Here is a 144179-nt window from a genome sequence, read left to right on the forward strand (position 1 = left end):
TGAGTGTGGAAACGGATGTACGCAACCTTTTTGTGCATATGCACCATTTATACATGAGACCTCAGTTCTCAGAAGTCTTCACTTATCACTTCCTCTTCCGTGTCTCCAGATTCCACCTCCTCATGATGTCACTTCCAGTTCCAAGACTACACCCATCTATTACATAATTTCCTATCTGTGGTAATTTCTGTCATGTATGTATAGCAGCCATTTTGTAACAAGCCTCAGTTCTGTTTGGAGCTCATGTCAGTAAAGAACTATCACTTTCAGCCACTGATTTCAAGCATATAGGGCAGATCCACAAACCTTTTTCTTTTGTCTTTGTGATTATTTTAAACTGGTTAACTGTTACACATTTATAACTTATTTTTACCTCAAATATCCTTAAGGTCATCTTTGAACACATTTTTTAAAGGTTTTTGTTGTGATCAGCAGTATATCTACATGGATTATTGTAAAAAAAAATGGCAATAGTCTAAAATTCTAAAATTAACCTTTTTTAAAATCAATTAGGATTAATGTTTAATTAGTATTTAAACATTAGCTTGTAAAAAATAAAACTGTTTCAAATATAAACATATTTTATAACATAGAGATAAGTTTTTTGTTCAGCACATTATCATATTTTGTATATACTCACTGTAGAGTTAAGCATTTTCACAAATTCAATTCAGATTTTTAAAATATAAGAAAATTAAACTAGATCCATGAAAAGTATTAGTTTTTCAAATGAACATGACAATGTGATTCAAGGTTATTGCAAATTAATAAAATTATATTTGATTTAGGGGTGCAGATATTAAGATGTTGGCATCCAAAATCAGAATTATAAATAGAAACATCTTCACAAACAAAGAATTAATTTATACATCAAATTAATAAAATAATAGAAACTTTTTAAAAGCCTATAAAATTATTGGGCTTGCATAAAATACTCTTGACGCTGCTAAATCTGTGCACTTTTAGGGCAGGTAAGACCAGAACCACAAAAATTCTAGTAAATGAAGGCATACGGTTTATGGAAAGCTGTAGAAAATTGTGACTTCATATTTTCTAAGAGGCATAGTAAAATAAAATGTGAGCAAACTTTTACATGCAGAGATTTGATAAAATTCTTCAGACTCTTTGTGGGTAAGTTAAATGTTTACTTAACTGGTGAGGGCAGCAGGCAGCATGCACTAGTGAATAAACGCTTGTAATGGTCCAAAACACCTATGAGAGTGCAATGAGAGGAAGCATTCTTCCTTGTGATTTATAGTTCATAGGAGCACTGAAGACTTGCCAAAAACTTGTCATCTTATGTCTGCCAGTTCTCACTGTTTTACTCTAATATTAGACATAAGCCAAGGAATTTAGCCCCTTTGCACAGGATGTTTTTGCTGCAGCCTGTGAATTTACAGTAGTCTAGGATTTGTTTAGTAGTCTCAAGATTTATTGAGATCTACTGAGCAAGAATCCCTAGCTGATGATTAAAATTATTCCAATGGAAATACTGGACCTCTGCTAATGTATTTTACTTAACCTTTCTCAAAATAATAGAAAAAGGTAATCTTTTTATAAAATATACAGATATAAATAAATCAGTTTTCTAAACCCATCTATTTCATTTAAGGGGCATAAGTGACCAGAACCTAGCCCAGCAACATTGAGTCCAGAGTAAAACCTAAGGCAGTGTTGGAAATAATCAGTGACAAAAGATAAATATGCTTCCATAAAACACATTAGGAAGGGCAAAACTACCCACCAGATTGTACATAATATTAGTAATAATTTAATATGATAGTCAGTATGGCACCAAAACATATCTTTGAGAATCCATTTAAATGTAATGTTATGCCTTTTACCACTTCTTCTGCTCATGCCTTGGCCTGACTGCTTGCTTAAACACTTTCATTAGTAAAATTGAAAACGGGTCATCCCTATAACTAACATCAAGTACAACTACAGTGAAATACGCCGTAAGTTCGAATGCTGCTTGTCATTTCATAAAAGGCAGCAGAAACATTTTTTAAAAAAGTGTTGTTTTCTGAGTGAGTCCTCACTTTTGAATTGTGTAAAATTACGTTTGAATATCAACCTGGATACATTAGCTGGGACAGAGCTGAAGAAGATGCAGATGCCTCTGAGGTATCAACTGTGAAAAGGAGAGATGACCACAAGTCAAGCCATACAATGAAAGACACATCGGAGCAGTGGCTGACAATGAAGATGATGATGAATTTGTCATAATGGAATGTTCTCAAGATGCTCACTAAGTTACTTTTGTAATAAAGTTTCTCCTTTGTAAAAATGTCCATATTACTATATAGCAGTGTTTCTTCAATGGGTTCTGGATATGTTTGTGATGGGTAGCCACATGATTGTGTAGTTAATTGAGTAGAGTTTATCCAAGCGCAAATTCTGTGTTGAGTGATACTGCACTCTCATTACTACAGAATAGCTGTAGTGTGTGAAACAGCACCGTTGATGCATCATGGACAGCTCAGTTTCTAAGGCGTGAAAATATCAAAACATATTAACAGCTTGAGATAAGACTGAGATAAGTGAGAAGCAAGGACACGTATAGAAAAGCTGGGAGGCAAGGTACAGTGGCGCTTAACATGTCAAAACAGAAATAACGAATCTAGCAAGAGAATGTGATGACTTTCAGGATGTTAGGAAGGCAGAGTGAATAACAAGTTGGTATATGTAATGCCATAATACTGTTTGGAGGTTTTGTATGCTGAAAGCAATTTCAGTGGCCATGGACAACAGGTAGGTGCTTCATTGCGTGTTCGCTGTTATGGCGTACACTGAACCTAATTTTATAGTATAGGAGAAGAGGAGATAATTAATGTGCTCCACTGAGCAAGAATTCATTTTTGTGACACTATTTTAAGTGGGTCAATAAATTTATATCTACTGAAAGCATGAGACAAGCTGTAGATATTCAGCACAATGTCAGTCGGTAACATTAAAAACTTCAAACCGGACTGTTTGCTGAATTATTTCGTAAGATTCATTCTATCACTCGTTTAAATAATGAATTCATTTAGTAATTTAGCTGTTATGTCCAGAGCAGGGTAAAATAATTAGCCAGCCATGGATTACTCAGAACATTAACTCACTTTATTTTACGACAGGCACGCACAATCACCAATCAAGAAGACTTTCTTTTATTCTAGGCTCCTTTGCTATCTCTTCAACAGGTAACACATTTTATAAGAACGCCCCCTAGTGTTCTGGCAGAAACTACAACTGAACACAACATTTTCCTTTTTTTTTTTAAAAGAAAAGCTTTACTTCTGCCTGCTAATGAGATTAACACAACAAAAATTCCAAGAACTTCCATGTAATCAAGCAATGAAATAATCAAAGTTAAAAGAACCTGATATGCATATTCCACAACCAAAATAAGCAAATGCAAGTATATTATTATACAGCTTCAGCAATATTATTTTAAGTAACATAGTCCTTCAACCAGTTTGATGGGTGAGTACTGCGTTTCAGTCTGGGTGACTGAGGAAGCTCTGGTGGTTTAACTTCCTTCTGGACAGGTGTAGATGCACAGTCTGGAAAAGCAACCAGATAAGATGCATTCCATGTTTTTCCATCACTCAAAATGTATGTATGAGCACCCGGTTTCTTATTGATAGTGACAGGGTTGCTAAACTTCTGGTGTCCTTTTGGAACATGCAGAGGATTTTTGACCCTCACCTTATCCCCTGTTTTGAAACTAGGCAAGCGAGCACCCTGTTTGGCATCAGTGTAGACTTTCATTCTGTTCTGGTGTTGCTTAACTGTGGTACGGACATCACTGGCAGACTGTAAACCTGAAGAAGTAGGTGGTAGTATGGTCAGTAATAGTAATTTTGTGTGCATCTGTCGACCATGAAGGAGTTCAAATGGAGAAACACCAGTAGTTGCGTGCGGAGTAGCACGGTAGACATGCAAAACGTCTTTAATGGCAGCTTTCCAGGGATGGTGTTCTTGAATAGCTAGTTGAATCGTATGTTTCAGTACACGATTGAATCACTCTACAGCTCCATTGGCAGCAGGGTAATACAGTGAGGAGTGGTGATATTTAATCTGTCTTTCTTCCAGAAAATAAGCAAAAGCAGCAGAGGTATGAGATAAACTGAACCCCGTTATCTGTCACCAGACTTGCAGGATTACCATGGTGACTGAAAATAGAAGACAGGAATGTGAGTACATTAGCAGTAGTTATGAAAGGGTGAAGGCTACTTCCAGCCACTTGCTGTAGTAGTCAATCAGGGTCAAGGCATACTGTATCTACAGTCTGATGTAGCAGTGTCAAAGGGTCCTACAATGTCCAAAGCCACTTTTTCCCATGGGCCATCTGGAAAAGGTGTAGGCTGTAAGGCAGCGGGATGTGGATGAGCTGTTTTGTCATTCATCTGGCATGTCTAACAAGAACTAATGGCAGTACAAACATCAGTGTTCACCTTTGGCCATCAGTAAAGTTCTGTGAGTCGTTGTTTGGTGCGTACTACACCTTGGTGACTCTCATGTGCTATTGCAATTAATGATGAATGAAGGCTAGCTGGCACAATCAGATGTGAACCATGAAACACAAAGTTGTCACAGACCAAAAGTTCCAGATGGAGCTTGTAGTATGGCAGCAGATCAACATCCAAAGCCTTTGGAGAAGGAGGCCAGCTCCGCACAATCTGTGTATGTAGCTTAGTGAGGTCTGGACATTCAGCACAAGCAGACTCAAAATCAGTAGGAGACAATGTCTTACGTGCCACAGACAGGAGAGCAACAAACTCTGGTTCAGCATCGTCCGCAGCTGCAACAGGTTAGGGTAGATGAGACAGACAGTCAGCAGGAGCATTTTGAGAACCTGGCCGATATATTACATCATAGTTAAATGACAGAAGACTTGCAGACCATCTCGCAATGCGCATCCCAGCATGACCTAACCCTTGGTGATCAACAGCGTTGTCAATGCCTGATGGTCCGTGCGCAGGGTGAAACGATGTCCCCATTGGTATGTTCGCCACTTTTCTACCGCCCACACAAGCGCTTCTTTCTCCACTATTGAATATTTATGCTCTGTAGTGGAAAGAGTCCACGAAGCAAATGCCACAGTTCTTTCTACGTTGTCAGAACCGAGTTGAGAAAGAATGGCTCCCAGACCGTAGTCAGACACATCAGTGGAAACTACAGTATGCAGTGTAGGGTCAAATAGTGCCAAAGCAGGGCTCTCCACTAGCAACGTTTTTACCTGCTCAAAGCTCTTCTGTACATCAGCCATCCACTGGAATGCACCTGCAGGTTGTCTCAAGCATGCACACATTGGTTCAATGACAGTAGCATGGTTTGGTAGAAATTTAGAGTACTAAGACAGCAGCCCAAGGAAAGAACGCAAAGTAGCAGTATCTGTGGATGCAGGAGCATTCATGATGGCTTATCAGGAAGCAGGCCATCAGCAGACACTATATGCCCAAGAAAGGGTAGGCTGGACTGACGAAACTTGCACTTGTCATTGTTTAGCTGCAGGCCAGCAGATTCCACCTGGTATAACACAGAATGTAAGGTCTTGTCATGGGTAGTCAAGTCAGGTCCATGTACTTTTACATCATCCAAGTAATTCTCCACACCAGGTAAGCCAGCGAGAATAGCAGTCATCATTTTCTGGAAGGCGGAGGGTGCAGATGCCAACCCTTAAGGAACCCGACAAAACATGCAGCGACCCTGATGTGTAATGAAAGCAGTCAGGTCTTGACTGTCCTCATACTGTGGCACTCGGTAGTAGGCACTGGCTAAGTCAATAGTAGAAAATACCGTAGCCCCTCTGAGTGCAGAAAGTAGTTCATCCATATTTGGCAAGGAAAAAGAGTATACAATAACTACTTAATTGAGCTCACGCAGATCATTACACATGCGAATGTTACAAGATTTGCGCTGAATGACTACCATAGGTGAGACCCAAGCAGAAGCATCAATTTGTTCTATGACACCATGCTGCGAGTAGGCGATCAAGTTCTTCAGGCTCAGCATCTCTAACCGACATAGGTAAGCAGCGCAGCTTCTGTCGCACAGGAGGTACTGTCTCATTGATCTTGATGCGGTGGATGAAGTTTTTAACACAGCCAATGGACAGGGGCACAGCAGCGCACTGTAAGACTGGCACAGGCAAAGTGGAAGCTGCAGCATCAGAAGGCATAGCTTTATTGTTCACAATATGCACATGTAAAAGTGACATTAAGTCTCTACCCATTAGTGGGGTTCCATTTTCCACAATGAAAAATGTAGCCACAGCTGTACGGCCATGTAAACACACAGTTACAGATAGGCACCTAAATACGGGGATATGAGATTTTGAATACGTCACAAGTCTCACTGTAGGTTTTGTCAGTGGAATGTTGCTGAAGTGACGGGTCTAAATACAGTGTGGTAATATTGAGACTGATGAGTCAGTGTCAACAGTCAGGTCCAGTGAGCAGGAACGTGAGCCTGGAGCTGAGATTTCCACAGCACAAATAATATTAGCAGGTGTATGTATTGTATTTTCTGTATATAGTATAGTAACTTCTGGCAATTCAACCTCACATACTTCCCGTGTACAGGGTTGGGCAGAGAGACACACTTTAGCAAAATGGCCAGTCTTTTTGCAATGCCTACAAGTTGCTTTTGCGGCGGGGCAGCTCACTGAGTTAGCCAGGTGTGACTGTGATCCACATCGAAAGCAGACATAGTAGTAGCAGGTGTCTGTTGCTGTCTGGGTTTATTCCTCTGCTTATGTAGCACTGTCTGTACTGGCATGACGCTGGAGTTCCTAGAAATAATTTTAGCTTGATCTGTAGCCGCTTCTATCTGATTAGCAAGAGTTACTGCTTTATCCAATGTAAGGTCTGGCTCCAACAGCAATCTTTCACAGATGCATGGGCTATATGCATGCTCAATCAATTGGTCACGAATCATTTTGTCCACGCATTCGGCAAATTCACATGTTGCAAGAAACTCACGTAGTGCTTCCACGTATTGTAAAACGGTCTCTTGTGATCCCTGGGTCCTCTTATGAAATGCATGGCGCTCAACGACCACCTTAGCTTTAGGTATAAAGTATACTTTCAAAGCTTCTACGGAGGTATCGAACATTGTACCTGTGTTAGGCAGGATGTAGAAAATTCGCTGACCTTCGGTCCCGAGACAAGTAGTACGGCTCTCTTCCTAGTGTCAGGCCAGGCATCCTCAGTAGAGTCAATTACAAGCAGATAGTTATTGAACATCTGAAGCCACATTGTGAAAGGCACTGCAGGCTCGCCCAGACTCGGAAGAAAAAAACTTGGGAAAGGCACATTAGCAACAGCCATTTTCACTGCAAGCATGCACAATATAAAGAGGAAAATCTCGTTGCCAATTTTGTTATGTCCAGAGCAGGGTAAAATAATTAGCCAGCCATGGATTACTCAGAACATTAACTCACTTTATTTTATGACAGGCACGCACGATCACCAATCAAGAATACTTTCTTTTATTCTAGGCACCTTTACCCTTCAACAGGTAACACATTTTATAAGAACTCCCCCTAGCATTCTGGTAGAAACTACAACTGAACACAACATTAGCTAATTTTTTTCTCAACTTATTGAACAGTTAAAAGAAAACCAGGATATGTTAAAGTAGTTTTAAACTCATTTGAAAAGCATTTTTTAATGTTATGTAAGAAATTATAAATAAACTTAATCAATTACTTTTTTGACTTCTTTATTCTTATTTGACCCCAAAAGATAGGCGACTAAGTTAAGTTACTATTTATATTAGTCATTCAAAAATGTGTTTTTGTCAGCTTTACTAAAATTTACACTAAGTGATACACTGGCAGTGACACACTGTACCTCAGGAATTTATTTCCCGTTTAGAGTAGTAATTATTCTTTTATTCTTTCAGATTTTCTTTTAGTATTATTTATATGAGAGAGATACCATGAAAGGAAGCAAAAACGTCTTTTGTTTTTTATTATATGGCCATTGTTATTTGTCTATTTATGGCTCCTCTGTCATTATGGTAATAATCCACTTCCTGGGTTGCAGCATGGTACCAGTTTTTTTACTTGGGTCCTCAAATTAAAACGTTTAAGAACCCGTGCTGCATACAATTATATCAAATCTTCCATATGGAAAACCATATGGAAACATGCACTAATTTCATCAAAATTTGCATGAACCACGTTTTCTTTTGATCAACACCATATGTTTCTTATTCCTTATATTCTGACAACTTTTGTTTCTTTTAATAAAAAACATAGGAAATTGAATCTGTACACTACGTAATTAGATTTTTTTTCTTGTTTAGGCGAAATAAGTTACTGGTCATTATTCTGACTGATAAAGAGTTTTACTCTACTTCACCAATATTTACATTTTCCTTTGAGAATGTAATTTTCCCCCTTTCCGTTACCTTTGTATTCTTTACATTTTGTTTTGTGGTTTTGATTTCCACCAGGATCCTTCTCTTTTGTGTTCTTTGTTTTCTAGGAGTGGGGTCCTAATTTAATTACATTTAATTTGTTCTCATGCACTTGGGTAGTGGGTACCAAAGAACTATTGAAAGCCATGTGCTACCATGGCTGATTTGCTGTGCCACTCTGTGTACTGCTGCTAGCCCTACTAGTTCAGTTCCCTTTTGCTGTTCTTTCATTTCCTTGTCTTGCTGTCTTTTGAGCTTTTTTCATTTAGGATTGTTCTTAGTATTGATGTTTGCTTTAGGTCTTTGGATTTGCAGACCAGTTTTGAGAGATCATTCACTTTCTGTTTATTAACTATCTTGGGTTATTAATTTGGTTCTAAAATTTTGAAATTATGTGTTTTCTTTAAGTCTAGTTTTTGCATTTGTGATTTTGAATGCTTTATTTATTTAATAAATGTAATTGTGTTGAGAAAAGTGATCAGGGTACCACACCGGGAAAGTGTAAATGGTAGTTTTAGCTCCGAACATGGACCTGCACTATTTAAGATACGTTTGCATGTTGAGAACTTGAAAGTGAAAATGTAAAGTGGAAAATAAAAATTCAGTGAGCTGCAGGTGGTGCCAGTGCCTATTTGCATTTGACTTTTCATTTTTGCAGGTTTATTGCTATTGAGGTAGAAAATAAATATCTAAACAGGGACTTTGCAAATGCTTTGTCCAGTTTGAGTTTTTGTTTTAAATTTTGTCACATATGTACTACAAATCCAATAGAAAAGAAAATTTGATGGAAATATTGCATTTTCATTTTAGCAGCTATTATGCACGTCATGGAGAAAAAGCAAATCTAAAGTGGGGACTGCATTTCCATTTTAATTATGACACACCAAGACGTGCATGGAAAATGAAAAGACAAAAGACGAAAATGAAACGACAAAAGGATGATTGAATTTTAAATTTCACAAATGACTCTCATGTGTGTGGAAAATTAAATTGTAAATGGGGTTTGTATCATTTTATTTTTCATTTTTGCAGCATCCATGCACATAAACTTTGAAACATAAATGGCACAACAGAGATTGCATTTTAATTTTATAATTTTAGTTTGCATTTCCTTTTTTGCAGAAAATACTTCACATATGAAATAATATTTAGATGGGATATTTGAATTAACTATATTCGTCTGATAAAGTGAATGGTCTCCTGGCATATTAAAAAACTCTTTTGTTTTTATGATTTTTATTGGTATGGTGAGACATCTTCTAAGATAACTCAATGCAAAATGAACGTCACACATTTAGTAATAGTATTTTTCCTTAGAAACAGGAAAATTTATATTGAGAATAATACAGATTTCCGTTCTGAGAATGGTGCATGGTTATTTCATTAAATGGCCTTCAACACTAAGAAACAAAGGAAACCCTTGTGCAGTGTGACACAAAAAGAAAGACAGTGCTAACATATAATAATTAAGATTTACAGCTCCATCCTTCAACTCTTTAACATGTGAACTTGACAATGTTTGGACTTCTTCATGCTTTATGTGCTCTTTGCGCATGTCTTCAAAGACTACATGCACATATGTTTCTTTAATGGGAAAGAAAAGTTGTGGGGTAACAAATCATTACTTTTTTTTGTTTGAAAGGCATGTCAAAACAGTTTAAAACAGAGGATTTCCTGACTCTAAAAATGCAAATTTTTTCTTTTTATTAGAATATTCAATTGTATTATAATCTAAAATCTTGTATAGTCTACATGTATAATGTTAAGCTTTTACAGAATCCCAGGACATCCTGTTGCTGTTCATTTCAAGCGCCATTTTACCATTTAACAAGTTTAACCAGTAAATGCTGATGTCCACTTCCAAGAGATGTATTTGCTAATTAGAGTTCTTGGGTCACTAGAGCCTGAGACCCCCTGGATTAGAGCTATTCAGTACTACTTAGTACTTAACCACTAGAAATCCCTATGTGGTAAACCGCTGATATGCCTAATACCAGTCAGCTCCTTTTCAAGCTGACCAGTTATATGATCTCTTCTTTTTTATTCCCAGGTTTATTCATATTTCATAGTAAATGTGGAATATCTGTTTGAGCTGTTCTGCAACTATAATATCCCTCTGATGGCCCAATATACCCTCAGGTGAATTAGAAAATAATGACTTCATTGTGTGGTAGTGCTGCTTTCCAATTTGCAAACCTTTGTGACCAACCCCAGCCTCCCCCAGTTTGGTGCCTCACGTGGGCCATAAGGCACAGAGGAAGCCTGAAGGTTCAGCTTATGGGGTCTAACTAACAGTCTCTTCATTTTTTTTTTTTTTGGTCTAAATTCTGCCCGCAAATCATTTTAAGACTAGTCCATGAAAATGAAGGAAGCTGTGATATAACAGCTCGATTCTGCTATCCTTTTTGCATTATTGATCAGTAAGATAAAAAGCTGAAAATGTTTCAGGTTTTCTTTTTGTCTATTTTATTTATCATGCCATTGTTGTCTGCACATGTGGGCTTATGAGTTTAATATACACAGTCTGGAAAAAAAGAAGAATGGTTCCTTAGGAAATAAACAGCTGGATACCATACTGCTGCTGGGCAAGTTTTTGCAATCTGGTTCAAGGAAACTCTTCAAGATCTTAGCCGAGCTCTTCCTGAACTAATTAACTCCTTTAAAGTCCTGCTGATTTGGAGCTCTGACATATCTCATATACTTTCTTAGAAAACGAGCAATAAACTTTGTTTTAGATCACTCTGTCATATAGAAGATGTGCCAGCTGTCGTGTTCTTTTAGAAAGCTGTCTCTTAAAGGGGCGAAAGAGAAGGAAGTATGACATACCACCACATTAACAGGCACTTTCCCTTATGGAAATTCCTGACATGAGTAGTGTTAAACCTTTTCAAATACACACTCTTCCTTGTATAACAAACATCAAACACTTCAAGACATTTTTATATGGCTTGTAAGTTTTATGCACATTCTAGTACCGGATTTCTTGACAAACAGTAAACTTTATTAATATCAAGAAGGGAATGTATATATTAGCTTCTGAAGAGTTAATACAGCTGTCAAATTAAACCTCTGTAAAACATAAAGATTGTAAAATGTATTTCCTGAACAAAAACTGCATACATTTAAGTAGTGATGTACACATTCAGCTAACCAACCTCCAGTGCTAGAAGTCAAGTATATCATCTTGGATTACAATCTGATTCGTTGTTATATGCATTTTTTGAATGTAATATGCATTGTTGGACTTTTTGACCAGAGATGATTCGTGCCTTGTACCAGAGCTTCTAGAGCAGGTACTTGCTTCTCATAACTCTGAAATAACATTAGGTGTTAGATATTGAATGGATGTTTTATCCCAAATCAAGTAATAAAAATAATAATTTTATTTATATAGTGCATTTCCAATGCTCAAGGCATTACCACAAACAATGAAAATATTAACAATATAAGGGACTACCTCTGTATGGCACCTTCCAAATGAGTTTCTAAATATACAAAAAAAGTAAACTTTATATAAGACGATGATAAAAGGAATAAACTGCAATAAATGAAGAAGCGAAAAAACAAACTGTTGCCCTCCCTTGCATAAATGTGCAGAGACCTTGTTCTTAATGAACAAGATACAATGACTCTTCTGCCACAAAACCACTATCCAACTTATATCCTTCTCCTCAGGTGTGGCTTGTAGTACATTACTGCCGGTGTGCTTTCTTTAGCCCTGACTGAAGTCATTATTTCACTCTTCTAGATCGGTAAAAATGTCCAAAACCGTCTAAATAAATATCATAGTTTATCTCATTCAAATTTAATGGCAAACAAATGCCAGCATACATTTAATGGAGAAACGCTATTTTGTCTTGTTTTGCTTAAGTTGTCAAATTGTACTTGACAGTGGAGTACCCAGTGAATTCAAAGGTTGCAGGCTATAGGGGGACACAAAAGGACAAAAACACAACTTTATAAGACCATAACAATAAAGAAAATGATGAGCTTTGACACAAGCAGTGCATGTTTCCCTTCCTGGTAATAAATGGAATTCTGCCAAAGGGAAGTAGGCCAGAAATTCAGTGAAAGTGTCCCAGAGGTACATACTTGAGGGGAGCAAAAATAGACAGGAGCACTGGGGGGAAAAGGGCAATTTAGTAGAAGTGCCAGAGCTCACTAGGGTACAACAATGAGGTCCTGCGTACTCCATGTCAACTCTTACTTTATGTAGGAAAGGTCTCAGGTGTATGGAAGTAACTATTGTTATGATTCCAGGTTTTGCTTGTAAGAAATTGTTATTGACAATATTTGAGTTAATTCATTTAATTTTAAAGTTTTATGTTTATTTTATATGTCTGTGATGCTGGTCACATTATCAGATGTTTTTATGGCATATTAATCATCATGTAACCTGTATTTAAGAGGGTGCCACACTGCACCTTTATGTAGGTTAGAGGTGATTCCAACCATATTAAGTGAAGGGACTCTATTCGTAGTAGCAATTCTGGTTTTGGGTATTCGCTTCTGTCTCGCATTCTGACCTGTGCTTGTCTTTTGACTTAATTTCTGGCCAGACCCTTAATTTCTCTTATCTTATGGTCATTCTATCTCTTTTCCTTGTAAATGGTAATAAATCTTTCATTACTATTATTATTATTTCAGTGTCGCATGTATTTTTCTTGAGGAGAGGGGTGCAGAGGACTCCTTTTAGGCTTGTTTTAGATCATTGTTCCGACTCGTAGCTAATTATACATGCAAATCAGCCATGTGGCCCTGCCAGTGCACAAGGATCTCTGTTAAATATTCGGTAGCAGTACGCATAATATTCTCATTGTGGTCTGCTAACGTACCCCTTAAATTAAAAATACTGCAAATATTTAACACATGCAGGTGAAAGACTGAAGTATTGATCAGGTTGTGACACCAACAACAAAAAATCTATTTCTTGTATAGCCCAAAATCACACAAGGAATGACTCAATGGCCGTTATCAGGCTTTGTTTTTCAGCAGGGCCCCAGCCTTGACTCTCTAAAAAAACAAGAAAAATCAAGAATGCCTTTAGCAGCTCAGCAAGGATCTTACTATATACATGCATTAAAGTTCTATGTATTTCTGCACTGGGAAAAAAAATGCTTGTCTATGTTGGCCACATGGAATTTACAGGAAAATATTTGATGAACAAAGTCACCGGCAAACACAGCATATTCAATGCAGAAAATGCTTTTGAGAATTAGGCCAGTCAACACTATTCCTGAACATTTCTGCAATTTCAGCAAACTCTTCAGGGTTCTCTTATCAGTACTCTTCACCATATACTGTAATATGTCTTGAAAATGTAGGGAATATTATCAGCCAGTCATGGCCTTGAGTTTGGAACATTAGGATATTTTTATTCAGAAAAGTTTATATTTACAAGCAGATTTGTCATTCAGACTTATAATAAGGGCAGTTAGTTTATTCTGTTTCATCCTTTATACACAGTATTTTCTTGCCCATTTACTAGCAGTATTCATCACTTCATATTTTATTACCTAAATTCAAATCTACAGTTAGTTATTTACAAAGAAAACACAGGGACACCCCTATTACCTGGGAATTTTCAATCGCCTTTCATCAGAGAACGGTAGGGACATCAATGAAAGAACATGTTCACTCTAACTCTCCCCAATTAAAATACCAATAAGTCGCTGTACTGATTATCAAACCAATCGGCCCAGTCATGCAGAAAAAATCAAGCAACAAACTCTGCTTTTAGCGCTGGAGGTAACTTTTATTATTTTGCAGTATAATTACACCACTCACAATTACACTGAATGCCTGTTCCATTTGCTATTTGCTGCTTAATACATTTATATGGTCACAAGAAGCAGGTGTATATTTTAATAACATCCAGCATCAATACTGATATAGGAGGTGTTGTTCAGGTAATACGAGTACCAATGTGCATTAATCTTGAAAGAAAGGAAGTGGCATTTCTGGCAGGAATCACATATTTGTGTATTATTGGTCAGTTAAAAGACTGGCACAGAATCAGCAGTTTCTAACATCAGTGCCCTTTGTCGGTTTCTGCATACCAGCCAACTTGCCTTCCAGGCTAAAATAACTTTTTCACAGTGAAACAGTGGTGGGCCGTCAGGGCCTGCAAGGCCTTCTCTGCTGGCCTAAAAAAATATCTGAATCACAAACTGATGTTAATTATATTTTGTCCATGAATACTTATTAAATAATTCCAAATAGTCAGTAAGCTTCCTTTCATAGCTTTTCCGATGTTTGTGCTGCTTCCAGACATGTATTTTCGTATTAAAGCATTTAACCAATCACATTTCAGCCATTATTTGTTGCCAGGCAGGGTCAAAGTCAAAGAAGTCTGTCCAGAGGCCTCCACAATCCGTTCTGCAGACCCTCTAACAGAAGATAAATGTCGATTAAACTGTTGCTTCAACCAATCAGATTTTGAGTTGGTGTCACTAGGGCCCTCTAGCAGGCGTACGGCCACGTCACCGTATTCAGACCCATTGATTGGATAGGATGGTGTAATGGCTATTTTGTCACCCCACAATGGCTGAAGGAGGAAAAGAAATAGATTTGGTGGCAGATATACTTTCAAGGCCATTTTCAAGATGGACTTTTCAAGAAAACCCGGACATTGTTAAGAAAGGTTGGGCAACTCCGAAGCTAGCTAGCCTGTCACAACCAGGCGGAGGATTTGACCGCCACATTTAGGTTACCAACTACGAGCTGTACCCCTGGTTCACAGGGTTCGAGGAACACTGCAAATTGTATTGCTGGGAGTGCTTGTTATTTGCCACTGAACGACATGGTGTTTGGAGCCACACTGGGATTGTAAATTTGACTTGCCTAACCAAGGCAGCGACGAGACATCAAAGCACTGCTGGACACTTACAAGCAACGGTGCTTTCCAAAACTTTTGGGGAAACCAGAGTGGATCTACAGCTGAACGAGCAAGTGCGCAGGGAAACAGAGCTTCACAACGAAAAGGTGAAGAAAAACAAAGAAATCTTAAAAAAACTGATAGACTGTGTCATTTATTTGGGCAAACGGGAACTTTCATTTCGGGGACACGATGAACATGGATTTACATTACCACCTGTCCACCAATAAAGTGTTTAGTGGGACGTCGGGTAAAATACAAAACGACCTGATCACTGCTATTGCTGAAGTGATGGGAAAAGAGATAAGAAGTGACGTTAAAAAAGCACCGTTCGTCTCTATTATGGTGGATGAGACGACAGACGCCAGTAATGCAGTACAGCTAGCACTGGTCCTGCGTTACGTAACGGGCACAGGTGCAAGCTAAAGTTAAACAGAGAGCACCTTTGGCTTTATTCATACACTGCTATGCACATCGGCTCAATTTAGTACTGACTCAAGGGGCCTCAAAGCTTAAAGAATGCAAGATATTTTTCGGCCACCTCAATGGCCTTGCTGCATTTTTTCTAGATCGCCTCAGCGCACACAACTACTGGATGAAATCTGCCAGCGGCGTCTCCCTCGTGTGACACCAACACGGTGGCAGTACACATCCAGAGTGGTCAATACGGTCTTTGAGAAGAGAGATGCTCTAAAGGAACTTTTTCATCACATTCTGGAGCATCATGACGAATATGATGGATTTAAAGCACGTCTGGATGATTTTGAGTTTTGTTTTTTGCTTCAACAATTCAATGGCATTTTTGAGTACTCAGGCGTGCTCTTTTCAATACTACAGGACAAAAAACTGGATGTCCAGTTTTGTCTGGCTAGGGTAAAGGAGTTCTGTGACACCGTTGAGTGAGATAGAAGCCTATATGAGGAACTCTATGAGGCCACTGAATGCACCGCAGGTGCTCCGAGTGCACGAAGAGATCAAGCTCAAGATCCTCGCGCGCACAACCGCCAACTCCATGGAAGGAGATTTCAAGACCACGAAAAACTGATGTTTGTCATGTTCCTCGACCCCCAGAAGTTTTGGGAATACAAGAAAAATTTCCCGCATGCAGCCTTCTCCAGTTTAACACAGAGCCTTGGAGCACTTTTTGATCTGTCTCGGCTAAAAACAGAATTGACTGTAATGTATGCCATGGATGATTCTGCAAGAATCTCCTTGACTTCCTTCATCAGTAAAATCTAAATGAGAGAATGGGGCAGACGTACACATTGGTATGTTTGGCGGTGACCATTCCCATATCCACTGTTTCTGTCAAACGGACATTTTCAGCCCTAAAGCGAATTAAAACTTATGGCAGAAATATGAGAGGGCAGGTTCGACTTTCAGCATTAGCTTCGATGGGACTTCGTGATGGAACTGAAGTGCACGGATAATCTGTACGACAGAGTAACTGAACTGTTTTTGAGGAAAGAGAGGAGGATGGATTTTGTTTACAAATAATACGAATTTTTGGTGAGTAAAATGTTGCGATTTTCCTAAATAATATTGCAAGTTTATGAGTTACTATTGATGTTTTTTATGTGTGTCGCGGCTGTAGCTGCAGTAGAAATGAACTTGTTCACCCCTGGTTTGTCTATTCAATAAAGACATTTATTGTGGCTACAGGAGTTATCTATCTGCGATGCAACGGCTCTTTATACTGTATTTCTGCATATTAAGATGGTTTTATAACCATAAATTGGTTTTTGAGGGGCGGGTTGATTCAGATGGAGCACTACTGAAGGCCTAGGTGTGAAATGCACGGTCCGCCACTGGTTTCACTTGTATATGCATCACGCTCATTAAATCTGTTCTCTCTTAGACTAGTAGGGTAATACATTCACTTCTGCATGGATTTCTATCAGAAATCACACATGGGATAACTGACTTACTGATAAACTGCAATCTTTCACCTCAAAAAGTGGCCACCTACTATAGAAGGTCATCTGACTCAAGAAGCATGGCACTCTGGAAGAAAAGAAACTGTCTCTCATCTTGGAGATTACAGGTGAATTTACTGTTAGAGTACAATATCCAGCCACTGTCTCTTATCTGTTATACTAAAACACAGTAATTACTGCATATGACAATCATTTTCTTTAAAAATATCCGCTGGAGGAAACTTCTCATGTTCTGCTTGTGATAGACAAATACAGATCATAGATTATAATCAGGGGTTTATCCAATGTACTAGTGGTTCAGTATTATAACCATTAATTTACTAACAAAAATGCAATGCATCAGAATGTTAGAGGTCTATTTCTAGCGTAACGTTTCACATCCAATTCATTGCAGAACTGGAAGATTGTGGGCTGTACACAAAAATTAAAACTCTAAGCCAAGTAAAGGTTATAAATCCTTGACAGAATAGACTTTTGTCTGTTTTATTTGTGAGCTTTTGCTGTGTAGTTTCAGTATAGTTGCACTGGTTATGTTTGAAATAATCACTGTATATAAAATCATTCACCTAAATCTTTGTATTTATTTTGTATGTACTGTATCACTTGCCTATTGTAGGAGACAGCTAAAGGTTTATTTTGCTCATTTCTAAAATGTTGAAACTGGTTGATAGGAAAAGGTTGTGACCTTTAAAAGTTAAACATGAAGTGACAACCACTTTCTTTACAAAGATACAGACTTAAGGTATGGCTTCCCAGCCTCATCACAGAATTCCCTGTAGTGGTGTGGTGGTCTGACAGTGTCCCTCATACGTCTGAAGCCAGTGTAATGCCAGTGTTTTCACTTATCAGTATTATACTGCTCTACTGTAATATACTGATCTACTTTAGATCAGCTTACAAGTACATTAGCAATAGTGTTAAACAAATTGTAAATTTATTATTATTAATAGTAACATTAAAATCTCAAACAAAAAAGTAAAAGGTCTTATGTAGTACTTTAAACCTATTAACCATAATTTTCATTTTGTTTAATATGTTTCATTCTCATTAGATCTAATATGGCAGCATTACAGAATGTTCAGGGTGACACGGGGCTGCAGTGGTACTGGCAAGGAGACTGGGATTCATGTCCTGGGTGGGTCCTCTGCAGAGTTTGCATATTCTCTCCGTGTCCTCATGGATTTCCTCTGGATAGCATTTGGGTCCGTGGTTATGTGCTATTTTCTTTTTAAATAAAAATGGTGCATTCATGTTTGGGGGATGTATGTACAAGCAGTAGCATGGTGGAGTGTTTCTGGGGTGTTGATGGGCAATTGGTTGGCCACGCATTCATGTGTGGATGGGCGATGTAACCAGTTACATCATAAACATTCTGGACCTGCAACCCTTTTAGCTTAAATTAGCCTGAGCAGGAGACATGAGTGGATCGACAATACAAGCTAGCGCAGAGAAAGCAGGCAGAGTGGCCCCATGGAGGAGCAAATGGATGGTGTGCAGAGGGGTGGATCATCCCTCACTGAGAAGTTTATAGAAGCAGGGGCTATCGTGATAGAGCCTCCCAGGGATCTCGTGTGAAGAAGACAGACATTCAGCTCAGACCGTCCCAGCAGACATCGAAAGAGGCACTTAGAGTAGAGCCAGAGAGAAGATCTCTTGCCAGATGCAAGACCCACTGGGTGAGCTGAAGAGATACAAGAAGAAAGACACACTGGGCTAGAAAGGCAAAGAATTGAAACCCAATGCGTACAAGGTTGTATTTGTGGATCTTAACCATGTTGATAATTTATTGAGTGCTTTTAATCTCCACAAGTATGCTGTTTTTATCATGGATTATTAATTTAATGATGACCTGGTACAGCACTTTGTTTTGGACACTGCTGTTTGGTTGTTGGAATAACAGCACTTTTGTACCTTACCACATACTTTTTAAGTGTCATTGGACATGTTAACAATGTTATCAATGGCTCCAGGTTCAAGGACATTGTGGCAGCTGGAACGAGCCCGCAATGTCACACACTGTGCTCCAGTTTCCTCACACGGTCCAAAGACATGCAGGTCAGATGTCTTGGCATTGATAAACTGGTCCTTGTGTGTGTGTGTTTGTGTGTGTGTGTTGTTTAAGATGTCTGGTTACAGCTTCCCCGTGACCCTGCCCTGGACAAGTGGGTAAAAAAAGTGAATGGATGGATATACATGTAGCACTGTTCAGAATTTCTTTTGGAAATTCAACATTTATTCAATTGCACAGACATGAAAAAATACATTTTCAAAATGCACTTAAACACATTTATATACTTGTAAGTTCATACATGTAATTTTGCTGTTGAAATCTATGCATTTGCACTTGTACATATGCATACAGTCTACACTTGTGAGGTGTAGCACCCTAAATTGACTGAAGTAAGCAACAAACGTTAGCTACTCAGAGTGAATTATCAGGCATTTTGAAAAGAGACATATTTTCTGACTTTCTTACAAAATCAAAAAATTACATCTTACCTGAAGAAGGGGCCTGAGTTGCCTCGAAAGCTTGCATATTGTAATCTTTTTAGTTAGCCAGTAAAAGGTGTCATTTTGCTTGACTTCTCACTACTTCCAAAATCAAAAAATGCCACAAAAACAAAATATTGTTTACTATTGACAATAGAATAATGTTAAAATTGAAACTGCATTTTTAGCAGAACACTACTTAGTTTGAAATTTCAAGTGCTATTGAAAACACACAGCTTCTGGAATTTTGATCACAAATAAAATAAAATACTTTACTAAAATGTGACCAAAAAGCAAATATTTCTATGTTGGAAATCTGGATTCATTTCACTTTTTTTACATAACACATAAGAAATCATATTTGAAATGTTCAGGATGTTTTTTGATAGTTCATATAGCTCAGCTAAAAATGTAATTCTTAAAGCATATGAGAATTTGTGGTAGAATAAAACAATATACAATACTAACGTGTGTAAGCCCATGCTGTAAAAAGCTTGGGCTCCTAGAAGCCATGTATTCTGGCACTTCAATCAATCAATCGCATTGGTTGTGCATTACCAGCTAAGCAAGGTTCTCCTTCATCGGTGGTTTTGTTTTGCCAACATGCACGCCTCCGTTGTCTATCAGCAGCTAAGTAAGTTTCTCTCTCCTTGGAGGTTTCATTTTGCTGATATGCTCGCCTCACTTGTGTATTAGTGGCTAAGTGAGTTTCTCTTTTCTCGGCCATTTGACTTTGGCAACAGAGACACTTTCTTTGGGCTCCATGCTGTAGCCTCGCACTTCAGGGCCGCCACGCACTTCTGGCCTGGACAGACTGACAGACACACTTCCAGACATTTATATATAAGATGGTAGAATTCAACTGTTTTATTTTAAAATCTTTTACATGAGGATGTGGGATGTACATACAAGCATATATAGATAGGTACAGGTATGAACTGGCTGTTAGGATAGGCTGGATTTTTCCCAGTGGGCCGTAAGTTGCCAATGGCCTCTACACTGCATAGTATGAAAAATGAATTAAAAAGAGCAACTTGGACAAAAAAGTGTATATTGATAAAAATATCAATATATCATCATAGGCAGCATTAATAATGCACAAGTCACAGTACAGGAAGGTTGCGGAGGACTACATCTTATGGTTGCAGGAACAACAACCTGCAACACAGACAAAGGAACTGATGGTTCACTTCCAACATGCCAATAAGCCTCTAAGACCAGAAATTATTAAGGGTGTAAAAGTGGTGCAGAGCTACAAGTACTTGGGGATCCACATAAACAGCAAACTGGACTGATCTGACAACACAGTGGCGCTGTACAAGAAAGGTCAGTGCAGACTGTACTTGCTAAGGCTATCCCAGTCTTTTGATATGTGCAGCTAACTGCTGGAAATGTTCTACCAGTCCATAGTAGCCAGTGTGGTTCTCTATACTGCAGTCTCCTGGGGAACCATCCTGATCTCAGAAGAAGCACAATGCCTGAACAAACTTAACAGGAAAGCCTTTTCCATCACAGGGTGAACCCTGAAAACACTGAAAGCTGTTGCAGAAAACAGGATGGTGGCAAAATTGGATGTCATCATGAAAAATACCCTCCATTCCCTCCAGGGGGTGCTATCTTGAAGTACTTTTAGCCACAGGCTCATTTCACCACCGTGTGCTAAGAAGAACCTCTGGAGGTCTTTTCTGTCCACTGCTATCAGGCAGGTCAATGCTTCCACCCAATGTATTCATTAAGTTTATTTTTGTTAATTTATTGATTGATTGATTGATTGGCTGTAGTATACGTTTCATTAGATTGCATCCTTATTTTTTATGTTTCTTCTGCTTGTTCTGTATGCATCTGTATTCCCCCTTGGGATTAATAACTTTTATCTAATCTAAAGTAATGTAATCTAATCTAGTCTAAAATACAAATTTACTGTATTTCCTTTTAAAGATAAAAATAATGCAAACAGACACTATATCTTCATGTTCCTTTCAACTTGAAACTTCGGATGACTAAAAAAGAGTGGTGCAAAAAAAAAAAAAGACACAATGGATCATGATATTATAAATTCTGTTCTAGTTACATGCATGAACATGACCAAAACGCTGCAATCTATTCACCCAAATTCTTCATCTGCCTATATGTCAGCTTGTGCTTGAGGCATAGCAAGAGCCAGAATGTGTGATGGCTATAGCCCTACCCAGCCATAGCAGAGGCAAGTGTTAAGTGCAGAGTGTAGGGGTAGTAACTAAAAACAGGAGAACAAACCTCTCATCTATACTAATAAAAGGCAAAGCCCTCACTGACTGACTGACTGACTCACTCATCACTAATTCTCCAACTTTCCGTGTAGGTAGAAGGCTGAAATTTGGCAGGCTCATTCCTTACAGCTTACTTACAAAAGTTGGGCAGGTTTCATTTCGAAATTCTACACGTAATGGTCATAACTGGAACCTATTTTTATCTATATACTGTAATAGACTGCAGCTCGATGGCCGTGGGGGGCGGAGTTGCGTGTCACATCATCACGCCTCCCACGTAATCACGTGAACTGACTGTGAACGCAGTACGTAGAAAACAAGGAAGAGCTCCAAAGAGAGCTGAAGAAAAAACGCATACAAGCATATTCATACGTGCAGCTACTACGGAAACAAAGCACGGTGTAAACCGTAAGTTTAAATTAAGTTTATAGACACGCTCCTGCTGCCATTTGTCATGCCTACGACGAATACCATATTCGCGAGATACAAGTTTAATGAGAAGACATGAGGTATAAACGAGACTTTGGATCACTTTGTAACGGAGTTAAAATTGCTGTAGCGAGAAACTTTTAAGTGCCGGGTCTTAGCTAACATTAAATAAAGCCGTGGACATCGCAACATCACACAAGAGATCAGCTCACGTGAACTGACTGAACGCAGTATGAGTGATCACTTCCATGAATCAAACCTGTTCAAAAAACGCATTACACAATTGACAAGGTAGGAAAAGAATATGCTCCGAGCTGAGCTCCACAGCTAACGCGGTTTTGCAGAAGCAATTTTCTCACGCTGCCACCAAATACTCACAGAAAAATCCACAAGTTGATACACACACTGTCTCTAGAGTTTCTTCACACTCTGAATGTATTCCTCGCATCCCTATTATACCCTCTGATCTCCCATTTCAATTCAAATGCCTCCACTTTCCAGTAAGGCTCTGCTTTGCGATGATAATTAATAAGTCTCAGGGACAGACCCTACAAAAGGTTGCCATTGATTTGAGGCAAGATTGCTTTTCTCCTGGACAACTATACGTTGCATTCTCAAGAGTAAGCTCGCACAGCTTGGTCATATTACAACCGGAGTGCTGAACTGACAACGTGGTATATAAAGAGATCCTTAACAAATAGTTATTGGTATATTTTCCCTAAGTTTAAAAAGGTTTTCTTTTCTTCTTAATAAAAATTTAAAAACAGTACTTCGTCGAAGCGCGGGGATTTTGCTATAAACAGTATACATATATGTAGATATGTATATATATTGTGGTCCCGGAGCCCGGCCGGGATGCCCAAGAGGACCAGAGGAGGGCTTGTGCCTCCTCCAGACCGAGAGGGGGCGTCCATCCTGGTTATACTGGAGGCCTCGGGTAGAGGGCTTGGAAGCCCAACCCTGTAGGGACCCGTGGCCACCGCCAGGCGGCGCCCCAGTGCCTGATTATCCCAGGAGCCCGGCACTCCTGACACACCAGGAAGTGCCGGGGGGAAGACGACAGGGGACACCCGGACGGCTTTCGGGTGCGCAGCCGGCACTTCCGCCACACGGGGGTGTGTCCGCGGGAGATTGCCGGGAAGCAGCTGGAGCCCATCCGGGTTCCTATAAAAGGGGCCGCCTCCCTCCAGTCAGCAGTGGATGTCGGGTGGAAGTGGACAGAGCTGGGGAGAGGACTGGAGGCGGCCAGGAAAGAAAGGCACAGGAACTGTGAGCCCTGGACTTTGGGGAATCGGTGCAGAAGGCACTGGGGTCTTGTAGTGCACGTAAATCTTGTAAATAATTATTGTAAATAAACAGTGTGTGGTGGAGCCAACGATGTCCGTCTGTCCGGGTCCAAGTTCACAATATATATGTATGTATGTGTATATATATATATGTATATATATGCATAATTATGTGTATGTATGTATGTGTATATGTATATATGTATATGTGTGTGCGTGTATGTATGTGTGTATATGTATGTGTATATATATATGCTGATATGTGTATATATATATGTATATATATGTAGATGTGTATATGTATATATATATGTGTGTGTATATATATATATATATAACAGTGACAAAACAATTACATTGACAATCATGTTACATTATTTTTAAAATGTTTCCTTTTCTTTTTCATAACTTCTTTAACACACTACTTCTCTGCTGCGAAGCGCTGGTATTTTGCTAGTTATATTTCACAACATTATCCAGAAAATTATCCAAATAAGTTAGCCCTCTTTGCATCACTATCTACAGCAAACATCTTCAACTAAGACAAGTAGGAAACAGTTCTCTTGCTTTGATGAAACACATGTCCTCTGCTCTGTATGTTTTTAGCATTTTCTATGGGCCACAATATTTTTGACAATAGGATTAAGAAAGGACAGTATAGGATAAATAAATAACATGACAGAAGCAATGCAGTTTATAGGAATTGCATTACAGTGCTGCAGCTCTTTGTTGGTATTATTAACATTCATGTGAAGGAAGGACTTTAATACAGTCATACCTAACACAGGTGTGATCTTTTTAGAGAAGTGTGAACTGCAAAAAAAAACCAAAAAAAAAAACCATAGAAGGTCAACTTTCAGATTAAATTTAGATACTTTTTGTGTGCTACTAAATCCAATACAGACTCATGATACTTGAATGTGACCTGCTTTTAAATGCTTAAATTAGAGTTGTCTGGAAATGTATAGGAGCATGGAGTCATTACTGACATGTGTACAAAGTACAGTGAAATTCTTACTGCGTGTGCTAATCAGCATATAACATGTCACCAATCCTTCCATGAAAAAGGTTAGAAAGAATGAGTTTAGTACATTAAGATTAGACATTAAACATATTAAATCCAACTACTCATCAGTCCATTTTCAGAACCCTTATATTTGGCTGATCAGTCATTCCAGTGACTGGGCAACTGGGGAGTCCACAACCACCCACTCCAATGGTGGACAGACTTAATAAGCATTGGCAGTAACTATCGCCAGCCAATTGTTACACATGTCATTGGCAAACAGGGACAAAAGTAAATCGGTGTCCTCCCTTGACATTCTTAAATTGCAAAATCACCCTGTTTTATCTAAAGCCTCCATATCTTTCTCACACCAGCATCTCTTGAGTCCATGTTTCTACATGCAGTGATAGTTGCGTTCAAAGAAGCAGCTACATTTTTTTGTTTTCTGTTTCTGTTCCTTGCCATGATAAGCTAACAAATTTAAACATGTCCAGCACAAAAAATAACCTGAAGTAGCACAGCAGCCAGCATGTTGTTGGTGTTAATGATGAACTATTATGTTAGACCTGTATGACAAACTTAATTTTAGTCATTTTGTACATACAAGGAACATTAAGATAACGGAGTACATACTTATTAATGTCAGATATGGATTGCTTGCAAACCTTTTGTAATAAAAAAGCATAAGTTAAAAGCCAGAATTGTCACTTTTAGCTGCATTTAACTATGAGGATAATGCAGCCAACTATGAAACCTTTGTGGAGCTTACTTGTTGCTTATTAAATATGACAGGAGTCTAAAGAAGCATTTCAGTTATTAAATCCACCTGACGTAAAGCGGATGGTCTACTAGCATGTAAAAAAAACTGGTCCACTCCAACAACTTTTCAGAGTAAAGACTGATTTTTTTCTTTTGTCATACCTTTTTGTGGTCCTACAATCTATTTAATTTCTTTGGTTTTGGAGTTAAACTGTGCCATCATGCTTACTGTATTGAGAGATGGATATAGAGATAATATAGAGATGTATATTGTACAAATACGGGCACTGTATCAACTGTTTATTAGAGACACATATTGTCATCATACCTGCAGTGGCTTTATAGTTTGTTTTTACTTTTTTTAGGTTTGTTGTAATGCTTATGATTGAAATTACATTTACATTTATTTATTTGGATGACTCTTTTATCCAACTTACAATATTTGAGATACAATTGGTTACCTTTCTTTTGGTTCTCCAAATTGAAGGTGATAATAGGAGTGTGTAAATTTACCATACACAGCATGCATGAGCTCTTATTATGATATTTTGTTGTTTGAGTTTATTATCCGCATGAACTGTTTATGTGCATCGTGACAAGAAATCTGATCAGATTTATATATGCGTAATACATAAGTTCCTGGTAAAATGTAGTGCTTCAATCCAACTGTGGGTAGGGAGATGCCAAAACAGTAATGAGAAGGTAAGATGTTTTACATCTTGAAGATTTGCGACAAAACTGTTTGAGTTGTTTAATTAACAGGCAGCAAAGTTTGTGTGTGAATCTACTGATCACAAGTATGAAGTAAAACTGACTGCTGATGCATGCAGCCAACATATCTCAGCTGCTCAACTGTCACAGCTCTTTATGAATCTGTCTCCTCTACTTTTAGTGTGCAGTGTGTTTGATGTTGACCTGTGGGGATTTCAGTTATTCAACAACACTGTAAAAGGAAAAAAAATCAGTGTCTGGATGTCAGAATGAAAGCTTTATGGATGTGTCTGCATTTTTCTGGAAGGTATGGCTCTGCCAAACTGCACTTTCCCTCTCTTCAGTGGTGAAACCTGCAAATAAAAGCCATAATGATCCATATTTTATGTCTCACAATAGTGTTTAGATTTTGAAGGTGCTAGTCTGGTATATGCTGCTTAGAGGGTTACATCAGGAAGGGCATCCAGTGTAAAATTTTGCCAAATCAATATGCGGACAACAATGCAAATTTCCATACCGGATCGGTTGAGCCCCGGGTTAACAATGACCACCACCAGTACTGTTAGCCAACAGGGTGCTGGCGGAAATTGGGCTACTGTTGGCCGAAGGAGCAGCCGAAAGAAGTAGTCTGGTGTATGCTGCTTGAAAAACTAACTGAATGGTTCTTTAGTAGCCATTATACCTTTTATTTAGATTTCATGGATTATCTGTGGCTTTGCCTCTTCTTTTATCTATAATGTATTCCAGAACTTACCAGTTTATCTTCAGTATATTGAGTTTGTTTGCTAAGACACAATCAAGTTCATTTAGAGTCTTGGTTTTGCTTGCCTAGTTATTTAACTTGTCCTTGGTTTTAAATACCTTGTTCAGACAACATGCCTGCAATATTTCTTTCACCTATAGCTCACTACATTCTATAACCCATCTATGGCACATACAGTTTGTCCTGCCTGACTGGGTTTTGTTTTGTTCTCCATCCTCACAGTGCATCTTCCTAATCTGAGTGTTATGAACATAGGGGCACAACAGAATCAACAAGAGAAGAGAAGGATGAAGTAAAATGAGAGGGGTGAAGGAACAGAAAAGGAACAGGTCAAATCTTACTCTAGGAACAGAAAAAAAGAAAGTCAAAATACCAAGACACAGACACAGAATCAAGCAATCGAATCAAAAATGTAAAGCAGATAATGAAGTAAAAAGAAAGGTCCAAGGCTTAAACAAAAATCAGCAAAGGGCAGTGGAGAACCTTAACCTCATGGACCAAAAAGACAGAGAATTCATTCATGGGATATTTAATTTAATTTATCCAATTAAATCAAAAAAGTTCATAATATATAAAAATAGCTAAAGAATTTGAAAAATTTAAAAATAAATTGAAAGAATATAAAAAAACTAAAAACTTTCCTAAAGTTCAAACTTCAGAAGTATTGTAAAGAACTCATAGACAAATGATAATTTAAAAAAAAATTAAAAATAACAAAAGTAAATATTATCAACAAAACCTAAAAACAAAAGCAAAGAGGAAATGGCTCTCTGGATATTACTAAACCAAATACATTTACCAACCTTCTTTATAAAAATCTCAAAATAAAAAAAACAAAAAAACTACAGGATCCAAAATAAAAATGACCAAAAGACCAAATGACTTACAGAAAAGTGATGGAAGCATAAAATGGGGACCTAAACAAAAGTTTTGTGATGTGGAGTTCTAAACATGGCAAAAGTGGCTGAGGCCTCCAAAAGAGCCATGAAGAAGGTCAGGAACTTCACTGGTCTGCTTGTTAGAGTCTCGCCTCAAGGCTGGAAGTCTCCAGACTTCTACCTGCTGGCTTCAGCCTACAATAGGCATACAAATGAACAACTTGCTTATAAAATGAAAGAAAATATAAAGAAAAGTCCAAAACTTACAAAAATGTATCACAAGTTTAAAAGCCATCAAAGTCTGGCTTGTAGAGACCAGTCTTACAAAGAATATTTACACACTGAAATTGAGGAAGGATTCTGCAACGGTTTATTGATTGCCTAATGTTTGGAGAGTGCTGTACTTTGTAAACCTTTTTGGATTTTCCTTCTAATATTGGATTTTGATTACTGGATTGCAATTAGGGTTTGTTGCTGTGGGGTTGCCTTGTTAACAAAACAATTTTTCACTTCTTTTTGCAATTGATTTATTTTTCTTTTGTTTATATCAATAAATTCTTCTTTTATAAGGGTACTTTGTGGACCTGTTTGTCAAGATAAAGGTTTTTAAAGAATTTTCTTTCCCTTGAGATGTATTTTGATATATTTTGGGAGATTTGAACTTTAAAAGTTTGCTCCCAATTTTTGGGATGAGGACAGGCTCAAAGCCTGCCTGTGAAGTTGGGAGATCATACTGTCTAAGGTGAGGATTATTCTAGGCAGAATAGGGAAGGTGCTGGCTTAGTTTTGTAAATCTTTTAGAAGCCTTGCGACATATTGTTATTTTGTGCGCTGCTCGATCATAATAATAAACTCTTTCACATTTCGGTGATCCTCCATGAAGGTTGTTTCACTGGCTCAATAAATATCCAGACGTAAATCCCAGCAAGAGGGATGAAAGGACGGACCCGCCTCCTGAGGCTGCACACGCAAAATACACAGAATGGAAGCACATTTAAAGTTATAAAATTAAATAATTATCATAGACAAACATAATAAAAATGACAATAATTATTTGAAAAGGAACAACAAACAGGACATCAGGATTTAAATACAAGCCAGGGGAAAATAAACCTGGCTGTAACACAACAAAAACAAGGGAAAGACAAAGAGCCGGGTTAATCAGGTGGAATACATGGGGTTCTTTTTGTCACTATTTGCAATTTAGTGAAGAAAGGGACAGGCAGAATTACCAACAAAGCAAACAAGAGAGCAGGGTGAATTTAAAAATTCACAAAAAATAAAAAATTACAAAACAAAGATACCGTGAAGTCATGGCTAGAGGGATGAAATGAGAGGACAACTGCCTTTAAATGTTAAAACTTAAATAATTTAAGAAATATGTATTTTACTGCCTCAGAGAGATTGAGATGTAAAGTACAACAAAAACAAAATATTATGAAACCTCAGTAAACATTTCTTATCCTCCAAAAATTAGAAATAAAAATAGCAGGCTTTACATTTCAAATGAGGGAACCAATGCCAGCTTAAGTCAATCAAAAAAATAAAATGCCATAAAGTGGTTAAAAATCATATCGCCAATAGGTATCATTCATGAATTAAAAATAAAACTGATAAACTGAATTGTACTTAAATTAGAAAAGGAGCAACAAAATGAAATACTGTGGTGTGTATTGTCTTATTTCAGGTTCATCATTTCTGCATAGTAAAGTTCACTCTAGTGTGTCTTTAAACTGAAGTAAAGAAAACAAATCACCAAGAAAACAGCAAGGATTTAGTGTATGTTGAACATGATAAACCAGACCATTCAAAAGTTTGTAGAAGACTAGCATTAATTCTATTACAATGCATACTATTATAAACTAAAAAGAGGACATTTTACTAAAAAAAGAAAACAGAAACATAATATGTTGGCTATTAAGAGTCTGATGTAGGCTAAAACCTTTGAAATAACCTTCACTTCCTTCCTTATACCAACAAAAAATTAGAAACATAATATGATGGCTGTTAAGAGTCTGATGTAGGTTAAAAACCTATGAAATACCCTTCACTTCCTTTCTTATACAGATACAGTAAATGCTTGCACTCTATTCTTACACACTCTTCCATAGCACTCTATACCATTAATATTTCTTTAAGTAAATTAATCACCTCATTAGTTGTAAATTAACATCACACCAATTTTATAAAGATTTCGATCATATTACATACAAGAGAAATTGTTTTACCAATCTACCTTGATGTTCGGCACAGTGTTGTTTCTCTACTTTCTGCCTTATCACAATTCTCATTGAAGTTCATCCTTTTAATAGACAAATAGAAAAAGTAAGTATAGCATACATGTACCCATTTTCAGCGAAGTATATCTCAGCCTTGATTTCAGCTAAATTCAAATCCATCTACATATCCATTTTTCAAACCTCCTTACTCCAATTATAATTAAATGCAACAAACAACCTTGGATGAAATATTAACAAATCATGGGGGCAAATTCTGCACAAAAAGTGTTTGCAGTAGGATTTAAACACAGGAACTGGAAACTGTCAGGCAGCAGTATTAATCATTGTCCTACCATCCAATTACATTAATTTGGCCACAACCAGGATAACACAAAGGAGAACTACAACCCACAGAAAGCCTTCAAAGAAACGAAAGAGCAAGGCAGCAACAGGAGAAGTCCTGTGTGTGTCAGTGTGGGAGCAAAGGGGCTGTTAGAGAAGATCACCCTGATTGTATGCTTCATCTAACACATGAACAATTAACAGGAGCAGCTGCAAAAGCAAGCATGCAGAAGAGGTGGGTAGAAACATCTGGGGGAACGGATGGCTGTCCCTCTAATGGAAAAAATAGTGAGGAAACACCAATATTGACAAAACTTCCTTGCTGGTTCATTGTGCACAGTTCCAAAAGGAAATATACTGAATGTTGCTGTTCCTTGGAACAGATTGTGGAGCGAAGCCTCCTAGCAAGTCCGGCCCTTGAACTAAAAATAAAGGCTAAGTGGTGCAGTGGCCCCCGAAGCTGGTACAGGGCTTTCTAGAATGTTGTTCCCTGGACCAAATATAGGACTGTCTATAAATTAAGCTGTGATGAGATTTAATCCACCTCATAAAGAGTGACTACTGTTGTGGTAGTCTGGAGGACAAGAGGGATAACAACCCCACTGGATAGAGTGTGCTATGTTATGAGCAGCTCCAGATCTATCAAGTCAAAATCCTGTACTTTTAATACTGGCAAATAAAAGTGATTCTGATTTCTGTTCTTCTACACATTAAGTATTTATTGCTTGTAATAAAGAGCCTATTTTATTTTACGTTTTGCCTCCTATGTACTATTCTGTCAAAATATCGAATTTTTTATTACGAAATATCAGTAACATAGTGGCTAATACTGCTGCCTCACAGACTTGGATCCAGAGTTTGAATCTTGGCCCAAAAACTGCCTTTGCAGAGTTTGCATGTTTTCTCTGTGTCTGCAGAAGTTTTCCTCTGGGTATTCCAGTTTTCCTCCCACATTCCAAAGACATGCAAGTTAGGTTAAATTATGATGAGGAAATACTGAACTCTGTTTGTGGGTTAGGAAATAGATGAAAGTTAAGAGTTAGATTAACAATTATCTTTTTTATGTAGAACCATGGGCTTGAAGAATTAAACATCAAAGGTAAAATTTCACATGCAATTAGCTAACACTGTTTGCATTGGCAAGAAACCTGCCTACATCAATGTGAAAAGGAAAACAAAGTACTTTTTCAGCCATACATATGAAACATGAGAATTCACAAATGAGAATATAGTATGACTACTTTGCAGGAAATTCATGTACAACTCACAATAGCTACAGTAATCATCCACTTTGCATTTCTCTGAGAGATACAATTCATGAGTTGATAACTAAGAAAAGTACACCTTACACCATGTAAATATCCATCCATCCATTACCCAACCTGCTACATCCTAACTACAGGGTCACGGGGGTCTGCTGGAGTCCCAGCCAACACAGGGTGCAAGGCAGGAAACAAACCCCGGGCAGGGCACCAGCCCACTGCAGCCATGTAAATATACCACTTTCAAATTTATTGTTTACTAGCCAGTACTCGGCACTACCTGGGTTAGGTTAGGTTACCAACAAAATATCACAATGAAGCCTTACCTGTGGTGCTCCCCTGTACAAGTGGAGAGTCTGCGCAAAATTCAGTGAAGTTAAAAAGTGTGGATTTGCGTTCCTGACAATTCACCTTTCTATGCTGGTCAGTATTAGAATACTAACAAGTCCCTGCTTGTGCTACAGCTAAATCACAGTTAAGCGCAGTTGAGTCAGTTGCCAGAATTTCTCAATGGACAGTAGCTACCATCAGCCAGTATTCAGGACAATTCCAAACTTTTAAGAGTCAAATATCATGGAACTTACAAGAAGAACAAAGAACAAATATTTGATTTCTATGCCCAGTTTTGAGTATCCAGATTATTAACTATTTTGATGCAGTTAAATTTTAAAGACAGTGTGATGATAAGGGTAAAAATTTAAACTATATACACATGTTTATACACTTGTTGCTCAATTATGATATTCTGGGCCTGAATTCCATGCCTGTTTTTTGTTCATTTGGAGTATGCACATTCTCCTTGTCTCTATTTAGGCTATCCTTATTTGTTCTCCAGTTTTTCTCTCACCTTCCCAAAGATGTGCGTGTTGTAGTGGAGAAAACTTTCTTTCATCTTCAAAGAAGGTAATTATGGAGTCAAGATGAGAATGAAGAGCATTTTTTTTATTTGCTCAGAGATATGCACAAATGTCTCAGTCCATGGAGTTCACAATCAATTAAATAATTCATCTCCTCTTTATACATTTTTCTAAGCACATCAGCTTATCTAATACATCAAATCCTCTGACTCTTAATGTTTAGAACTTTATCATTTCCTCCAGTCAACTAAAGCCACCAGTAATTTCTGACTTGTATCAATTTTCCCATTATTCCGAACACCGCTTCATTAAAAAGGCTGTTTTGCAGATTGTCCTATTGATCTCAGCACCACTTCACAAGAGTTGTGTATGGGCTTTCTTATAAGTTTACTCCCATTTCTGGAGGGGTGTTTGTTGCACATTTAACTAATTCTAAACTTGTATAATTATGTTGGTATCTTCTCTAAGACGAGGCAAACACTTCATATGCTTAAGCTTTCAGTTACATTTAGTTAATCCTTCAGTTACATTCAATCCCTTTCCTTATGTTTAATAATTTATTCTGTTATAGTTTCATATACTATATATATATATATATATATATATTGCGAACTTGGCCCGGACACAGACAGGCGGACATGTTGTCTTAAAACCACCACACGTTTATTAAACACAATATATACAATAATATGGTCACAAAGACCCAGTCCAGTGGTCACTCAGACCTAGTTATGTGCACAAACCCCAAACAGTCACAATCCTGGCCACAATGCCTTGTCTTCGGGCCGCTTCCACAGCTCCTCTTGCCTCGTCCTCCTTCCACCCGACTCTAGCCTCGAATGAATGGAGACGGCCCCTTTTATAGAGGACCCGGATGAGCCCCAGGTGTTCCCGGCATTCCTCCTCTAGCCACGCCCCAGCGTGGTGGAAGTGCCGGCTGTCCTCCCGGCTGCTCTCCGGGCGCCATCATAAATCTTCCCCCCAGCACTTCCGCCACACCAGGTAACAGGTCCCCAAGGCACTGGGGCGCCTCCTGGCGGTGACTATGGGCCCCTACAGGGAAAGGCTTCCATGCCCTTGGCCCGTGGCCCCCAAAGCAAACCGGACGGCAAACCCCACGTGATCCAGGCAGGGCTCTGACCCTCTTCCAGTCCCTCCTGGCGTCCCGGCCGGGTCATGGCCCCTGGCATCCCTGACAATATATATATATATATATATATATACTAATAAAAGGCAAAGCCCTTACTGACTGACTGACTCATCACTAATTCTCCAACTTCCTGTGTAGGCAGAAGGCTGAAATTTGGCAGGCTCTTCCCTTACAGCTTACTTACAAAAGTTAAGCAGGTTTAATTTCGAAATTCTACGCGTAACGGTCATAACGGTCGACAACGTCTGCCATGTTGAACTTTCTTATTTATGGCCCCATCTTCACAAAATTTGGTAGGCGGCTTCCCTGTGCTAACCAAAACCAATTTACGTACTTATTTCGGTGGTATGACGCCACTGTTGGCCGCCATATTGAACTTTCCAACGGTCTTTGTTACTTATGGGCCCATCTTCAAGAAATTTGGCATGAGGGTTCCTAACACTAACTGAATCCTACTTACGTACATACATACGTCCATAGCCTGCAGCTCGGTTGCCGTGTGAGGTGGGGTAGGGTCCCCAATCCCCACGCCTCCCACGTTGTTGGCTGCCTGCCTATAAAAGGCCGTCCATCGTCTCTTCATTCCCTTCCTTGCTTCTTCACGGGATTCACGTCTCCCTGCTGATAACTGCAGCTTTTTTATTTAGTCCACTACTTCTTCTCTGTTTTATTGTTCGTTTATTGCGATTATAGTTATTGTGTAGTTATTTTAGACTTACTTTACATTGTTCAGATACCCATTTCCTTTATCGTTCCAACCGTACCCCCATTAACATGTCTATCAAGGTGATCACCATTGATCAAAGAACTGTCACTTACCGAATGGTTTCCATGCCCAGAGATGGCACCTGCCTTTTCCATTCTCTGTGTTACATATTGCACGGCCATATCAGGCTCACTCTTGATATCCTAAGGAACATTGTGTCTTATGTATTGAATGACTGGGACAGGTTCAAGGTATGGACTGATGACGGTACAGGAGATAATTATACTACACAGGAGCAATGTGAATTGATGGCTGAATTGTTCGGTTGTCGCTTTCAAGTGTACCAAAATGGCCAAATATTTTACAGCTTTGGACAACTGCCAATGCCTCTTAAACATCTTAGATTCACAGGTGGCGATTTCAGTAGTGTTCACTTTGATGTTTATGAATGTTTAAACTCTCAAAAGCTGGATGCGAAGTTATCGATGAAACCGATTGTATGCTTACAATGCTTGAGAGATGCCGAATGTCACTTCAACACAAGTCCTGCAAATACTGTCGTAATTGAAACAAACCATGAAACTCAAACCGATTATGACAGCAGCAATCCAAGCTGTGAGATTTGAGGCAAGATTGCTTTTCACATGGCCAACTGTATGTTGCATGCTCAAGAGTAAGCTCAGCACACAACATGGTCATAGTTCGGCCCTCCGGTTGTAATGACAATGTGGTATACTTCTACTGATGTTCCGGGGGAACCACCAGAGACTCCTCAGTACATTCCCCCGGGACGCTTGGAACCCTCAACTGAGCGGGTGAATGGGCAGGAGTTTCCTGCCTGCTTCCACTCCCGCAAAGGTCGAGCCAAAAGGAGTCGAGTGTGCCACAACTGCGGCAACTGTGGCCACATCTGGCGGTGTTGTCCTGTGAGGACGTCCAAGTGGCAGCGACGTCAGGGCAACACCCCCAGACCATTTGCTTGTATTTCCACAGGGCAGAACCGTAGTGCTGAGGACACCGAATCCCCATTATGGAGAAGACCAGCCCTCGTGGGATCTCCCACGAGACTCATCTGGAAGAGGGGTGGTGTAATGGACAGCTGGGTCCCATGCCTGGTCGGGACAACCCTGCTGTATATGGTCCAGGGGAGCAGCCATGGACTCCTCAATACCTCCCCCTGGACGCTTGGTAGCAGCCTCCCTGGTTGATGATGCCTCAGTTTCCCGCAGGGTTTCTTGGGAGACAGAGTTCTCCCTAATCCTGTGGGGACCCAGGATGGCCGCCAGGGGGCGAGACAGAGATTGTTAAGACCAGCTGGTTTAATCATCTACCCCACCCAGGAGTGCGATTGGGAACAGCTGAGCAAGCACCAGGAGCACTCTCGGGAGGGCCATAAAAGGAGCCAGCAATCACCACTCAGGGCTAGAATCGCGAGGAAGGGGATGATTTTGCCTGAGAGGAGGAGTGGTGGTGCCAACAGAAGGATTGCTGTATTAAAAGTAAGGTGCTTTGAGACTGTGTTATACATGTGGGGTTCACGGAGAAGATGTGCCCCACAGGGGAAGAATGTTTGAAATGTGTTTAAGTGTCTGGGACTATGTTGGGCTTGTGGGACACGGGGAAGATGTGCCCCATGGCTGAAGAGAAAAAAATAAAAGATTTCTGTTTCAATTTACACGTGCCTCAGTGTGAATCTGTGCCGGGTCGGGTGCTTATATAGCGTCTTATTCACAATATATATACTATATATATATATATATATATATATATATATATATATATATATATATAGTGGATGGATGCTTGGTGGCGCTTTTGCCCACCTTTTTCCCAACAGGCAGTACGCAGGACACGGGGTAAGATCATCAAGAAGCTGATTTTTAATTATTTTCTTAAATAAAGTGCACAAGGCACTTCCACCACCACAATACACAATAAATCAATAATCCCAAATATAATACTACAATCCTCCTCTCCCAGCAGCTCTGTCACACTCCCTCCCAACTCTGGCTCGGCTTGCTGGGTCTCCCATAGACCTTTATATAGTCCTTGACCCGGAAATGCTTCTCCTCTTCTGTTCACATGACTTGTCAGCACTTCTGGGTCAGATGGAAAATCACATTTTTCTTCAGCCCAGAAGTACTACTGTTCCTCCGCCCTCGTGACTTGGGAGTACTTTCAGGCTATTCGGGAAGCAAAAATCCCCTTGTCTCCCTGCCGTGTCACATGGTGGCCCCCAGGGTACCCAGCAGGGCTGTGAAGCCAAACTCCATCTTCCATGATGCCCTGCAGGAATCCGGGGCACCTCTAGGCTGCAGGGAGGATGCCATCTAGCGTCCTGGATGTGCCGTCCATCACTATATATATATATATATATATATTGCGGAATCTGGCTGGTTTGTCATCCCGGCCAATACCCCCAGGCCACCAGATGGAGCCCTTCCTGCAGTATGGAGGTGCCTGAAGACCAGCAGGCAATCATGGACTTTGTAGTTTTTATCCTCAGACCTGCTGGATACCACAGGAGCCGCAAGAGGGAGCTGCAGGGAGGACCGAAGATTCCTTTCTGCCCTATAAGCCGGAAGTGTGTCAGAGGAAGAGCGACGTGCTTCCGGGGTGAGAAGAAAAGGACTTGTACCTGACCCGGAAGTGATTGAGAGTCACATGGACTGGGGATTGGAACACTTCCGGGTCAGGATATATAAAAGGACTATGAGAGCTCCCAGATGGCGAGCTGAGCTGGGTGGAAGGGTGGCAACGCGTCTGGGAGTGGAGGATTGATTTATTGTATTTGTTAATTGTGATTTATATGAGTTTAGTGGAGGAGACGGTGTTTTGTGCACTGTGGCAATTTAATAAAGTCAAGTATTGGACTTTTACCTGGTGTCTGGAGTCGTGGACAGGGGTTCAAGGGAGCGATAGTGCCCCCTATCTGTCACTATATATATATATATATATATATATATATATATATATATATATAGTGATGTGTAAGTCACAGACTTTCACAAAAGAAAAGGAGGTGAGTCCAGATCTCTGAAAATATTAGCTTTATTGTTGTGAAGACAGGAACATTCTCAAAGCATTTATTCAAATGCCAGCTGTCACTTAAAAACATGCAGCATTCGCTCCATCTTAGAGCAAAACAACAGATAGCCTTCCTACACAAGAGAGGAGACAGAAAGTGAGTGCATGGCCAAGTCAGCAGTCATATTTATATGTTACCTGCATCAACCAACAGTCGACAGACACATTATACAGTGAGCCTGCTGTTACACTGGCAGCAGATATCCAATTGCTGTATGTTTGTCTGTTTCAGTGCACAGTGCAGTTTGGGGATTGCCCTTAAACGCACAAGTGTGACAATATATATACAGTGCAGTATAAAATCCAACATCTGTCTGTTTGTGCCTTTTCACGAGAGAACTACTTAACAGATTTAGATTGGGTTTATTTTCTATAATTTCCTTCAACATTCCAGTTGATTTTGCGACTTTGTCATTGTGCTAAGTATCATAGTTCGCTTACAGGAGCGATTAATTTGTGCTAATCTGAGACAGAGGCTGCAGGCCATCAGGAGTGGGGAGCCGGGCAGGACCCTCCTCACTCACACGCCAGCCTCGGAGCATACCTTGCCTCCGCTTAGCTAGCAAATGAGAGAACTACTGAACAATTTTAGATCAGTTTATAGCCTTTTCAATTAATTCATTTTTGATGTTTTCTTAATTTTCATTTTGGATAGTTCATCACATCTATGTATATTTTATGTGCATTGTATTAAATTTCTGATTTATTTTTCATGTATTTTGTATATATTCATATCCTTACTGATATATTTTTATTTTTTAAACATAACTGTTAACTTAATGTAAAGTTTTTCTTTTTTGCTATAATCTTCATTGGTGTGATCTTTTGAGTTACCTATTTGTTTTCATAATATAGGTTATATTTGTAATACTTATTGATAGTCATGTATAAAAAGTTCAAAATTATGTTTTCTGTGTTTTATTTTGTTAAAACATTTTTTCTTCTATATTTATTGAATTTGTTTTGTTTGACTTTCTGCCTATTCTTGCTCTTTATGATTTATATTTACACTTCTGAGATGTCAAAAGCATTCTGGGGCCTGGTTTGAAAAGGACCCCTTTGCTTCGGCTGGGTGAGTTGTAACCAGTGATGGAGGCTTACCTGAGGAGGAGGAGAAGGAAAACGGAAGAGTTAGGTTTCTACTTTTGAGCTATTGAAATATGTTTTCTGGAGAAGGTACCATGCTTAATAAAATGTTCAGCTGAGTCTAGGGTTTTGGGTGCAGGATGCTCCCTATCTGCCACAAAGTATATTTACAGTGTTTTCAGAATATATTGAGACCCCTTCACTTTCTGCACACTTTATTGTATTGTAGCTTTAATTTTAAATGGATGAAAGTGCCATTGATGCCCATCAAACTACACACAACTAGATTTTCTTGCCCCCGCATTTCCTCTATTATATATTTAAACAGATTGTTATAGACACAGAATATGCATGAAATGCATGTATTTCAAATCATGATATTTCATTACCTATATAATTTTTTACAAAAGTATCGCCTGATACTTTAACAGCTGTGAGGATTGCAGCAGGACAATGCCTTCATATGACTGACTGAATTGGGGCGTGTAGCAGGCAGCATTCTGCTAATCTACACATTTGCAAAACAATAGCAGGCTAACAGCAGAGTGACAAGGAGCTACAAGCTTCTTGGCAATTGTAAGGAAAATTAAAGGAGGTCGGGGACAACAAAAAAAATCGTAAGCTTCAGGGATTCTAGTATTAAATGAATGAGAGATTAGATTTAGATTTTCAATAAATTTGGAGATGTCTTTAAAAGCATGTTTTTATTTTGTCATTATGGGTTATTAAGTGTAGATTGATGGTCAACAATGATCAGTGTATTCATTTAAAATGAAATCTACAATACAATAAAGTGAAGAAGTCTGAATACTTTTAAATCCACTGAAGTTTAAACCATAATATAAAAGAGTTAATTAATGAAACAGACAGGAGTTCAGAAACAAAAAGTATGGAAAACCAGACAAGGATCTCCAAATTGCTGGACAAAGGGCAAAGTCCAATGTACAGTAGCAACATTAATATCTTTTTTTATTAATTTTATTACAATCCATACATAGCAATCAAGTTTTTACAAAAAGAAGAATTATGTTAAGAACAGATCGATCCCCACCCCTGAGAGAGAGAGCAAGCCAAACAGCGTAAAATTTAAGGCTTGTAAACATACCTAAATTAATAAATTCTCTGTGCTTTATAAACTTATTTTAAAATATTACAGATTAGATCCTGCCATGTTTTGAAAAAGTCTGTACAGATCCTCTAACTGAGTATTTGATTTTTCCAATTTCAAATAATATAACACATCGGTTTCCCACAGACTTCAAAGAGGAGAGTTTGGGTTCTTCCAGTTTATCAGAATCAGTCTGCGTGCCAACAGTGTAGTGAATGCAATCACAATTTGTTTGTCTTTCTCCACTTTAAGACCCTCTGGAAGAACCCCAAACACAGCTGTTAATGGGTTAGGAGGGATTGTGAGTCCAAGGCTGTCTGAGAGGTAATTAAAAATTTTTGTCCAGAATAATGTTAATTTGGTGCAGGCCCAGAACATGTGACCCAGTGAGGCTGGGACTTGGTTGCAACGTTTGCAGGTTGGATCATGCCCTGGAAACATTTTGGAGAGTTTTAGTCGAGACAGATGTGCTCGATATATAATTTTGAGTTGTATAATTGTATGCTTTGCGCATATGGAGCTCGAGTGAATTCTCTGCATTGCTACTTTCCACTCCTTTTCTGATATATTAATTGAGAGATCTTTTCCCAGTGTCCTCTTGGATCTTTGAAAGGAAGGGATTGTAAAATGATTTTATATATTGTAGAGATGGAGTCTAATTCCTTGAGATTTTTCCATGGATGAGGGTGCAAGATGAGGAAAATCTGGAAGGTTCTGTTTAACAAAGTTCCTGATTTGAAGATAGTGAAAGAAATGTGTAGCTGGAATGTTAAATTTGGAATGTAATTGTTCATAGGATGCAAAGACGTTGTCTATATAAAGATCTCTAAGCAAGTTAATTCCAAATTTTTCCAGATATTAAAACTGCATATGTTTGTGAAGGTTGAAAGAGGTGGTTCTCTTGCAGGGTGCCACAGATAGAAGCTTCTCCGTCTTAAAATGCTTTCTACATTGGTTCCAGATTCTAAGTGAGTGGAGCACAATTGGGTTATTAGTGTATTGCCGATAACGTGTGTTTATTGGAGCACAGAGCAAGGAATACAAAGAAGTACTGCAGGATTTTACTTCTATTGCGGTCCAAGCCTGTGTATGTTCTTCTATTTGTGTCCAGGTTCTTATCGCTGTATATTTGCGCCCAGTAATAAAACTGGAAGTTAGGTAGAGCCATGCCGCCTTCTGCCTTTTGTCTTTGTAGGGTCGCTCTTTTGATGCGTGGATGTTTTGAATTCCAAATAAATGAGGTTATTGTTGAATCTAATTGCTTAAAGAATGATTTATTAATGTATATTGGATGTTTTGAAATAAAAAGGAGCTTAGGAAGAATATTCATCTTAACAGTGTTAATTCTTCCAGCTAGTGTGAGATGAAGGGTTGACCATCTATGCAAGTCTTGTTTAATTTTTTCCATGCAGACGACAAATTTTGTTGATAAAGAGCTTTATGTTTACTTGTGATGTTTACCCCTAGGTATTTAAACTGTTCTGCAATGATAAAAGGTAGGGTGTCTAATCTAATATTATATGCTTGAGAATTCACTGGAAAGAGTACACTTTTATTCAGATTAATTCTGAGACCAGAGATCTTTTGAAATTCTGTGAGTGCTGCTAAGACTGCAGGCACAGAATTTTCTGGGTCCGATATATACAGTACCATGTCATCTGCATATAATGAGATTTTCTGTTCCAGTCCTTCTCTGCTAATCCCCTTTATCTGATCAGTATTTCGACAATGTATTGCCAGTGGTTCAATGGCAATTGCAAACAGCAGCGGTGACAAGGGGCATCCTTGTCTTGTGCCACGTTCTAGTTTAAAGTAGTCTGAGCAAATGTTATTGATGCAAACTGAAGCTTCTGGGTTAGTATACAGTAATTTAATCCATGCACAAATGTTCGGGCCAAACCCAAACTTCTCCAATGTAGTAAAAAGGTATTTCCATTCAATCATGTCGAATGCTTTTTCTGCATCCAATGATAATAATATTTCTGGGGTGTTTGATTTAGTTGGTGAGTATATTACATTAAACAGGCGTCGAAGATTTGAAGATAAGTGTCGGCCCCTAATAAATCCAGTTTGGTCTTGTGATATTACGAGGGAGCACTTTCTCCATCCTTCTAGCTATGATTTTAGAGAGTATTTTAACGTCGTTATTCAGAAGTGAAATTGGTCTGTATGATGCACATTGTAATAAGTCCTTATTTTGTTTTGGAAAGACAGTGATTAGTGCTTGGCGAAAGGTTTGTGGAAGAAATTGGTTATCTCTGGCTTCTGTAAATGTTGCTAATAGGAGGGGAGCTAGCTGAGCGGAGAATTTCTTGTAAAACTCTGCAGGGTAGCCATCAGGGCCTGCTGCTTTTCCACCTTGGAGTGACTTTATAGCATCTAGTAATTCTGATAATGCCAGAGGTTTATCAAGTTCCTCCACACTAAAAGCGTCAATTTGTGGTATCTGTAATGTATCCAGAAATGCATTAGATTGTATATTGTCTTCTTTAAACTCAGTAGTATATAGGGATTTATAGTAGTCTCTGAAAGTGTGCATTATAATTTTGTGTTCGATGATTTTATCTCCATTCGTGTTAGTGATTACCGAGATTGCGTTGCGTACATCTTGCTTGTGAATTTGTTGCGCTAAAAGCTTATTAGCTTTCTCCCATGTTCATAATAATGATGTCTGGATTTGTAAATTAGTTGTTCAGTTTCTTTAGTTGTCAAGAGGTTTAATTCTGAATGTAGAGCCTGCCTCCTCTTATGTAGAGTCTCGCTTGGTAGTCTGGCATGTTCTTCATCTATTTTAGTAATTTCGCTTTTTATCTCTGCTACTTTCTTCGCTTCGGATTTATTTCTGTGAGAAAGATATGAGATAATCTGTCCTCTTAAGAAGGCCTTAAGAGTTTCCCAGAGTATTCCTGCAGAGATCTTGGGGGATGTATTTGTCTCTAGAAAGAATTTGATTTGTTTGGATATATCAATCAATCAATCAACATTTATTTATATAGCACATATTCATACAAAAAATGTAGCTCAAAGTGCTTTACAAAATGAATACAAAAATAGAAGACACAATAAAAAATAAACATAAGTCAACATTAATTAACATAGAATAAGTAAGGTCCGATGGCCAGGGTGGACAGAAAAAACAAAAAAAACTCCAAAAGCTAGAGAAAAAAAATAAAATCTGTAGGGGTTCCAGACCACGAGACCGCCCAGTCCCCTCTGGGCAATCTACCTAACATAAGTCAAACAGTCCTCTTTGTATTTAGAGTTTTCATGAAAGGACTTGATGATGATGGTCACGTAGACTTCTGGCTTTCAGTCCATCAATGTTGGTGCATCATGATGCTTTGAGTAGGTGGTGGTGGCGCAGGCCGCCACCACAAAGAAACCGGAAAAAGAAACAGAAGAGAGAGTTGGGGTCAGTACTGATTTTAGAGCCACTATGAATAGTTATTGTGATGAATTGAACATACAGAGTATCAGGATTAAGTTAAAGTGAAGTTATGAGAAGGCCATGTTAAAGTAATGTGTTTTCAGCAGTGTTTTAAAGTGCTCTACTGTATTTGCCTGGCGAATTCCTATTGGCAGGCTATTCCAGATTTTAGGTGCATAACAGCAGAAGGCCGCCTCACCACTTCTTTTAAGTTTAGCTTTTGGATATAAATTCAGTACAATTCTCGTCAGCTAATAGAAGCGGGTTGAGGCGCCATCTGCGGGGTGAGTGTATGGGGCTTAGTAATTTCAGCTCCAAGATCATAGGTGCTTGGTCCGAAATAACAATAACATTGTATTTACAAGATTTAATCTTAGGCAAGAAGTTATTGTCTATAAAGAAGTAATCAATCCTTGAGTAGCAATGATGTACTGGTGAGTAGAAAGAATATGTTCTTGAATTTGGGTTTAAAAACCTCCAGGGATCTGATAAGTTGTGATCAGTTATAAACTTTGTAATTATATTTGCGGTGTTAGTTGCCGTTCCCCCTGTGGAGGAAGTCCTATCTAAAAGTGGATTTAAAACACATTTAAAGTCCCCAGCCATTATAACTATGAGTGTTCAGATTGGGAATGGGTGCAAATAAATTTTGTATAAATTCCTTATCGATATTAGGTGCCTAAACATTTATCAAAATCATTTTACAGTTAGATAAGTCTCCCATGACCATTACATATCTCCCTTCACGATCCAATACTACATCTGGTGCTACAAATGGTACTGTTCTATGTATGAGAATTCCCACCCCTCTAGTTTTCTTTGTAAAACTAGAATGGAACATTTGGCCAGTTCAGTCTTTTTGCAGCCGGAACTGATCCTTGCTTAGTAAGTGGGTCACCTGTAAAAACACTATTTTAGCATTTAGACTTGTTAGGTGAGAAAGTACTTTCTTTCTCTTTAATTCGTGATTCAGGTCTTTAACATTCCAGCTTACAAACTTAACTGTCCCATCATGGAGACACTGGTTCTGAGTTTTTGATGTCATTTTATAGTCTTAACTGGAAGTGAAATAGTTTAGGTCTTAATTTCCTATTTCCCCAATAGTTGTTGCCATGCAGCTTATTATTACGTTGATAGTTATAATTATAAAGATTGAGAGGATAGATTAGGTATAAATCAAGCCTGGTCTCTTTCTCCCCCCCCCTTAATTTTTGCCTCCCCAAGTGAGGCTAAAACCCACTTCACGCAGTCCCAGTCCTCTGACATACCCAGAGACAGAGCACGTCCAAAGCACAACAAGCCCCCATGCAGTGGCGCTTTAGGGTTAAAAGATAGAGATATCTGTTACCAATATAGTCTTTAAAAGAGAAAAAAAAAAGAATTTTGCACAAAATATATATATAGTCTTCAGCAATTTTAGTGCATTAAGATGATACCCCCAGATAATAAACCCGGGTGATGGTGTCAAAGACGTGTCCAAAATAAGCAAAACAAGTCTTAATGCAGTAATAGCAATAACAGTAAACCAAGGATATGATATTGAACAGTCTCATTTAGGGTACACATGAATTAATTAGAAAAGAAAAAGAAAAAAAAAAAAGGGAGAAAAACGTAATTAAGCACAATAAAACATAAACAGGTAGCGCCCTAGTAATACTAAGTAATAATAAGAATACATGAGAATATATGCTGATAAAAAACCCGTATTTTAAAACGAATAGATCAAACAATAGATTATTAATCCTAGCTTTATCATTTACCGCCATGACTCACTATTATTATGTATCAGAATAGTCCCGGGATCAGCTTTCTTAATTCATTTTCTGCTTCTTCCTTGCTAGCGAAGACATAGAAATGACCCTGCCATTCCACTTTCAGTTTTGCCGGATACAGGAGGCTGTATTTGACACTGGCTTGCCGTAGCCGCTGTTTAATATTATGGAAGGCTGCGCGTTTAATAGCTGTTGCTGGAGAGAAGTCAGGGAAGATACGAATGTGGTTATTTTCATATATAATATCTTCCTTCTTTCTGAGGAGTGCCATCACCTCTAACTTAAATGATAATCGTTCAAAACGAACTTTAAAAGATCTTGGTTGGGGTCTGACGGTGTTTGATCGCGTACGCGGTAAGCCGCTGCTATCTCAGATTCTGCTTTAAAGTCGCCCCCGGTTATTTTAGAATAAAGTTCAGCTGTGAATTTCACAGGGTTTGAACTTTCGATTCTCCGGCAGACCTTCAATTCTGACATTATACCTTCTACTCCCATCTTCTAAAGCAGTCTCCAAGTTTTTCTCTGAGTTTTTTACATTCGGAACTGACATTTACTGCTCTTTCCTCGGCACTGGCAGCTAAATATTCGGCCATTTCGATCCGATTCGTGAATGTCTCCTTAAGATGCTCCAATTGATCAGCAAGCGTGCTCAGTTTAACCAAGTTTTTCTGAATGTGCTCTTCAATTTTACCCAGCACCTGTCGAAGCTCAAGTTGTACCTCTTGATGCAGCCTTTCATTTGCCTGTTGGAATTCCTGTCGCAGCCTTTCATTTGCCTGTTGGAATTCATGTCGCAGCCATTCATTGGCCTGTTTCATCTCCTGTTTCAATTCCTGTTTAAGTCTCTCAAGTGCCTTTGCCGTTGCTTTCTCATTAGCCTTCTCGCTTTTCTTTATATCTTGCGTGAGCTCAGCGAGCAACACTTTCAGTTCAGATAGTTCAATTGTGCCTTCTTGTACCGTAGATGAAGCAGCAGACTTTGCTGAAGCCGGTGTCCCCGCTGCTCCAGGCTCGCCTAATTGCGTAACTGAAGCCGCGGACTTCCCGGCCCTTTTCAGTTTCAGGAAATCTTCTCCAATCGGCGAGCTATCCACATCTGCACTCACGATCGCACCTTCGCTCCCCTTTTCGCTCTCAGCCGACGACGATGTAGCGGACTGTGGTCCCGAGGAGTCTGTGCTTTCGCCCATCTGATCCAGGTCTGTCTCTGATAGGCCGTATCTTGAACTGGGGCTTGCTGATCGCAGCTTGGATGTAGCTTTAGTTTTCGATTCTTTCGAACCCCCCTTCTTGTTGGCCATGCTTATATGTGCTTACATATACTGTAGCAGTCCCTCTCGGGTTGAATAAATACAGGATATCTCAGAATAATGAGCAAATAATATGAAAAATAGCACCACTGCTAGCGGAGCTCCACTTCAGACGTCCATCTCTCGCATCGGACGAGACCAATTTTAATATCTGCTCAGAATTTGAACAACTTAACTTTTGGATCAAATGCCATCCCAGTACATCAGAATTTGTTTAGTTGATTTGGAATCCAACCTGGTGGTTTGTGTCTCATTTGCTCCAAAAGTAGCTTAAGTGTTTCATAAACCTATATGTCTTGTCATAACTGCAGTGAGCATATGCTGGTGATCTTAAAGATTTTGAGGCACTGAGGAGCCATTGATTTTAGCAATTGTCTTATCAGCTACAAGTTACAAGATTCCCAGTGCTTTAGTCTGCAAGGCCTTACATTGGTTCTTAAGCTATATAGGATAATCTTAAATGTAGGGCAAATGCTTAAAGTAATATACACTTTAGCTTAATCTTTACCTGATTCCCTTAACGGTTCTGCTCTCTGTGGATATTAAAAAAAAGCATTTAATAGGGCTGAATGGGAACCCAGGATCACACTCTATCTATTGTGTGAAACATGCCTTAAAGTACCCACTTCCCTCAGCCACATGTGCTGGCTATGCTCTCTAGCTATAAGTGTGGACAGCATTTTTTATGGCTAATTAAGTAAGTAAAAATCACATAATAGTCCTATTTAAGATAATAATGGATGGAAAAATCATTGTTGAATGAACACCACAGGTCCTCACAAAGCTACTAGCTTGCTGCATCATTATGCTTGTATGAATAAGTCCTAATTTTCCTTCTTTGCTACACTTGGAAAATTATGCCCTGTATTCTCAGAATTATAGGAAATTGAATTTACTATATAATAATTCAAGGTTTCTCATTAACTGAAGTCATCCACTACTGTTGTCCTCAACTAGCACTCTACCTAAAGCAATCAAAGACATCAGGTCCACTGGCCATCTCATGTATTTTGTCAGTGTGTTATTTTTTTCTCTTTTGCATTTCTAAATAGTGTCTAACTGATGCTTATTTGTCAAAAGGAAATTTGAATGTGACTTATAGACTGCATCTAATATGTAACTGCACACATAACGTATTGATTTATAAAGATGCTATTTTATTGATACTTTGAAATCACATTAAAACTCAGTTTGACAGTTTATTAGAACATGCATTTCAGGAACAAATATTATTTATTTTGTTCATAACTATAAATTAGTATGTCAGCGAGTCACTGACAAATGTAGTAGCTACATAGTTGTGAAGAAGAGCAGTGTAATTAGTACGTCTGTAGGTAGAGTACTGCAGTTCTCAGAATACTTTTTCAAGAAAAACATCCTTTCTGTTAACATTTTTGTAACTTCTTTAAAGCTCAAATACGGTACATGCAGACGTTAATCTCTTCACTCTATTATTTGCAGCATTTTTCATCTTGAATGTTTTCTAAAAATTAACGATAGAATCTACCTTCACAGCTCAGTGTGTGCATAATGTTTCTGTTCATTATTGACTCTGCAGATGCAATTGTACTACATTTAAATGTTGTCAAGAAAGAGAAATTGAGACGTTATTCTTTGTGTTTTACACTGCAATGTAAAAGCACAAACTTGCATAAAGAGTTGGGGAGCTCATATAATTGAAAGAAAACCCTAAGTATAAACATGTTAGGAAGGGAAGAAAACGTCTTTACAGAAAAGACTGTTTCAGGATGATGACTCTACTGGTTAAATACTGTACAAACCAGGCAAATAGGTACGGACACCAGATGAGAAAAGGCTGTCAATCATCCAGTCTGTAAAGAGAGGAAGAGAAAAGGTGTTAGTATACAGCACCACCCTGTGGAATGGCAAGGAATTACCACCACTACAGCCTTTAAGTTGTCCTTAAGGCGCACGTGTGTGACAACACATAACCACCCCACCCAACTCCCACTCCCCAACCTCCTTAAATGCCACAAGTATATTGCCATCGCTCTCCTTCAGATTACACTTTTCCACATCTGCATATCCTTTTTTTACCTCAAAAATTCCTGTCTTGCCACTGGTATTGACATTTTTGAAAATTCATACCCAGTTGTCTCTGCTCTACAAACAACCGGACAATAATCACTGATAAAGTCATATTTACATTCAATCACATTGTTTCATGTTGTGTGGTGAAGATCACAGGAAAATCTGTTCTGTGTTCTAGTTATTTTAGTCATCGACCATACAAAGCATCTGCAGTGGGTGATGGGTTGAGGTATGTTGGAAACACAGATTTCCTCAGGACTTTGAATTACTAGAGACAGTACCAGCAGTGGTGGTTGATAACACTATAAAGATGAGTTTAGACTGCTGTGAATCACAACTCAGAACTACCCCGATCTACATGCTGTCAAATAAACGAACCACACTCCGTGGCACATTGTTAGAGTCTTCGCCGCTGAACCCCGAGGTTCAATCCCTGAGAGGGGGTGCAGTGAGTGTGTACGCCTGATGAGCCTAGAATTAGGGTGAAACCAATGTTGCATACTCTTTGCATTATTTGACAGTAAACTATTCAACCATACTGTATATATACAAAGTATATATATATATATATATATATATATATATATATATATATATATTGTCGCAGTAGGGGGCAGTAGTGCTCCCTTGAACCCTCAGGTACCACGCCAAACACCTGGTAAAATTGCCACAATAATTATATTTATTATAATAATGTGCACCAAGCACCCTCCACTCCACTATATTCATCAATCACAATAACAATAACAATAACAATAATAAATCAGTAATAATCACAATCCTCCACTCCCAGATGCGTTGCCCTCCTACCACCCAGCTCAGCTCAGTGTCTGGGAGTTCCCAGAGTCCTTTTATTCCTCCTGACCCGGGAGTCTTTCTGCCCAACAGTTCCACAAGTCCTTATTCCTTCCGGGTCAGGGTAAACAGTACTTTTCTTCACCTCGGAAGCCCGTCGCTTTTCCTGTGACGAACTTCCGGGTCATAGTGCCCAAATGAGTCCATTGGCCTCCCGACAGCGACTCCCAGTGGCCCCCAAGGTATCCAGCAGGGCTGTGTATAAAAACTACATAGTCCATGAGGCCCTGCTGGAATTCGGGGCCCGTATATGCTCTCGGGAGAGCTCCTCCTAGCGGCCAGGGGGTGAGGACCGGAGTAAAATGCCGGCAATCCACTACAATATATATATATATATATATATATACATCCACACTATGGTCTTAACATGCACCAGAATGACCAAAAAGGAGGAAAAATTTAAAAAGAAAGAAAACTTCTGACTTGGCAGTCACAGTCACAGTGAGGTATTATGCAGGTGTATTGCTGTTGGTATAAAGGAGCCCCAGCAGTTTTTCACTTCTGCTAAATAATTTGTTGGCTGAAAGTCTTCAGTGTTAATATGTCAGAGAGAGGATGTGCAGCATTGTTCATAGTGGCGCTCAGTTTAGTTTTAATTCTCTCCTTTGCTACAACCTCTAGGGGGTCCAGAGTGTGTCCCGTAACTGAGATTGCCCTATTAATTAAGTTGTTGATCCGATGGGCCTCTGTTGAAGTGATGTCACCAGCCTGGTACACCACAGCTAGAAAGTCACGCTGGCCATTGTAGTTATAGAAGATTTGAAGGTAGTCATGTCCCACATTAAAGGAACATAGAGCTTGCTTTGCCCTTTCTTATATAGTTCTTCTGTGTTCCGAGACCAGTTCAACCTGTCATCAATGTGTACCACCAAATACTTGTAGGAGTGGACCACCTCTACATCTACTCACTGAATAGTGACCAGACACAGAGACTCTTTGGTGTAGCGAAACTCAATAACCAGTTCCTTGGTTTAGCTAATGTTAAGATGCTGACAGTTTCTGAGAACCCTTCAATAAGACTGCGACAACTGGTAACAGGCATAAGTTATGTATGAAAATGAAAAAAAAAACATGAAAGCTTCAGATTATTTAAGAAAAGCTGTCCTTTTGTGAATACCATAGGAAATAAGCTTTACTAAACTGCTCTTTTCTCAGAGATACCTAAGCAAGCCTAAACAATTGACTCTGAACTCTTTCTTCAGCCATGTTAATGTGAACTCAGATGTTATAATTCTTCCATTATATACCACTTAGACACGGAAATCTTTATTGCTTGTCTCAAAAGCAGCATAATTTTTCAGTGATATATATTTTAGGTATTGTAGATTTTTTAGATATTCTAATACCCAAGAGCTAAGTAAGGTACAGGTGACAACCATTAAATGTCACTTCCTGATGATGTTTTCACAAAGAGAATTATAGACCCATAGAATATGTTCCCAAGTTCTGCAGTAAACAGAGAAACCTTTGGGATTTCCAGTAGATGACTCAATGTTATACTAGACAAATTAGGTTTAATAGAACTAACAAGCTTTTTTGGCCTGAAATTACTTTTCTCATCACAATTCTTCTAATGTTTACAATTGTACATATAACTGAAGCAGTAAGCTCTAATGCAGTCAGAGTTATGGTTTTTATTAATTTCTTTTGAAGTTATCGTGTACTGAAATATCTGTGCTGGGAGATATTTAATGTTCAAGTTGAGGTCAAATTTATTCTCAAAATCTGAAAACCATTTAGTCATGCACATTTCAATTAAATGCCAACATTAAAAGAAAGAAAGCAAGGAAAAACAAATATAATAAGTCAAAGAAAATATTCATGTATAAAATATATATAAAATCCATCACATATGTTGTATTCTTTACAAGTAATCTCTGTACTGTTTGAATCCTATGTTGCAAGTTTAGGTTTTATTGTAACATGGGTCAGTTGTAACAAGAAGGTTATTTTTTATTCCAAAATGGATTAAATTTATTTTTTTCCTCAGACACAACTCCCCATAATGACAACATGAAAAAAGTTTATTTGAGATTTTTGCAAATTTATTAAAAATACAAAAATTGAGAAAGCGCATGTACATAAGTATTCACAGCCTTTGCCATGAAGCTCAAAATTGAGCCCAGGTGCATCCTGTTTCCCCTGATCATCCTTGAGATGTTTCTGCATCTTAATTGGAGTCCACCTGTGGTAAATTCAGTTGATTGGACATGATTTGGAAAGGCACACACCTGTCTATATAAGGTCCCACAGTTGACAGTTCATGTCAGAGCACAAACCAAGCATGAAGTCAAGGGAATTGTCTGTAGACCTCCAAGACAGGATTGTCTCGAGGCACAAATCTGGGGAAGGTTACAGAAAAAGTTCTGCTGCTTTGAAGGTCCCAATGAGCACAGTGGCCTCCATCATCCGTAAGTGGAAGAAGTTCGAAACCACCAGGACTCTTCCTAGAGCTAGCCGGCCATCTAAACTGAGCGATCGGGGGAGAAGGGCCTTAGTCAGGGAGGTGACCAAGAACTCGATGGTCACTACATCAGTGCTCCAGAGGTCCTCTGTGGAGAGAGGAGAACTTTCCAGAAGGACAAACATCTCTCCAGCAATCCACCAATTAGGCCTGTATGGTAGAGTTGCCAGACGGAAGCCACTCCTTAGTAAAAGGCACATGGCAGCCCGCCTGGAGTTTGCCAAAAGACACCTGAAGGACTCTCAGACCATGAGAAACAAAATTCTCTGGTCTGATGAGACAAAGATTGAACTCTTTGATGTGAATGCCAGGCCACGTTTGGAGGAAACCAGGTACCGCTCATCACTAGGCCAATACCATCCCTACAGTGAAGCATGGTGGTGGCAGCATCATGCTGTGGGGATGTTTTTCAGTGGCAGGAACTGGGAGACTAGTCAGGATAAAGGGAAAGATGACTGCAGCAATATGAGACATCCTGGATTAAAACCTGCTCCAGAGCGCTCTTGACCTCAGACTGGGGCGACGGTTCATCTTTCAGCAGGACAACGACCCAAAGCACACACCCAAGATATCAAAGGAGTGGCTTCAGGACAACTCTGTGAATGTCCTTGAGTGGCCCAGCCAGAGCCCAGACTTGAATCCGATTGAACATCTCTGGAGAGATCTTAAAATGTGAGAGGTGCTACAAAAAGAAATGGACGAAACTGGCCAAGGATAGGTGTGCCAAGCTGGTGGCATCATATTTAAAAAGACTTGAGGCTGTAATTGCTGCCAAAGGTGCATCGACAAAGTATTGAGCAAAGGCTGTGAATACTTATGTACATGTGCTTTCTCAGTTTTTATTTTTAATGAATTTGCAAAAACCTCAAGTAAACTTTTTTCACGTTGTCATTATGGGGTGTTGTGTGTAGAATTCTGAGGAAAAAAATTAATTTAATCTATTTTGGAATAAGGCTGTAACATAAAAAATGTGGAAAAAGTGATGCGCTGTGAATACTTTCCAGATGCACTGTAATCTGTGAAATTTATTTCAAAGCCATGCAGTTCAGCTGGGAGAGATTGCCAGAGAGATGGACTAATTACAGCTGGAGGGCAGGCAAGAGAGATGGACAGAAAACATGTGACGGACATACAAGCAGACTGTTTTCAAAGTGCTGATGTCTGCTTAACAAAAACAGAGCCACAGTCTGCAGATGCCATCAGTGATGAGAACAGGTGAAGATGTTATTTTGGCACACAGCCTGTCTGGTAGTTGCCCATACATGACAAGAATTCCATGAACATTTAATTATGTAAGTATTTATAATGACGAGGATCCAGCATGATGTCAGAAGCATCTTCTCATGCCGTCGACATTCCCTACCAGATGGGAGATCTGACTGTCAGCATTCCCACACTTGGCTGTATAAAAACTGTCCCTGAATCTACTGGGGCTGGTAGAAATTTGACTATTTAATAATGTTCATGTCAGTAATTGCATTTGCCTTAACAGCAGTGTGCACCATATACAGTTTGTCCCAAACAGACAAGAAGGTGAGTGTCAGTAATATTCTGTGGCAGCATCTCCACCCTCAGTAGTGTTTTGTGGTTCCAGATTAAACATGTGCTGTACCAGGATACTATGATTACAATGAGTATGGACTCCACTATGCACCTATAGTAGCCGAGTAGCACAGACAAACACCTATTTCTGTAGATGTATGAGGAATTCAAGGCATTGCTGAGCATTCTTGACAATAAAGGCGATTTGTTGTGCCCACTTTAGGCAAGCTTGAGCATTCAAACTGTCAAACTGCTACATAAAAAATTTAAATACAGAAAATAAATCATCAACTTTTTTTAAGAAAAGGCTTGCATACAGTATAGCTATTCAATAGATATTTGATCAACCTTAAATACTAAGCCTGCTGATTTAGTCATGGACTACAGTTTCCAATTCCTTTCAAACTGAACCTTGTACCTAGTCATAAGTATTCCTTTTTTTAATGTTTGCCCGACAACATTTTGTGCATAATGTAAGAGACACTCATGGTGCCCATTGGTAATCATTATAATTAACCCTTTTCACAAAATTCAGAAGTGACTTATTGACGGGTAAACTTATTTTCTATTATTTGGCCAACGATAGTTCTCATTTTCGTCACCCCAAAATCTATTTTTACAATGAAAAAAATATTGTTCAAACGCACTACTCAATGAAAGCATCAGAAATAGACAAAGGCTATATACATTTTTCATGGAGGAATTCCTGAATAATTGCCAATGTATCTTTAACACTCTTATGTCTTTGTGGTGACAGTTTCAGTTTACCTGCCTTTTATATATAGCTTTACCTCTCTCTCTTTCAACAGATGCCAATACACTGAGTAAAACAAGACAAAGGAGAAGACAAAGAGTTGGTACGTCATGACAAATACCCTGTTTAGTAATAAGATTGAAAAAGAAATGTGGAGCTGGATCCTATGTAAAATAAGTGGACTGAGAAGTTTGTCGTTCAGAACAGATCACTTCTGATGAGTAGCTGTATCTTATACAGACATGGGTTCTGAACTGAATGCTGACTTCCAGGTTGGATTGTGGTTATACGGTGGAAGAGGTGGGATTTTTCAAGATTGTAGATGAAGTGACATAACTGCTGTTCTGCTGGTTCATGGTCAGGTCTATGGGCAAAATGGGAGAAGAAGTCAACAATTACAGGTTCTTAGTTAGGAGTATGGATAATACTTTCAGCAAAGCCCTTAAAATAACCCCTAATCATGCATTCCTGAAAACTGTAATATAGAATAAACAAAGTAAATTAGCTGTAAAGTAACCTAAATTGATTAAGATCTTTGTTGGGCTAGCTACAATTTATCGTTTTATTGTTTCAAAAGTTTTTTCATGTTTGTTGTATATTAGTTATCAAGTTACAGCCATAAAATGCATGGGCAGCATTAGATGTGATACAGTTCACAATATTACTGAGAAACATAATTAATCTCATTGCAGTTATGTTATGTATACTGACCAGGTGCAGGTGTAATTGTATAGTCACATTTCATTGAGAGGATGCTCAGTGTCCTGTTTTCCATCAGCACAGACTCTTACACATGAACTCCAAGATAAGCATTTGCCCTTTCAGTTCCTTTGTCAGCAGGACACCAAGGTTTTTCCAGGTAAAAAGTCTCGGCACAGCATCAGTCTTAAGGCAGCATGCAGACTTTATGGATTTGAAGCCCTGGCTATAAACATGCACATTGCCACAGTGTAAAACAAATTTGTTCCTTCATCTTTTTTAATGGCTTTAGTTGATTTTCTCCTATATGCTTCATCTGTTGGAAAGCTATGAAAAATCGTGAAAAGCTCTTTTTTTTGGAAATTTGAACACACAGGGACACTGCAGAAGGTTTTACTTTATAATTCTTCCATTGTTTTGAACAAATGGAAGAGAGTTTACCTATGTGTGACAACTCCCAGAAGATCAAATAAAGAAGAGGAAAAAGGTCTAATTGATGTGAGCAACGTGGCCAAATGGAATATGAAAGATGATAATTGTTTCTACTTATCTACAACTAACAGCTTGCAAATATTTGATCAAGTTATCAGTTCCTACCACATACCCAAAAATCATATTTTGCTACAGTAATTTCAGTCCAAAACTGGACTGAACTGGATATAGATCACTCAACTTTTTTAGATGCGGCTTGAACTTATTTCAGTAAAATCAGAATTGCATCCAATAAAAATCTAAACTATATGAGGAGGAGTACTGTTCACACTAATTATAATAGCTATATTTGCACAGGCCATGCATGGAAAAAAATGTTTTGGCTTCCATAGAAAATAAAATGTTCCAAAGAGATCATGCTAGAGGTTTCTCAAGAAACTTCAACTGTATGTGTCTCACAAATGTTAAAATATGAAGGTTCAAAAATATTTGGGAACATCATTTTGTGATATGTCATGACTAAAATGATTATTAAGATTAATTTCATAAATGCTCATATTTTAATTGTCAATAGTCATATCTGTTAGTAAGCTTACAACATGTGTTGTGAAGATCTACAAATGTTATGTTATAAAGGTTACAATGAAGGCTATAAAAGATTTATTATCTATCTTGCCTCTAAAGATTAAAGAAATTCCTAAGACTTAATCAGAGGTCAGTATTATTATAGATGCTTTCATGGTTGGCATGAATATTTGATTGTTCTGGTTATTCCAAGAAACCTGTTTCTGACTTAGTTTTGTCCAAAACGTTTGAAGCATATCATCATCAGAGTACAAGATATTTTTTGAAGGTAGAATACATAAACTAAAATACATGCTTCTCCAAAACAGTATTCAAACTGACATTTAAACAATTAAAGAAGTGCAATACATGTAAATAATTTTAAAAGTTTATAATCAATACTATATCAACAGTTTGATTCTCTATTTGTGACACAAGGGGTTAATTACTCAGCATCAAGATGTGGTTGAGGCACACCCAGATTAATAACACATTGAAATGGAGTTGGTGAAATCCCAGACTGTCTATTTTTGTCTGACTTTTTGCTCTTAGCAAACATTGAATGGAAAGCATTCAGTTCCATGGATTACCAAAATTTAGCCCTTACTGGACTCACTTTTGTTCAAAGTGTTTGTAATTTTGAATTATAAAACACAATATTATCTGAAGAGTACACCTGTGTAGGCGGCACAATGGACGTGCCGCTGCCTCACAGTAAGAAGAGAGCATGGGTGTTTTTTCACCAAATTGACAACATATGTGATGCTAGGACTCTTGCCCTCTATGTACCTTCACAGTACCTCAGACTTGATCCAAACACAAAATATGCATACTGCCACTTTTTTGTTCACAAAAAGGTACCATTAATCACACACGTGGCAATTTAAAATTAACCTAAGTACCCTCAGTGTGCAGTACACGTTGTATTCATGTTTGTTAGGTACTGTTATCACTTGTTATGAGTTTGTGCACTGATAGCTTTATTAGCATTGATAGTTCTTTTTTATTCTGTTAAATGCACTTTCTGATGTGCCTGGGTCATATACTGTATGACCAAAATATTTATTTTATTTCAAAAGGGAAACCAATTTTATTGTTAATACTGTACACTTTTTTGATTTTATGCACTTTGAGATGTGCCTAGATTAAATATGACTAAAATGTTTATTTTTATTTCAAAAGTGGAAAAGAAGTATTGCTACTACCACAGATTCCGTTCAGCTATAGCTTTTTCATGTTTTTTATGCACTTTTTGAATGTGTCTGTGTCAGATATGACCAAATTTAAAGAAGAAACAATGAATGAACATTACTTTGTGTTGGCTTAAAATTTGCCATTACCTCTTGCTTACCGGCTGCTGAAAATTTCTGGCTTAGCTAAATTTCTGGGTTGGAAAATCTGTCCTAACTGACTTTGTAATTGAATAGCCCTGGGTTAGGGTCACATGATGAGAAAACTCGAGACTTGGTGAGCTTTCAAAGATGTATTTAGTCCAGCAAGTTATGAGTCATATACAAATGTCTGATGAAATTCTGGCTGTGACAAACTGTCAGTATACTGTTTAGGGCATCAGAAAGGTTAGAAATCCTGGAGATTATGACGGCATTATAAAAATAAATAGTATATAATTTTAATAACATGATAATTTGTGCAATTTAACATACATATATACAAGTATATTCTTATATGAGGGCAGAGTGGTGGCTCTGAGGCTAGGAATCTGCACTGGCAATCAGAAGGTTGCTGGTTTGAATCCCATAAATGCCAAAAGGGATTCTGCTCTGTTGGGCCCTTGATTGAACCTGCAATTGCTCCGTCCTGGGTATGACATTAATCTGCATCCAGTCCTGCATGTAGGCCCTCCAACCTGCAGGGAAAAACATGGGGGTTGGTGGCAGAATTGGCACTCCAGCCACCATAAAAAACCTTGCACTGTTCCATTCCATCAGAACTAGTGTGGCGCTGAGGTGTCACCCATTGCATGGCTGCACTCAAGTCCTAATCTGGATCCCGAGTTGGTTTGTCGTGTGGTGGGTGTGCCAATGTACTGTGTCAGTGTGTGCTCCTAACCACTATACTTATATGAAACTATGACAATGAATTATTAAACATAAGGATAAGAAATTAATGTAACTAAAGGGTTAACCAAATGTTGTATTAAGCCTAGGCATGTGAGCTTTTTGCCTCATCTTGGAAGAATTGCTAAAGTTAAAATGAAGTAAATGTGTAATGACACCCCCTTAGAAAGCGAGAACAAACTAGTGAGAAAGCTTAAACTCCTTTATAATGAAGAGATGATAAGATCAATGGGAAAATTTGTAGGACACCCCTATTACCGAAGTGGCGTTTAGAATAATGGAAGAACTGACATTTATACAAAGTTATTGGTAGCTTTAGTTGATTGGTTAAGATGATAGAATTCTACATATTAAGAGTTAGATTACATGATGTATTAGATAACATAATGGTAATACAAAAAAATATAAAAGAGAATGAATTGTTTAATTAATTGCTCACTACATGGACTAAGACGCACCTGCGTACAAATAAAGAATTGTTCTGCATTCTCATCTGACTCTGAGACTGTTGAATACAGAGGAAAATTTTTTTTCCACAATAAGTAGCTTATCACACACAGCATAGAATGACCAGTCCATTCACACTTCTATAATATACCAGAATACCTTAAACATCAGAGCACAAAAACATGTTTCATATACTGCACATTCAGTGGTATTTGTGCATTAAGGGTTAGTGGGGCACAGCCCCACCAGATGTTGTGCAAAATAAGTAATACACTTCCCACAATAATTTGCCTTATTATTAAAATATATATAACAACCCTCAACTTTGTCTTTTTAAACATTTTTTCCAATCACATACTCAGCGTAATATAAATTTTTATAGGATTTTAATTGTCTCCAGGACAGGTGCTGCCAGCCTGCTCCAGGCTCATGGGGCTAGCTGTATTGCCCTGCAGTATTCCAGGTTTACTCTTGGCTCTATGAGCACATATGCAATTAATATTTTAGTTAAGTGATGGATCTTGAAGGCTATAGCCACTACCCCTTTATTCTCAGCATTGAAATAAGGGCCATCTCATCTTTCCTTCTACCTGTATGTACTTTCAGTTCAAGCTTTTAACAGTCAAGGCTATGAAGTGCAGCCCCACCAAAAAGGCATGAAAAGTCCATTACCATTTGCAAAAAATAAATATCTGGAATACATTGAGCACAACACTTTAGCCTGATAAGAATGGGATGAAGTAGCATCTTGATCTTCACCCACTGCTGAGGAGGACTGTCTGTCTGCCTTACACTTTCTACTTCCACTTGATGTCCCTGTTCCAAGCACAGAATGCTGGTGCAGAAAGAACAGATATGTAGAAAATAATTTGTTGGCTGGCATTGCCTGGTCCACCAATCATCTGGCCATATGGAGATTAGCACTGTTACAGCACCAGAGTGTTGTGTTTGATTTGTCCAGTGCATGTAATCTGTGTGTTCTTCATGTATTAGTGTAGCTTGTAATTCTCACCTCAAAGTCATTTGATTGTAAAATTTAGTGTTTTCCATTTAGGTCATCCATCCATCCATTATCCAACCCGGTATATCCTAACTACAGGGTCATGGGGATCTGCTGGAGCCAATCCCAGCCAACACAGGGCACAAGGCAGGATACAAACCCCAGCCAGGGCGCCAGCTCACTGCAGGGCGCACGCACACACCACGCACACACTAGGGACAATTTAGAAATGGCAATGCACCTAACCTGCATGTCTTTGGACTGTGGGAGGAAACCGGAGTACCCAGAGGAAACCCACACAGACACGGGAAGAACATGCAGACACCACGGAGGCATTTAGGTCATTCATAGCCAATATATTTTATTGCAAAACTCTCAGTTTACTTAACATATATATATATATATATATATATATATATATATATATATATATATATATATATATATATATATAGTCACAGGAGACTGGGGGTCAGACCCAGCCGAGACGACTGGAAGGACCGGGAGGTGGTCTTTATGTCCCCCAGGCCACGAGGGAGGCAACCGCCCTGGCTGTTGAGGGGACCACGGGGAAGGAGCAAGGCAAGGAGGCTCAAACCTAATGGAGCCCATGGCCACCACCAGGGGGTGCACGAGCATCAAGGAGACCGGGAGATTGACACTTACGCCACACCTGGGAAGGTGGGGGAAGATCCTTCCAGGGACACCCAGAGTGCTTCCGGGTGCAAGGGCAGCACTTCTGCCACACCAGGAAGTGCTGCCGGAAGAGTGTTATCAGGCACCTGGAGCACATCTGGGTGGGAATAAAAGGGGCTGCCACACTCCAATCAGGGAACTAGAGTCGGGAGCGGGAGCAGCAGCAGAGGAAAGGCGGTCCAAAGACCATTGGGAAGACAGCTTGTGAGGAGGGTGATTGGTGGGGAAGCACTGTGTGTTGTGTGGACTTTATTCAATAAACGTGTGTTTTATAAAGTGTTGGTGTCTGTCTGGTAATGTTCAGACATGTGTCTCACTATATATATATATATACTGTATATATATAGGGTAATTTTCTCAGAAGATGATGATGTTCAGCATGTAACACAATGATCTGATACCAATTGAGACAAACCAGCCACAGGCATCCCATTTTTTGATTGATTATTTTATCATGTTAATAGTGTCTAAATGTGCACATCTCATTAGTCATTATAATATATATAATAATTCTTTACATTTATATAGCACTTTTCTCACTATTTATAGAAAGTGGGGCACTTCAACTACAGCTAATGTCCAGCATCCACCTGGATGATGCAATGGCAGCCATTTTGCATTAGTACGCTCACCACACATTTGATATAAGATGGTTATGGGAGAGAAAGATGGCTAAGTAGAGGCAGGGGATGATTAGGTGGCCAGAATGATTAGGGCATGCAGGGCAATTTATCCTGGACATCAGGATACACCCTGCTCTTCACAAAGGATGACCAGGGATCTTAAATGACCATAGAGAGTCAGGGCCTCAGTTTCATGTCTCATCTAAAGGATAGTGCCATTTTTACAGAACATTCTACCTGTCACACAGAAGACATGGTAAGCATTACCTCCTTTCCTTGCCAACACCTCTTCCAGCAACGCCACCCAAGCTTTTCCTAGATGGTTTCCCATCCAAGTAGTGGCCAGGCCCAAACAAGCTTAGCTTCAGGTGACCAGTTCTGAAGTTCATGTGGTATGGCTTCTGAGCCAAAAAGGAACAGATTATTTTTTAAGTAAGTTAGAGGATTCAGTACATGTAAAGGAAAACCCTGACATGGTCCCAGCAGAATTTTCATACCAAAAACTGCCACTGGATTTTGAAGCCATTGATCATATATAAGTTATTCTTACCTAGGAAGCATACTTAAGGTAAAAAATAAACACAATCCTGTCGTAAAAAAAAATAATCACCTGCTTTTCTTCCATACGTTCCATCCAGTCTAAGAATTTCCATCAGACACATATCGTTAGTGTCAAACTAAAGGCATCAAATGGGAATGTCAGGATGGGGGTCAAAGCAATTCCAGTATCATTTCAATCCAAGCTCTGTATCTCAGCCTCAGGCATGAATGATGATTGTTTTTTTGTTTTTATTTACAGGAAGTTTTTGTCACTCTAAATCAGAAAGATAACTGCTAAGGTAAAAGGTTATAAATGAATAAGTAAATAAATAAGCATTATTGACTTCAATTTAAAAATGTAATGTTATACTATTAACATAGTACACAACATAATTGAGTAAAACTGATGGCTATGCGGTATACCTGTGACTCAATCATCAGGGGCCTCATGTATAACGCCATGCGTAGAATTCGCACTATAACATGGCGTAAGCACAAAAGACGAAATGTGCTTATGCACAGGAAAATCCAGATGCAGGAATCTGTGCGTACTCCAACTTCCACGTTCTTCCGCTACATAAATCCCGATCAGTGTGAAAACTAACGCACGTGCACGCGCTTTATGTAACGCAACTCCTCCCAGAATTATACCTCTTTGAATATGCAAATCAATATAAATCGCCCTTAAGATCAGCCTTCTGTGAAAAGACAATGGGAAAAGCACGGGGGAAAATATAAGAATTTCAGCAAATACCAAGGCAAAGGAAAAACATACTATTTGTTCAAATAAACCGTGGTATAATCAACAAAAAGAAGATGATCGAGTGACATAGCGTGTTGGAGAAACTTGAAAGCTCACGTTCACAAAATCGCACAGTGCCCGAAATAAAAAACAAGTCACATATCAAAGTCACCATGAAAAGCCGAGTCGTAGCCCACCGTCCGAGTGACACATGACAGCTTATTAGGGAACAGAGAAAAAAAAGGCACACAGTGGGGAAAAAGCACGAAATGTCAACTTCAATCTCGAAATTTCCACTTTAATCATGTAGTTTATTTTGTCATTAAAGTAGAACATCATAAACTTCATCTTAAAATCGTTTAATTAACCAGTTTCTCAAATCACATCGTAATTAAAGTAGCATGTTAAATGCTTTGTTTTTTATGTGATCTTCTATGTGCTCTATGTGTGTGAACCACTACGTGCTTCTTAAATTGGCTCTCTTGCTCCAACAGGACACAGAATCCATGACATCTGTGATATTACAGCTCTCTGAATAACTAAAATACTGAGATGTATATCTGATATCATTCATGATAGGAGTTAAAGCACGTTATTAAACATGGGAACACGGTGGCACAGTGATTGTGCACGACCTTCAATGAAATTATTTATTGCAGCAGTACTCAGGGGTGGCTCTAGGCTTTTGGTGGTCCTGGGCAGAGGAAGAATTGGTGGCTCCTTCACCCGCCAATGTCAATATGGTATCTTATGCACGGCGGATGGCCACGTCCGTTGCGGACACTGCATAGCCACCTTGTGCTCATGACACAAGCATTTAACTTTTGCCGAAATTTGTCGCTGCATTTTTAGCTGTGTTGTTATTTTCTCTTTCTGTTTTATATTCTATATATATTGGCGTAGCCGCCCCTGCAGTTGCTTTTCTTTCCCCAAATACCCAATCACCACAAAATCAGCTCTGTAATAGAAGTTAAGCCATCTGTAAGCTTAGAGCGCCGATTCTTCAAAACATTTAAGGAACATTGAAATATCTTTGTAGTACATGTTTAATTATTCTATCCTTCCCGCCAGTCCCAGTGAAGAATATAGATTATTTAAATGAAGTTAAAGTTTTATCTGTATAATGTAATAAACATATTTTGCTGCATTTCAACTTAAAAATGATATCGTCATCATATGTAAATACGCGCCTTATAAAGTGGTTCAGGTTGTGCAATATTATAACTGTAGTGTAAGTTTACAGTGAGGTAATTGTACTTATAAGTACAAACAGTTCTACAAGGAGCAATTGATTGAGTGCGTTTATAGTTCTTGGGATGAAACTGTTTCCGAACCGCGAGGTCCGTACAGGAAAGGCTTTAATACGTTTTGCAGTGGCTGAGACAGCGTGTGCTTGAAGCTGTATACCAATAATTCTCTTTCCGATCAGCTGCTGCTTTGATTCCCACTCAGATACAGTGATATAAATACTCCGAGTGGTGCAGTGAGAGTAATATGAAAAAAGATGATCCGCTGTGGCAACTCCTAATGGGAGCAGCTGAAAGAAGAAGAAGAAGAAGAAGGTGCAGTGAGAGTAACAACTGTGGAAGAAAAGAAGACAACACAGCATAAAGGGTTGGGGTTTCCGGCCCCGTATACTGTAACAACTTAAATTTCACTTTTTTACAAAATGGTCAAAATATAAACAAAACACTCTGCTTATGCGCCGACGCCTTCACATGCGCCGGCGGCCATTTTTATATAGGAGGAGCCGGAAGTGGAGGAATGCTGGGAAGGAGGCGTGAGGGATGACGGGATTCGTGACGTCAGGGAAGATGGCGGAGGAAGGGCGGAAGTGGACGTGGTGCGGTCAGGTTATGAGGGTGGAGCGTCTTTTTTCCTGAAAGAGAGAGCAGAAAGGTTAGTACCCCGCCATTCCATACCGACAAACGTCCTTCGAAGCGATTTCGGGTCCGCCCGCGGCCTCCTACTCGCCCATGCGTGACACAACGCTAAAGCAGTTATGGTATTTGGAATACTATGGCTATTTCCTGGACCATTATATTGTTACAAGTTATTTACAATAAGATGCATTACACTAATAAACAATATGCGGTTAGTTTCAGTGTATTTATAAAGCCGCGTCAGGAAAATAAGGTGTAACAACACAGGAGCAGTAGCATTGCCTTCACGCTGGGTGCCTCCAGTCTGCAAAACCAAGCGGAGAACTTGCGTACGACAAGGTATGAGGTACCGTGGAAAAGTGCGTGGCTTTACGCCAAGTGTAGGTTTTATACATCGCGATTTGAATGTGGAAAAGTTCTTACACAACATTTCTGTGTGTACGCACTGTTTATACATGAGGCCCCAGGAGACTAATCAACAACAATATAAGCAGTCAGAACATCCTCCTCTTTAAGTTCAGGGACCTGTCATTCTTAATTTGCACTACAATTGCTGTAGAACTACTGGCCGATGTTGAATGCAATGTTAGTTGGTCAGCAGTCCTTCAATTCTCATACTTACTCATGTACAATATGAGTACCAAAAACAAAATAGGAGTAGTGACTTGGAAACAAGGGCAGTGTCTGATGCCAGAGCTATTTGGGCATAGTGGCTGCTGCTACATCTCAGTAGACCCAACTTTGTGTTTTTTCTCTGAAGATAAAAACTGATAAGACAGCTATTGATTTCTGTCTAAAGCAAGAAGAGTTATAACTCCTACCATACCTAAAATGTGATGTTAGGGTACTAAACCATTAATTAACTACTTCCATAAAGTTAAAAGTAACATAAATTGATCACACAATAAGGTAAATAAGGCTCTCAGATATCATAAACGATAAAATTCAGCTTTGCCTTACGTACATCAAAACTACATCAATCGTTACAGAAAAATACACCAAAATCAAGTTTTATTACATTCCATTTGGAAGGAAACCATAGTTATCTTTATATCAGTATAAAGCAGATTTGAAATTAAATTTTCCCTTGAAGTGTAATTCAGACCCAACTGTTTATTTATGTGACATATTATTTAGTCTTTTAAATGCATTTGCTACTGAAAGAGAAATATAAACATTAGTTTAGGGTTTTTTTTCATTATTTTCTTCCCCTCTGCCATGCATTATTATAGACCAGAATGCAATATCTAAATCATATTTCCTTTTTTAATACATTTTTATGAGTGACAATAAGATTTAATACTTTAGTCACAGACCAAATGTATTTGCTTTGCCTTGAGAAATATATTCAATATGCTAATGATGAGTGAAGAATAAAAAGAGGCAAAATATGGTCAAATTTAACTTCTAGCAATATGACATTTTACTAAGTAACAATGTTAGTGCCAGCTTCTGTGCAGGTTAAAGGGTGCCTCACACACATGATAGTATATACAATTAAATGTACTTTGAAGATATGATTGGAGTGGAGACTAAATAAAAGCAAGATTTCTCTTTAGGGAAATATCACAGTTGTGTGTTTTATTTAGTGTTTTAAATTGCCTTTCCTATATACTATAGAAGTGTGTGACACTCTGCTAGTCAATTAATTTGAATGCCTTGCTTCATATCATAGATAAGCAACATCAGTAATGGACATCAGCCAAAAAGTGTGTAAGCAAAACAACCTAATGTGGTCTCTCTTCAACAGGTTAAGTAAGATTAGCTAGGCATTCAGAATGGACAAAGTGGATTTTTGTTGCTTTCTGTTTTCAGTGAGACCCTGGGCCTTAGGGTAAAGTAGTTAATGTGGAAATAATACCATGAACCAAGAGAAACTAGAATAAATTCAAAGAACAGGCCCCATGTGTTCAAGCCAAATGACCAAACTTGTACATTGCTTACATCTAACGTAATGTAAAGTTTGCATACTTGAAAATGACAACATATGAAGGAAGCTACTGTAGTCTGGCATTGTTTATGCTGGATTTTAGACACTTCTTTCAGCTTTCATTTTTGATGGTTCGAGAAGTGGCCAGGGAAGAGATGCCCAGGGTAATTTTGAGTTTCCCCACTTTGACAAATCAAGAGAGAAGGAGTAGTGTGGTGTGATCCAGAGGAAGGTTTATGGAAAAAAAATTAGACTTTCCATATTAAAATATAGCATTCATCTTAAAGAAATAGCATGAAGTGTTAATAGATTTTAGAAACCTGTTCAGGCATATCAGGAAACCAGATAAAGGTCAAGTGAACAACAAAATGTACTGAAAGATGACTAAGAAATCACACATGTCCTGTGAACAACCAGAATGGACAGAGGTTACATATACAAAAATGTCAAGGGTGGTGGCTCAACCCAAAAGATATAAGAAGAATAAGAAAGACTTTTATTTTATATAAATCATTTGGGTATAAACTAATGAATCAACCAGAGTAAAATATATGCATTGATTCACACTGCATGTAAATTCAGTAGTTTATAAAATTAACCTGAATGCTTTTGCTTCTCCAACAATCCTCATCATGCTATAACAGACTGCTGTGAGAGATGCTTCCTCCTCAGCTTTGTGTTGCAGGTGAAAATAAATGATGCAGATAGACAATCTTTTTCTTCTGCCTGATTACTGACTCAATTTGTCCTGTTAGAGGATACATTATTTTCTTTAACTAAGATGTTGTTTTCTACCATAGGTTGGAACAGCTGTCAAGGAAGAAAGGATCAGCAGAGCAGTCATATTAAAACAACAAGGGGCCTAGACAAGATGGTGGCATGCGATAGGGGAGACAAAATCACTTGTAATGAAAAAGCAGTTTACACTGTTTTCCCGAGACCATCAATTTCCACTGCTGGGGCCTGGTGAAGAAAACCTCAGTGTCCTTCTGCCTAGAGAAAGGGAATCCTGGAGCACATTCTCAACTGCTGCCTAAGAGCTTTAGCAGATGCTGCTATACAGTGGGTGGAGGCATGACAACGCACTCAGAACTGTAACATTTTGGAAAGTTGGATCTCTCTTTTCTTTAATAGCTGAGACACAAGAGATATGAAAAGATCTGTACAATTCATGAATGAAATTCACAAACCAGTGAAAGTCTACATTAAATGACTTTCACTTTCTCTGTTGTGATCTCTGTTGTTGATAGACTTCTTTTCAAAAATAACCCAAACACACTTGATGCAATAAACCAAATATTACAATTTATTTATAACATAAGGATAATTGGAGATAGATATATGCAATTATATTGCAATTATATATAGATATATAGAGATGAAGGACAATGACAAATAACACAAAATATAAAATCGTGACAACTTACATTTTTTCTTTATTATAGAAAAAGGCACATATCTTAATAATTCTATCTCTTGGCTTAACATGTTTTTCTCTAACTTATAACTTATGAATTCTGATCTTTTAATTCATGTAGTCAAAATGGATAAGTTCCATAACTAGTTATTAAGCTTTTAGTGTAACATGGTGTTCATTTGCTCAAAGCTAGTTTACAGTGATCCCTCGCTATATCACGCTTTGACTTTCGCGGCTTCACTCTATCGCAATTTTTTTCTCATACACGCTTACGTCACTACACATGCGCTTTCTAAGAACTTTTATCTAAGCCCTACGATGGCTCCTAAACGTGCTGCTTTTTCTAAGCCTTCTCACAATAAAACTAAGCGCAGGAGGAAGATGCTTACTATCCAGGAGAAGGTGAAACTCTTGGATATGATTAAAGATGGCAATACCCTACAAAAGCCTCCTCACGCATATGAAAAGACAGCGCCAGCAACTGCCTATCAAGATGTTCTTCAGCCGCGCACCCAGACACCCACTGCATACTCATTTTACTTCTTCACTGAAGACAACAACGCACCTGCTGAAGATACTGCACCACCTTTGAAGACTCTCCTACTGAGGTCGTGCCTTCTTAGGTTAGTGGTTGTGTGCAATTAAATGTACAGTACAATAATCTACTATATAAAAGCTGCTCGATTGTCCTTCCGTCCCGTGAGTGCAAAGCGTAGCGGTATTCCGCTTATTACAGACTTACTACTTGCGGCTTGAGGTACGGTTTAACGCATGTGAGCAGAGTTCTGGTGCTCTCATCGTTCCCTTGCTTTTGTGCGCGGTGCACTGGAAAAATAGACAAAATTATGTCTCTGGAAATAATTAATGTTGATGGAGTACAAATGCCTCACCGCGTAGTAAATATCAGGGGAGATGGTGCTTGCTTATTCTCATCTATAGCTTATTTAGTGCATGAAACTCCGTCTTTAGCGGTAAAGATTCGGGCTGACATTGTACGACTTTGGACAGGCACTTGAGGGGATAAAAAAAAACTTAGGTTTTCGGGAGATGTTATGAATGGACACTTTGATATTCTCATTCTCTGTACTTACATGCCTGATGTACACATGGAGCGCACAAAAATTGAGGATAAAAGTCGGTCGCCTTAAAAGGCGAGTGCGCCTAGTAATATGATATTTGTAACGTCTAATATATTGGGTAATACGAGTGTAATGGTGACTAAAGGGTGTTATTTCATGTCTAGAGGGCTCTAATAATGTTAAAAAAACATATTTAGAAGGTCGTAAACAGGTTTTCTATACTCTAACTGCGAAAATATTTGATTTATAAATAAAGAATCCTACTTCGCGAAAATTCATTTATCACTGTAGAGTCTGGAATGGATTAACTGTGATAAACGAGGGTTCACTGTACAGTATACTGGTTTTACCCATCCCCAGTTGCTGTCCATATATGTGAGATGCTGCTCTGAATTTTCCTACTAGATTTTGGAAGAAACGTATAACAGCTAAATCCTTCATATAGAATATTCTTTTTCATTTACAGTGATACCAAAACCATAATATATTAGGTGGCTTTATACTAACTATTGTTACAATTAATAGTTCTTGGAGTCAACGTAGGCTTACTTATGGTTTGGTGTAGGCAATGCTTTGTTCCCTTCCTGGTTGGCTTTCTCCAGCACACATGATTGAAGTTTAAAAGTGTTTTTCTTCTTCAGGAGTTTTTCTTTTTCTTTGCCTTTGTCATACCTTTTGCTTGCAGGCAGCAATGCAGTTTTCTCTTCAAGGAAGGAGTGTGTTCACCATTGTTAATAAGTGTTTGTACTTCAATTTAGATCCCCACACACCTCTGAAAGTCTTTGAGTATAGGCTTTTCATAGGCATGAAGACTGAAACCGGTCAGTTATGTGATATTCACTGCATTGTTGTTGAGGGGATCGCAAATCAGCATAAGTTCTACAATGAAATTTAATTGCTGGTTCCAGAGTTGTGCATATTTTATGCATATGTTATGCTATACACTATATTGAATTTGCCTGCCTAGGTTTTTTCCTACTATTTCTCAACATTTGTGTATGCTTTCATTTCTTTTTAATATATTTATTGATAAATTACTTTTTTTTTTTGCAACTTGAGTTAGCAGTAGGAGTCTTCTTTGTACATTATTTTAACAGTATAATTTTCTTATAATTTTTTTTTTGTATATGTTGAAAATTGATGAACTTGCACCCATAGATCAGTATTATTCTATTTATGAGATGAATTTGTGGTGTGTTTCTGATTTTTGTTAACTTTTATACGTTCTTTCTGGTTGGTGAGCAACCTTAACCTTGCATTCTTTTAATGTAACTTTAGTTGTTCAGTTAAAGATGTGATATTGTGCTTGCATGAGCACTGATGAAATGTAGTGCAGATGGTTGGTTGTAGAAAACTGCAATTTTTTTTTTTTTGTTTTTGGTTCCAGGAATATTTAGAAAACAAGTACAATGGGATTCAGTCCATAGTCGTATATATATATCTATAACCTAAATCATGGGCATAGTTTATAAAGGCCAGGGAAGCCTGCCCCCCAGACTTTAACCTGATTATTGCTGGGCTATATGTAGGATTTTAAATAATGTAAGGAAAAATGCATTTTCTTCATATGTCATCATCCATGACAATTAGAGTAAGATCAATGATACTTTTATCAATAATATCAGAAAACACTTCACCTGAAAATGTCTGTCTACTAGAAACTGTAAGATGGCAAATGGGTGCTGTTAGCTTGTTTTGTTTTTTTTTTTTTTTAAATCTGACTCTAATCTTTTCTTGTGAAGTTAAAATTTCACAGAACATAGAAAAGGTGCCAGCAGTACGGAATGGGCCCCTTTGGTTTTGAGGCCCACATTCATATTTTGAGAAGATTTTATTTTTAAAAAGCTTATTAACTTACTAGCTATCAATAATGAAGGCAAGAGGTTTACAGATAGGTACTTATACTTAGTAATCCAGGTGATGATGTGTTGCATGATGATTAGCACACTTAGAAAAGTACATCTAACAATAATAATGCTATAAACCTATATAGTCATAAAATTCAAAAGTAGCAATTTTGAAGGATGATGCTACTGAGTGAGTAGCCCTGGACTGATCATCCAGTGATTCTTTGCAAATCAATAAAAAATGATATTATATTGTACTAATAACCACATGCACTATCAACAAGCACTTTACAAGGCTAACAAGATGATATTAAATTTAACTAGCCAGCATTACAGTATTAGGAATAAAAACACAAATGGCAGATACTAGTAATTCACCCCTAGTAGATGCCAGGAAGATCTTGTAAGAAAAACTGAAATAATTTACCTAGCAACTGTCAGGATGAGCAATACAAATCCAGAACTGGAATGAAATATCATTATAAAGCAGGTTGGGTACCAATTGTGTTGGACAATAGGTTAAATAATTGAAGTAGGCTAGGGAAATTGATGGAAGTTTATGATTAGTGGTCCAGTGGGAAGCAGTTCTAAGTCCCACTTACAGCAGACTAGGTTCAAATGCCTGTTTAATCACTGTTTGAATGGAGTGTTTACACTCTCTCATAGTCGTCTTGGGTTGTTTTGCAGTTTTACTCTTATACCCCAAAGTAATCTTAATCAGAAAATATGAATTAAACTGGTATGATCGAGGGCATACATGCATCCTTTTGTAATGTCGTGGTTTTTAAACTTTATATTTTATATTTCATTTTATTTCTTGCTCACACAAACAAAAATGAACTTAATCTTACAAGGACAGTTAACGAATTGTATCATATTAAAACAAACATTTTTGCCCAAATGGACAGGATAAACTTAACACTTAAGAAGGCAGGACATGAAAGCATCCTGTTTTCCTAATCTTAATCTCTGAGTCTTGATTTTACCAGTATCAATCACAGTAACATTTATTTAAATCGAGCAGTACTAGGGTGTTGTACCGTGTTAGACTTTAAACAGAGCAGAAACCCATGAGATTCCTCAAGCTGTATGATTTTTTCACCTGTGAAGAGACAGGCACCAGGACTAAATTAGTTTACATCTTGGGAAAGGAAGGCATTCCAATGCTTCAGGCTGTGTCCAGTTACTTTATAACCTGCAAACAGAAGGAGATGCCATGCGACTAGAAATTGCAAAACCAGTTTGTAACTTGAGACAGGAAGGTACTTAAAACAACAAACACTTTATTGTTTGGGAAACAGACGTACTCAAGCAGATCAGAGTTTGAGCAAATTCATCCAATACATTGACAGGCAGCCAACCAGGTGTATGTAACAATCACGTGTTGAGAAACCCCTGTGGAATTTTAAAATAAATATGAAAGACTAAACAACAAGACAACAGAGCAGCAATATCATAAGAGGGTGAGAACGACGTCAAGATGATAAGACAGAATGACGTCGGGGGAGGGCACCAGCAACGTGCATCCGTTTTCATCTGATCTCCAGCTAAAGTATCTCATGAATGTTTTCGATTGTTGTCGTAAGCCTTTTTATAAAATATATATATGTCCAGACTTTGATATCCCCATTTTCTTTTATGCTTTTCTCTACTGGTATTATTGTTCTTTAATAAATACCACCTTGCTTTTAACTTTCTGTACTTTGTCTTCACATCTAGAATGATTGAGGTAATAAGGTAAATATGTAAAGCACCTGGAGCAGTCAGAAGTGCCATATGATCCAAACTGCGAGGTTTGTCGGCAAAGGATGGAGAGCTCTGTCCAATAATGAGCAGTGTGTTAAAGTAAAACATTCACTGGTTGATAAATGTCCTATAGCCGGGATGTTGAGCCTTTGTATGCTTGAATATATTCTTGGAGTCAAAAGGTAATATTTAAGTCTGAGATATACCTAAGACATCACATTCTTCATGCCTATGATAAGTAAGTCTTTTGGATACTAGGGAATAATAGACTGAGCATTTGTGGGTTAAAGCGCTAGAGAATAATGGGTGTCATTCGTATGGTACTTAGGCGGTACAAGTACTAGAGAGTGTTGTATTTATAACGGTACATTTGTGGTTTGGATCTGTTTGTATGCAAATATCTATGTATGCGTATGTTAATCTTAAGGCGCAACGGTAGACCAACCCAATAACGAACCAGATAAAAGCACTAATTTCTGAAGAAAATAAGTTAAGGGTAAGTAGAGGGAAATATCACGATAACCCAGCTTTATATATGATTTTTGCTGTATTTTCATATTTACAAATAGAAGTTGCTTGAATATATCCACACAAGTAAAATTTAACTTGTATATGAACCAAGTCCTTTTGAAATTAAACATACAGACACAAACTAGAAAATAAGATTACAGATCACCTTCAGGCACAGAATCTTTCATATAGCCAAGAACTTACTGGAATATTACTGACTATATAGAAAAAGAGTCAGAAGAAAGGGTTTTAATGGAATTTAATCCCTTATTAGACTAATATTTATACACAAAATTTGTTTAAGATAATAAGACAGTTGACTTAGCTTACATTCTCACTTACAGATTGTCTATCAGAACAGTTTAACATCTGAGTTCTGTGCTGTAGAACATCATGAGGCCACCCAGCCTTTGGACCTCTTCTCCAAGCCATTATTGTCATGGACACAGCTGGATATCTTCATCCACAGACAAAATACATGCCTTTGTTTCTGTTGTACCAGAGACTCTAGCTTAATGACAGTGATGTGCCGCCTCAACAGTTGCTTGTTTCAAGATATGAAATTAGCATTAAATGTCATCATAAGTGCTATTTTTTCTCTAGTGTTGAGGTGGAGTATTCTCTTGTTTTTAGGGGTATTTAATGGTGTTTGCTGGGCCAACCTTAAGGCGACAGAATAAAAGAAACTAATGCCAGGGATACACATATAATATTATATTACCTAATGAAAATGTCATTGAGTGTAGTGAAAAATGTATTATTATTTAACACACTAAAATAAGACATTAGGTTGCTTTAATAGAAATATTAGAGGACCAACTATATGTAAACTAAAATGCATACAATGATGATAATGCGTGTATTATTATATTTAAGCTTTATTAACATAGATGCAATATGAAATAAGTTTTAACTTTTTTTATCATTTGTACTTTATTACTCTATATAAAAAATAAAATACAACTTACAACAAAAGATCTTTGTACTGAATTCTCTGATCTATCACTCTCTAACATAGGGGGTCTCCAACACGTCGCTCGCGAGCTTGCCACCCCTTTCCAAGTAGCTCGCAAAGGGTTAATGAATCCTACATAAATATGAAAACTTGATTAGTCGAATTAGGGGTGGGTGATCTTTCCAAAAAATCATATAATTCACAATATGAATTGCAATCTATCTTTTTAATGTGGCATACACTTATGAGAATATCCGGACTCAAACTCATCAAGAACTAAGTAACACTTTATTTTAAATATCAAACAAAGTTCAATTCAATTGTTCTCTCATTAGATAGCTAAGTGGAGTTAAGGAACATGCCCTGAAGCTGGCGAGTGAGTGAGGAAGGCTCCTCCCCTCGGCCCACTGCGTGGATCTCGGATTCGAGCAAATAAATCGATACCACAAGCGAACTATGATACATAGCGAAATGAGAGAAGTCACAAAATCAACCTGAATGTTCAAGCAAATTATAGAAAAAAAACACCTGATCTAAATCCATTAAGAAGTTCTCTTGTTCGCTAGATATGCGGGGGTAAAGTACATAACCCCAAGGCTGCAGCATGAGTGAGGAGGGCCCGCCCATTCCGATCTGCCTGCTGCGTCTCACTTGGATTTGTGCAAATAAATTGGTACTGCAAGTGAACTATGATACATAGCAAATTATACAAAAAAAAAACAAAACAATCTAAATCCGTTAAGTAGTTCTCTTATGAAAAGCGAACAGACAGACATTGGATTTTATATATTATATATTAGTACAGTGTTTCCCAGCCTTAGTCTTGGGGGCCGACTGTGGCTGCAGGTTATTGTTCCAACCAGATTCCTAATCAGTGACAACATCTGATAACACACTGATCTCATTTAATTAGCTGGTATTATTTTTCTTTTATTCTACATTCAGAAAAGCACATTAGCATGATTTTTACATTTATAGGACATTTAGAAATATTTCTGCTTTTGCTATAGATTTAAATGTTTAACTCTCATTTGTTGATTTCATTATATGTTTGCCCTTTCTCTTTGCAGTTTTTCCCCTAAATTGTATCTTATTAATGACAATTAAAAATGAGCAGAGCAGACATGCTGGCAAACAACACTGAATAATCAAAGGCTGAAAGTACTTTAGCATCAGATGCACTAATTAGTTATCCTCTTTAATAAAACCCCTGTGTGTGTCCAGGTGTCCATGTGTGTGTCTTCTGGTGAAGTGCGCATGCCTGGGGCCGAACGTGTTCAGTCTCTCCCTGTGCCTTCCTTGTGCAGAGAAAGAGAGAGACAGAGACACACACAGGTGCGTATGCGAGAGAGACAGACAGACAGACACACACACACAGACACACACACACACACTTTTGAAATGTTACTTTTCTTGGTTGTTTATTAAATTACCGATTTTTCAAATGTTCATTTTTTTTCCCTGTGCTTAAAAATCATTAAAAAAGTGTTTTTTACCCAGCGGTTTGTATCGCTATAGCACAAACTCTTGCAGTGTTACTTTTCTCTGTTGTTCAAGGTTTTCTCAGTGTTATTCAATGTTTTTACATTCAGCTTACTATTACATGTGAATTCTATGGTTTAATTAACTATATTTGTGCTTAAAAACTTAAAAAAATATATACATACAGATAGTACGGTCTGGAACGGATTAATTGTATTTACATACAATCCTATGGGGGAAATTACTTCGGTTCACGACCAAATCGGGATTCGACCAGGGTTTTGGAACGAATTATGGTTATGAACCGAGATTCCACTGTATTACTGTCAGAGAAAATTACAGGCATTTTACGGAAATACAAACCAGTATTACTGAGAGAGAAAATTAAAGGCACACAATACAGGGATGCATATTACAGCCACATACAGGGTCCCTTGCCAATTACTATAGACTGTTCCTACGAAGGTTTATGCACTACTGTTCTAGCGCCCGTTATTGTAACGGGCTTAATGTCTACTTAGTAAACATACTAACTAACAGTACTATATTAGTAAACCTTCAAAATAATGTGCAGTTAAAGTCTCAACAGTATTCTCAGCATTTCTGGAGCTTAGTAGAGCCAGATAACTATAAGAATCTTCACCAAACAGCTCTGAAAATGTCTGCTTTGTTTGAGTTTATATACCTCTGTGTGTCTGCCTTTTCTGACATGAAGTCATGAAATCAAAGTTCAGAACAAGACTGACAGATGAACATTTAAATGACTCCATAAGAGTGAACCTAAGTGGCTACACTCCACCATATACCTCTCTTGTTGACTCCATGCAGTGCCAGTCATCTGACGAACTAAGAAACACATCACGCATGCAACTAGACATGTGAATACTCTTGTGAAGTGAAACAGTAACATGTAACAAAATGACAAATGAATAAGTAATATCTGTGTATTTGTAATTGCATTGTTTTGTTCTGACAGCATTCATGGTCTAATTTAATAGTGTGAAAATGCATACAGACATACAAAATGCACTTGCAGGTGAACTAAATATTTTTTTGTAATGTTTTAATGCAAAATGTGAGTTGTGGACACCAACATTTTGTAAATGTTCAGGCAAAACAAGTGTATTCAGTTTGTTTGGGTTGAAGTAAGCTATGAGAATAAACATTAGAAAGCATGAGTAGCTCTCAGCCATTTCCATTTCATAAAAGTAGCTCTCAGGTGAAAAAAGGTTGGAGACCCGTGCTCTAACAGTCACTGTGCTTCCCATGATGACGACAAAAACAAGAAGAAGAAGAAGAAGTAGTAGGAAGATGCAGCATTAAATGATGATGCAAGAAATTGAAAAATATTTAAACTCCCCAAATCATTGCTATGATGAACCTGAAACTGTCTCCCAAAAAATAGAACAGGCTCTCATTATTGATGGTGGTATGTGGTGCAAGGTTGACCTTTGCAGCACACACATTTTCTTAGTGTGCAATTACTTTATTAATGGGAAATATCAACATTAAATGTGTATAAAATTATGCTGGTCTACCATATAATTTCCACTATTATTTATTATTGTCATCCTTATTTATTTAAGGAGCCTTACAAAGATAAACTCTAATATATTCAAAGTTTACTGGAATGGCAGCAGCAACTAGAAAAGTTAGATGTTTTGTTAAACTTTGTGTTCCTGCTGTAATCCTCAAAAAGTATTAAAATAACCCTTATAAATTGCAAAGTGTCTTTTAGTAACATTTCATTAATAAATACATTCTTTAGAAACAACTTTGTTTTGATATACAGTACTATATATCTTTATTTGTGGCCATATGAATTACTGTAGTTTTATACGGCAAATTTATTTGATAATGTTTGTGGCCCATGAGGAATGTCCCTAAAGTGACCGTAACCCAAATGAAAGAAGAGCAAGGCAAATAAACTAAATGGGTGTATTATAATAAAAAAAAGCTGTACAGTATGGGAAACTACAGAAAATAATAATAGGGAAGGCAACAAACCTGACAGGCTGTCTGACTAAACAATGGTTCAAGTCCTGTTATTTGGGAGGATAGCCAGTTTACTTACCTACCTATTCGAACTTTAATTATTCTACTCCTCCTCCTTTTCCTTCCTCTTTTCACCTTCTCAGCTTCCACTAACCTCTCTTCCTCCTGTCTCTTGAGTCCTTGCCTTTCACATCTATTCCGACTCCAAAAATCGTATGTTTGGTGACCAGAAGAGACTTTATAACTCTGGCAATAATAGAAGCAAGCTCTGAGGAAAGCTTTAACAGGGCTACTATTGTCAGGACAAACAATCGAAGCCAACCCCCACCCCCTATATTTCTGGATTCACTGGTTCACTGTTCTCCCTTAAAAGGCTAGGCCTACATGTCTACATGTACAGTACACCCAGATGTAATTCATTTTGTGGTTTCATGTACTGTATTATGTTGTGGAATGGCATCCCCTATTGACGGTAGTCAGGCGACACTGATGGTAGTGTAATGACCAGTGCATAATAACATCAGGCATTTTATGGTCTACACTACCTTAATTGGCCTGCAATTGTTGTTAACTCTGGATCTTCCATCCCAAGATTCAGTATTCATGTTTTTTCATGCTGTATGGCTTCTGTTCAAAGCGATCAACATTCTTCTTTCTTCATCTGCTTTGGGCCACCCACCATTATTATGAAATCTGGTCAGCAAAACTTTAAAAATCAGAATTATGGGTGAGGAATACACTCTTGATTATTTCATCTGCTCTGAATAAGTTTAGTTTTAGCTATCTTTAATGTTTCTCTTGTTTCAATTGATGAATCATTTCATCATTCTCCTAACCACAGTCAGTCAGCTGTGTTGTACCAAAGCCAGAATTATAAACCAAAAGTATAGCCTAAGGCAACCTACAGCACTGTAACTATTAGCTGCAAATTCATTGAAGTAGGAAAAAATGGTAGCAGAGTACAATATCTATCAAAGCATGAAAACTGTTTGTGCAAAGCTGGCAGTACTAATTCAACTAAAAGAAATTCTAATATTAATTTATATGAATGTTGAAGAGTTCTTTGGAAATATGTGCATCATTTTAGAAGCTAAAGCCTGCTCTGTACAATTTATGACATACCATCTCTATGAGCCGCTGAAGTTTCCTTCATCAACGCTATGAAGGTCATGAATCAACTGGAACTTGTCAAATATTAAAAAAAATGAAGGCATTAGCTCACAGAAGAACATTTTCCAACCCGGATTCAAGTGTTAGATATGATAAGAGAGAGAGAGAGAGGTTAGGAGTAGGGAATCCATTCATTAACATGGACAATTTTCATTCCCACATTCCCAGGAATAAAACTGCTGTAATTCCCGGGAAACTGGGAACGGCCAAGCTTGCATATATAGTGTGTAAAAGTGTACAGCTCGATCAAGAAATAACAGAGTTAAAGTTAAAAATAATTAAGTGGCACGGTTTATTGGCCCACGGTGTAGTGTGTTGCCAATTAATTCAGTCAACAACAGACCAGCAGCAGTCAGTCTCCCTGAGCACAGTGGACTGGAAGGAGTCTGCACTCTGCAGCTTATGAATGCCGGGACAGGGCAGACTTCATTGACTTTGAGCAGCAACTTGAAATTGCAATGCATCAGTCTGTTGCATCCGCATTATCTCTGTCAAGAAACTTGCCATCACAGAATGATGACAAGAAACTGGATGCATCAGTAAAAGATGAAATGGTGGTATTTCAGAGCAACAGCAAGTGCGGGTGTTGTTTTGAACAAGTGTATCAGTATCTGATGACAGTGCCGCCTACTTCAGTGGAGGCAGAGCATGCTTTCTCAGCAGTTCGCTGGACACGTTGTGCTTTCTACGCTCTTATTAGCGCAACTAACTAGATACATGTACTTATATGACAGCATGAACTGCTTGTAGATAAGGTTAGTCTTTTATTGGTGTCAACATATTGCAGTAGTTTTATTAAAAATAAGTGTCGGCCATTCTAAAACCGTTCACATGTGAGATGCTTGTGTACTGTGTCATCCCCAGGAGCCTGGGATTCCCGGGAATGGATTACCTAGTTAGGAGCATATGCTGATACAGCGCACTGCCACACCCTCCACATGACAAACCAACTCAGGATCACAGATTAGGACCCGAGTGCAGTGTCACTACCCCAGGAAGTAAATACTTTTTAGTCTCTGTTTGAGCAAATGCATACAAACAGACATGCCCACCTGTGTTTCATGTGCCACTGAATATTCTTCATTGCCTCCCACAAAGGCTGATGAGAAGATCATTTTTAAACAAGTAAATATCTGTCAATACGTTAGTCCACATTGTGTCCCAAACCCTGTGCTCCCAAAACCTGAGCAGACCAGGCAGCTCTTGTCTTTATAAAAATCCTTCTCCTTTCTATGTGTCTGTTGATTATCCCAACCCTAATAAAACTAAAGTTGGATTAAGCAGACTATACAATGATACCTTAAGTAATGCTAGATTTTAGGTAAAATGTATCCAACACGTTTGTTTTCAATATAGGAACCCCTGCATTGCTGTGTGTTTAACCCACTGCTTTACAATCACATGACTAGACACAGCTCAAATTTTATCTTCATATTACGATGGCTTTACCATCATAGGCCTGATCCAAAGAAATGATAAGTTAGCCAACATGACAGAGGAAGATGACATGAGATTGTAATGCCATGACAAAACCCTCACTCTTAAAGTCTGCAAAACTAATGAGTTGGTTATGAATCAGATTTACATCAATAATTTTGTTGTAGCAATAGTCAAAAGTTTCAAATGTTTAGATGACCGCAACACTTATTGCCTTACTTGATCCAGCCACATAACTGTGCTACACAAGAATGATCAATAGGCGTCTGCTTCTTCTGGCATCTACATAAGTATTTTGCAGTTTCTACAAATGTGCAATAGTAACCTTACTTACTGGTCATACCATAGTCTTATGTGGTATTTTTGCAAATTACAGATGGTGATAAATATAGTCCATAATATTATTGGAGAATAAATTCCACCAAATAAAAATTTAGACAGACAGTTGGCTCAGGAATACAAGCAACATCATCACAGACTACAGCCACACAGATCACAAGCTGTCTTTTCTTGTTCTGTTTTGCAAACTGTACAGGTGTATAACAGCCCACACATAAAACTTTTAAACAACTTTAATATGATTTTTGAAGCTCTGGTAAAAGTTCTAAATGCATTGCGATGGAGCTTATTCTTCTTGTTATTATATAATAATAAATATAAATCTTTCTAAATTTGATAAAAGTTATTCTTTAATCAGTTTGTTTACATCTCAGCTTAAATAGCTTTTCTTTTGCATGTGAGAAAGCATTCTGGTATAGTAAGCATATTACTGTGCAGCTACACATAAATTATGGCAATATATTTAAATGACACTAATCTTAACCCTGTTTCAACAGAAAACTAACATAATATTATATTCAAACAAAGTTACCATAGTTCATAAAGTTGATTTTTTTTTAGCAATTCGTTTAGTTAATATATTAATGTTTAACAAAGGCTGTCACAGACTTCTGGCTGAAATTCTGATTTAGATATTGTTCAAGTTAAACTTTATTGTCATGTGTACACAGGACCTGCTCTTGCATATAAGGAAACATTTTGTCAACTCTAATAGATGTAGTCACTGGTGTCAGAAGATGGTGGCTCCAAGGGGACTCCCTGCTCACTCTTTGATATGACATTTGTGTGTAACACGTGTGAAACCTCATAGGGGACACAACTGCCCACTCCCACTTTCTAATTTACCTCTGATTTGATATGTTGTCACACATGGGCATTTGAGAATCACCTTCCAGATTCTGCTAAGGATGCAATACCACCCCAGGTTGCTAACAGTGTCGTCTCTTTTATTTCTACAGAACCAAGAAAACTCCCCATAACTGGGCAACTGAACTCCATACACAGTGCCCCAGCAGCCCTGCCCATTAGGAATGGGATACTATAAAGTGAGATGTTCCCAGAGGAGGACATCTCATTTCGGGGGAAGCTTCCATATATCGGAACTGCCTGTGACTGACCCACTCAGATAAGTCTCTTGCAAAGCAAGCTTGGTTGGCTAAGAAGGCATTTAAAGAGCCTATTTTCTGTTTCATCCCCCGGGGAACTGTTTCTGCTTTTTTTTAACAATTGCATTAAATAGGATACCTCATCTTTTATTTGGGACTCCAGTCATTCTTCTGTTCATCACAATGTATATTTTGAAGTTTCCTTCAAGCCTAAACCAGCAGTGTCAAAGCTGGCAGTGTATTTGATTAGGATTTTTTGACACTAATCTATAGAAATAACTCATAAATTTCAAAGTGAAAACAGGTCTCCCTGCAAAGTGATCAAGTGTTCAAGTCACTATTTATTGGATGCATCTTTGATAGCTATGACAGCCTATAGTCTGTGCACACAGGTCTCAGCTTAGTAAATCTGGACACTACAATTTTTCACCATTTTCTTTGCAAAACTGCTCAAACTCTGTCAAGTTGCTTGAAAATTGTGCATGTATATATATTTACCTCACCATGATCTTGCCATGTCTTTTCTTGGAACCTATTCCAGTTAGCATAGGGCACAAGGTAGGAACAAACCCTGGACAGGACAACAGTCCATTGTAGGGCAAACACAATCACTCATACACCAAATACACACTTGGGCTAATTTGGTGTCACTAGTTCACCTTACCTGCATGTTTTTGGACAGTAGGAGGGAACCAGAACCCCCTGACAAAAACCCATACAGACACAGGGAGAACATGCACACTCCACAAATGGAGGACCCAGGATGTGAACCCTGGTCTCCATACTGCGGGGCAGCAGTGCTACCACTGTGCCAACATGCCACCGGCAATAATCTTGCAATGTCTGAATTTTATTTAAACACCTGCCCCTACTAATTCTAAGTGATTACTTGTATCAGTAAAGGGCTTGCTGGAGGACTAGTGGTCAAAATAACAGACAGATATTATAATACACTGAGTCAACACACCATTGTAGTAGAGTGCAGTATAGGATAAGGAACTGGATCTTAAATGACAAGGCTCAATCACTGCTGTTGACTAACTTTGTGACTCAGAACAAATCAGTTAATGTGTCATTTCTCCAGCTGTATATTAAAATAAATACTGTATGTAAACAATTGTAATAAGTGCTCATCTTGTATGTTGCTTTGGATAAACATATTAGCCTAAATATAAAATAACAACATTGAATTACTACAGAGAACATTCAATTAAATTCCTGATAATTTACTGCTGATTTTACTATTCTCGACTTTATTATTTTACACAAGTTAGCACATTTCCTGTTCTAATTAGGGGCATACATCCATCCTGGTTTAACAGATCAAGATCAGGATCAAAATGGTGGCCTTTTACAAAAGTTAGGGAATTGCATCTTTAGACTGAACCATTTAGACTCAAATGTTAATTTTGTTTACCTGTGCTTAATTCCATTAATAATAAGCTTAAAAATAAATGTAGAAATATATTCATCTCTTAGCATTCCAAATTGATATGCCAAGTGCAAAGCGAGCTGCAGTTTCAGTTCAATGAAGATCCTTATGCCTCGATTAAAATTAATATAGTTAAAGGGCCATTTGTGAATTAACGTGATTCACTTTTCAAACCATTTAAAAGTATTTAAAATAGGCCTTCTGTTTACTATTTACTATCTTCAAAAAAAAAATCTTTTAGAAATGAATGCAAGAATATATGGTAATTAAATTACATTATGTTTGATAAAATGAAACACAACAGCCAGTTAGCAATGGATTGGTTTTGGTGAAAGTAGTGTGTTTCACTTGTGTGTTTTGCTGCTATTCTAATAAAAGAGTACTATACTCATGCAAAGATAATTTATTTTAGTTTTCCAACATACATAAAATATATTTACAAAACTTTGCAGTGCATAAGACAAGATGATAAATTGATTTACTCAAATAAGAAGGGCACTTTCTTAGTATTTCCTCTCACTGAGAATAGTCCTACTTGTGTCTAAATTACTTAAAAATGCTTACTTTATTCACAAACACACAAACAAGGGAAGGTGAACTAAGGGTAACCATGAAGTATAAAAATAAATATTGAAGAACAAAGACAAAAAGATTCAACTGCCATTCTGTTCCTATATACAGTATACAAGTTCCTGCCCTCTCTGAAATACACAATCTCCCTTTCAGGTCATTTCCCACCTCAGTGTTTTCTTCTTTTTTTCTCCCTGTCATTGAATTTTTGCCCTAACTTAAAGCCTAAAAGAACTAAGAGGTGGTCTACAAAACAACACACTGGAAATAGTTTTAAACCCAGTCTTGGGCAAAATGGGTAAATAAAGTGTCTGGGCATTTAGCCAAGGTCCTCTGTGGTAACCACTGAGACAAATAAACTTGTAACATCTGCCTTGGCATAGAAAAGACTACATTTCATGTATTATAGTCTCTTAAAATCTCAGATTTCAATTGATTTGATTCAGATTTGTCTTAGTTTCCTTAGCGTTTATTTTTGCCGTCATCAAGACACCGTTTTGGTTGTTATATAGTGGGTATTGCTATATAGTTTCCTAACAACAGTGTTGTTGCTAGTCATGTGTCTCCATTACGATGCTACATGTGATTAAATTTTCTATTCCTTATTTAAAACAATGGTGTACTGTTACTAGTATTCATGTCTTGGATTTAAAATACTGTATAATCAGCTAAAAACATTGCCAAAAATTCTTTAGTTATTTAAGGAAAGGATCATTAGGTAGGCAGGAAAGATTTTTGATTTGTTTCCTTAACTACAACTTTTGCCTTGTAAATTGGCACCACATTTTGTTCTCACTTAAATCATGGTTTCTGCCTCAGTGCTTCAATTGGCCCAACAAACAATTGCAACCTCATTTCATGGTCTATTTTCTCCCAAATTTAATTTGAGCCTCCAGCTACTTATAACACTAAGATTATAAACTACACCTGATGATTCCTGCCATTTTAAAAAAGCAACATGGTCACCACTGTAGTATTAGGGAACTCTGAACTTCAAGTGGATGGCCTTTAAAATTACATTGGGGTCCCAGCATTATATCCATTGTCCTAATAATAGCAATTAGTTCACCCTGGACATTGCTGCTTATTTAAAATGACATACAGAGCGCTACTCCTCTGTGTGGGTCTTTGTTTTTTAGCATGAGACTGGAGAGACACTGCTCTTAGATATTTGTATCATGTTCAGGGCCACTCCTCCACTGGATAATCCCTTACCATCCAAGAGTCATCCCAAACCTGAAACCAGTTTGAAAAGGCAACATATTTAACATAAGAATTTAATTTGTTTAGCATTTTTGACCATTTGTTTGATTAAAATCACTACATGTGACAATGGCACTCTTTCTGAAACTACGTTAGCCGACTCATAGTTGAAACTTTACAAAAGATTCTTTGGGGAAAGATTTTTATCTTCACAGCCATAAAATGGCACAATTGATGCATTTTCCATCGTGCACCAGACAATATTAACTTTGGCAATCTGCTGAATTAGCTGTAAACTAATTGTTCCCAGGAATGATTGTGGGTTTAGCGTTCTGCGTAATGCATGGTCTACGTAATTAAGGAGAGGGTAAAAAAAAAAAAAAAAATCGTCTCTTTTATTTGCTATAAATGTATTCCTTTTTCTATATTTAGTTGCTTCTCTGGCCTATTAATGTGACAGAGGTCACAAAAATAGTGTTTGTAATGTCCAGTCTGGCTCTGATTGTATTTCTTCATAAGACAACTTTATAATTATAAACAGATACCATAGACACCAGGGCAGTTGGTGGTTATCCCATATGGCTATTAAAGTTTGCCAGACTGAGGTTAGAGTCCCTGGGAAAGCAATAACAGTTTTACATGTGTGCCGGGGCCTGTAGTTGCCCTTTTCTTTGCTATAAATCTGTCTCATCCTACTGAGAACTACAAGTGACTGCCTCAGTTCTGTTAGTAATAATGGTTTATGTCAGAAGATCTGAAGCAGATGGATAAACGGAAACAGGCCAAAAGCTACTAGAAGAATGCCCCTGATATTCTTCCAGAAGGCAGAAAAAGCTGCTTTCAGACAGATGCCAGGGCGTTTTACATTTAGAGTCTCTGTTTATTGCACTACAATTATAGTTTAGAGAAAGGGCTGAGATGTTATTGCAGGTACAGTGCATGAAAATTAGGCAGGTTGCAACTGTAAACATCTCAGCCATATTAAATAATAACAGTAATTTGGTTAGTTATATAATTGATAACACATATAAATAAATATTGAAGCTGGAAGAAAGCTAACTATTGGCTGTAGGAAGTCATTATAAAGTAAGTGACAGTTGGAAATAACTACCGTTGGGCAATGTTTAAATGAGTTTCCTTGAAATGTATTTTATAACCTACTTTAATAGCCATTGAATTAGAATTCATACAAACTTCAAACTCCCATCTATGGTTAAATACTTTGAAATCTCAGGCTAACCAGATGTCAATAAATGGATGATCTTTGGCAAAATACAGTAAAGAGAAATTCCACTGTAACTCCCTGTGATAAGAGATCCATGGTGCAGTTCAATTCTTAAATAAATAATCGAATCCCAGAGCTTGCAGGCTTAGAATGGATGCGGGTGGGCATGAGTGCGCTTCACTTCGGGGTCGATTGGGGTGCTTGGCTGATCACGCATACACATGCAAATACGAGCAGATCAGTCAAGTGACTCATTCACACCTTAGAAGTAGTAGAGTATCATACCTATGCCCAATCAGGTAGGGATATAAAAAGGAGCTTGCACAGCAAAGAGGGAATGGAAAAAGATGGAAAAGAATAAAGAAAAGAAAAAGAAAAGAAGAGAGAAAGAGAGTCAGAGGTTAAAAGGGGAAATGATTATGAAGATGGCAGGATCAGGAGCCACTGATGTGCTGAGGAAAGGAGGCAGACAGCTGAGAAGAGAGCACCAGGAGGAGCGTAGGGCCAATGCTCGAGGGAACTGAAAGGGCCGCTCCAACTGAACATTTCTTGGTGGAGCTGAAGTGACCCGATGTTCGTAAGGGGTTCCCACCTAAGGCTGAGGAGTGTCAGTGGGAGACGAAGGAGCGAGGTGAGGCGAGCTGAGGTACAGCGCATTACTGAGAACCCGTGGGAAAGCAGTGACCCGAGTCTGTGATGAAAGGTTGGCTGGGGCTGTCGGAAGGATGTTTCCTCTGGCTGCAGGATCCCATGTGGTATAAGCAGAGAAGACGTCAGTTTTTAAAAAGAATGCACCAGGGCCCATGAGTGTTTTATGGAACATATTCCTGCCATGTGATTTTAACTTAATTTTAAATGGGTATTTATTTATTGAATTGTTTTAACCTCCACCTTCACAGGGATTTTTATGGATTATTTATGTATTTATTAGAAGAAAAATTTGATGAACTGTTTTTTTGATTAACCTTAATAAAATCATTAAGGACTTTTAGCACTAAGCCCTTCATGCATGCATGTGTCCGCATTTTCTAAGTTCTAGGTTTGGTTTGAAGAGTGCCCAGGAAGAGACAAAGGAGCATGGAGCTAACATGGACTGTCACAGTCCCAGAAACATCATAGAGTGAAAAATCTTACTAAATATTTAAAGGCCAAACAACTTCATTGTCAGATTTCTTTAGTTTACTCATCAGTCCATCTATTTTCCTGAAACTGCTTTACCCAATTCAAGGTTGCAGAGGGTCTGAGCCTCTCACCAAAGCATTGGTTACCCACTTTAAAATGGTGTAGGCCTTAAATGTTCAGCTTTTTCTTTTACATAATTCGCTATCTGGAGATCCCTGTATCATAATGCAGGATTGCAAGTATAAAAGTTCTGCTGTGAAAGCCAGATCTTAACCACTCTATTACTTGTAAAACTCCAGAGAGCAAGGATTAAATTAATGTAAAAAGCACAAAACATGCAAAAAAATGTTATTTATTTCTGAAATCTATGTAACCTTTAAATAGTGTTTAAGAAAGCTCAACTATCTCACATATTGTAGTCAGCTGTGAGTTTTCTAAAACTTTTCCAAAATGATGCTATAATGCCAGGAAAGGCAGACATGACACAGAATGTGGAAAAATGAGAGAAGAAATATAATAAATTATAAGGTAAGACTCATCAAGATGAATTTGCTTTTGTAGATTGTGCCAGTGTGACCTAGTTATAGATGTACAGCTGAGGTTTACCTGTGCTCTTCTTTAAATAAAATATACATTCCTTGTAGTAATAATAGTTATATATAGGATTTTCCATCCAGAAGAAACTTTTTCAAGTAGATTTATCATTGATCATGCACATATATACAAATATAAATATATATTGTAAAAGAACGAGTCTCAACACTTTCAAAAGGTTTGGGGCAGCCACCCGTATATTGTTCCTAGCTGCAAAGGATGATTTCGATTACAGCGATGCTGTTTATTCGAGTTCCACACTGAACTGTTTGTTAGCCAAGATGGAGGCTTTTATGTCTTGTAACCCGGAAGTGACGTCAATCTGGGTGCCGGGACAGGAAGTGACGTCAGTCTGGGTGCCGGGACAGGAAGTGACGTTAGTCTGGGTGCCGGGACAGGAAGTGACGTCAGGTCAGGTCCGTTTTCCCGTATTTGATCTGCAGAAATAACAGAGAAAGGTTTAGAGCACCCCGCCACGCCCTGGCCTGGCGGGTAATTATCTTCACTTGGTCCCTTCAGCTCACTCATAGTCGCACATGTTTGACAATATATATATATATATATATATATAAAGAGAGAGAGAGAGAGAGAGAGAGTAAAGAGGAGACAAGACAATGTCAAAGGGTTAGGGGCACCACCCTTATGATCCTGTATAATTATAAAAATTATAAACAAAAAAAAAAACATGCAACAATCTGTGAATCTGTCATTTCAGCTGATGAGAGCTCAGAATTGAACTCCCTTCAAAACAGCCAGTCATATAGATTTCAGACAGGGAGAGGCTGGTCCATGAGAACAGACAATGGAACTGATATCAATGGTGGAATGACAGTCAATCTTCCTTTCTGCAGAAGGGTAAAGAAAGAAGGCATCAAAACACAACGCCAACCCCTTGTCTGACGGGTAATTATCATCACTAGAGAGAGCCCATAAGCTGTCCCCCATGCACAAGCACGTGACAATGTATATCTCCTGTATTAAATTTCAACTTACCATTATTAAGATTCATTCAACTGTTTTTTGTCAAAATTAATGCAAACAAATGCAGGTTTCTGAATTTGGCAGTTTAGAACTTTGCAGTTAAGTCATACTAAAGTTCTAATAACCCCAGAACCACAAGTAATTGGACTGTGTGTGACTGAATGAAAAAGGGGCAACAGTCCTGGCAGATGTTTAGTTTCTGTTCAGATTTCCTATTCAGCTAGAAGGAGTGATGCCACTCAGGAACATTTTCATTATGGAAAATTAATGGCATGATTTTTTTAAAAGGTTATCACTAGTCTTTTCTCTTTAGCTATGACTGCAAATGTACATATGTGGTTGACACGGAGTAAAAGAATGATGAGGCTGAAGACAAAAAAAGAAGCTGTTGTATCTGTTGATTCCAAATTTTATGAAGCAGCATTGCAGGAATAACAAGAAGAAGCAGAAGGAGAAAATGTCTGCAGTATTTTCTTCTGAAATTAAATACAAGCAATGATAACTGGCAAGACCATGAGAAGAACAGGCTGGAATCCACACCTTTACATTTGATGGGAGCTCAGCATTAGATCTCAGTTTGGTTCATCCTTACATGAAATCATTTTATAAACCAGCTTTTGCTAAATATATATTTGTGGAAACTATCCTGGGAGTATCTGGTGTAAGACAGGAATCAGCTGTAGACAGACTATCAGTCCATTGCATGGGATACTTACAGAGACATCCAGTCCAGGACTTTGTGCTTATCTTTAACAGAGTACCGGGAGAACGTGCAGACTTCACACAGACAGAGCCCTGACCATACAGAGGTGTTTAGCGATCACTATTCTGCCCTGCTGTGTGTCAAAATCTGACTTCAGTTTCAAGAATCTGGAATGAATCGTCAAATGATGACCTAACTTTCCTAATGCTAAATGGCAAATGATGCCTTCACATCACATATAGAGAATTATTGTTAATGTCACGTGGAACCCAGTCCCATAAATAACCCGCTAGGACTTACAAAGAAGTACAGACTGTATATTTTAAATATTTGTACAAGAGTGAGAATTAGTCTAGTAGTCTCCAGACAAAAAGTAAAGCAAATTAGACAAATGGAAAATGCAGGTGCCAAAAATATAATCAAAAAGCTGGATAGAAAATTATGTAAAAGAGCCAAAACGATGCTGCAAAAATGCTTGATATTTCTGTACAGCAACATTGACAGTTTTGAGTTAACTTTTAGCATGTTAAGGTCCTGGTCCTGTCATCCTCAGTTTGAATAAAGTCACTGTTTCACTTGTGTGTTACAAAAGGCAGCTATAGGAGTCCGATATCAGCAAGGACATTGGGGCTGTATAAATGTCTACTCCATTACTCCCAAAATCTGAAGTGCAAGTGGCCAGCCTGACCAAGCCCAAAAAGTGGATGTTAAATTGGCAAAAAAGAGAGGTTGTGAGTGTTACAGTTGAAAGAATGTTTCTATATATCCACGCTAAGCATTTACAGTATCACTGGAGATTGTTAAAGAAATACATCAGAATGAGGGTCATTTATGAACTAAAGCTTAAATACAAGTCTGATCCTTTTCTATCAGTGCCATTATTTTGGACGAAGAGAGCTTGACATTACAACCCTCATAGTGACAAAGGCTCATAGAGTGTAAAGCACAGGATCCGTCATGATTTGGCTTCTGGAGTGTAAGACAAACTTGAAGATGTTTTTGATTCACAGCTTTTCAAGTTAATTTTAGTTACTCAGTACTATACACGCCGATCCTGGAAAACCTAACTAAGTGTTAGTAAAGGCTGAGTGTTAGCGAGGGCATTGTCGCTTGATGCCTTCCCCTTACATCACCATCAAATTATCTAACAGTGCCAATGTTTATGGGCAACTGAATTCAGGTAACTTAAATAAATTTGTCAAAATGGCAATGAGAATGACAGATCCCAGTACCAAAATACAGTACAATATAATTTATTTTTATATTGCCCAAAATCACACAAGAAGTGGTGCAATGGGCTTTAACAGGCCTTGCCTTTTGACAGCCCCTCAGCCTTGACTCTCTAAGAAGACAAGGAAAAACTCTCAAAAAACCCTAGTAGGGAAAAAAATGGAAGAAACCTTAGGAAAGGCAGTTCAAAAAGAGACCCCTTTCCAGGTAGGTTTGGCATGCAGTGGTTGTCAAAAAGAAGGGGGTCAATACAATATAATACACAGAACAGAACACAAGTAATCCTCAATACAATATAAAAATAAAAATATTACAAGTACTGTGCAGAATTCAACAGTAGAAGGTATCACATAATACAATTTTTCAATTTGTTCAGAGTCCTGGAGACCTCGACCATCAAGCTGCCTCCCCATTTTGGCCATTCCACCGCCGAGTCAGTGCTTGGTCAGCCAATCTGATGAAAGAACCCCTCTATCAGATTATTCCTGCAATCAAAATACTTTATGAGCAAAGGCAGTACCCAAAAATAAAGAACAAACGAGTTGCCTTTGAAATGTGCAATTGTGGAATAGAACTGCCTTGCATTGACAGATACCATTAACAAGTGTATCCTTAGTTTTCCAGGTTTTGAATTCTTTATCATTTACCCTACATACACGTGCCTATACAAACTATTGCATAAATACTTATGCAATCAATTATTTTGTTTTAAATTTGTAATTAATTTAGATGTACTGTATTTGCAGAAATCTGTTTTCAATTTAACATTTAAGAGTTATTTTCTGTTGATCAATTTCAAAAAAAGCTCATGTTGTGATGCAATGTTGTTTAACAATAACATGTAAAAACATTTTAAGGGAGTGAATACATGTACCGGCACAGTATACGCAGTACCAAATATTTTATGATGGAAGTGTGGGTTATTCTGGATTGTGCACATATTACATAATTCTAAATTGACTTGAATTGAATAGGTTATAAAGTAAAGATGCTTTGTATTTTTTCATTGTAGTCTAGGATCATAATTGGTTTCTAGTCCTCTTGTGTGCTGATTTTAGCATTTTTGTGCAAAGTGCTCATGAGTACAATATTTTTCCTCTTTTTGGGGCAATAAGACACTAGAGCTGTGATGTCTGTGAAGGCAAACATGGAAGACTGAGGGGCCCTGTTCTTGGTAACCAGCAGCTCAGCAAGGAGCTCAGCCTTGTTCTTTCGGTCCGTTCCGACCATCGTGAACTTTCTCCTTAAAATCACCTGACCAACGTTGTAGGTTATGAAAAAATTGACACAGGTGCCCCCTGTGACCTTGTGACATATTAAGCATGACCCTCGTGCCCTGGTTCTTCTCTGGGGCTCCTCCAACCGACTTTCCAGTGTAAACCTGCATGTTCAATGCATAGCTGGTGTTTGCATCACATGCAGTCCTGATTTTTATGCCGTATTTAGCTTGTTTGGAAGGCATATATTGCCTAAATGGGCAGCAACCTCTGAATGCCACTAGCCTTTCACCCGCTGTGATATTAGGGTCTGGGCTATAGAGTAGTGGCAGTTGCTCTACCCACTTGTCCCACACTGTCCTGATAGCTGCCAGCTTGTCTCTCTCCCATCTGACAGCCTTTGTCTCTCGATTATCAAATCGGATTACTCTGGAGAAAATAAAAAAAGTCTCCAGAGACATTGTGGCATTGTGACATAGCCCTGCCTGTCTCTGCATCCCAAAGACTGGCTGTTGATTCATCTTTTGACTTATAGACCCTAGCCAGGATGAGGACCCCCAAATATGCATGTAAATCCATTTTATCCAGCTCCTTCCACTTCTCCCCCAAAACATGCCTTCCTTCTAGATTAGTCATTTCGAGAATGATTTTCTGTGTTGAGTTGGGCATGACCAGCTGAAAGACTGACTTGATGTCTGTTACACAAGTCACTGCCATCCTAGTGGGCCCTGGCACTGTCTTTATTATGTTTTCTGCACAGTTTTGCCTGATGTATATTTGGGGATGAAGACAACTGTATTTCATCATTTTTTAATGTGAACGTCTTGCTTGGAGGAATATGAATAGCAGTTTCCTCATTTGGTTCATAATCAGAATAATCAGACTCAGAATTGACCTCAAGATGGTCTTCATCTTCAGACACATCCATCTCTATTTCACGTTCATGATCAAAGATGAGTTCCAGAGCCTCCAGGGCTGTCACCTGTTTACTTCTGCTGCTCATTTTGTAAAGCTCTGACAGAGATTACATCATATGTAGCTGCAGAGTGTAATGTTGGTAGGACTCCCTTGCAGAGAATCTTTATATGCTTTGCTCCCTCCACTGCTGAGTGTCCAATCAATGTGGGTGGAGTTTGCCCACTGGAACAGAAAAGGTTCCCGTCAAAAGTCATAACAACACCTGCATTCTCACACTTTACAGATGAGGTCAATAGAATAGGGAGAGGGTGTGTGTGTGTGATTGGAGTGAAATATGTTTACAATACAATACAATACAGTTTATTTTTGTATAGCCCAAAATCACACAGGAAGTGCCGCAATGGGCTTTAACAGGCCCTGCCTTTTGACAGCCCCCCAGCCTTGACTCTCTGAGAAGACAAGGAAAAACTCCCAATAAAACCTTGTAGGAAAAATGGAAGAAACCTCGGGAAAGGCAGTTCAAAGAGAGACCCTTTCCAGGTAGGTTGGGCGTGCAGTAGGTGTCAAAAGTAGGGGGTCAATACAATACAATATACACAACAGAACAATTCCTTAAGACAGCATAATAAAAATTTTAGAATTACGGTTTAACAGTAGATGATATGACATAATTAGGTTTGGATATTTTTAGAGTCCTGGAGACCTCATCCATCTAGCTGCATCTCCATTTGGCCATGCCACGGCTGAAACATTGCTCCGATGGAAGGACCCCTCTTTCCCATGATTCCTGTGATCCTCCATCAGGGATGACTTTACCTTTGGCAGGCAAACAACTTGGCAGGTGGGCCGTGGCACCAATGGCCACATTTGGGTACCGAGAAAAGAAACAGAATAGGTGAGGGTTAGTATTCAAATATAATTATCATGTTACTTATGTTATAGTGCTAATGACTAACAACAGAGATGCAGTATGTACAGTTAATCAGCAGCTCTAGTCAGGATATGCTAAACTGAAGTAGTGAGTCTTCAGCCGTTTCTGTTTCACAGTTTCACAGTTGCAAAGAAACAAATAGTATTTGACACTTCTGACTACTTTAACGTCCACTTTGACTGCCTGGTCAAACTGACCCGAACAGCATCTATGTAATATAAACATGCGTTAGGGGGTTGCAAATATGTGAAATGAACCATTTTCATTTTATATGTTGATTACAATTATTAAGCCAAGCAGAAGTATCATACTCAAAAAGCACTTTTAACTATTTTTTTTTTATTTTTTTAATTTTAAAATGCATCAATTTGACACGCAACATAACAGGAGGGCTAAAGTAGTGATGTAGTTAACACTCTCAGTTTCAATTGCTTATTTGGAAAGACTTCATGAGCTAAAAACACTTTTGAGAAAATGACTCCACAATCCAAGAGCAACCAGTCCAATACAATAAAAGTGGGCAGCAAGTAAATGAGTGGGCAAATATCAAATAAGACCATTAAAATATTAATGATTTAGCCACGCTGTAAGTAAACAGGTGTCACAGCTTTGCAATCATCAGCTATAGAAATTGAATAAGGCCAACAGCAGAAGAGCAACACTCAGTAGTAAGCAGTGGAAGAGTAAATGAGGTAAAAGAGGTAAAGGAGGATTGAGAGCACTGGGTGTACATTAGCAGTGATGATAGGCAAGGTGTTTGCAAATTGGTTTGTTGTTATGTTAGTGTTACTGCTTGCTTGTTGGCACAGTCCACTCGAAGAGGATAGCAATTTAGCCATAAGATGACAGTATGGTCCCATTTATGAGTGTGTAGATTGTAACCAGGGAGAGTAGAAATATAGTGTGGCAATGATAACAATTGGAATAATTCCAGTTTTGCTTCAGCTTTACTAAAATTTACCTTCAAATAATTGTCACTCAATGCCCTGTACCAGTGGCTACCTTGGGGTAGGTCTAGGTTAATTTTAAGAAGAAATTATAATTAGGTCTAAGTGTTATGTGTCTAACAGATGAAAGATGAACCGGGAAGTTGAGGATGTACTTAATGTGTATCAAACACCCAAAAAATAATACCTACTGTAGTTCTGACCCCTGACAAGAACTACAAGACATACAATTTAGGCTTGATTTAGCTTTCCTTAGTGAAACATATCTTTTGTCCAGAAAGATACAATGTAAATAACTACTAGACTTTTCATGTAGTCTGCAGAAGATAGGGTAAGATGCCATGATTAACAATGTCAAAGGTGGCATTCAAATCAAGCAGAATGAGGAACCTTGAAAACCTAAATTCACTGCCATAACAAGGTAACTGACTCCTTAATGTAGTCTCAGTGGTATTGGATTCAGACGTGGCATCAGTACAGGGCCCAGGTAGATATGTGTATGCACATTCCCACAACATATTTTGTGATTTATTAAAGAAAACTTGAAGTGAGAACATGCGTATATTTATGGCAACTCTAACCCATGTATATGCAACATTTCAGAGAAACTGGGAAATGACAACACTCTTGATTAGGCAGAGAAATGCAGTCAAACAGCGAAACTATGACTCGTGCACATATTAATAAATATTACCAAGCCATTATAATAATGAGTGTTGATGTGACAAACATATTAAACATCAAAAGTGAATAATATTATGTACAGTCTCTATTTTATTTCACTTTTTAAGCGGGCCTTTTAAACCTTTTTGATTTATACTGGCTACCTGCTGTCACTTCTCATGGAATTGGCAGACAGGTCCGTAATGTCTCAGCCAAGCTCCACTTCCTCATGTCTGCTGCATTAACCAACCAGCGAGGTGCTACATCAAGTTTTTGTATAAAGTGGGTGTACATAAAAATCAGGAGTGGTCTCTCCTAGACTTTCTTCTATACTCAGATATGGGGATGGATATTTGAGGAGTAAACCACAAGACAATGATTATATTTTAAATTATATACGTTTAAGAACCATCAATAACAAGTCAAATCAAATTAATAATATGTTGAACAATTATTATAAAAATAAAATTGAATAAATCTGACTCAGCTGCATGCATAAAAGGTAAAGTACCTCTTCCGGTTAACAGATATACCCCAAATTTGATAGAAATCTACGTTTTGTACCTAATACTTGTATGCAAAATTTGGTTGACCTAAGTGAAAGCGTACTCAAGTTATTGTGTTTACATACACACAGACATAATTCAAAAAATGGTATTTTCGGACTCTAGGAGATCTAAAATGTCAAGATTCATCAAAATCTCTAAATGGAATTTTTGGAGGATTCCAATACTTTCACTACACTTCCTATACGAGAAAGTCAGGGAGGTCCAAAACATCGAGATTCATCAAAATTTCGACATCAAATCTTTGGACAATTACAATACTTTCCCTATACTTCTTATTTGAGAAAGTATAAAACATAACATGTTTTTGCCAAAATGAAAAGGTAATTTGCAGCAGTGTCCAATTCTCCTAAGGTAATCAGAGGAATTTATTGTACTGATATTGCAATAAGGCCACCTAGAAAAAATGAAGCTGCAATGACATTCTATTAGCACACAAGTCATCTGTGATGCCAAGATGAGGCTGAAAAATGTCATGGCTCAGCGGCCTGGTTCAACCTGTGATTTATTTATTTTGAGGCAAAGTAGCTTTGGCAGTCATGATGGTGCTGTGTGTGGTAGCTGGCTTTTTGGTAAGGTAACTGGCTGAACTGTGAGCATTTCATATGGCCTGTGCTATTCATTGTAACCACAATCATGTCATTACACACGCCAGGTAAAAGCAGCTACCCGCTCAGACACTGACACCTTATGCCTTTTTCTGACCCTCTGATGGCAAATTCTGTAGGGTCATGCATGATCTTGTGCTCTCAGTTGCTCTATTACCCAATGAAGTTCTCAGCATTGTGTTTTGTGAGGGATTGCCGGCCATGTATCCCGGCCAACACCCCCAAAACTCCAGATGGAGCCCTCCTTGCAGCATGGAGATGCCCCGAATGCCAGCAGGGAATTATGGACAGTGGACTTTTAATGCGCAGCTCTGCTGGATACCATGGGGGCCACCAGGAGTTGCTGCAAGGAGGCCCAGGGACTATTTTCCCTACACCCCGGAAGTACATCCCAGTCACATGGACAGAAGAAATGACGTGCTTCCGGGATGATGAAAAGGAGTTTTTACCTGACCCGGAAGTGAAAGAAAGTCACATGGACTGAGGGACAAACACTTCTGGGTCATGGACTATAAAGGACTCTGGGAAATCCCAGATGGATGAGCTGAGTGGGGAGGCAGGGTGGCTAAGCATCTGGGAGTGGAGGATTGGTTAATGTTTATTTGTATTGTTTATTGAGTATTGTGGAGTAGAGGGTACTTGGTGCACATTATTATTATAATAAATAGTCATCTTTGGACTTTTACCTGGCGTCTGACGTGGTGCCTGAGGGTTCAAGGGGTCGAGAGAGCCCCAAAACTGTCACAGCTTGTATATGTATAAGGTTGATTATAACACACTCCACATAAAGATGTTTCATGGTGGTGCTCGAGGAATGATCACATATGTACATTTACAAAGTGATTGTGATTTCAAAATGGTAAATTGAACAAACAAGTGTGTAAGACAGGTTTTACAAATTAAATTTTTTTTTTGATGAACATACTTTCATATTTTTTACACTTATTTTTACGTTTTAAATTTTTTAAAATGAGGGCACCGATATCCATCCATTACCCAACACGCTATATCCTAACTACAGTGTCACGGGGGTCTGCTGGAGCCAATCCCAGCCAACACAGGATGCAAGGCAGGAAACAAACCATGGGCAGGGCACCAGCCCACCGTGGGGTGCACACGCACACTAGGGACAATTTAGAATCGGCAATCCACCTAACCTGCATGTCTTTGGACTGTGGGAGGAAACCGGAGTACCTGGAGGAAACCCACACAGACACGGGGAGAACATGCAAACTCCACGCAGGGAGGACCCGGGGTCTCCTAAATGTGAGGCAGCAGCGCTACCCACTGCGCCGCCGTGCCGCTATTTGGGTGTTTGTTTCTTGCGACAGGCTGTTATGTCATTTCTATCATTAAAACATTTTTACCCTTTTTAAGTGGATTTAAATTAGTGTTAACAAAAATCATTGAAACTAGACATGCAAAAAAAAAAAGATGACACCATTTATGTTGGTATCACTGGACTTCTAATTTTTTTTGCTTTTTTGCTGAATGAATGTATAGTTAATAGTAATAAAAGTAAAATTAGGCAGGCCCACTTGAGAACAAATTTACAGTAGATCCACCCTTTTATGAAATCGTGATGTCACTATTGAGTGGTATGTTATGGTCAGAAATCAAACTGGGAGACTACAAGCTTCTCTTCAGAATCTAAATGAATATTCAGCTGTAATGTTATCATCTTCCTTTGTTTTTGGGGAATGAGTAGGCCATCTATTTACCACTTGCTAGAGGGACTGATAAGCAAGTCTTTTTGTTGAAACTTGCCAACAGAAACACAACTGTTGATTACAAGTAGCTGAAGGTTAGTATTGAAACAAGGCACTCTGTTAAAAGATGCTACTGTACTGGTTAAGTGTTAGTTTAATGAAATATATTAGGAATAGTTTTTGGCTTGCAGCTCTTTCATAGACGTTATAAACCAGAGAAGAATGTGGTTGGCACAATTTATATAAGTGACATTTTGCTGTATTCATTGCAATCTTTTTTAACTTTTTAGTTTTAGTTGCATCATTAAGAAAATGTTTCTTTTTTATTCCTTTTTATTCTTCATTTCAGATTGATGGTTCAGTTCTTTTTTGTATCCCGATACACTTTGCTATTAAAAATTCCAGGCAAGTATTGCCCCACATGTGGAGCTCTTTAAATGAAAAAATCTGAGAAGAAAATTTTTATTCTGACTGGCATTTGTTATTACGGCAAAAATTAGTTATTTTTTGGCCCACCCTATTAGTATTATTTTTCATTTTTGTTAGATATTTTTGTATAAACGGTAAGGGGTACATTTTAAGGGGACTGGTGATTTTACTATACATAGTCAAGAGAGTGAAGATAACTGTCCTCTTTTACAATGGTTATTGGATTGTTTTAACCAAAATGATTGTGATTAGTATGAAAAACAGTTAAACATGTTCACATTATTTGAATATCATTTTATTTAATGCCATGAGGAATATGGTGTTTATTATTAAGTGATGTAACTAGGTATTCATAAGACCCTGTAACGCAGCAAGCAGCTAAAAGTCAAAAGTCAAGCAATGAATTGATGGATAGATAATTAGAAGCCATCTGATATCAGTAGCTTCTATTGTCACTAACCTTTAACCAATCAGGAACCACAGAAACCCAACAATAAAACGTTCACAAGATGGTTAGACGTGTTGTCAAGTGGTTCAATTGTTTAGGTTTTTTCTGGATGGTGATCTAAACTTGAACATTGGCAAGGCCAATAACACAAATATCTAGACTACTGTATAAAGGACTAGTGTGATCTCTTCAACGTGCTGTGCCTTCAGAATTATTATAGAGGTTAACACATTGCACTTGATAAGAAGGTCAAGACTGATTTTACCAGCAGCAAATATAATTGTATGGATATGCTCAGGATTATTGTGAACATAATAAAACAAGCAGGAGATGACTGATAAACAAGAAATCTTAGTCTAAAAAACAAGCAAGGGTCAGAAAACCTGGAAAATCCAAAACAAGAACAAGAAACCAGAATCAAAGGGTAAAAAAAAAAATGAAAGTAAAACTCAGAAAAGGGTTGCCACCAAAACACAAAACCCACACCCTAGGGCCTCCTTGGAAATAAAGGTATTTCTGTATAGATCACAAGGTTTTTTTTACATGCACTGAGGTATAACACAAAGTGTGAATGAAGTCTTAGTTATATTATAGCATCCATTACATCTTCAATGAGACAATCAGGGTCACATAGCCTTCAAAATGGTGTCACGTCAATATTTTCCATTTTCTTTAACTTTTAAATTACAAAGCATAACATGAAAATAATATTAGAGATGGAATCCTGGTGATTAAAAAAATAAGAAAAAACAAAAAATAAATAGACTACAGTAGTCTGGGTCTGGGTAGTAGAGACTCCCCATGTATATTTTCTTTTGTTATGTTAGAGAATACATGTCTTATTTATTGGAACAGCATATTTCAGTAGTAAAGCTGTATGTTTATGTGAGTTCCTTGAACACATGAGGGATTCGTCAAACAGCATCTCATTGCAAAGGCTCCTGCAAAATCCAAAATTCAGCAATTGGTTCAGAAAACTGTTCTATGTGCAATATACCGAAACCAAGAAACCCTTCAGTCCATACCCTGAGGTTGAGGTCGACATTTCATATTCAAAAGAAGTCATCTCAAGTTGGCATGGTAATCATCACAACAGACTGGAGTGTCACAAAGGTCATGGCAGTGTGCACTCAGCCATTTCTGGGCTTCATTTTCCTGTGCTACTTGGTATTTGTCTCTTTTAAAAATTCCAATCGAAGGATATTGACATAATGTATTATGTTCTAAATGTTGGTGGAAGGCTTTTAAAATGTGCCTTACACTCTAATCACATAACACCATTAGTTTTCAGTCTGTTTTGTAAAGTCTTACGTAAAGATTAGGTATGCTTGCCATTATGCATGTGACTGCTGGCATGCTTTAAATTTGGCCAACTCACTATTCCAATGCTTTATTACAATTGTGTATTAACTCTATCTGTACATTTTTTGACTCACATTTCTTTACCCTTAACATTTAGACTGAAACAGGAAAATGTTCTTATTTTTGGGCAGGCTGGTTAGGGTATGGCCCCTTGCTTTATTATCCTTTTATAATGCCTCACAACCATTTTTCTATATTTGGGACTCCTAGCACAAACCACATTCACTCATTTAAGTCTGTTGGGGAGACCAAAATATCTAGGGGAAAATCAGTGAAGCTATCAGGAACATGTGAAAACCTGACAAGGACAAAGCAGGAGCATCTAAGTAGCTCTAAGTAGCTCCAATAGCCATTGAGAATTTTTATAATGCCACATTACCATATAGCTGAATGATTGCTTATTGTGTTTGATTTTCATTAGCTATGTTATAAATATTCTCAAATTTCCATGGAATATACTGATACACCCCTCCTTGAGCCGTCACCTTATCGTGGTGGAGGGGTTTGCGTGTCCCAATGATCCTAGGAGCTATGTTGCCCGGGGCTTTATGCCCCTGGTAGGGCCACCCAAGGCAAACTGGTCCTAGGTGAGGGATGAGACAAAGAACGGCTCCAAACCTCCAATGAAAAATAACAACTGTGGACGACGTTTTCCCTTGCCCGGACGCGGGTCACCAGGGCCCCCCCTCTGGAGGGGGACCGGAGGGTGTGTTCCAACTATAGAGGGATCACACTCCTCAGCCTCCCTGGAAAAGTCTATTCGGGGGTTCTGGAGAGGAGGGTCCGTCGGATAGTCGAACCTCGGATTCAGGAGGAACAGTGTGGTTTTCGTCCGGGTCGTGGAACAGTGGACCAGCTCTACACCCTTAGCAGGATCCTGGAGGGTGCATGGGAGTTTGCCCAACCAGTCTACATGTGCTTTGTGGACTTGGAAAAGGCGTTCGACCGTGTCCCTCGGGGAATCCTGTGGGCGGTGCTCTGGGAGTATGGGGTACCGGACCCCCTGATAAGAGCTGTTCGGTCCCTGTACAACCAGTGTCAGAGCTTGGTCCGCATTGCCGGCAGTAAGTCGAGCCCGTTTCCAGTGAGAGTTGAACTCCGCCAGGGCTGCCCTTTGTCACCGATTCTGTTCATAACTTTTATGGACAGAATTTCTAGGCGCAGCCAGGGTGTTGAAGGGGTCCGGTTTGGTGGACTCAGGATTGGGTCACTGCTTTTTGCAGATGATGTTGTCCTGTTTGCTTCATCAGGCCGTGATCTTCAGCTCTTTCTGGAGCGGTTTGCAGCTGAGTGTGAAGCAGCTGGGATGAGAATCAGCACCTCCAAATCCAAGACCATGGTCCTCAGCCGGAAAAGGGTGGAGTGCCCTCTCAGGGTTGGGGGGGAGATCCTGCCCCAAGTGGAGGAGTTTAAGTATCTCGGGGTCTTGTTCACGAGTGAGGGAAGAATGGATCGTGAGATTGACAGGAGGATCGGTGCGGCATCCGCAGTGATGCGGGCTCTGCATCGGTCTGTCGTGGTGAAAAAGGAGCTGAGCCGTAAGGCAAAGCTCTCAATTTACCAGTCGATCTACGTTCCTACCCTTACCTATGGTCATGAGCTATGGGTAGTGACTGAAAGAACGAGATCGCGAATACAAGCGGCTGAAATGAGTTTCCTTCGCAGGGTGTCTGGGCTTTCCCTTAAGGATAGGGTGAGGAGTTCAGTCATCCGGGAGGGGCTCAGAGTAGAGCCGCTGCTCCTCCACATCGAGAGGAGTCAGATGAGGTGGCTCGGGCATCTGATCAGGATGCCTCCTGGACGCCTCCCTGGTGAGGTGTTCCGGGCACGTCCAACCGGGAGGAGGCCCCGGGGAAGACCCAGGACACACTGGAGGGACTATGTCTCCTGGCTGGCCTGGGAACGCCTTGGGATTCTCCCGGAAGAGCTGGAAGAAGTGGCCGGGGAGAGGGAAGTCTGGGCTTCTCTGCTTAAGCTGCTACCCCCGCGACCCGACCTTGGATAAGCGGAAGAGAATGGATGGATGGATGGATATACTGATACATGACTATGAGTACCCTAAAGCATGTGCAACAAGTATTTAATAACTACAGTCACACTATATTTTTACATTAATGGCTCCAAACTATCTTGATTAGAATTATAAACAGCAGTAAAATAAAGAAGTTCATTAGGTCAGGATAGGCACATTTTATTTTTTTAAAACATCTATCAGCAAATGACATATTTAAAAGAACAAGGCAAAAATGAGCAAACTTCTATTTCAAATAGTCTTCTTTTGGAAAAATACTTTTCAACAGACTGTTATTACCTTGTATTTGTTACCACAGGTTACAAAAAAAAAAATCTAAAACGGACATCTGTCATCATAAAGGCTATCATTATTTTTCCCCTCAGAATCTGGTTTAGCCAGGATCCACTCTATGAAACTAGTATAATCATAGCATGCTAATCCTAGTAATCATATACAATAAAAGTGTGCCTTTAGTATGCGGCACTTAACTTGAAAACAGAAGTTTTTTCAAGTGTTTCATAGTCGTAAAGATTTTTACTTTAAGGGTTTTCTATTTGCTGGAACCTGAAAAAGAAATATGTATTTTACAATGCTAAGCCTTTGATGTTACCTGTTAACTAGATATTTTAATGTCATTTATGTTGCATTCTGTAAATTACTGTTTAGAAGCAAATAATTTGAAACCTGGCACCAGAAGACTAGAACAACAGGAATTATGAGGCCACCAATGTATCCAAACACGTTTAAAGCATTTATTTCAAAATGATAGTAGATAATAATGTTTTTCCCCGCTGTACTGACTTTAATGTATGACATTTATAAAGTTCAGTTAATGTTAGTGTATAAATTGTTCTTGATTATTTGGTCTACTTCTTTTAGAATGTTTATTTTTAGTAAGAAGCTGCTTAAAGACATAATAGCTCTTGTGTAAGTTAATAGATATACCATTCATAATTTTTTCATCTTAGTCTGCCACAATATGAGACTGGAGATTTTAGGATTCTGTGTTGAAGGATTGGTGTTTTTACAGTGACCAAACTAGAATAATAAACTGCTGTGATTCATCTCAGCATAAACTGGCATCCTGTCATCACTTTTCCATACCCAGCAGTAAAAGAACTCTACAATATTATTAATGCAACTGCTGTTCCCCTGCTATAGACCTCTAATCATCCTCTAGAACTGTAATCATATTACAGTATGATCATATGGTGAATATGACACCAGTGCAGCTCCCAGCATACTTCATTAAGAAAATAGTGAAGAAGCCAAGAAATCCCAGAGAACGCTGACAATTTTAGGAAGTATTGCTGCATATTGGTTTCTTCAGCATATAAAATAGGGTAAATAAACGTGGATCTGGGGCAGAACGTTAACTTCTGCCTGAAGTATGCCTCTTTTCAATCTAAACACAGCACACAAAATGAGAGTAAGCATAAAGAGTAAACAGGGACAGGGAATCAACAATGACATAACTAAAAGATAATCTAATAGTCCATAAAATCAACCTGAATGAGCTTTGCCCTCCGTGCTTGCAAAGTATTCCGAACCCACCAAAAAAACAATCATAACATAGTTCCTTCTAGTCATTACTCTTATTCTCCTTTTCAATGATATGGTTGCATTTACTCGTCTTCAGTATGCTTTGCTCCACCATTTCTTTGTAAATTACATGCATTACTATAATGAAATGAAGCCTTTCCTAAAATACATTTCTCTATAGTGTTGCTGGATGGTACATGAATATAGTCGGGTGTTAAGTAAAAGACTTTAGGTCACATCCTAGTATTTCCAGCCTTTACTGCACTCACACCAATGGAAAAACCCCTACAGCTATCTATATGCTAGTAAACTCAAAGCCTCCAATGAATCTATTTCCAGAGCACAAACTGTTAATTACTGCTCTTGTTCTATGAGCCCCTTGCACCACATACTAACTTTTTATGTAGTTGTGATGTTGTATACAATAGTTCTGCTTTTCATCTTTTCCTAGCTAATCAAACGATTTACCTCCTGATACTATAATTAATTTCCTTAATTAGAAATATACAGTTGATACCAGAAATTATGCATTCAGACCTCCTATGTGTGTTAATTTTGCCTTTTACCAATGTTGCCTAGATAACTATTAGCTCCGGGTTAAGAGAAATAGGAATTGGTATCTAAAATGGATGGATGGATTAATAAACATTACCTCACATTTCTAAACCTTTGCTTGATTGACCACAAACATAACCGTACTGAATAGTTGTTCTTGTATCCTGTCTTCTATAACAACTTCACTTAATAAATCTACAACGCATGTTAGGGTAAAAGGTTACCTTTTTAACTTTCTCGTATACAAAGTATAGAGAAAGTGTCGGAATCCTCGAAAAATTCATCAGATTTTGATGAATCTCAACGTTTTAGACCTCCCTGAGTCTGAAAATACCATTTTTGGAATAATGTCAGTTTGTCTGTCTGTGTATATGTGTGTGTGCATGTAAACACGATATAAGTATGCTTCACTTAGGTCAACCAAATTTTGCATACAAGTATTAGGTACAAAACATAGCTTTCTATCAACTTTTCACTATTTCCATTAACCGGAAGTGGTATTTTACCTTTTATTCATGCAGCTGCAGAGTCCAATTGATTCAAATTTACTTTTATAATAATTGTTCAATATGTTATTAATTTGATTTGATTTGTTGTTGATGGTTCTTTAATGTACATAATATAAAAATTAATAAACATTGTCCCCATATCTTATTATGCGAGAAAGTCTAGGGGAGACCACTCACGATTTTTTTATATAAAGACAGCATTTAGTATCATCTGTTCTTTAAGTACTTCTCAACTGAAGGTTTTGTTTGTCTAATAACTTGGATTTTTTTTGGTGTTTAATGTAATGTTGTTCAGTTCTGGTAGTTTATTTGTTTTGGTTATTTTAATCTTAGCTGATCAGTGTTCTTCGTAATTTTGTTTGTGATGACTTAAATTTTCATTGCATTTACTAACATGTTAGTGATCTCATCTGATATGGAAACTTCAGAATAAAAGGATAAAAAATATTTAATATTCCTTTTCTGTACTTTTTTCTTCCATGTGCTGTTCATAATACACTTCTTATCCCACTTGAACATTCAGTTATTTCTGAAATTGCCAAAAAGAACTCTTTGGGTTAACTTTTGCAACATTATCCTTGAGTGACTTTTTATTAATTCTAAGTCTTCCTTCAACTGAGATTCTTCTGCTATTGTTGCTACAAAATTTTCTCTGATCAGTTTACACAGCTATTACTTTCATCTACTAGACTTTCTAACATTTATTTTTTATATGCATTATTAAAGTAACCACATAACTCAGCCACAGGGAATGCACAAACCAGTGTGTTTCTTCATTCCGGTCCGAAGCCTGGATAAATGGGGAGGGTTACGTCAGGAAGGGCATCCGGGAGAAAACTTTGCCAAATCAATATGCGGACAACAATACAAATTTCCATACCAAATCGGTCAAGCCCCGGGTTTACAACAACCGCCACCAGTACTGTTACCAACAGGGTGCTGGTGGAAATTGGGCTACTGTTGGCCGAAGAAGAAGAAGAAGGAGAAGAATAAGGGGGAGACGTGTCCGGAGGCAGAAGAAGAGGAGAAAGGTAAAGAGAGTGGAACTGAGGAACTTTGAATGCTGGCAGTATGACTGGTAAGGGGAGAAAGTTAGCAGATATTATAGAGAGAAGGAAAGTTGATATATTGTGCGTGCAAGAGACTAAGGCTAGGTTGATCGGAGGTGGATTCAAATTGTTCTATCATGGTGTGGATGGGAGGAGAAATGGGGTAGGGGTTATTCTGAAGGAACAGTATGTCAAGAGTGTTTTGGAGGTGAAAAGAATGTCAGACAGAGCAATGATTATGAAGCTGGAAATTGGAGGTGTGATGATGAATTTTGTTAGTGCTTATGCCCTGCAGATTAGGTGTGCGATGGATGAGAAGGAAGATTTTTGGAATGAGTTGGATGAAATGATGAACAGTGTACCCAAGGGATAAAGAAAGTGGTGATTGGAGCAGATTTGAATTAATGTGTTGGAGAAGGAAACAGAGGAGACAAGGATGTGCTGGGTAGGTATGGTGTCAAGGAGAGGAATGAAGAAGATCAGAGGATAGTGGATTTTGCCAAAAGGATGGACATGGCTGTGGTGAATATGTATTTTAAGAAGAGGGAGGAACATAGGGTTACGTACAAGAGTGGAGAAAGATGCACACAGGTAGATTTCAACCTATGCAGAAGAGTCAATCTGAAGGAGATTGAAAACTGCAAAATGGTGGCAGGGGGGAAGTGTAGTTAGGCAGCATAGGATGGTGGTCTGTAGAATGACGTTGGAGATCAAGAAGAGGAAGAGAGTGAGGGCAGAGACAATGATCAAATGGTGGAATTTGAAAAAGGAAGATGGTAAGGTTGAGATTAGGGAGAAGATTAGACAATCCATAGGTTGTAGCGAAGAATTACCAGACAGGTGGGAAACTACAGCAGAAGTAGTAAGGGTGACAGCAAGAAGAGTGCTTGGCGTGACATCTGGACAGAGAAAGGAGAAAAAGGAAACTTGGTGGTAGAATGGGGAAGTACAGGAGAGTATACAGAGGAAGAGGATGGCAAAGAAGAAGTGGGATAATCAGAGAGATGCAGAAAGTAGACAAGAGTACAAGGAGATAAGGCACAAGGTGAAGAGAGAGGTGGCGAAGGCTGAAGAAAAGGCGTATGATGAGTTGTATGAAAGGTTGGACAGTAAGGAGGGAGAAAAGGACCTGTACCTATTGGCTAGACAGATGGACTAAGCTGGGAAAGATGTGCAGCATGTTAGGGTGATAAAGGATAAAGATGGAAACATACTCACAAATGAGGAGAGTGTGTTGAGCAGATGGAAAGAGTACTTTGAGAGGCTGATGAACGAAGAGAACAAGAAAGAGAAGAGGTTGGATGATGTGGAGATAGTGAATCAGGAAGTGCAATGGATTAGCAAGGAGGGAGTAAGGACAGCTATGAAAAGGATGAAAAATGGAAGGGCCGTTGGTACAGATAACATACCTGTGAAAGCATGGAGGTGTTTAGGAGAGATGGCAGTGGAGTTTTTAACCAGATTGTTTAATGGAAGCTTGGAAAGAAGTGTATTGTTGCTGATATTTAAGAATAAGGGGGATGTGCAGGATGAAAAATTGATGAGCTACAGCATGAAGGTATGGGAAAGAGTAGAGGTAGCTAGGTTAAGAAGTGAGGTGATGATTAGTGAGCAGCAGTATGGTTTCATGCCAAGAAAGAGCACCACAGATGTGTTGTTTGCTCTGAGGATGTTAATAGAGAAGTTTAGAGAAGGCCAGAAGGAGTTGCATTGCGTCTTTGTGGACCTGGAGAAAGCATATGACAGGGTACCTCGAGAGGAGTGTGGTATTGTATGAGGAAGTCGGGAGTGGCAGAGAAGTACATAAGAGTTGTACAGGATATGTATGATTGAAGTGTGACAGTGGTAAGATCTGCGGTAGGAGTGATGGATGCATTAAGGTGGAGGTGGACTATGATGTTCGCTGATGACATTGTGATCTGTAGCGATAGTATGGAGCAGGTTGTGAAGACCCTGGAGAGGTGGAGATATGCTCTAGAGAGGAGAGGAATGAAGTTCAGTAGGAACAAGACAGAATGCATATGTGTAAATGAGAGGGAGGTCAATGGAATGGTGAGGATGCAAGGTGTACAGTTGGTGAAGGTGGATGAATTTAAATACTTGGTATTAACAGTACAGAGTAATGGGAATTGTGGAAGACAGGTGTAGAAAAGAGTGCAGGAAGGGTGGAATGGGTGGAGAAGAGTGACAGGAGTATCAGAAAGAGTGAAAGGGAAGGTCTACAGGACGGTAGTGAGACCAGCTATTTTAAATGGGTTGGAGACTGTGGCACTGACCAGAAAGCAGGAGACAGAGCTGCAGGTGGCAGAGTTAAAGATGCTAAGATTTGAATTGGGTGTTACGAGGATGGATAGGATTAGAAATAAGTACATTAGAGGGTCGGCTCAAGTTGGACAGTTGGGAGACAAAGTCAGTGAGGCGAGATTGCATTGATTTGGACATGTGCAGAGGAGAGATGCTAAGTATATTGGGAGAAGGATGTTAAGGATAGAGCTGCCAGGTAAGAGGAAAAGAGGAAGGCCTAAGAGGAGGTTTACAGGAGGAAGATATGGAAAAAGATGATCCACTGTGGCAACCCCTAACAGGAGCAGCCGAAAGAAGAAGGAGAAGATTAAAGTAACCACATAAAGTATTTTTCTGGTTATTGCAATAAAACTGCTTGTTTGTGTCAGTGGATGTATAACATAATTCTCGGTGGCATGGCTTTGTATTCTAACACACATACAGTTCCTATAAACAGTATTTAGCCCCCTTGGAAGTTTTTACATTGAATTATTATACAATGTTGAAATATAGTGCATTTAATTTGCCTTTTTTTCCACTGGTCAGCAGAAAAGACATTTCAATACAAAAGTGAAAACAGATCTCTGCAAAGTAGTCTAAACTAATTAAAAACATAAAACGAAAAACAACTCATCTGATAGGTATTCACCAACCTTTAGTCTTTAGTAAATGTACCTTTGGTAGCCGTGACAGCCTTGAGTCAGTGCCCAGGTCTCTATCAGGTTTGCAAATCTGGATGCCACAATTTTCCTCCCATTCTTCTTTGCAAAACTGCCCAAGCTCTGTCAGGTTGCATAGGGATTGTAAGTGAACAGCCATTTTCAGGACCAGCCACAAATTCTCAGTTGTATTGAGATCTAGACTCTGACCTGGCCTCTCCATGCTGTTTGTAAGACATTCCTGTGTAGCTTTGGCTTTATGCTAATTGCCGTTGTCTTGATGTAAAACAACGTATCTCCCAAAGTGCTGGTTTCTTGCAGACTGCATCATGTTTATCCTCCAAGATTTCCCTATATTTTGCTGCATTCATTTAGCCCTTGGTCTTTACAAGTCGTCCAGGACCTGCTGTAGAGAAGTATCCCTGGAGCATGTTGCTAACATCACCATGTTTCACAGTGGTTTTGAAAATGTGAAATGTTCAAACATGGTGTTTAATCTGATAGCCAAAAAGGTCAATTTTGGTCTCATCAGACCATAGAATCTCTTTCCAGCTGACTTCGGAGTCTGCCATGAATTGTAGCCAAATGTGAATGTGTGTTGTGTTAACAGTGGCTTTCTCTTTGCTACTCTCCCATAAAGCTAGAATCACCTGGGCAACAGTTGTTTTATGCACAATCACTAGTTGCCTGTAACTCCTACAGAATTCTCATTTGTCTTGTGGTGGCCTCCCTCACGAGTTGTCTACTTGCATGATCACTCAGTTTTTGTGAAAGGCCTGCTTTAGGCAGATTTACGGCTGTGGCATACTCTCAATTTTTAATGACTGATTTAACCAGACTCCAAGGGATATTCAGTGACTTGGATATTTTTTTGTATCCATCACCTGTTCTGTGATTTTCAATCACTTTTCATGGAGTTGCTTGGAGTGTTCTTTTTGTCTTTATTGTGTAGGTTGGACCACAGTATTGACTTAGCACAGTTGGGCGTTCCAGATAGAGGTGCAATCGATTGGCACCACTTGACTACACATGGGTTATCTCCATTTAACTAATATTGTGCCTTCTAAAACCAACTGGCTGCACCCAAGATGATCTAGATATGTCATATTAAAGGGTCATGATTTCTGCCCTCAATTATTTTGTGTTTAATATTTGTAATTATTTTAAACCCCTTTGCAAATATTTCTTTAAACTTTGACATTAAAAAGTCTTTTTCTATTGATCAATGTTAAAAAAGCTAACTTAAATCCACCATGATCCAATGATGCATAACAATAAAATGTGTAAACCCCAAAGAAGGTGAATACTTTTTACAGGCACTGTTTCCTCACCAAGCTATTGCTCTCATTTGAAGCTGGTCTTGAGTCCAGTGCTGTGCTGTCATTTCAAGCCAGATATAAAAAGTGTACTTATGTTAGTTATACTCATCCATGTCACAATGATTCCGCCATGTTTCTTGTAATGCTATATTACATTTACAGTCAATGTGTCTAAAAAAGTGAAATGTAAATCTCTTTAAAACACCTCAGTTGCACTAAAATTACTGCAGTTATTAAATTTGGATAGATCTCCATCAACTTAACAGTTGAATGTTTGTTATTTTATTCCACTTTGTCTTGCAGAAATATTAATACCCGGTCAAACTGGAAGGCAGAACTCTTGTGCACAGCCCTTTTCAGTGGAGTCTACAGTTTTTTGGTGGATTCAAGTTCAGGCAATAACCAAACCATTCCAGGACATAGATCTTTCTTTTTGATATCCAAATTATATATAATCTATTAATCTACTGAAATATATTAGTACTTATATCATTAGAACTCTTTTTAACAAATTATTGACAGTACCCTTGATTTTTTTCCTATTGCAACTTACAGTCATGTGAAAACATTAGGACACCCTTTGAAAGCATGTGGTTTTTTGTAACATTTTTAATAAATGGTTATTTCATCTCCGTTTCAACAATACAGAGAGATTAAAGTAATCCAACTAAACAAAGAAAACTGAAGAAAAGTCTTTTCAAGATCTTCTGTAAATGTCATTCTACAGAAATGCCTATTCTAACTGAGGAAAAAGATAGGACACCCTTGCCCCTAATAGCGAGTGCTTTGGCTGAAATAACTGCAGTGAGACGGTTCTTGTAGCCATCTACCAGTCTTCGACATCGGTCTGAGGAAATTTTACCCCACTCCTCAATGCAGAACTTTTTCAGCTGTGAGATGTTTGAGGGGTTTCTTGCACGTACAGCCCTTTTCAAGTCACCCCACAGCATCTCAATGGGATTCAAATCTGGACTTTGACTTGGCCATTCCAGGACTCTCCATTTCTTCTTTTTCAGCCAATCTTTGGTTGATTTACTAGTATGTTTTGGGTCATTGTCATGTTGCATGGTCCAGTTCCGCTTCAGCTTTAATTTTCTAACTGATGGTCTCACATGTTCTTCAAGCACCTTCTGATACACAGTAGAATTCATCGTGGATTCTATGATGGTGAGCTGACCAGGTCCTGCTGCAGCAAAGCAGCCCCAAACCATGACACTTCCACCTCCATGCTTCACAGTTGGTATGAGGTTCTTTTCTTGGAATGCTGTGTTTGGTTTACGCCAAACATGTCCTCTGCTGTTGTGTCCAAATAATTCAATTTTGGACTCATCTGTCCAAAGAACATTATTCCAGAAGTCCTGGTCTTTGTCAACTTTATCTCTGGCAAATGTCAGTCTGGCCTCGATGTTTCTCTTGGAAAGCAAAGGTTTCCTCCTTGCACACCTCCCATGCAAGTTAAACTTGTACAGTCTCTTTCTGATTGTAGAGGCATGTACTTCTACATCAACAGTAGCCAGAGCCTGCTGTAGTTCTCGAGATGACACTTTAGGGTTTTTGGAGACCTCTTTTAGCATCTTGCGGTCTGCTCTTGGGGTGAACTTGCTGGGGCGACCAGTCCTGGGCATGTTGGCAGTTGTTTTGAAAGCCCTCCACTTGTAGACTATCTTCCGGACAGTGGAATGGCTGATTTCAAAATCTTTTGAGATCTTTTTAAATCCCTTCCCAGACTCATAGGCTGCTACAATCTTTTTTCTGAAGTCCTCTGACAGCTCTTTTGTTCTCACCATGGTGCTCACTCTCACTTCAACAGTCAGGAGCACACCAAACTAAATGTCTGAGGTTTAAATAGGGCAAGCCTCATTCAACATGCAGAGTAACGATCTACTAATTATGTGCACCTGGTGTGATATACCTGTGTGAGATCTGAGCCAATTTAAGAGGGAATACATGTGAGGGTGTCCTATCTTTTTCCTCAGTTAGAATAGGCATTTTTGTAGAATGACATTTACAGAAGATCTTGAAAAGACTTTTCTTCAGTTTTCTTTGTTTAGTTGGATTACTTTAATCTCTCTGTATTGTTGAAACGGAGATGAAATAACCATTTATTAAAAATGTTACAAAAAACCACATGCTTTCAAAGGGTGTCCTAATGTTTTCACATGACTGTAATTGTTCAGATATTAATATAAGTTATTGTGCGTAGATCTAAAAAATATATTATTTATATTGTCAGGTACATCATTTTTCTGTTATAAGTTAAACCCAGCCTATCTCTCTGCCCCTGAGGTTGCAGGTCCTATCTTTTCTAAATGCATTGAATGCCTCATAAACCTGAAAACTGTCATCTTACACCAAGAATTTATCCATGAATTTACCATTCTAATCACTTACAGATACTAGTTCACAGCACTGACACCTTTTAAGTTTTTTTACAAAGTTGTTCAAATTTATCTTGCAGAACTAGCTGACTAATTTTACCAATACTTGACAGCAACAACTGACTCTATCCTAGTTTTGGCCAAGAGTACATTTAAATGTCCAGGAATGGCTACCACCTGCTGAGAGGAGACAGTGCACTGTATGAGACCCCTGAAATCTTCCATTAAGTGAGTTCATTACTGCTGCACTTTCCTTCTTTCTGTTGATGGGATTAAAATTGATCTTAAGTTCTTAGAGTTACAAATGAGGAGCTAGTGTCATTGTCCAACTCCCCAATGAGCTGTTAGCAATTTCATTATTCTACCGGTGGGCCACATGAACAATGTGAATATACTGTCCTTGGCTTAAGTTAACTAACAAACTAGTATTTACTTCTATGGACTTCCTGTGCCATTCATCAAATTCTATCTTTTTTTTCCTTCTCAAAGAAAGACATTGCTCATTTCTGCCACTTGAAATTCAAAATTATTGTTTAACAATCCAATATAAACATAAGAATAGAGGCTGCTGTTTAATTGCCTCCTATACAAATCACATATGGTGACTATGCTCCAAATACAGTAATCCCTCGCTATATCGCGCTTCGACTTTCGTGGCTTCACTCTATCGCGGATTTTAAATGTAAGCATATCTGAATATATATCACGGATTTTTCTCTGGTTACCGGATTTCTGCGGACAATGGGTCTTTTAATTTATGCTACATGCTTCCTCAGTTTGTTTGCCCTGTTGATTTCATACAAGGGAAGCTATTGGTGGATGACTTAGAAGCTACCCAATCAGAGCATGTATTACGTATTAACTAAAACTCCTCAGTGCTATAAGATATGCTTCCCGTGCGATGCGTGATTGTTTGCTTGTCTCTGCCTCTATCTCACCCTCTCTGACATTCTCTGCGCCTGACGGAGGGGGTGTGAGCAGAGGGGCTGTTTGCTTAGAAGATACTGACGCTCCTCTAAAAAATGCCGCGGCAAACTTAAAAGCACACGTAATGATTTTTTGATTGTTTGCATTTCTTTGCGAGCGCGCTCTCCCTCTGAAATTCTCTGCTCCTGAAGAGAAGAAGATCTATTTACATTCTTTTAATTGTGAGAAAGAACTGTCATCTCTGTCTTGTCATGGAGCACAGTTTAAACTTTTGACTAAAGGGTGTTATTTCATGTCTAGAGGGCTCTAATAATGTTAACAGTGTGGGAGAGTTTATAAGGGCTTAAAATACAGTATATAAAAATAACTATACAAGCATATGGTTTCTACTTCGCGGATTTTCATCTATCGCAGGGGGTTCTGGAACGCAACCCCTGCGATCGAGGAGGGATTACTGTATTAATAAAAAAATATATTGCCACACCTTTGTGCCTTTGGTTCACCTTCTGGGCTCAACGAAGGTAAGCACTAAGGCACAAGGACACGAGGGGGTGCTGTCGATGATGGCATCGTCTCTTTTTCCTCCCACAGCCCTGAATAACTGCCTCCTGCTGGCAAATGACTCTGCCCCTTCCTGTTTCTCCACTATAAAGCTGAAGCATTCCCGGCAAAGGTTGTCTCATTCTGGAGAGAGCAGACTGAAGAATGACGCTCCCACCTAGTTTAAAAGAATCCTGAATACTCTTGTTAACTCCTTATTTTTGCAATGTTTTTTGGTTGCTATTATTTAACATGCAATCAAACACCCATTTACTCCGGACATTGCAAAAATTAATAGGGGCAAACAATTTGGTGTCCCAACATTTCCTCTGTGACCAGTGTGTTCCCTTGTTCAATGACAATATGACTATATATGGCATCATTCCTTCTTGCACCCACACATTGATAGTCATGTATCGAGATGGACTAGCGCAATGAGGACACACAACATCAAGATAGGTACAAAGTGCTTTGAGCTTTTTATTTACCAATCAATGAATAATCCAAACAGAAGCCCAATCATCTGCGTGCAAAAAGGTGCAGTGCAAAATCTTTTTTCAATAAATAAATAACTATCCCATAAATATACAGTGGTTTGGTAAGAAAGTTAAAATCAAAAACTATTCAATACATATTCCACTTAAATCAAGGAATGTAATCAGTATTTTAGCTCCTCTTCCCAGTACTGCCCTTTCACTCTACCAGGAATACTCAGTGGAGGCTTGTTATCAGCGACAGCGACCACTAGTTGGGTCCTGCTCCAACCACTTCCGTTGGTGTTCACTGGGACGCTCTGAGCTTGCCGTGGTGTCTACAGGACCTCTGGGAGCACATGATCATTTCTGCTTTCTCTAATTTTCAGAAGGACTGATCTGGTCCAACCCTGGAGCCAGTCTCACTCATCTCCATAATGGGGCTCCCCCTGACTGCTTCACCATCTTCTCACTGCATTGGTTTCGTTCAATTTTTTTCTATCTCTTTTCATCAATTCTACTTCCTTGAGTGCTCACTCTCTCCCTCTCTTTCTGTCTCTGCTCTCCTCTCTTCTTTTTTTCTTTGACGTGCCCTTTACAATGCTTTTATACGTGTGGGTGACGGTACTTCCAACAACAATCCAAGGAGTGCCAATGAGGAAACTGTCTGAATGCACAATCAGCTAGCTTCCCCATTGTCCCCACCCTGGTGTCGCTCAGGTTTTGCTGCAGCCCGCACCCACACCCACTAAACCTGAGCTGCAACATTTTTAAACAACCAACACACAATGCCACAGACCCCTTACTTACTTTACCACAAATGTACTCTGATCTTGTTAATTGCCTTAAAAGGCATCCACCATAATAAAAAAATATAAATGATACAGTGAATTCAAATTTTGCAAGCCTGGCACTTCTCCAAAACATAGTACTACTTTCTTTATCATCAATATTGCAGATAAAATGTTCACTGATGGTTCTCTTTCCTGTATAACTTCTTTTCTTTCCTGTATAACCTTTTCTGGTGTAGATATAATGTCTCTAGTCACACACACCACTTTGACAATAATGCACTATGAGAAAAACACATGTTCACTCCCCTCTAATAACTTTTACAGCCCCAAAGATTCCACCATTGTCTTTGAAGTGTTGTTTAATACTATGAATTAAACTCACATAATTCACACAGGCCACCGCCCCTCTGCAAATTTGCTGAGATCTGTCCTAGTTACACTGTCACTGACGCAAACCTTGCTCTTGTGCAGATGTTAAAAAAGAGAAAATTTGTTGGGAAAAGTTCAGAAAAGGATAGGTGGATGAACTGCAGTCACAATGACGAAGTCCTGATGGAATGTCAATAAATATCATTCAATAAACCCCAGCTTTATTTCCAATTGTTATGATTATTGTTATAGGGCCATACTTTCCACATCTACTATCCCTTTAGATATTTGCCATCTTTTTGAGTTCATTGCAATTGCCACATAGACAATTACATTTTATGAATTTCCTGTTTTATAGCCTACAATGTAAACTTTCAAAAAGTGTTACTCATTGTCACTGACATGACAGAGTTTTCTTGCCCTAAATCCTTTGTTTAGAAAACACATCTGCTCATGTGTCACCATTTTTCTTTCTAACATGCTGAAGTAGTCAACATTATTTGTGCCAATAGTTTGTTCTGTACATGTTATTGAAGTAAACAAGCTTAATTAACTGCAGCTTATCTTCAACTGTATGATTCAATTTACAAAAAAAAAAATATTTTCTCCTTAATGTTCAGTTGTTTCTTATTTAAGTCTTTGTGTGATTGGCTAAAGTTCCCCCATCATTGCAAGGCAGTAATTTCAGCTGTCATCAATGAGGACATGACAAAATTGGTTGTTGTGTTTGAGTCAAAACCCAGATCATCTTGGACACCAGCCACTCGCACCAGAGAGAGTATGTAATGATTAGTATCTGTGTCAGAAAATTCATTAACTGAAGAAGAACCAGTGACAAACATCAGTTAAAGAATGACTGGGAGTTCAAATGAGACTAGTGAGTGAAAGCTCATCTTTCTCATGGAAGTGACAACTCCTATTTTAAACAGCATGCAATGTGACAGCAGTCCTCAGTGGCCACTTTGTTCTTTCCACAAATTACACTCATAAAGTGTACTGTAGCTACAAATATAAAATGAAACTCTCTCTTAAAATAGCCCGTGCTCAGTTACAATAAGGACCTCACCATGGTTCAAGTTTTAGCTTTTAATGTCATGGAAAAAAGAAAACGAGCACTATATGAATTGTGAGGGAAGCAAAGGCACAACAATTGAATGTATCTTCCATATATAACATGCCTATTTTTTCTTTTTCTGCCTTACTATACAACTAAAATTGAAACTAATGAATGGAGAAAATTCTGAATAATAAAGCAAAACTTTAAAATTGATAAGTACTGATTAGTAAAATGCATTTTATGTTTTATAATTGCTGGTTTGTAATGCGGTAAGTCACCTCACAAAATATACTTTATGTTTAGTCTATTTGCAAAATTTCTTATTCTTAATGGATGGCTTCATGGTAAACATACCAACACCAAGGACCAAGTGGAACCAATCAATGATGCATCCCATGAAAGATCAAGACATCTTGATGGGATAAATGAGATTTCACTCTTTATAAAAACACTCAGAGATAAGTTTTGTTCTTGTTTTTCGATTAATTGAGATTCAGACTGTGCAACTGCATCCTGTGGTAGGTGCTGAGGAAGGACTTGGGTTTGAAGAAGATTCACCATTCAAGGTGTGTAATGGAAACCCTCATTTTAGTGCAAATTCTCTGCTAAGTATTTTAAATGTGTTCAGTGGAAGAAAATTAGTTAATTGATCAATTGAGTACTTTTTTGATGTTGAGAGACCCACAATAGCTACGTAGCATTTAAAACCTCTAAAAGCCACTGAACATCCAGGGTTTATGGCTCTTATTAACGGCTAGCTAACTTAATTAAAAAGGTGTGATATTGGACGATAGTTCTGATTCAAAAGCAGTATCTAGCTGATTAAATGTTATTTTTAAAGTTACTGTAATTTTTCCACATTGACAATGCTCACCAATTAACTTTGAAGTCCATAAATGGAATATTTGATCTGGGAAGCGGCCGTGAGCTACCTTCACATGTGCCATACAAAACATTAGGAAGTTATTATGATGATATATCATGCTGTAGTTTTTAGTTTGTGTTTGCATGCAGCTGCATCTGTGTTTATTTCTTTCCTTTCTGGAAAAAAATCTAAAATGTAAATTTCTTACTTCTAAAAAAAAAGACATTCTTGTGCCGACTGAAGAAATTCAGTTCATTTTGTCAAACAAACAAACAAAAGTAATTTCTTGATTTGAGTTTCCAAACAAAGCCTAGATAAACACATACAAGGAACATTTTGCCTCTACAACAGATGTTAGGGTCGATTCTACTTTGAGAAAAAAATCAATCTAAAGTTTCAACAACTGAGTTATATGTGGAAATTCTTGCATGCTCCAGTATGCAGTAAATGAATAGACATGATGTGAATTGAATGTCTTACGCATCAGTGCTAGAGCTGTGTATATACCTTTCTAGGATTATGTACCCTCCTTACTACTAGGGCTTGGTGATATATACTTAAATTTATATTACAATTATCTTGAACAAAACTGTAATATTTGATATATCTCGATATATTCTCAAAACACCATATAGCAGTATTTCCCAACCTTGGGGACACCTTATATGCTACTGGGGTCGTAACAACACATTTAAAGACAGAAAACAAACATTAAACAATGTACTGAATAGGAAGTGAATGCTAATATTTTTAACAGCTGGGGTCACAAAAAAGTTCACATATCAAAATGGCGTCACAAACCAAAAAAGCTTGGGGAGCTCTGCCTTAAAGACTGAAGATCAGCAACATATATATAGTAATCCCTCGCTATATCGCACTTCGACTTTCGCTGCTTCACTCTATCGTGGATTTTATATGTAAGCATATCTAAATATATATCACGGATTTCTGCGGACAATGGGGCTTTTTACTTCTGGCCCATGCTTCCTCAGTTGGTTTGACCAGTTGATTTCAAACAAGGCACGCTATGTTCCTGGGTGCTGATTGGCTCAGGGACGGAGAGCAGCTTTCGATTCTGCTTTGCATTACCCAGCATCTCATCTCGCTCATTCAGCATCAATGTGTTTCACTGCGTAAAGAGTTAACTTTTGTGCTCTTTTGTGTTTATCTTTGTGCATAGTCAAGCCCTTCGTTATGTCTCCAAAACGATCTGCTCCTGCTACTGCTTCTGGGGCCATGCCCAAGTAAGTACCTATAACTAATTTTATACATACTTAGTACATGTACGTACGTTTAGTGTAACTGTACACACATTTTATACAATTTTTCTTGCATTGCACGTATTTATTGCTGATGTTCTGTCTATCGTAATGGTTGTAACATATGTGATATCGGAGACGCTCAATATCTTTAAAATAACATTTAGGTTTTATTTATATTTACATGTTGTAGGTTTTTCATTTATTTTTATATTACCTAATCAATTACAATGTGTTTAAAACTGCATTATGTATTAAATAAAACTCCTCAATGATTTATGATACGTATGTTTGTGCGTAGTATATAAACAGTGTGTTTACATACTTAATTTCAATGAATCTTACCTAATATCTAAGAGAATATAAAGGGTTTATTCTGTATAACTTTTGTGGGAGAGTTTATAAGGGCTTAAAATATATAAAAATAAGCATATAAACATATGGTTTTTACTTTGCAGATTTTCACCTTTTGCAGGGGGTTCTGGAACGGAACCTCCGCGATCAAGGAGGGATCACTATACACCGTAAACCTGGTGCCATTTTCCCTCATTGTAAAATGTGAAATATTAGTAAAGGAATCTTTTTCCCCTGTATAAGTAACATTTACATGAATAACTGTGCCACAAAGAAAATTTTCAAATAGCTTTTTTTTCCTCAATAATTTTTATTTTATGTCTCCTTTACTTAATTTTGAGTTTCTATTATATATATTGCATTCAAAACCTTGCCTGCTTTGTTGCCATCAGAGTCTGTCACTCAGTAAACATTGCTATCTCTCCTTCTTTGTTTGACTGTTTTATATAAGGAAAGACAAAGCTCTTAATTCATTAATTTGCAAACCACTGATAGTAATATGTGTTCATTTGTATATTTTACATATTTTTTATGATTATATCATTTGTAATGGCTGCAAATTGTGTATTTGCATATACTTGCCTTCGTTCTTCAGTCTGGAGACATTTATATATGAGTGTTCTGTAGGGTAGATGCTCCTAAACAATGTGAATCTATTGTCCTTTGCTTAAGTTAATAACTAACTAACTAACTGACATGTCTTTACTTTTATATAATGAGAAGTGCAGCAAAATGACACCTTTTATTGGCAAACTAAAAGATTACAATATGCAAGCTTTCAAGGCAACTCAGGCCCCTTCTTCACTCAAGACGTAATGCCCCTGAAGAAGGATCCTGAGTTGCCTTGAAAGCTTACATATTGTAATCTTTTAGTTTGCCAATAAAAGGTGTCATTTTACTTCACTTCTCACTACATTCATGATAGCTAAAATGGTACAACACCCTAGTACTACTTTTATAAAATGAAACAGAACAGTTAAACTACACCAAACAGTGAGTAAAATACAATATATTTATGGTGCTTTTAACAGCTCAGTCCAAACACTTTTGAAAAAATTATGCAGTTCCTGAAAAAAAATTAAAAAACAAATCTACAAATTTACAGAACATGTAGTTAAAGAATTTGCATTTATTGACAAAAGCACACAAAGGACTGCCATATCCCAAACACTGCCAGATACAGTACTGTGTTTAAAGATGTGAATAAATACTTTCTAGAAAGATAATATATAATTAAAGATAAACTTGACAAATGTTATACTGTATAGATATTAGATAAACTTTTACAACAGTTTTTGTTTTTAACTCTGTATTTACTTATATTTGAATATAGACGCACACAACATTGAAAGCGTAATAAGTTAAATAATGCAAACTGCTGTTTCTTCAAGACACAAAGTATGGTGAGTATACAGGGACAAAACAGAACACGAAAAAGGAGCAGATGACACAACACTGCAACTTAATCATTCATGGCAGACTTTCTTCTTTAGAATGCACCTTCTAAACAGACGTGCAATGTTAATATGAAAATAAATTTGCTAGTAATGCAGGATACCCCATAACTGATACATGAACTTTGAAAAAATAGAAAAATAAAAAACCTTATGAAGAATGTGGTTTTATTCCTTCTTGTAATATTTCAATACAGTGGAGTGTTAGAAAGGGATAAGGGCTTAGACACTGTGTGGATGTCACTCTACTGGCGTGATGAGAATTACTGGGTGGAAGGTAAGTAGTCAGGGCGGCACAGTGACGCAGTGGGTAGCACTGCTGCCTCGCAGTAAGGACACCTCGGTTCACTTCCCGGGTCCTCCCTGCGTGGAGTTTGCATGTTCTCCCCATGTCTGTGTGGGTTTCCTCCGGATGCTCCGGTTTCTTCCCACAGTCCAAAGACATGCAGGTTAGGTGCATTGGCAATTCTAAATTGTCTCTAGTGTGTGCTTGGTGTGTGTGTGTGCCTTGTGGTGGGCTGGCACCCTGCCCGGGGTTTGTTTCCTGTCTTGCACCCTGTTTTGGCTGGGATTGGCTCCATCAGACCCCCGTGACCGAGTAGTTAGGATATAGTGGGTTTGATAATGGATGGATGGAAGTGAAGTAGTCAGATGTGTGCTTTGAAATACTGTAGTCATTGCAGTTTTTAAATTCCAGAACCCAAGTCTGGCCCCCGGTCTGGGGTTTAAAAACTGCAGAGACTACTGTTGTTGTTGTCTGCTCATATACTATGCATCAGAACATCTAACATTTATGGACCTTTGCTTAAAAGGAGAGGCAGAAGAGCACATTGCAGGATGGCTTTTTCATATGTGGAAACGTGTTTTATCTTTAGCTGTTTTGCTGCTTGAACTGTTATCCTAGGAAAATCAAACCATTTGCAAACAGCAGTGCTAAACCCACGTATTCTGATCCTCACTCCATTTTTTTCACACCCAACACTGACAGAATCGACGTAGGCACACTAAGAAAGACGGCAGGAGATTTTGTGAATTTTCTTTAACGTTCAGAGGAAATTGTGGAAAATTAAATAAGTGCTGAACATTACAACATTGGCTTTTGCATAATGATTTTTATTAAATATTGAATTGAATCAAAACTTCAATATATTGCCCAGGCCTACTTATTATCGTGACAGAAAAGTGCATATGTTTCCTACTATCGATTTGCATTGTCTTGCATCTCTCATAGTGACATTTTCAGAACAAATGAGATAATGGCATCTTGTGTACGTTTTAAAGAGCAATACAGTGTGATATGCTGCACTGAACTGTTTTAAATTATGATATGCAGGTAACTGATAAGCTATGTCCCTTTTCAGCTTACACTCACTGCTACACTGTTAACATGTCCAAACTGTGTCTACAAATTAAAAAAGAATTTAAGTAAATATTGTCTCACTCACCAGTGCTTATTCGTGGATAACCGTTCTCTTCTCTTGTTCCCTTTGTTCTCACACAATCTGTCCTTTTAAATTTTGATTTTGCCTTTCTCAGTCTACCTTTGTTTTGTATTTCACATTCTTTCCATATATCAGCTCTTCTGACTTTTTCCTGCTGCCATTTTCAATTTCCAAATTCAAATATAAAACCACATTGGAATTCCATTTGCAGGTCAGTATATTCATTTTAATTCCCGAAGGCCAAAACTTAATCAGCAGTTCAACTGTTTGTATCTGATGTCTTGTTTTAGGCAGAGTAACAAATCTGTGAAGCTGGACAACATGTTGTTTGGCTTTTGGCCTTACACAGTGTATAAATAAAATGAAAAATCTTTGAGACTTGAATAAGACATTACTTCTTTACCCAATTTTCTTGCACGTGTTACAGTCTTATTCCAACACAAAGCTGGAGCCTCTAATTGAACTCAATTATTCCAAATTAGGGTTATGAGATGCCAAGGTATAAACTGAGAGCATCAACCACAAAATAGGAATTAGCCCTTCATATGCTATCAGCCCATTCAGGACACAGTCAAACACATTCCCGCACTCATTCATCCATTTCCAGAAAAATGTGTATTAACAGTAGGGTAGTTATGAAGCGATCAGAACAGCCAGACAGTAAACACTGCAGTAGTTCATATGGGATGACATATGTGAATGAAGTAGCTTTTTTGTGTTTTTAAAACTGGAGAAGGCAGATCTTGCATAAAATGAAAATGTAATACAGTAAATAATATTTAGTAAAACAGTCCAAAAATATAGCTTCTTCCTGTGATATGTTACAGCATTAAAAATGAAGAGTTTATGATAATAGAATAGATATTATACAGAAATCTAAAAGGAAACTATGACAAATATTTTCTGAGGTTTTTCAGGATTTGAGGTAAAGTAGTTATGCTAACTAATCAAGGTGCTGGTGACATGTTACATACTGCTTAGCAGTAACAATTTTACTGTCACAACTGAACAGAATTTTACTGTTACTGTATATGTCACAATTATGACCCTATAAACTTGTAACGCCAAACTTTACTGTGGAGCCACCAAAAGTAATTGAATGTCTAATTTTGTCTTGCTGCTTGTATTATAAAAGAATGCATAATTTTGACTTCTACTGTTTCACTTCACTAAAGCTTTAAATTAAAGAAAGTACTTTTATGGATTATTTAAGTTGAATGTAATAAGCATCTATCCATCCATCGTCACTCCATGACCAAGAATAGCAGACTAAAGAATATGAATGATCCTATTCCTCTGACTTTAGCACCATTTTTGAGTTTGGAGCAAATCATATTAAAACATCTTTTCTCAGAATTATTAATCCTTTCACATTTAAACTAGCAAGCATACTGAGCAGGTGCCAAACTGGGGCCTTAAGTGGAATCTTCTTGGGGCCCCACTCTGCCCCTCGCTAAAATCACCTACATTACAATTTCTTATAATAACTTTTATTATAGCAATAAAAATTTAAATAAAAATAAACAAAGAAGCAGACATCACAAACTCAACTATAACTTTTAATATCAAACACTTTTTTTTAAATAATTCAAACTTAAAAGTGAATGTTAAGGAGTTTCTTCAGTCTCTTTGTTGCATATCACAACAGCACACATCTGCATTTTCTGGTGGCAAAGTGATTTATGGGGTCATCGCAGCTTGTGTGAGAGGTCTGAGTTGATGCTGATGATAGCCAAGTTGCTTATACATTGCTATGCCAAGGATGACTTTACGTCTTGGCGAGTTTAAATTTTGAAAAAGTGGTAACTGGACGTAGATTTAGATTTCAATGTTATTTAATGGCAATGATAAACCAATTGATTTATGAAAATGAAGGCCTAATTATTATTATTATTATTATTATTATTATTATTATTATTATTATTATTATTATTATTATTATACCCTCCTCTCAGTGCCCTATGGTACACTGGTGCATTTGCCTGCGGTAAACTTTGAATTCAGCTTGTTTTTTAGATGAGGACTCATTGAATAAAGTGGGCTATGCTGAAAAGTGTAATCTTCTGGATTTTTTTCTGCAGACTCTACAAGGGAGTTTGTCTAACTGCTCTTGGAACCCAGTCTTGCTGGCTCCTAGTGTGCCTATGGCTCTTGGAGCCACTTTTGTCCTCATGTTCCAGAATTGTCTGACTCAATCTCTAGGTCTTTATGTTTGATGATCTTCTCTGCCTCCTTGCTCGGGATGTTGTTATCTGGGGTCATCACATTGATGAAGATGCACAACTTGTTCTTACTTGTCATGAAACATGGCCTATTGGCGGTCATGGTATGGTCTGTGAGAATATTCTTGTCCCACATGATGACACAGTCTCCAGTGTCAAAATCCTCTGCTGTCTCAAGTGCTAAAAGTCCTCCACCTCCTTTTTGTCATGAGATGTAGAAATGCTTTATGTCTGCTTTTGGATGCAGATTGACATAATATCTTGAGGAGTTTTCCAGTCTTTCAGTTCATGTTCTTTAGTTCCAAAGAGGAGCACAGTATAATGCCAAAGCTGTGTAGGATGACCAGTACAGCCAAGCTGAACTGAGTTCTGCTTTGAGGACAAGTTGCACTCAATGATAGTATTCATTGGTGATCTTGGACTTCATTAGCTTGTGGTTCATGTTGTCACTCTCATCAAGGCCAAGGTACTTGTACGCCTTAGCTGGTTCTAGGTTCTTGATGGTCCCCTTGTTGTTCACCACTACATCAGGAGCTGCTACAAGCTTTCCTCTGTGAAGTCTCTTTGGCGCACTTGTCAAAGCTGAACTTCATCCACATGTCATCACTGAACTGCTTGACCAGCTTCCGGGGAATTTCGGCATCACTGAAACAAAATGATACAAACTTCCTTCTAGAGAAGCATTGCATAGCATTGCTATCTAACATATATCTGCTACTTGAAAGAGTATTCACTGACTGAGCTCTGAAGCCATCTAGACGATTAACTTGATTTCCTTCTGGAAGTCATGGTCTCTGCTAAACCAACAGTGTGGTTTCCCGAATGTGGTGCTGGCACATTTTATGGAATAATGTCCATGTTCCTTCATTCAACAATATGAAGCATTTCTCCAATCATGGTGATTGACACCTTAATTACATAGTCAGGTATATGTTGATAGTGTCATAGTATCCTAGGACTGTAGTACAGGTCTAGGTTGTTGCACTCCATCAGGAAGAACTTCAAATTAGCTGGAATTCTTCCACAGAGAGGGCAAACTTTTGGGTATATTGAAGATTGATGACTATGGTTGAAGTCACTTATGTCTTTGCCTTAGGTCATTGAATATTGATGAGTTTCCCATTGGACCAGTAACTGACAGCAATACCATGGGGAAGCGGTCAAAAATTAGAAGCACAATAACATGAAGGTTAATGGTGAATAGGGTCAACATGATGATACAATCCTTTTTGATTTCTATTAGGATTGTGAAAAGGCAATTACTGTCAGTAACATAAAGCACTATATAAAATAAATTATTTATATTTAACACATACATTGCACAATATGCAACAAAGTATGATTAAATAATGTGCAAATTTTAACATTTTGTAAGTGTGTTTATTTATTATTTACTAGTAATAGAATAATACACACAACAATGGCATCAATCATCCATCCACTATCCAACCCGCTATATCCTAACTACAGGGTCACGGGGGTCTGCTGGAGCCAATCCCAGCCAACACAGGGAGCAAGGCAGGAAACATACTCTGGGGAGGGCGCCAGCCCACCGCAGGGTGCGCACACACACACCCACACTAGGGACAATTTAGAATCACCAATGCACCTAACCTGCATGTCTTTGGTCTGCGGGAGGAAACCGGAGTACCCGGAGGAAACCCACGCAGACACGGGGAGAAGATGCAAACTTCACGCAGGGAGGACCCGGAAAGCGAACCCAGGTCTCCTAACTGCGAGGCAGCAGCACTACCACTGTGTCACCGTGCCGCCCGGCATCAATCATATTTATGAATATTATTGTGAGCAATATAGACTTTTTACATATATAGGAAACTAGAAGCATTGCTATCTAACATATATCTGTTACTTGAAAGAGTATTCACTGACTGAGCTCTGAAGCCAAAGTGCCAAGCATACTCAAAAAAAAAACATTCAAAGTAATATTGAAATAGGAATGACTGTAATCCAGAAGGTGAAAAAGGCTGTGAAGGTACTGATCTACACAAGCAAGATGACTGAGGAAATATTCCTTAAAACCAGTGGCATATTTGGAACTCAATAATATGTATATGTTATATCAACAAAATCACTGTTTAATAAAATTTTATAAAATGAGCTATATAAATTAAACAAAAATTTAACAGTGCACTAAAATATGCAGAACTCTCTTTACCATGAGTTTTGTGTTCATATATAATAGCATTATTATTTCAGATAGTTTATTATGAAGTACTATCGCAGACCAATTTCAATTTGTTTAGCATTTTTTTGCTTTTGATCCATCCAAGTAAAATGAGTTTGCCTTATTCCTGCTTTACGAAGTGATGTACATTCACATTTCCTTTTGGTCATTAAATCTTTTTAGTCTACTATACACACAAATTCATTCCAGATGCTGCTATCACTAGTGTATTTACCTTTCAGCTCATATTGTATTATCACTGGTGTAGCGCTGGACCTGACTGTAATGAAAAACAATACCATTAAATTATTAAGAACATTATTCAAATCAGTCGATACCTTGTATGGGCAATATTAAAGATTACAAATCAATATCCAAATATGTATAAAATATCAATAAGATGTAAACTAACTATACATACCAGAACACATGATTTATGTGTATTTGATTCAAAACCAGAACATTATAAATATATGGAATTACCTGCTGTTTACATGACTTTTCATAGCCATTGTGTCTACAACACTCAGTGACTGGTGGAACCTCCAGGCAGGTTCTGAATAAATAAAGGCCATGCCATTCAGTTTATGGACAAGAATCAGACCTTATTTAGCACAGTGTAGATAATGATATGTACTGGTGCTCTTGTAATTTATGATTATGATTCCTCCAAATCCAAAGGGAAAAACAAAACAATTAAAAAATAATTAAAAATACCCCCATACATGACATTCACCCATTTCTGTAAAAGTTTTGCCTGTCTGGTTAGAATTTTGGAATATAAAACCATCAAATTAATATATTTACAGGGACTAAACTTTAATTTTGTTTATTCAAGGGTGTGCCCAGATTAATTTTGTATTGATTTCTATCTTTTTAATCTATATCTTTATTCACTGACTTCAACTATCAAATATAATAAAACACTCACCATATACTTCCTCTCCTTCCTTCTCTGACGACTAATTGGGTATCTTCATGGGCAACAATCTGGGAGTGACCTGTATACCTCTTCCCTTGCTGTTAAATAATCCAGAATCAGCTAAAGAGTCAGGAAAGACTGTTAAAAATGGGAAACAGGGTTCCATGTCAGTGCCCACAGAGTAACTGAGTGAATAACATATGCTGCCCAATGACGTTTCTGATTTTGTTGTTGTTGTTGTTTGTTTTTACTTATAATCACCAAAATGCAGAATAAAAATCCAAGAATTGGTTATGTCTGCTTGTGTTCTTTAACAACAGTTATTTAATTTTTGTAATTGTTTCATTATTTAAGATATTCTGCATTGTAATACTCCGGGGTGGGTTTTCTAATTCACAAAATGACAACTTCCAGTAGAGTGGCTTAACAAAAATAATTAGATGTGAGTAGGAATTTTACTTTACAAAGTAATGCTCTGTATAGCCAGTGTGATATTGGAACTTGAAGGGCTCTATATTAAGTGGTACATAAACAGAATGAATCCAAATTAATTCCAATTACTGTACTGTACTTGAAACAACATTTGGATGAAGATAAAAATTAATGGTCAAAGTTGTCACATTAATTTTCCACTGTACTGTATGCCCTATAAGCTTATAATAGATGGAAATGTTAAAAGTATATTAAACACTGCTTTAGAGAGGTAGTCAGTGTCTGCAACTAAAATACCAAAACACTGCCTTGATAGTTCCCAATTTTTATATAAGCATCACAACCATGTCATGTGGAGGTTTTTCCAGCTGTGGGCATCTGTAAAACAGCATGCCGGTATTGTTAAGGCTTACACAAAGAAAGGCTGCCAAAGTTAATTGGAATGGCTAGGAGAGAGGACTCTAAACAATGCCAGAATCAAAACCAAAGATCAGTCCTATCGTTTATCAAGAAATCATAATAAGGAATAAAAAAACAAAAATCAGATCATTAACTAACACACACACAACAGATTCAGGGTATCAGCAAACTTGGATGATAGTGTATTTAATGTGCTGCTTTTTTATAGTGTGGTGCCAATGACGTTAATTGTGCCACTTTCCAGAAACACCCTCCAGAGCAAGTGGTGTTGCATCAACTCAAAATGATGGCCCTTCAGGAAAAAAATATTCCAAGGGAAACATCCATCCATTTTCTAACCCGCTGAATCCGAACACAGGGTCACGGGGGTCTGCTGGAGCCAATCCCAGCCAACACAGGGCACAAGGCAGGAACCAATCCTGGGCAGGGTGCCAACCCACCGCAGGACACACACAAACACACCCACACACTAGGGACAATTTAGAATCGCCAATCCACCTAACCTGCATGTCTTTGGATTGTGGGAGGAAACCGGAGCGCCCCCACGCAGACACGGGGAGAACATGCAAACTCCACGCAGGGAGGACCCGGGAAGCGAACCTGGGTCTCCTAACTGCGAGGCAGCAGCGCTACCACTGCGCCACCATGCCGCCCACCAAGGGAAACAACACAAATTAATTTCTTTAATAATGGAAAACAACTTCAGCAAAGTAAAAATAGCAAAAATATGATTCGGCACTTCAAAAAAGGCATATTGGGAAAGAATCATTAAGAAATAAGTTGATAAGAGATTTTCCAAAGATGCAGAAATTTGCTGCTACAGCCATCCATAGGAAGGCTGTTCTCATTATGAAGGAGATGAGTTAAAGCCCTCAGGCGCCTCATTACTGGAAGTGTCAAAACCGCCAGAGAGCCAATGAGGTCAGGCCTGTCGAGAATTGAAAATGGTGTGGTGCTGAGGTGTCACCCGCTGCACGGCAGCACTCGGGTCCCAATTTGAATTTTGTCATTCCGGCATGATGATCATCTTCCTCTGCTGCTTTGTAAACTCCTCATTTTTGTGGCGGCACTCTGCAAGGTGCGCAGACATGGACTGGCCAGATCTCTGCAGCTGAGTACCTTTTATTGGTCTGGTTCCTCTGATGGCTGTCATATTCAGGGAGTAGCTGTTGCTGTGGCAGATCAGCTCCTTCTGATGGTGTCTGAAGTCACTCCTCTCAACGAACTCATACTCCGATTATGGCACTCTCTGGGTGCATTGTCTGTTGTCTAAGTGAGTGAGTGATGTCTCAGTGATGCTTGGTGGTTGATGAGTACCCACGAGGTGACATTCCTTTAGTCCTGGGTGATTTCAGTGCAATCACTGGCACTGACAGGGCTGGCTAAGAGGACTGTATCGTTTCCCATCGGTTTGGTGATTGCGGTGAAAATGGTTCCATGTTCCTTGACTTTGCAAGAGTTCAGGGGCTGCGGATCGCTGGATCCTGCTTCCAACATCCTGAGCCACATCATTGCACTCCAATACTGGTGGTGCGATGAAGAAGATCGATCACATCTTTGTGGGTGAATGCTGGAGGCTCTTACAAAACTTCAGGGTCTACAGAAGTGCCCAGTTTATGAATTCTGTCCACAGACTTGTTGTTGATATTCTGAAGATCAAGCTTGTAAGGTACCATCTACTAGGAAAATGAGGCTGGACCCGGCCAGACACAAAGATCATGCTGTCTCTCTAGTTTGCATGCACTTTGTGTGAGGAACTTACAGACTTGGATGCAACTGCTGATCCTAATGTAATATGGGAGACCTTCCGTTGCAAGACCCTGAAGGTTTCTGAGGGCTGTGTTGGTGTTACCAGTGTACCAAGAAGAAGGTGTTTCATATACTGGGAACTAAGGAGGATGGCTGTGAGGGCAGATAAAGAGGTGTTTGTCAGAAGAATCTGTGAGCAAGTGACACACCATCTTTGGTCTAGTGACTCATGTCCTGCTTACAGAGGAATTGAAGCATTAGTTAGAATTGCAGGTGATGGAGCGGCCCTTACGGATGACACTCCAAGTGCGACCTGCTAGGCTGGCTACTTTGAGCAGCTGTTTAAAGATGATCATCCAACTTGGATGTTGGATCTCTGGGTCCACGGTTCTTGAGGCTAAATCTCCAATTAGTTTTGAACTACCCTGTCTCACTGGGACTGCACAGGTGGTGAACCAGCTGAAGTTTGGGAAGGCTGCAGGGATCTGTGGTATCCAAGATGAACTTCTCCAGGCTGGTGGTTAGGCCATCCTCCTGGTATTGCAAGCAATCTTTGCTTCCATTTAGGAGATAGGTATCATCCCAACCGACTGGAAAACAGGACTAGTCATCCCTATCTGGAAAGGGAAGGGTGATCACTTGGAGTGCAGCTATTATAGTGGGATAACACTGCTCTCAGTGCAGGGTAAGGTCATTGCTAGGGTCATCCTCAATGAGACCTGTGATCACTTGCTCACCTAAAAGCAATCGGAACAGTGTACTTTACACCTAAGAAGTCTACCATTGACCGCAACCTGGCACTGAGGGTTCTGATGGACTGTAGAGCATGGTGGGTCATGAGGTTGCTGGAAAGGAGCATGTGGCACTTCCGATATTTTTGCAAAATGACAAAGGTACAAGTCTTTAGAGTCCTGGTTCTTCCTCTTTTGCTATATGGTTGCGAGATATGGACACTATCCAGTGACCTGAGACGAAGACTGGAGTTCTTCGGTACTGTGTCTCTTTGGAGAATCCTTGGGTACTGCTGGTTTGACTTTTTTTGAGACTGTCTGCCAGAGGAGTTGCCAAACAGGGTCCTGAGCTGTTTCATACTGTTGTGAGTGTGGCAATGTGGCGTAGCAGTGCATGCTCCCCATTCTAACCTGACCTGACTGAAATCACAACAGATATGTTGTGCTTTTTTTTTCAACTGCAACCCTCATTCTGAAATATCTTTTGAAGACTTTCATATCTGCTTCATAGTCAGCCCACTCCTCTTTTGACATTATAGGAAACTCAAAAAATATGCCTATATACTGTAAAAATCAGAGGCCTCAACTTGATGTTCCCTCTTCTTTAATCATGTATGTTTTTCATTGAAACATTTTCTATGCTTCTTAACTCTTTGCCTTGATCTTATTTGAAATAGATTTGTGGATTAATCTGTAATCCCACTTTTCCATGTATTTTTGTCAAGAACTGCCTAAAATGTTAATTCTTTCCTCTTTGCTCCAACTCTTCAGCCTGCAGTGACAGATTGCCCCTTGTGCTGAACTCGAGATGAAGGCTTCAAAGATGAGATGTGACTTCCTTCTGGTGAACAGTAAGATTATATGTAAGAAAATACCAATGTTCTGGCATATGTTGAAGCCAAAAGCAATGTACCTTGAAGATGGTGCATAATGTGCTTTATTCTGCCAAATGAATGATTTGACTTAACCTGTACAGCAATTTGTATTTAATGTTAATTAGTTAAATGTTTCCATTACTCAGCTTGTCATTTTGCCTCAGGATAAGATCCTGCTTCTTAACATACACTTTTTTTCTTATAATGCATGTTCGTTGCTGCTGCTGCTCATTTAGCTAGTATGCACCAATATGTGGCTTTTTGTACTGTTCCTTTACCTTTTACTAATCGGTCTGCGTATTTATTTAACCCTAATAATGTTACAGCAGACAAATTTGAGGAAGATGCTTGTAAAAATTTTAGAAGCAAATAATCATGATGTGATATCTATGTGTATAGTTTTTTTAAAATACACATCAACATCTTATTTATTCCATTTATATAAGATACTTTATTTGAGAAAGAGCTTCTTTGTTGCCATCTCCTTTGCACTTCAGATTACTTTCTGCTATATTTTTAATGTAAGTGATTTACTACTTAGCTGAAGGTGCCTATCTTTATTAATGCCTTTGGAAATTTAGTTCCATATTGCCTGAGATTAAAATATGACCTTTCACGCATAAATGTGCCTCATAGTTGCTCGTGTCTTCTTGTGATAACTTGTCTTTTTTGTAGCATAGGAACAAAAGTGCTACTATCAGTCTAGAAACAGTCTCACTGGTGCAATATACAGTAGATTTTATTCACAGTATGCTTTCATTTATATACGTTCTAACATTTGTTAGCATTTTATTGCTTCTGTTTATTGAAGAAGATGACAGGATGCAAGGCATTCTATAAAACTTGACTGTAAATCATTTTAATGATAATGTCAAGAAAGTCAAACATCACCACTATGACTTGTGGCTCAAATAACGTCACTGTCTCTCCTATGTGTTGTAAAAGGTGACTAAAAGATGTTGGGGTTAGGAAGGGCTTTTGTTCATATTAAACCTTTTCTCTAATACCCCAAAAATTTGTGGGGCAACCATAAAGCCTAGGTCAGGGGTCCTCAGTCATGGGCTTGAAGGGCTGTGGTGGCTGCAGGTTTTCATTTCAGCCAGTATACTAATTAGAACTCAGTCCATGCCGAAAATGAAACTTGGTATTTAACTATATTCCTTGTTAGCGCTTTCATTCATCAAAGACAAATTATAGTTACATTGTAAAGCAGAGGTCCTCATTTACAGTCCTGGAGGTCTGCAGTGTCTGCACGTTTTCACTTCAACAAATTTCTTAATTAAAACCCATACGATTTTTGGTCTTAATTTTAGTTATCTTGCCTGTTACAAGTCAGAACCCTTAATTGCCTATTTTAGTTTTTGCCAGCTGCATTTTAAATTTTAATTGTTGCCTGTTTTCTTAACCAGACATTAGTTAATAATGAAATGCAGAAACCAATAAACCAGCAGCTCTCCAGCTAATGTGCTTCCTTTCAAACTTGTGCATATGCACCATGAAGTATCTGTGTTAAAAATATTAAGAAATAAATGAGAGGGGAATTAGAAGATTTTAGTTTAAATCTGTTCTAATCCCCAAAACACATGGATAATGTTCTCAGAGAAGGAAACTCTACAGTGCAATTAAAATTTCTATAGGATGAATGAAAGCACTAACAGGCCAAACAGTTAAATACCAAGTTTCGTTATCAGCAAGGACTGTCTTCTAATTAGGAAACTAGTTGGAAGGAAAACCTGCAGCCACTGCGGTCCTCCAGGACTATGACTGAGGACCCCTTGGACTAGGTCATTGTCATTAAAACCCACTGAGTGTGACCGAGAAAGAAACATGAATCAAGAATAATTACTGACCATGAGCCCAATGAGCATTAAGAACAACTAAATAACTCATGAAACTGGAACTTCCTTTTGTAAAGTTATATAATAGATTTATTGCCGGTTTGATCCCAAATAATTTTATCTAGAAACAATCAAAGGCTGTTAAACATGAGAATATTCTAGCTGTGTTCTAAATGTTAGAATAAGCTGCTGCTTCTTCTTCTTTCCCTTAATCTTTTTCCACTTCTTTGTGTGGGTGACATGCTTGATCAACCTTCTTCAAACATCTCAGTCTGCCAAACCCTTTTTCTTTAGATCTTCTTTTACTTTATCCAATCACCTCTTCTTTTCCCTCCCTCTATTATTCTTCCTCTGTACTTCCTTTCTCATCTCTCTTTTGTCCACATATTCATTGTTTCTCCTCATTACACGTTCATACTACTTCACCTTACTTTCCTGTACTGTCTTAGATATCTCTACCACTTTTGTTGTACCTCTGATTGCCTCATATCTTATTCTGTCCCTTTTTGTAACTCCACACATCCATCTCAACATTCTCATTTCTGCCATTTCTAACTTCTTCTCCTGTGCTCCCTTTACTACCTATGTCTCAGCTCTATACATCATTGCTGGTCTGGCTATGGACTTAACAGTCTTACCTTTAACTGTCTCCTTAATTCTTCAATGACATATTACTCTTGGTACCTTCTTCTATAAGTTATCTCTGAATCTAGTTTTCAATCTCAGGTTATTCTTCCATCAGGTTAGGATAACACAATGCTGTTAAATCATAATTTAATACATACTGTAAAACCAAGCAAAATGTATGGTTAATTTCTTATTATGTTACAACATTGCACCTATTAAAGATGGCAGTGCTGATCTTCTGATCGGGTACACTTAGATCTCTTTATACAAAAAGCTTTTATTAGCAAAATGTAAGTGCAGAAGATAGTTGTCTTAAAGTTATATCACATTACGTGACTTTTCCTGTGTTTTTTAGGTGTAGCCTTCATTTACATAATCTTAGCAGGTCTGAGGCAGTCTGCAGTGAGATTTTGTAAATACAGTCACATAAAGTGACTCACTCCAACTAGTCTGTGACTCACTCTGATTAAACCAAACTGGTTTTATTTTGTCTTAAGTCATAGGGGTGGGCTGTGTTTGCATGAGAGCTGACAACCAATGAGCGCTCATCTGGACATATAATGCATATAATAGAGAGACACGGAATAAGGAACACTAGGGCTTTGGACCACACAAAAAGAACAGAAGCTTATCTGTCTGATGTCTCATATTTTGCATACCACAACAGAATTGAAAAAAGAAAAAGGGCAGAACTGTTTACCCTACATATACCACTGGCTGTCAGGCAGCATATTATTGGCTGTCAGAAAAAGGGGCAAGCGCAACTGTGCACTCAGCATTCAGTCAAGTGACATGGGCAGTGATTTTCAATAATTTAAACTGACATTGTCTGGCAACAGGATCAGCAAGCGCAGTCAGCAAATCTGACAAACACCACGACTAGAAGTCATGTAATGTGACATCAGCTTTAGACTTTTGAGCTAAAGGTAAACTCCCCCTTTCTAGTGGCCAATCAGACTTTTGACTACAAAGGCAACTTCTTTTTCTAGTGGCCTCTCCCCATTTCAGCCTCAGTAAAGGTACCAAGTACCACAGAACAATACCAAAAAGATAATCAAATAGAGAAAGGTTAGTAATAGATAATAATGATAGTCATGCTTTTATTTTTGATGACAATACTAACAAGAGATATGATAAATTAACCCAAACAGTGTGCAACTTAGGAAAAATGTTGGGGAGAACACCAACATTGCTATCTGACTTTTTAAAAATTTACTTAAGCCTTTGCCTTTGTATAGTTGTCAGGCTGTGTTTGTCACAGAGTTTTTTTTTCCATTCTTTATAAGCAAGGCAGTAATTCACTGCATTCTGATCCACAACCATCTCTTTTGTGTTAATGAAGGTAGTACATTAACTTCACAGGTACATTATATACCACAAGCGTCTCTTGGATCTTCATAAATAAACTTCCAACTAAAGTCCAGTTCACTTAAAAAAATAAATTGCAAGACAAGCAGTCTCAGACCACTTTAATTTAGAAAACTACAGCTAACCATTGAGATCTTTGCTAAGATGGTGAAACCGATGGGTCTCGCACTTCACTGAAAGAATAAGATCAGCAAGTACCCAGTAGACAAGTCCAGCTTCTTCAGTCAAAAATCAGAATTAGATCCTAGAAAACACAGAACACAGCAGAATATGCTAGATATTTGATATTAAAGAACCAATTAACTATTGCTTTAAATCAGAATTAGAGGAACAGCCTTGAAGCCTGAATGTGACAAACCAAATCCATAAGCAAGCTTTCATTTCTTAGTTCACTGGTGTTCACTCCATGAAAATATCATTCTGGCGTTGTTACAGATAGAAAAAGGGTGTGCAAAATGGCCCAGAAACTGTAGGCTAAATGATTCACAGAAAAATATTTAAAACAATAAGAAGAAACTGAGAACTCATATCAAACACTACAGTAACTAATCTCTTAGATAGCACTGTCCATTCTGAAAAAAGAGATTTGTTGGTCTCATTAGAGATCACAGTGGCAGAAATGATAATGATGATGATTATTAACTGCAATCGTCAATGTCTACTATTTCAATTTTAGAAATTGTTATATTTAAAAAGTTCTGTTTAATCTAAAGAACACTTATTTTCGTTCAAACACAAAGCACTAAAAGATTATCATCATCTGTTTTCTTTTTTGAGTTATTGCTATGATTTAGCCAAATTAAAGACAGTCTCTTGCCAACTGCTTGAAAACAGCATTTTTGTGCATTTTGTAATTTTTGGACTGGCCATTGTACTAAGTAAAATAGCTTGATTAGTGGATTAGTGGGATAATATCTTTGTTTTTTGGTGTGTCTGTTTTTTTGTCAGTGGCAGTTTACTTACATTTCATTACTGTAATAGACACTGCGGATTATACTTTGCCAATTCAGGTTCTGCCAGAATATAGGTAATGTTAATACGATGGCCCTCAGATGTGAGTCTTCTATTGTGTTGCTAGATAAATTTGACATTTTAAGACTGCAATACTGTTCCTTTTTTGCAAGTTATTAACCAGGTCTTAAGATATTAAATATTTTCAACATTGATCTCATATCTTGGAATTTTTGAAAATGCTGACCACTAAAATAAATTGAAGTGATAGCATCCAGATGTCCCTATGATGCTTCCAGATGTGATATATTGGACTATTCAGCCCCTGACAATCATATAAAACCATCAGTGAGAAATCATTTACCGGTAGAATATAAGAAATGTAAAAAAAATGTCAGATATCAAGCAAGTCTCAGGCTCTTGGGGTAGTTTTTAATCCATCTTAAATGAATTTTAAATGTAATGAGCTGGTTTATGTGTTATTTATGATAGTCACAAAACCATCTGTCATTTATTTAACACATTGTCTTTTGATTTATGTCTCAGAATGAGAAGAATCTGAGGCCATGTCTAATGGAGTTAGAAGGGCAAAGCAAAGAGAGAATATGCCTATCTTTGCTGTCTTCTGCTAAATGAGCAAAATATAGCAAATATACCTCCACCCATACATTACAAGTGATGCATAAATCATAATAAATGAGTAGAACTTATTTTATATCATGCTGTGGTCAGGTTTTATTGCTTGTTCTTTTATATTTTTTAGTAATTACATATGTGATCTAATGATACACACGGCCATTACAAATTTCAAATCGAGAAACATCTGCTGTCGAGTAAATGGGAAGCCAATCTGTCTGTCATCAGCTTGTATCTACATGCAACTACAAGGTGACTGCTTTGCAGTTAGGTTACAGCAGGGCCATGACTGAAATATAAAACTTCGTGAATCTACACTCCAAGTAAGTGAAGTAAATGCAGTGCAATCCAGCATCCATCAACTGTGGTTTCAAGGTGAATAAATGCCATTTAATATGAAACTTGGGACTGTTTTATCCTTTTTGAAATGAGATCAGATCCCCAGGGCATTTAGAGGAAATTTCTATTGATTTAATATTTGAAGAAGATTAACGTACAATTCTTTTGGTGGAGGAAACAGAGTTAGTAGTTGCAAAGATAACCGGAGGTGCAGCAAATGGGAACTGAGGGTGAAACAAAACCTTCTGCTGGATGGCAAAGTACCCCAAGTTTGTAATTAGTAACATTTTAAAGATAATTGATATATTTTTTCATACTAGACAATCTGTTGAAAAAATGGCTAAGTTTTTTAAAAGTCAACATCACTGATAAAACCACCTGGATCATTTTAGTTTAGGTACTGCAAAAATGCATGAATTATTCACATACTTTTACAGTATGTAACACAACCTTAAAAATCTTATTTTTGGTCTTAATAGTACTTACAAAGGATCAGCAAAGTAGCCATTTAACTCTGTGCAGTTTGGCATATTAGGAGCCTTTGATATGCTGCTAAACTTACTTGTGATTACAAAGGATTCCCAGGTCTTAAGCTGAAGTATTCCATATCATGAGAAGTTTGTCTCACTTAAGCCACTTCTATTCATTACAAAATGAAGTTATTTTAGTAGGTCGCATTGCCCCTGGTAGGGCCACCCAAGGCAAACTGGTCCTAGGTGAGGGATGAGATAAAGAGCGGTTCAATAAACCTCTGATGAAGAATAAAAACCTTGGATGACGTTTTCCCTTGCCCGACGCGGGTCACCGGGGCCCCCCTCTGGAGTCAGGCCTGGAGGTGGGGCTGATGGCGGCGCCTGGTGGCCGGGCCTGCACCCATGGGCTCGGCCGGGCACAGCCCGAAGAGGTAACGTGGGTCCTCCTCCCCATGGGCTCACCACCTATGGGAGGGGCCAAGGAGGTTGGGTGCAGTGTGAGTTGGGTGGTGGCGAAGGCGGGACCTTGGCGGTCTGATCCTCGGCTACAGAAACTGGCTCTTGGGACGTGGAATGTCACCTTTCTGAAGGGGAAGGAGCCTGAGCTAGTGCGCGAGGTCGTGAGGTTCCGGCTAGATATAGTCGGACTCACCTCGACGCACAGCTTGGACTCTGGAACCAATCTCCTTGAGAGGGGCTGGACTCTCTACCACTCTGGAGTTGCCCCCGGTGAGAGGCGCCGAGCAGGTGTGGGCATACTTATTGCCCCCACTGGAGCCTGTGCATTGGGGTTTACCCCGTGGACGAGAGGGTGGCCTCCCTCCGCCGGGTGGGGAGGGGTCCTGACTGTTGTTTGTGCGTATGCACCAACAGCAGTTTGGAGTATCCACCCTTTTGGAGTCTCTGGAGGGTGTGCTAGAGGGCATACCTTCTGGGATTCCCTCGTTTTGCTGGGAGACTTCAATGCTCACGTGGGCAATGACAGTGAGACCTGGAAGGGCGTGATTGGGAGGAATGGCCCCGATCTGAACCCGAGCGGTGTTTTGTTATTGGACTTCTGTGCTCGTCACGGATTGTCCATAACGAACACCATGTTCAAGCATAAGGGTGTTCATATGTGCACTTGGCACCAGGACACCCTAGGCCTCAGGTCGATGATCGACTTTGTGGTCGTGTCGCCGGACTTGCGCCATATGTCTTGGACACTCGGGTGAAGAGAGGGGCGGAGCTGTCAACTGATCACCACCTGGTGGTGAGTTGGCTTCGATGGTGGGGGAAGATGCCGGTCAGACCTGGTAGGCCCAAACGTGTTGTGAGGGTCTGCTGGGAACGGCTGGCAGAGTCCCCTGTCAGAAGTAGCTTCAACTCCCACCTCCGCAGAACTTCAACCACGCCCCGAGGGAGGTGGGGACATTGAGTCCAATGGGCCATGTTCCGTGCCTCTATTGTTGAGGCGGCTGACCGGAGCTGTGGCCGCAAGGTGGTCGGTGCCTGTGTGGCGGCAATCCCCAACCCGTTGGTGGACACCGCGGTGAGGGATGCCGTCAAGCTGAAGAAGGAGTCCTATAGGACTTTTTGTCCTGTGGGTCTCTGGAGGCAGCTGATAGGTACCGCAGGCCAAGCGAACGCTGCTTCGTTGTTGCTGAGGCAAAACTCGGGCATGGGAGGAGTTTGGAGAGGCCATGGAGAACACTTTGGACGGCTTCGAGGAGATTCTGGTCCACCGTCCGCGTCTCAGGAGGGGAAGCAGTGCAGTGTCAACACCGTATATGGTGGGGATGGTGCGCTGCTGACCTCACTGACGTTGTGGGTCGGTGGGAGGAGTACTTCAAGACCTCCTCAATCCCACTAACATGCCTTCCACGAGGAAGCAGAGCCTGGGGACTCTGAGGTGGGCTCTCCCATCTCTGGGACTGAAGTCACCGAGGTGGTCAAAAAACTCCTTGGTGGCAGGGCCCCGGGGTGGATGAGATACGCCGGAGTTCCTTAAGGCTCTGGATGTTGTAGGACTGTCTTGGTTGACACGCCTCTGCAACATCGCATGGACATCGGGACAGTGCCTCTGGATTGGCAGACCGGGGTGGTGGTCCCCTCTTTAAAAGGGGACCGGAGGGTGTGTTCCAACTATAGAGGGATCACACTCCTCAGCCTCCCTGGAAAAGTCTATTCGGGGGTTCTGGAGAGGAGTGTCCGTCGGATAGTCGAACCTCGGATTCAGGAGGAACAGTGTGGTTTTCGTCCTGGTCGGAACAGTGGACCAGCTCTTCACCCTTAGCAGAGTCCTGGAGGGTGCATGGGAGTTTGCCCGACCGGTCTACATGTGTTTTGTGGACTTGGAAAAGGCATTCGACCGTGTCCCTCGGGAATCCTGTGGGGGTGCTCGGGAGTATGGGGTACCGGACCCCTGATAAGAGCTGTTCGGTCTCTGTACAACCGTGTCAGAGCTTGGTCCGCATTGCCGCAGTAAGTCGAGCCCGTTTCCAGTGAGAGTTGGACTCCGCCAGGGCTGCCCTTTGTCATAACTTTTATGGACAGAATTTCTAGGCGCAGCCAGGGTGTTTAAGGGGTCCGGTTTGGTGGACTCAGGATTGGGTCACTGCTTTTTGCAGATGATGTTGTCCTGTTTGCTTCATCAGGCCGTGATCTTCAGCTCTCTCTGGATCGGTTCGCAGCTGAGTGTGAAGCAGCTGGGATGGGAATCAGCACCTCCACATCCGAGCGAATGGTCCTCAGCCGGAAAGGGTGGAGTGCCCTCTCAGGGTTGGGGAGAGATCCTGCCCCAAGTGGAGGAGTTCAAGTATCTCGGGTCTTGTTCACGAGTGAGGGAAGAATGGAGCATGAGATGCGGGCTCTGCATTGGTCTGTCGTGGTGAAAAAGGAGCTGAACCGTAAGGCAAAGCTCTCAATTTACCAGTCGATCTACGCTCCTACCCTCACCTATGGTCATGAGCTATGGGTAGTGACCGAAAAAACGAGATCGCGAATACAAGCGGCTGAAATGAGTTTCCTCCGCAGGGTGTCTGGGCTTTCCCTTAAAGATAGGGTGAGAAGCTCAGTCATCCGGGAGGGGCTCAGAGTAGAGCCGCTGCTCCTCCGCATCGAGAGGAGTCAGATGAGGTGGCTCGGGCATCTGATCAGGATGCCTCCTGGACGCCTCCCTGGTGAGGTGTTCCGGCACGCCCAACCGGGAGGAGGCCCGGGAAGACCCAGGACACGCTGGAGGGACTATGTCTCCCGGCTGGCCTGGGAACGCATTTGGGATTCTCCCGGAAGAGCTGGAAGAAGTGGCCAGGGAGAGGGAAGTCTGGGCCTCTCTGCTTAAGCTGATGCCCCCGCGACCCGACCTCGGATAAGCGGAAGAGGATGGATGGATGGCATTGCACAGATGAATATCCTCTTAAGTGTAATTAACAGCAAAATAAACTCTTGCTAATGTATTGTTATATACAGTAACCATCATTAAGCTAAGAATGGTTCTTTGCAGGGCGGCACGGTGGCGCAGTGGTAGCGCTGCTGCCTTGCAGTTAGGAGACCCGGGTTCGTGGGTCCTCCCTCGTGGAGTTTGCATGTTCTCCCGTGTCTGCGTGGGTTTCCTCGGGCGCTCCGGTTTCCTCCCACAATCCAAAGACATGCAGGTTAGGTGGATTGGCGATTCTAAATTGGCCCTAGTGTGTGCTTGGTGGGTGGGTGTGTTTGTGTGTGTCCTGCGGTGGGTTGGCACCCTGCCCAGGATTGGTTCCTGCCTTGTGCCCTGTGTTGGCTGGGATTGGCTCCAGTAGACCCCCGTGACCCTATTCGGATTCAGCGGGTTGGAAAATGGATGGATGGTTCTTTGCAATAGTAAGATTGGAATAAAGACTGCAGTCAGGATTCTAGAGTGCTACATCTTCCCTGTTCTCATATATGGATCAGAGTGTTTGACATTTTCACCAACTATGGAAAAGAAAATGGTGTCAGCCGAGTTGTGGTTCTGAAGGTGCATTATGAAAATCAGCTGGACATGCCACACTACCAGTGGGGGAGGTTCTGTTACAATCTAGCTATAGAAAAGACTGATAACCAGAAAGTGTCAGATGGAGTTTTTCAACCACACAATGAGAAAAGAAGGTATGTAAAATATAGTAGTTACATGAAAAGACAAAAGAAGAAGTCTCTGATTGGATGACAATGGCCAGTTTGAAGTTTACTCATGCGTCACAGATCAGAGAGTTATGGAAGTCATGGTCATTAATGTCCTGATTGAATTTGGTACTTAGAATATACAGTAACAGTATATAAATAATGCTGCAGATGTATTTTTGCAATGTCTAAACTAAAGCAGCATTACCAAACCACCTTTACATAATCTAGTGACAGACCAAGTATCAGTACACAATGTAATGTGAGGAAATATCAAGACACTAGCATATCTGTTGCTACCATAGCAGTCTTATTTTGTTACTACTGTGTAAGCAGTGACCTAGAAACTATTGAAATCATCAGAAAAAAGATTGAAATGTAGAGATGTCAGGTAATTGAAAGGAACTACTCTGGACATCTCTCACCTAGGAGGTTTTGTGTTGCCGATGTGCTTGCATTGCTTGTGCATTAGCGGTTAAGCGACCTCAGATGTTTCGTTTTGCTGTCATGCTCGCCTCGCTTGTGAATTTGCTGCGGGAGGAAAAGTAAAAGAGATACTGTTTTGCCGATGTGCTCACCTTGCTTCTGTATTAGCAGTTAAGCCAGTGACGACATGCTGGCCTCGCTTGTGAATCCTCAGAGGTGGAGCCCTTACCCCGACTCCACCTCTCACTTCCAGGCCGGACAGACAGATATACACACACTTCCATGTGTAGACGTTTATATATAAGATTACTATTTTTTGCCCGCATATTAAAGAAGATGAAAATATCCAAGTCACTGAATATCCCTTGAAGTAAACTATTGCAACATCATGTCACCTATCTTGAAATGACCCATTCCGTCTTTTGTGCCTGCATGTGTTTTTTCTTTCGACAGTACAAATTGCTGCAGTTAAATATTACTGGCAATTCTATTTACTTGTTGTATGTACAACAAGAACTTTATAATGCTTCTGGATATTTCCTTTCTCATGTGGTATCAAGTAGTGAATCTTTTATTAATTTTCAGACCACAGTCTTCCAGTATTTTTTTTGGATTCCCTGAAATCTCTTAGCTCTTGGACCGTGTAGCCCAACTATTTTAAGAAATTACAATGCCGAGAATTAAACCAAAAAGTATGAATATGTCAAGAGGTGCCATAAATGAAAAATTTAAGTTAAAATCCATTCTGCACAGAACATTTTTTGTGTATGTAAAATATAATGGTTTTCTGATGTCTGGTCCATCTTTGGTGATGATATACATTATCCTCTCTTGTTTCAGTGCCAACTAAAATGAATTTTTTCTTTGTATAGTCCTGGGGGTCTATTGTGGCTGCAGGATTTTTGTTCCAAACAGTTTCACAATCAGTGAGTCATGCACCTCTAACTGATTTAATTTTTTCCTTCTCTTACTTTTTATTTTGGAAAGAAAAATAGTGCAATATTTGCACTTACAAGAAATCAAGAAGTACTTGAATTTTTGCCATAGCTTCATATTCATAAGTTTGTTTCACCATTTTCTATTTAATTCACCTCTTTCTGTGGTGTTTGAACTCTTTAACTGTACCCAAATAATGACAATTAATGATGACCAGAGTAGGCACCTGGACAAATGAAACTGAATACTACAAAGGCTGCAGAAACCTCATGTCAGACCCACTGCACTGCCTATTAATGACATTAAAAATTTTAAAAATATTAAAAGTAAGGGTGTTGCAATGGTAGCACTCCAGCTTGTGTGATGAACTGGGAATCCCAATAGCACATAAATCCTGAAAATACTTCCAAAATTGCCCACTGGAAGGATTTACTGTTGTAACCCAGCTAGACATAAAAAAGGGTCTCAAAGAATCTTTGTAAAATAAAAGATTTATTTTTTAACAAAAATGCTTTATAGCACAAGAAGCTGAATAGAACACAAAAAGGAATTGCCTGAGAAGGCAAGGCAATCCAAAGCGAACACAGTCTTCATGCAGAATCCCAAGACAATTAAAAATAAAGCTGAAGGTCAAAATATTCCAACATCTCACAATAAGCACAAGGCACAGCAAAAAATGCAGAACTCACCCACAACTCCCTAGCGTATTCAAAATGAAGCATCAGGAACTATGGGAGAATCTCCAGATTTATAGGGTGGAGGACAGGTCTTGGGGAACCACTCACAAACACAAGCAAGGTATTAAAACATAGACAAAATGAAAAACAAAGAATACAAATAAACACAAGCAATATTCATTTAAACAAATGGATAAAAATTAACAGAAAGGATATACAGCAAAGATTTCAACTACAGCCAGAGGAGAAACCCTGGCTGAAACATGACACCTTGCAATATGGAGACATAGGTTTGCGTTCTGGGTCCTCCCTTTGTGGAGTTTTCCTATTCTCTCTGTGTCCATGTGGGTTTCCTCTGGCTGCTCCGTTTTCCTCCCACAGTCCAAAGTATGCAGGTTAGGTGGTGCTAAATTGGCCCTAGTATATACATGGTGTGTGTGTGACTGTGTTCACCATGAGATGGGCTGGCATCCACACAGAGATTGTTCCTGCCCTGAGCCCTATGCTTGCTTGGTTGGGATCCAGCCTCCTGTGACCCTACTCAGAATTAGGAGGATTTAGAAAATGGTATGGTATTAAAAAGTAAATTAAAAAGAAATCTTATGTTATCTTATCTAATACACTTAAATGTTCACTTTTTTCATTCCATACTCTGTTTAACATAACCTGTTTCGTATTAATTGTTTGTTTGTGTTATGTGAGCTACACTTTCTGTATGAAAATGTTGCTATATAAAAAAGTGTTGTTTTTGGACATTCATAGAAAACATAGAAACTAACAGAGAAATAGTGTGTTTACAATACAGAAAGTCCAAAGAAAAACAACTTGGCTGACTTTATGATTGCAAGGTATGAACTATGAGAAAATATTGAAAGAGTTGAACCTTTTCACTTTCTGCAAATTGAGACTAAGATCTGAGATGAGTGAAGTGTTTCAAATTATGAAGGGGATTAGCGCAGTAGATGCAAGCTGTTATTTAAAAAATAGTTTTTAAAATATGGAAATTCTTTATAGGCACAAACTTTTTAAGGGTATTTTTC

This window comes from Polypterus senegalus, chromosome 3 (assembly GCF_016835505.1).
Source record: "Polypterus senegalus isolate Bchr_013 chromosome 3, ASM1683550v1, whole genome shotgun sequence".
In the NCBI taxonomy this organism is placed as follows: domain Eukaryota; kingdom Metazoa; phylum Chordata; class Cladistia; order Polypteriformes; family Polypteridae; genus Polypterus; species Polypterus senegalus.